Raw genomic sequence first — 135738 nt, forward strand, 5'->3', positions numbered from 1 at the left:
CCCCGAGCCCTCCGGGCTGCTGCCCCGGGCTTACAGTGGGGACACCGACTGCAGCACCAGCTCACTGGATGTTAAACACCTGCTGGGGTGGGGTTTTATTATACTCTCATGGGTTTTGCTGTCATCACCCGGAAGTTAAAGAGAAGAGGCTCTTTCCTTTCTCTGCCTCTGCAACAGCATCGTCATCTCTGCCTTATCTCTGCCTTTCCCAGCTCCTCCCCTAAACTCAATAGATCACACTCAGGCTGCAGTTTCACTCAGATACTCAGGTGCTTACACCGCTCTTCACCTAATTAACAAAGAAACACTAGGAAACAAAGGGGTTTAATAAATATTTCTTTATTCAATTCGTGTTTTACAAAACTTCCACCGACGTCTGTACAAGTGCTCACCCGGGGAGGGGCTGCTGGCCTGGGGGTCCCCACAGAGCCCCCGCAGAGCCCGGCCTGAGCACAACTGGAGAATCTGAAATATATCAGTGAACCAGCAAAATACAATTCTACCAACTAAACAGCCTCCCTAAATCCGTGCAAGGAGCTGGGTGTGTTACCTTGGTTTAGATGCTGAAATGTAAGGAATTCTTATAGATTTGTATCCTCCAATGAAAACATTTTTTTTCACAAGCTGGAAAATCAATAAAAGGGAATGTTTTCATCCAGGCTCTCAAGTCAGAAGTCAGATTTTTTTTTCAGATCTTGGGCTGATGAACTATTGACTAGGGAGAGCTCCGAGCAGCAGAAAGCACAAGCCTAATCAGCTCTGATAAGTCAGCACACGACAAACTGCTCGGTATTTGCAGAGAACTCATAGAAAAGCTATTTCAACGTGGAAATGGGCACAATCTGAACTCTAGCACTGATTGTGTCTAATCCTGAACACTTCCCCATGGAATTTAAACACTGGGTAAACTGATGAGACCACAAACCAGCAAACTAATCAGCTAATGACAGTTACTACAGTGCTAATTAAAGGCCACAAAAAAGGGGTTGTAAATCTTTTCATTGGTATGACCTGGCCCACTGATCCCATGGGAAAATTAAAATGGGACAGACAAGCTCATGTTATTTTCCTGGGGAGGTGTTTTTTTTTTTTTTTTTTCCTTGTAGATGAACCAATAAATCTAATAAAGGTGAACTAAAATATTGATTAAACCCAAATTCTTTTCCCACATACACCTATGTAGAAACACCGGTCAGAAGAGCAGAGCTCAGCCTGCAACTGGTGTAAATTTTGTATCTGTAGTCTGGGGCTAAATTAAGTCCAGTGTAAAACCACTGTACTGGAATTTTTGTCACTTTTTCCACTTTTCAAGGCCAGTTTGGACAGGGCTTGGAGCAGTGTGATGTGGCATCCCTGCCCAGGCCAGAGGGGTGGGAAATGGAGGAGTTTTAAGGTTTCTCCCGACCCAAACCATCCGTGATTTCTGATTCTGTGGCCCTGCCACTGGAGCAGCACAAATCCTCTCACTGCAGAGACACCGCCAAGCAAAACTCTGCTCTCCCCTCAACTCTGCACCCACAATGAACTTCTTCCAGTGCAGTGAAAATCCTGGAGCTCCCAGAGCTCATGGCTCCTCCCAGAGCAGGAAAAGCTGTTCCAGAGCGCTGATTCCCTAAGAACCAGGGGCTCAGAGGGAGCGGAGTCACTCCTGGGCCGTTCTGTCCTCTGGAGTCAGCCTTTGGGGCCAGCATCCCTCAGCTCTGAGCAGGCAGAAGGAGCAGTGCTGCTCCCCGGGAGGGAGAGGAAGGAGCTGCTGCTCCTCCTGCGCAGCCCTGCCCTTGTTCCCCCACCTCTGTGGGTTGTCCTGGCCGCTGCTCTGGTCCAAGTCTCGTTTTGGGCGGTTCTGTGTCGAGCAGGAACCTGACACGAGCAGCAGTAAAGGCTCTAAACCCACCCAGAGACCCCCAAAGACCCAACAGGGGCCAGAGAGAGCCCTGTGCTGGTCTGAGGGGCTGCAGCTCTGCAGGAACGGGCCCTGCCAGCAGCGGGCTGCACTGGAGGCTGCACCACTGCCTGCAGCCCTCCCAGCCCCAAACCCTGCCCAGGATCTGCTGCAGGAAGCCACAAAAAGTTGGTTCCTTGGGGCGTAACCAAAAAGCAGAGCCGGCAAACACAGTGTTGTGTACACAGCAAGACTTATTCATGGGCCAGAAATAGTCCCTGGGTACCAGCAGTGCTCAGCACGCGGGTTTTACATCGAGAGGCTCCTTAAACCACTCGAGACGCTGAGATGGAATTGAAAAGGAAAGTCACTACCAGGCCAGAGGAAGGGTCACACTCGGGAGTCAGCATCGCCATTCCAGCTGTGTCAAACCCGGATTTGCTCAGAACAAAGCGCTCTTTCTTCTCTGCTCAGTGATCCAGCCCCCGGGGTTCACGTCCATTTGCAGCATCTTCATCACCCACTTGTCCTTCCTGGCCCCGTCAATGAACTCGTCAAGAGACAGCTGCCCTGTGGGCGAGAGCGGGGACGCGGGAGGGGCGCTGAGAACCCGGAGATAACAGAGGGGAGGCACCAACAATCCCATCGGCGTGTCAGATAAGATGCTCATCAGACACGCTCCTGGGGAATGGCTCTGCCGGGCCGGGGGCTGTGACCCAGCGTGTTCCCAGGGGCTCCAGCCCAGCAGGAGACTCCAGGGGCTCACGCAGCTCCTCCAGGGCCGGGCCAGTCAGGCCCCGTGAGTCCCAGTCCGGCCCCAGGGGCTTTACTGGGGCTGGGACCTGCCCTCTGCCTGCCGGGGGCTCGGGGAACGGGATCCGAGTGACACCAAAATCCAGCCCCACCGCGACTCCTCCGTGTTTCACATTAAAATAACAACGAAAAAGATTTCACCCTGCTCCACCAAGAGGTTTTTGACTCTGTGGAGCAGAGAACCAAAGCCAGCCCAGTCCAGGGAGCTCTGGGCAGGCAGGACATCCATCACTCACCATCCCCGTTCTCATCCACCAGCTGGAATATCCTGTCCACCACCTCCTCTGGTGTCAGCAGCGGGGTCCTGTCCTCCACGTCTGACCAACACACCTTCTTCAGCCTGTAGATAGACTGAGGGGAGATCACAAATTAGGGAAAGGGCTGGAAAATGAAAAGCAGTGAACTCTGTTATCGTGCCCTCACTGTGAAGGTCTTTTTCATAGGCTGAGAGTTTAACCTTTCTGGAAAGATCTGCCCCACAACAGCCTCAGATCTGGGCTGGAACCTCTGACCTTCCACCTGCACTCTGCACATCAATGACCTCGTTTGCTCTGTGGAGCTGCTGCCCTCCTGTTCTCCTTACACACACCTCGGGGCTCCTTTGCAAAGAACAGAGCAAGACTTTCACAGATGGGAACCATCATGAGCCTTGAGAGTGTTTTTTGCTCACCTCCAAAGCCAGGCACATCTGCACTAACCCAGCCCTCCCCCCAGGCCGCACATCAAACCTGTCTTAGCTCAGATTCTGACCCACAGTTTGGGCTCCCTTTTGCCACAGGAAAGGGTCAGAGTTTATCCACCCCTCCCGTGGCACCACCTGTCCTTTGTTACCTCCACTGCTGAGGTTGAAGGGTTTTGTGTGAAGTCTTCCAAGAGAGAGGATTAGCAATGGCCTCACAGTCCTGGGCAATTCTGGGCTGACCTCAAAACTGTAATGGGACGTGGCCCAGACAGGCTGCCCTGCTGTCACCCCTGCTGTCACACCTGCTGTCACACCTGCTGTCACCAGCTGCTCACCCTCACAGCCAGCACAGGGCCAATTCCTGCCCCTGCACCTCCCTGAGGTGCTCAGGGGAGGATAAGCAGTGCTTTCAGCCTCCTGAGCACTGCTGGCCGGGGGAACAGCCCCTGTGGTGCTGCAGCACAGCCACCAAGGTATGTCACCTCAGGTAAGAGCACAGGTGTTGTGCCTGGCTCTGTGCTCAGCCCCACAGCATCCTTGGGGTTGGAAAAGCCCTTTAGGGTCATCTGGCCCAGCTGTCCCCCCAGCACTGCCAAGGGCACCCCTAACCCCTGTCCCCAAGTGTCACAGTACACAGCTCTTACACATCCACACCCTGCTCCCTGCAGGGCTGTGATTCCTGTGGCAGGGCTGGACACTTCCAGTGAGGGAATTTTTCCTAATCATCATCTAAACCTCCCCTGGTGCAACTCGAGGTGATTCCCCCTTGTTCTGTCCCCTGGGAGGGGAGCAGCTCCCACCTTGCCCAGCAAACCCCGAGAGGCTCTGCTCTGTCCCCACACAGCCCTGTCACACCCAGGGCAGGACGCGGCAGGAGCCCCCACAGGCACCAGCACGGAGGGATTTGGGCACTGACTGGCACCTCTGAGGGCATCCTCACCAACCACCCGGCCCCAGGGAGGGCGTGGGGTGAAATCCTCCTCCCCGGGCCAGCACAGGGAACCTGGGCGAGGAGAGGTTGAAAGAAAGGTGAGGAAAGGCAGAGCAGAGCTCCAGGATCCCCAGCAGCCAGAGGCTGCATCTCTGGGCAGCAGCAGAGCCCTCAGACCCCCAACAGGCTCCAAACCCTTTCCCCAAGGTCAGGCAGAGCCCTCAGACCCCCAGCAGGCTCCAAATCCTTTCCCCAAGTTCAGGCAGAGCCCTCAGACCCCCAGCAGGCTCCAAATCCTTTCCCCAAGGTCAGGCAGAGCCATCAGACCCCCAAACCCTTTCACCAAGTCAGGCATTTTCACTTCATCAGCATCCACAGCAGCTTTGAAACCTGATTATCACAAACCCCACACGCCTCATCACATTGCCAAAGAACAGGGATTGCTTAAAAAGGGGATTGGGCAATGCCCACTTACCTCAACAATTTCCAGCAGCTCTGGTTTATCTATGCAGCCATTCCCATCCTTGTCATACACTTTGAACGTCCACCTCAGCTTGTGTTCCAGTTTTCCTCGTAAAACAAGATTCAAGGCAGCCACATATTCCAGAAAATCAATGGTGTTATCCTGTGGCAAGAGAGAAGCAGCAGCTGGATGACACTTAGCGGGGTAGGAAGGTGAGAAGTGCTTTACAGGTCCCAGAGAACCCGGGTTAAAGCTGCCGGGAGGACAGTGCAGGGGACAGGTGTTGGTTTGGCTCTCTGAGGAAGGTTTGTAGCAGTTCAGGACCGTGCACCCAGCCTGGGCTGCTCCTCCCCAGCATCCCTTAAAAACACATTCCCTGGCTTCTTAGGAAAACTCCGACCAATTAGGAATGGGATCTCATCTTTTATGCACAGTTTGCTCTGCTGCCTTTTCTCCACAGCTTTCATAACGGAATTTGGGACTTGGACCTTTCATTTTTGGCAGGAATTTGGGTTGTTACAACTTGGAATTCTGAGACAAGCCTGACCTGCCAACATCTTCCATGACCCTTTAAATCCTTTCCCACAAACTGACTTTTACTGCCACTTCCATGTGATTTGGACCCTATTTCCGAAGGGAGCTTAAGGGAGGTGAGTTGATCAGAGATGAATAACCTGAGTCCCCTTTTCCTGAATTGATATAAAGAACAAACAGCTGGAATAGGATCAAGAGCTTCAGGAAAAGGAGAATTGAACCACTGAGCCAGGGCAGGGGAGCAGCCAAGCAGGAACTGTGACTAAACCAGAAAACCCACTTTCCCCAGGTGTCTCATGACAAATATGGCAAAGGGAATCAAAACCAGACTCTCTGAATTGTTCGGCATTCCTCTGCTTTTGGAAAGCAAAGCTGAAATCGGTATTTTATTACAAACCACCTGCTGGTACTTGAACAGACACTTCCTCCAACACAGAGCAAGCCTGAGTAGGATTTTCCTGCACTGTCATTTCCCCTCTCTCTCAACAGAGAAATATTTTTGCCATGTGGGAGCCTTGGCTGTTGGAGGGTCTCAAAGTGCAGCTGCATAAATTTCAACTTTTTAATCCCTCCTTAGTCCCTTCAGGGGACATTCTGACCTTAGTTCAGGTAGAGACTTGAGGAGATAAATCCAGGCCAGCCTGGGCTCCTTCTCCTGCCTCAGCCCACCTCAGCGAAGGCTGGGCACAGCCCAAACACCTCCCCGCTGCAGACTCTGCAGAAATGCTGACACAAAGAACTGTAAAAGCTCCTCAGCACTTACCCCGTTCTTGTCAAAAGCCCTGAACATGTTCTCCACATACTCTGCTGCTTCCTGGTTGTCCTGGACCCCGAAGAACCGCTTGAACTCGTGCATGAAGAGGGTCCCACTGGGACATTCCACCACAAATTTCTTGTACCATTCCTGCAGCTCTGCAACGTCGATCTCTCCTTGCTCCCCTTCAGCATTGGTGAACTGCTGTCCCATTTTCCTCCAGAAAGCACGATTCAAACCAGAAGAGAAAGAAGAAAAACCCTGCCAAAGTCCTTTGGTTTTTTTCTTCTCGCTGTCTCTGCCTTTCTCTGATGTTAATGCTGTGTCTTGCTATTGTCACCTTCCCTTTTTTGTGCTATATTTTCTTGTTCCTGCTCCCCTGCCCAGCTCCTGGCAGCTCCGTGCACTCCCTGGGAGATCTGAGAGTGGCTCCTCTGCCCCAGAGCACTGAGCACTGGGCAGGGATAAAAATAACTAAAGATCATTAGGAGATTCCCACCCATGAGCCCCAGAGACCTTCAGATGTTCTGAGCTGTGCCCTATTTAGGAGCCAACTCCAGGGCCTCAGGGTCTTTCTGCACATTAATACCTCCCTGTCAAAGGATTTGGGAGCAGAGGTTCCCTTCACACACAACACACAGCCCCGTTCTCTGTCCTCTGGTGTCTTCTGGGGGGAAAAAAGAGATTATAGGGGAAGGAACATGAATCTTTGCAAAGCTGGCTTGTGTCACCTGCCTGTAGGGGCTGCTCAGTGCTTTAGCGAGATGGGGCTTAGGAAAAGCGACAACTACGGAGAGGGAATCCTGAGAAAACAAACACTTCCATTAAAAAATCCTGCCGATGGATTAAATTAATTGAATGCCTGCTGTAGGCTGTGAGACAATTAGTGAAGGCACCCAAATACACACACATTCCTCTTATTGTCACATCCCTGGCTTAGAGCAGGAATTGTTCATTTTTTGGGCACATTGTCCATATTCCCTTCTCCTCATGGAAATTTTCCTGCTTACCCCTTGCCCCTGGATCTCCTTTATTGCTTTATCCATGGACACAGAGTGCAGCTCTTCCCTGGGCCCTGTCCTTGTGCCCTGCAGCGCTCAGCCACGGCTCAGCCCCTGCTCTGAGCACACACAGACCCTTCCCTGAGCAGCCACCAGCCTTTCTGCCCCCCAACCCTTTTCTGAGCCCAGCAGCTATCTGTGTCACTGCAGAGAATGACCCCAGCTAAAAACGGGCCCAAGCCAGCCCAATATCTTCATTAAGAGGATTGGAGCAGCGTTAATAGGAAACCACAGATTCTCTTATCCTAATGCCACGGCCCAGATGGATTTAAGCTGCTCGCGGTTTTGGAATATTTTTTGGTGTTGGTTAGGTAAGAAGAGCCTCCCTCATGGAAGAATACTGGCTAAGAAGCAGGCAGAAATCTGAATTTGGTATTGCAGAGCAGCAGAGCAATTCATGGTGCACTGTGAGAGTGAGATTTGGTCTGAATCCCCTCACACCTGCAAGTAACCCAGCAGTGGTACTGTGTATGTATTTATATTTATATAGTTATAGTTATATTTAGTATATATTTATATTTAATAGATATTTATATTTAATAGATATCTATATCTATACACAGAGATTTGCAGCAGTATAATTCAACTTTACAATTTGACATGTAAGGATACCCAGGCAAGGTTTGGTTTCTCTTCAAAGAAGAGTAAAAAGGGGACAGAGACAACACAGCAGGAGCCTGGGGATGGATGGGAAGGGCCAGAGAAGTTGCCAGAAAATTTAAGGCTGTTCTATTTCAGCTAAAGCATTTTTATTTAAAGATATTCCTGTCTATCCTCGTGCCCAGAAGAATGCAACACAATAATGAACCCAACCCTTCCTTTTGGGAGTGCTTCGGCTGAGCTTCAGCTCCTGACTTGGAGATGCCTCGCCCACAGCAGAGCAGCTCCAGGGCTGCCCACCAGAAAAATAACAGTAAATCCATCCCACCCTCTTTTCTTCTTCATTAGAGCTACTGGAAAGAAGATTGTGGCAGGTAGCCACAATCATGTTTATAAAGTATTTTGTATGATTTTTGGAATTATCTTGGCTGGTGAGGCCAGGAGTTCTCCCTGGCCCAGGCCACAGGGGTGCTGCCAGGACAGGGTGGGAAGAATTAATCCCTTTTTCCTGCAGCACATTTGGGGAGTCTGGGATGTGCTGGGGTGAAGCCTCTCCACCATTTTGTGCTGCTCTCCTGCACGGAGCTGCTGCTGGAATGTGAGTGCTGAGCGCACACAGCAAGACTCCACATGCCCAGGACATTGTCTTGACTCATTGCATAATTTTGTTTTGCCTTATGGGAACTTGGTGATCTGTTCCCAGGAGAGAAAATGGTTCCTTTTTGTTTTGATGACTGCAATCTTCTCCAGCTGGGAACAAAGAGCTACAAGAGACCTGGGGTGCAAAGCCCAGCTGCTGCTCTTGCTGGTATCATGACATAGAATCGTGTTGATAAAACAGTGATATTAATTTGGCACTGAAATAAAGAAAATCCCATAGCTCCTGGTATGAAAATTCCTCTGCACATCCTCTGTGTCTCCGCAGAGTGCACAGAGAGAGCTGCTGTCTCCCAGCCAGCAGGATGTCACTTCATAAGGGACAGGTTATCAGCCAAAAGATCTCTTCATTTGATTTTATTTAAAAGTTATGCAGGTAGAAGTAAATATAGGCAGAGAGAAGTGAAAAAAAAAAAAAAGAAAAGAAAAGAAAAGAAGAATTTCTAGAAAACACTACGGTGCAGAGGCTGGTGCTGTCTGTCCTGAAGGAGCAGGATCAATGTGTGTTGTGTCAGAGGGAACACCTTGGGCTTACAGACAGGTGACATCTGACTGCACATCCTGCCTGATGAGTTACCCCTGGATGATCACCTCTGCACCTCCAAAGCTGTGCAGTTTCCCAGCCAGGAGCATGGAAAAATTCAGTTTATTTCCCATCAGCTGCCTACCCCGACGTGCTGCCACACGCTCCAGCACAGGCTGGTAGAAACTCAGGAGGAAAAATAGAACAACAAACCACCAAACCCTGCAGAGGGCTGGGAAGACTCATTTGTTTGGCATCTGTGTCGGTGCTGGGAAGGCAGCAGAGGCTGTGGCAGAGGCAGCAGGGTGCTGGCAGCACAGAGGGACACTGCAGGCAGGACTGCACCTTTCTCCCAGGCTGGAGCAGTCCTCACCCAGCTGCTTTGCCACATCGCTCCGTGTTTTAAATCCCCCCAGCCCTGACCTGCCCCAGGAGCCCCCCTGTGGTTTGGGCATCTCCAGTGTCCTTCCAGGGAGTCTGGGAGGGCAAAGCCGTGCCCGGGCAGCCCCAGCAGCGCACAGACAGCCGAGGCAGCACAGAGTGAGCAGCAGCACCGCTGGAGTCTCCTCGCTCCTCTCCCCAGCATCAGCACACACAGAGCCGGCCCAAAGCATCCTCACACTTCCCCGCGGCGGGAGGGAGGCGTGGATGCAGGAATGCAGCCAGGATGAAGGGCGGCTTTTGTGCTGACCCATCTGAGCAGAGATCAAAGATCCTCCAAGAGCCTGGCCTGGAGTTCAGCCCAATCTCTCCCCAGTTGCTCCCAGAATCGTCCTACCACTGCGTGCTTTTATGCAGCAGGAATAACAAGGGTGTTCTGTGCCAGGAGCAGCTGTCCCTTGATCTGCACATCAGGAACGGTCAGGAACCACTGAGGAAACCCAAACACAGAGAGCGCTGACCTCGGGGGGTCACGTCTTCTGCTCATTGCCAGAAAGATTTCCTTATGTGCTGACAAACTCCTGCACGTTCCCTCTGAGTGCAATTCCATGCTGAACGAAGCCTGAAATATTTACCTTGTACTTGGCAAGGCAAACTTCTCCTGAAAAACAGTGAATTGTTTTGTCTCTGTGTGAAGATCTCCAAGATTTTGTCTAGTTCCAAGCCCTTGGCTGGGGACTGAGCTGTGGGTGTAAGGCAGCCTTCCCAAAGTCAGGGCTCAGCATTTCCCAGACTGTTCATGGGGAGAGGGAGAAGGGAAATTCCCATATATTTTCTGGTCCATTGAAACTGAATGGTGAAGTATTGTATGATCCTTGAAACCAAGATTCACCACTGAGTCACGGTTCTCCACCTACGAGGAAAATAAATAAGACGCGAGGCTGGAGGGCAAGAGACTGCGGAGGGACCCAGGAGAAGCTGCTGAGCCCCTTCCCAGGGGTAGGTGTGACCCCAGAGTGGGGATGGAGGCAGGGAAAAGGGACGTTTTTATGCTTTTCAGAGAAAAACCTCGATGCCTGTGGCTTTAATGAGAGCTGACTTCAGGGTTTGGCTTCATCCCGGCCGTCATTGACTGGATATGGATTTCTATGGGTGGATGGATGTAGGACAAGAGCAAATGCACTTAGGTTGTGCCAGGGGAGTTTTAGATTGGATATTTGGGAGATTTACTTCACTGAAAGGATGGACAGGCGTTGGAACAGGCTGCTGGGGAAGTGGCAGAGCCACTGTGCCTGGAAGTGTTCAAAACCCCACGGATGTGGAGCAAGGGACGTGTTTTGGTGGTGGACCTGGCAGCGCTGGGTTAATGTTTGGACTCGGTGATCTTGGAGGTCTTTTCCAGCCTTAATTATGCTGTGATCCTATGACTCAGCTGAATACTCTTTGAACTGTGAAAAAGCCCAGGAACTTAACGTCTTCCTCCCAAAATATTCCATTTAAAAGGCAAAGATAACCCGCTTAAAAGCAAACTTCCTTTTCTAAATACTCCATTTACCAGGGGAGAAAAAAAAATCCCGTTTGGAAGTTTCCTAAATATTCCATCAGACAGGAAAAGGGCGGCGGCAGAAGGGCGGGGATGCGGGGCCCCGTGTCCCGGTGCGGGGCAAGGGGGGGATCTGGGGGGGGCGAGGGGGCGGAACGGGGCAGGTGAGGAGGGGCAGGGGAGGGGCGGGGCGTGAGGGGGGCTGAATGGGGCAGGTGAAGGGGCCGGACCAGGTGAGGCGGGGCAGGTGAAGGGGCCGGATCAGTCCAGGTGAGGCGGGGCAGGTGAAGGGGCCGGATCAGCCCAGGTGAGGCGGGGCAGGTGAAGGGGCCGGGCCAGCCCAGGTGAGGCGGGGCAGGTGAAGGGGCCGGATCAGTCCAGGTGAGGCGGGGCAGGTGAAGGGGCCGGCCCAGTCCAGGTGAGGCGGGGCAGGTGAAGGGGCCGGCCCAGTCCAGGTGAGGCGGGACAGGTGAGGGGCCGGGCCGGTGGAGGTGAGGGGGGGCAGGTGAAGGGGCCGGCCCAGCCCAGGTGAGGCGGGGCAGGTGAAGGGGCCGGATCAGCCCAGGTGAGGCGGGGCAGGTGAAGGGGCCGGCCCAGTCCAGGTGAGGCGGGGCAGGTGAAGGGGCCGGATCAGCCCAGGTGAGGCGGGGCAGGTGAGGGGCCGGATCAGTCCAGGTGAGGCGGGGCAGGTGAAGGGGCCGGGCCGGTGGAGGTGAGGCGGGGCAGGTGAAGGGGCGGGCGCTGGCTCAGCGCGGCCGCCGCTGCCCGAGCGCCGCTGCCCCACGCGCGGGCCCCGCGGGGCGGCCCCGAGCCCCCGCGGGACGGACCCGCCCCGGCCCCACGGACGGACACACGGACGGACAGACGGACGGGGTGAGCAGAGCGGGGAGCGGGGATCGGGCCGTTCCTGCCCCGCAGCCGCCGGGCGCGGCCCCGTCCCGCGTGGGGCTCCCTGGGGCAGCGGGGCCGGAGCGGAGCGGAGCGGGGCGGGGGCTCCGTGCGGGGCTCCGGAGGGGCTCCGGAGGCGCAGTGCCCGGCCCCGGTGGAAGGGCGGCGGTTCTGGGCGCCGTGCGGCTCCGGGCGCGGGCGGCAGGGCAGAGCTCGCTGGAAACGCCGATTTACCGCCCCGTCCCATCGGCTGCGCTGGGCTCGCCCCGGGCTACGCCTTTCGGGTCGGTGTAGAGCGAGGCCTGGAGTGAGGGCAAGGCTGCTGTTTTCCCCCCAGCCCCTTCACCCACTGCAGTCTCCGGATGGCCTCTGTTACAGCCCAAACCCCACATCTGCTGTAACAACTCGTGCCCCTTCCGATTCCGGGGCTGCCTGGCCGTGGCCAGGGCTGAGGTGACCAGGTTGGGGTGTGCAAAGTGGGAATTCAAAGAGTTCGTGGTGTTCAGGTGTGCCGGGGGCAGCACGCGTGCTTGGGAGCCGGGAGATGTGCCGAGCTCTGAACTGTGGGAGCCCCGGGCTCCTGGTGTGCTCAGGTGATCCAGTGTGGGATGGAAATACAGCCCGTTTCTCTGTGGAAGGTTTGCCTTTGAAAAGATGGATACGGGTCCATGAAATCTAAGATAATAGGGTCAAACAAAGGTATCGAGCACAGAGCAGGGTCTGTGGGTTCGCAGCAGGGAACCCCGAGAAGAGCCTTCCACCCTCAGAGGCTTTAAGGGATGAGGTGTAGCAGGAACACTGAATGTGTTTGGGTGTGGAGGTGGGAAGCGAAAGCATCTGTGCAGCAAAGCTGAGTTGGGCTTCAGGATGGTTTTCCTGGTGCTCCCTGTGCTGTTGGACTGTGTGGCACCTCACCAGGGCCCCGAGTGTCACCACAGCTGGCCGGGGCTGTCCCTGACCTTGGTCACTCCTCTGCAGCCCTCCGGGGAGTGGCTGCAGGCTGTCTGCTCCTTCCTGAGCTTGAGTTGTTCTTGTTGGGCTGAATGTCTCCAAGGAGAAATACTAATAATTAGGGCACGGCGAGTAATTACATCACTGACCAGAGATGCATTAGCAGCACAGGGATTTCTATGGAAAAGAAATCCCTAATTATCTGTAATTATCCCTGCACACCACCCAAACTGAGTGGGAAAAAAGGGAACGGGGTAGTCCCTGGGTTTGTGCACTGGGAGAGGGCCGAGCCTGCCTTGGCAGAGCCGTGAGTGTGCACGGACATTCCCCAGGTGTCTGGCATTTAGAGGAACCCACCGGATCGAAGTTGAAGGCTGTAAGAGGCTGACTCACCGTCTGGGCCCAGCAATGGGATTCAAGTTGATTTGCTCTCAGTTATTGTGTCAACAAGTCATTGGTGATAAAAGGTCATAAAGCATTGTGGTGTGGAGCACTGACAGACGCTCTCTGTGGGCCTGGGGACAATCCCAGCCAGCACCCACCTTGTGACCCGACGTGTGCTGGGAGAGGGGCACAAATCTCCTCTGCTGGGGGTTTGCATTGCACAGCACAAGTTATTAGCAGGGACTGCCTGTAAGGTTAAGTGTAAAAGATACTGTGGAAACGAGCTGCAGAAGAGTTCTTAAAAATATCACTTTTTTTCCTTTTCACGAGGAATCAGTAGCTGATTTTGGTCTCAATTCTAAGTCCAGGATTAACCTGGACTTTGTGTCCTTGTAAGCATGCTTCTGAAGATTTAATTCTGACATTTTCAACATGGAGAACTAACAGAGCAGAGTTTCAGGAGTGCTAAAGTAATCCTGACGATTGCTTCCTGATCTTTTGCAGCTCCTGAGAAACAGTCTGGTAATGTGCCCACACATTTTCAAACTATTATTTAAAGATGGTTTGCAGTTGAAGCTGAACATTTTCTTTGCAGAAAAGATAAACAGATAAACTGAGTTGTGTTTGGATTAATTTTGTGTGAGCACTTGCATCTGAATGGGATCTGCAGGTATTTGAACAAATCAAACCTGTTCCTAGACTAGTTCTTGGATAGGATTTTTTTTTAATCTTCTCCATCTCTGCTACCAGATGCATTTTGCAACTCCTCCAGCAATATTCAGGGCTTATGGCAAAGGTTTTACTTGTCCTGTAACTGCTTTATTAATGGGAATATTTGTAGTTTCTCACCTCTGTTTCACGATTTACCAGTGAATATGGGGGATACACCTACTGTGCACAAATCCCCTCTCAAAATCTAAAGATACTGAATGTTGCCTCTTCTTAGAAAGGGACAGGCATTCCTTTTGTTTGTTTGGCTTTGTTCTACACAAGGAAAATATTGTTGGCTGGCTGCAGTTGTATGAGCAACACAAGGCTACTTAACAAAAACATTAAGTAAACAGCACTCAATTTTTAGCAGCAGCGCAGGCAGACCTGCAGTTCATGTCCTTCTGGATAAACATCCTGGTTATTACAGGTCAGTGCTGTTTGCCAACGATTATGCTGCATTCAGGGCATTCATGGAAAAGTCATTAAATGACTTTCAGAGTCTGTGGTGAAGCAGCCCCTGTGCCTCAGCCTGGCCCCTGCACCTGGGCTGGGCTAAAGCCTCCTGGTCGGGGTGAGCCTTTCTCCTCCTCGGCGTGTGACAGGACTGAAGGCGCAGAGATCAGATCAGCCCCTTCTCAAGGTGTACGTGGAGCCTTTGGAAACTCTGCTGCCTGTTCTTGCTGCGGCTTGTTCGTGGCTTTATCTCCTGCTCAGGGTTGACAGCCCAGCTCTGCTCAGGGCTCGCCCTCCGTGTGCTCGCTGAGCACAAATAACACGCTCTGGAGCATTGAATGGGAGCTGCTGTCCTTGTAACAATCCTGGGCCCTGCTCGGGGAGGTGTGTGTGCCTCTTCCCAGCAGAGGAGTCGCCCAGCTGGATCGGAATTGGTGTTTTCAGGGTGCAGTGCCATAAACGTAACAGCAGTCACACAGCGCAGGGCCCTTTCTCGCTGCGTTGATTCAGTTTCTGTGAGGCAGGTGAGGCAGAGGTAACCTCTAGCAGTGGCTGTGCTGTCCCCCCGCAGACCATGGCCCTCCACCCGCGGAGGGTGCGCCTGAAGCCGTGGCTGGTGGCCCAGGTGGACAGTGGCATGTACCCCGGGCTGATCTGGCTGAACCGCGAGGCCAAACGCTTCCAGATCCCCTGGAAACACGCGACCCGGCACAGCCCCCAGCACGAGGAGGAGAACACCATCTTCAAGGTGAGAGAGCGGGCATCCCACGGCTCTGGAACGGACACAAAGGGCTGGATTGTTGGCCCAGGGGCTGCACAGGCATCTCGGGAGCTGTTTGCAGGCGCGTTCTATTTATCTGACCTCAGAAAAAAAGCCACTTTGTGCACCTGGATGCCAAGCTTGGCACTGCCTGAGATGGTGTTGAGTTCTTTAACCCTTTCCCACCACCAAGGGCTGGGTGCTGTGTGGCCTGTGGTCTCTGGAAGATGACTGCTGTTGGCTTCAGCTGCTCGGGCTGGGATGTGGTCGCTGGCTTGCTCTTGGCAGCAAACCATGAAATGCTGTTATGTAAGTCTTAAGAGGTCCACCACAAGCTCATCACAAGCACTCATCGCTGCTATCCCTAATATCCTTATCCCAAGGGATTCACTGTAACTCCCTGCACCCCTTTGAGGAATTTCTGACCTCTGTCTTGGAGGAATCTTGGACCATATAATAATAATGGACCAAATAATCAGATTTTGGGGTGAGAGTGGGAGGCCAGCTGGATGTCTGTGGCTTCCCTTCCACTCCATTTTTAACCAAGTCCATTCCTCCTGCACAGGGCTCGCTGTCAAAACTGAGTTCTGGTGTTGAATCCCTGAAAATTTCTAACCCAGAATTGTGAAAATTCTTTTGGAATTTGGATTTGCATCTACTTCTCCACTTTCTTCTAATGGGAAAAACTATTCAAGTGGGAATTTCCATTTTTTTTGTTACCATGAGAGCTCTAATTCAGACTTCTGCAAGGGAAAGATTTTACGGTGGATTTGTTTGGAAGTCTGCTTTCCGATAAAAGCTGCTCTGTGGGGAGGGCTGCACTGAGCTGGCTGTACTTTGTCCCCAGGCATGGGCCGTGGAAACAGGAAAGTACCAGGAAGGAGTGGACGAGCCAGACCCTGCAAAGTGGAAAGCCCAGCTCCGGTGTGCACTTAACAAGAGCCGGGAGTTTAATTTGATGTACGATGGCACCAAGGAGGTGCCCATGAACCCAATTAAAATTTATGAAGTGTGCGACATCCCGCAGTCGCAGGGATCAATCATTAATCCAGGTGAGGGCCGTGCTGACACGTGCTGGCTCCTGGGCAGGCGTTGTCCAAGGGAGCTCCTGCCCCCTCTGCCTTAACTCTCTCTGCTCCTTCAGGAGCAGCTGCCAGCTGAAGCCTGTGTTTAAACTAAAAGGACTTTAAACCATATTGTAGTACTAAAATGAATAAAGCTGCACACAGCTGTGTGTTTTCCTGCTAAACAGTCCAATATTGGCAATAGTGTGTCTTACTTTATCAGTACTTTAACCTTTGCTTTCTAGAATTAGATATTAAACTGAAATGAGCATGTTGTATGGATCAGATTTATCACTTTTTACTGAAATTTAAAAAATACACGAGTTGATATCCAATATGCAGATGATATTTTTTCAGTGTTTCATGCTGATCATCCACCCACAAGAATGTGCTTGTTTGCAGGTTCCACTGGCTCAGCTCCGTGGGATGAAAAGGATAATGATCTCGATGACGAAGAGGAGGAAGAATTGAATCAATCTCAGCATGTCCCAATTCAAGAGACATTTCCATTTCTTAATATCAATGGTTGGTGGCACAGACTAATGTATTAGTTAAGGTATTTGTTTGTGAATTGCTGCATACTTGAAATGAAATCTTGATTTATTGAGGAGTTGTTGCCTTTTCGTAGATTCTCCGATGGCTCCAGCCAGCGCAGAAAACTGCAGCTCTGAAACTGTGTGGCCAAAGAATGAACCTCTGGATATGGAAATGCCCCCAACAGCGCTGCAGCACGACTTCTTCAGCAGCCCTGAGCTCTGGATCAGCTCCCTGCCAAGTACGTGCATGGGCCTGTAACAGTGCTTCTGCTTTTGTGCTTTAAAACCCCACAAAAAAGCAGTGTTTTGCCTCTTTTTCTGTGGCTGTTTGTGGGTGAGTGAGGGGAACTTGTGTAGTTCAAACAGAACTGTGTGTGGTTTAAATGTTTAAATGCTGTGAGGGCAGCAGGGCTTGTGTGGTGTCCCTGCTGCTGATGCTCCAGGAAAAGCCACACTGATGGTTTCTCTCTCAGTGACAGACCTAGAAATCAAGTTTGAATATCGAGGGAAGGAGACTGGACCCACGACGACCGTGAGCAACCCGCAGGGCTGCAGACTTTTCTACGGAGAGCTGGGTCCTATGCCAGACCAGGAGGAGCTCTTTGGGCCCATCAGTTTGGAGCAAGTCAAGTTTCCAGGGACAGAGCACATCACCAACGAGAGGCAGAAGATCTTCACGAGTCGGCTGCTGGACGTTATGGACAGGGGACTGATCCTGGAGGTCAGCGGCCACGCCATCTACGCCGTGCGCCTGTGCCAGTGCAAGGTGTACTGGTCTGGGCCCTGTGCCCCCTCCTCCACCACCCCAAATCTCATCGAGAGGCAAAAGAAGGTCAAGCTCTTCTGTCTGGAAACGTTCCTAAGCGGTATGTAACGTCTGCTTCTGGAAAAGAGCTTTGGACACTGGCAGCGGCACTGTTGGAAAGGGTGGGCTGCTCTGGATGCACCAGGTGTGGAGAGCGGGTCAGGAACACTGCTCCCCTGACTTCAGGGGAACTTGGAGCGGGTGTGTGGCAGGAGAAGGGCACTGTACACTCCTTTAATGCTCTGAGAGACAGCAGAGGGCTTTGCTTTTAAAGAAAGCACTTCCCGTGCAAGGAGTGAGCTGCAATTGTGTGAGAGGTGGCAGAGGGCAGTGTGTAGGTAAGACCCGGGCTGATGCAATGAGGTGGGATGTCGTGGGTGTTTCCAGCCTAAAGGGCACAACCCTGCAGCACTCTGCCTTTCTTCCTAGAGCTGATTGCCCATCAGAAGGGACAGATTGAGAAACAGCCACCATACGAGATCTACTTCTGCTTTGGAGAAGAGTGGCCCGATGGAAAACCCAGGGAGAGGAAGCTGATCGTGGTGCAGGTAGGGCCTGGGGCTCTGGGGTGACATGTGCCAGCCTTGTCGGGTTTGGGATCAATTCCCAAGGATACTGAGAGCTGGTCTTTTCTGCTGTGGCTTCTGCCACCAGGGAAACTCCAGTTAAGGCTGGTGGTGTGGGAGAGCAAACACAAATGTGACACGTGCTGAACAGGATTGGTTTGTGAGTGTGTTTTAGAGTATTGTGGAAACAGTCTCTGCATCCAGGACAGGGCTGCCTGCAGAGTAACACAGGGATATTCCATGTGCCTTTAGGCTAAAAAAAACCTAAAGGGACTTATTTTTCAACAGGTCATCCCCGTTGTGGCCCGGATGATCTACGAGATGTTCTCCGGGGACTTCACGCGCTCCTTCGACAGCGGCAGCGTGCGGCTGCAGATCTCCACGCCCGACATCAAGGACAACATCGTGGCGCACCTGAAGCAGCTGTACCGGCTGCTGCAGAACCACCAGGAGGGCTGGCCCATGCAGGCCCCGGCCCTGCACATGGCACAGCCCCTCCCAGCACAGTGACCACCCTCGGCTGCCTGCCGCCGCCCTTTCTTACCTTGTACATAGACACGGGTGTTTCTGAACCAGTGCCTCGCCTCGATCTCAATCAATAAAATCTGTAAATCTCGTCATCCGATTCCACAATTTCAGCGGTCTGTAGTGCTTTTGTTTTGGAAGTGGCTCGAAACAGAGGGGATTACAGGAATACTTTTAACTCCTTCACTCTTTGCAGCTGTTTGCTTAAGCAACCCCTCTGTATAAATCAGATTTTCAATTCTGTAATATTTTTTAATCTGCTATAATACAATGTATATAAACACTGGATCATTAAAGGGGGAGAAAGAGAAAATAATCTGTGCTCTATTAAACCTGCCTAGACAATATCACCTTGTCTGATTTTTTTTTTCTCTTTAACGGAGCTGTAGCAGCAACCTCGAAGGATAATACTCCTTACAGTGTGGGGTTTATTAACAGGGATGCACATACCCAGGCAGTGCAAATACATGTATGACAGAATGGGAGTGGAAGGGACCCCTCTGGAGCTCCTGCAGTCTCTTTGGGGGGCTGATGGTTCAGATCTGCACAGCCCTGAGCACTCGGTGATGGTACAGAGCTGTCGGCTCCCAGCACGGCTCGGCGCTGGCCCTGGCCCCTGCTTTGTGCCCAGGCTGCGGGCGCTGCCCCGGCTCTTCTTGCCCCGGCTCTTCTCTTCTCCCGGCTCTTCTTCTCCCGGCTCTTCTCCCGGCCCTGCCACTGCCCCGGCTCGGTTCTCAGCCCGGTTCCCAGCCCGGCTCCCGGCCATGGAGCGCCCTCTATTCCGCTCCCGGCCCCGTTCCCGTTCCCGCCCCGTTCCCCGCCCTTTTCCCGTTCCCGGCCCCGTTCCCGGCCCTTTTCCCGTTCCCGGCCCCGTTCCCCGTCCCGTCCCCCGCCCTTTTCCCGGCCCCGTTCCCGGCCCTTTTCCCGGCCCCGTTCCCGGCCCCGCCCGGCAGGAGGCGGCCCGGCTCAGCCCCGCCCCGGAACCGGCGGCGTGTTGTGCCGATGGCGGCGGCGGTGTCGCTGGTGGCGGCGGCGCGGGAGGCGCTGGGCCCCGGGCGGAGGCGGCGGCTGCCCGCGGCCCGGGCGCTGCAGGCGGCCGGCGAGGTGCTGGCCGTGGCCAACGGGCTGAAGCCGGCGCTGCTGTGGGACTGCGGGGCCGCGGGCCCGGCCGAGCTGCGGCGGTACCTGGGCCGGCTGCGGGAGGCCGGGCTGGCCCCGGGCCGCCTCCACGTGCTGGCGCTGGGCGGCTGGGCGCTGGTGCTGCGGCCGGGCCCGGCCGTGCGGCGGCTCGGGGCCGTGCTCCGTGCCCGGCCCGCTCCGCTCGTGGACGTGTCCGCGGACCGGCGGCGCCCCGAGCTCTGCGGGCCCGAGCGGGCCGGGGCCGTGCGCCGCCACCTCGCCGCCCTCCTGGGCCACCTGCGGGACGCCGAGGCCGCGGGCGCCGGGCCGGTCACCGCCAGCGAGGTCGGCCCCGGCGACTGGAACCTGTGCACCGTGGCCGGGGTGCTGCTGGGCTACCCCGCCGTGTACACCTTCGGCCGGGGCGCCGACAACTGCCTGGCGCTGACCCCGCTGCGGCTGTTCACGGCCCAGGCCCGCTGCCCGCGGATCAAGGAGGGGCTCCGGGTGCGGATCTGCTCGTTCAGCGTGCCCGAGAGCCTGTGCGCGGAGCTCGGGGATGTGCTGCGCGCCTGGCGCCGGGAGCTCCAGGAGGCCTTCAGCGCCCAGAGCGACTTCGTGGATCTCTGCATTTCCAGCGAGGTCGTGACTCTTCCAGCGGTTGCCTTGTAAAAAACCGAGCGTACTCAGTCTTTTTGGCCTTCTCACTGCACCAGGGACCAAGGCGGAAGATCCAGTTCCCTGCGTGGGTTGTCCCCTGCATCTCTCGTGGTCCTTGAGCACTGAAGGCTGAGTTGTGACAGTCGCCGCAGGCCGGTGACAAAGCCAAATACACTTTCTTTTAAAAAAAACAAGTATGTGGACACGTGTTCTAGCTGTTCTGCTGCCTCCGTCCTCCCTGCCTGTACATCACACCCTGCAAAGTCAGTGTGTATTTATTTGCAGTGGGCAGCTGAAGATCAATAAATGATTTGAACACCACAGTGCTTTGAATGAGTAAAGTTTATTGTAGGCTCCGTGTGAATTTACTACGTGTATATTACATGTATATTTTGTGTATATTACATGTGTATTTTAGGTATATTACATGTAAATTTTGTGTATATTACGTGTGTATTTTGTGTGTATTACATGGGTATTTCAGGTCTGTTTCCCAGGCGAGGTGCTGTCACGGGCTGTGTGTCTGAGCCTGCACATGAATGAGGGGCAGGGGCTGCTGTAAAACCTGCACGGTGCAAAAGGGGCTTTAAACTCCTGTCTCTGGTGAATTCATGTGGTGCTGGCAGTGAAAGGGAAATCATCTCCTGTGGCTGTGGGGATGCTCGGCCACAAGGGAGGCTGCAGGGGTGGGATAGAACCGGGCCTGGTGGGTGTGAGGTGGGAGAATCGCCCAGGACACAGGAGGGGACTGTGCTAAAGAGCCCCCCTGAGCTGGGTTTCTTTGTCAGGTGAGAGCAGAGATGGCCCAGGATGAGTACCTCCCGTTTGGGGAGGCAGTAAATACAGGAGGAGAACCTGGGGGACACAAACCCCGGGCACGCTGGGTGCCAAGGGCACGGCACACCCTGTCCCTGTCACCACGGCAAGGGGTGGCCAGAGGGGCTTTGTCCCTCAGTGCCTCGGGCACCTCAGTGCAGCCTCCAGCAGGAACAGAGAAATTAAAGCAGCCAAGGGAGGGGGCGATGTCCCCGTGTTCACTGGGAGTTGTGTGGAGTGAAACCAGCTCAGGATACAAACCCAATGTGCACACACAAAACAGACAGTGCGGTGAGGCTGGGTTGCTGTTGGTGAAGCGGAGGTCAGTTCCCGCAGTGAGGTCAGTTCCCGCAGTGAGGTCAGTCATCACAGAGCTCCTTCACAGCTTGGAGCTCAGCAGGAAGGTGGCGATGGCCACTGCTGCCACTGCCACCAGGAGAGGGATCCAGGGACCGCGCTGTCTCTGCCAGGAGAAGTTTGTGTTACAAGGAGAGTGCTGGAGGATGCCACTTCTCATCTCAGCCCCAGCAGACGTGTCATTCATCCCTCTGCATGGCACTCGGTGGGGGGATCTGTGTAGCAATGTCTCTGTATACCACAGGCCACTCTGATGCACTGGCTGTGAGTAATGTCATCAAACCACCTGCAGTTCTGTTATTAGAGCCCTCAGGAACTCGTCAAGGTTACTGAGAAAACAACGGGATCAAAAATAAGAAGAGACCCTGAGAAACTGTCTGCAAAAAATGTAAACCCTGGACAGGGGGAGGAAAGGTGAGGATGGACATTGACCATTGGGTGTCCTGAAGGATGTGCCTGCCTCAGGGAGAAGCGGCTGGGCCAACCCAGAGATGCCCAGGGGGACAGCAGACCCCGAATCTGTATCTGCCGTGTGATGGGAACAATGAACAGCCTCTGCTGGGATCACATTGGTTCTGTTATTGGCCCATTCCCCCTGCACCGGAGGATGCCACTTGTCATCTCAGCCCTGCAAACATGTCATTCATCCCCTGCAGGCACACGGGAGGGGATCTGCCCGGGCCCGAAGGGTGGGGAAGGGGCTCCCACCTGAGCCTGGCTGCCGTGGGAGCGGTTCAGCTCGTCGCGGCACTGGCGCAGCCGGGCCAGGCAGGACTGGTACTCCTCAGCCAGCGCCTCCAGCTCCCCCCGCAGCTCCGAGCACTGCCAGCACAGCGAGGGGCTCTGGGCAGGGCTCCCCTCGGCTCTGTGCACACCCGGGCTGCTGCAGTGGCTGCAGCGCTTCGGCTGCACCGGGGCACGGCGCGGCTCTGCTGCCTGAGCATCCTCGTGTACCTGCAGGGACAGAGCACAGCTCGGCGTTACTGCAGCGTGCTGCTGCGGCAGTGCCTGCCTGCCACCCTCCCGCTCCTGCCTGGCTTTGCTGCCACAGCCACAGCACGGGGGGAGAGGAGCATCAGGGGGGTTTGTGACTGCAGGAGTGTGCAGGTCAGGAAGATGTGGAACGCAGGCTGCTGTCAGGGTTTGCCCCTCGATCTGAAATTCCTTCTGCATTTCACTGATCCTGACAGCAATTCCTGACAGCCCTTTTAACCCTCTGAGAGATGGGACGGGTGCCTTGGTTTTGCTGCACAGCCCCAAAACTCAGGGATGGCCCCTTTTCCTGACCACCCACAGTGAGTTCTCCCTGACAGTCTGATGAGCAGAGCATTGGCAACTCCTTCCACAGCTGCTGCCTATGACCAGAGGCTTCAGGAGAAAGTGGGGGCTCCTGTCTTTTCCCCCCCACTTCCTGTGTCTGTGCTTTATAAACCCCTCCCGGGAGCTCCTGGGTAATGCCTGATGGTGCCTTCAGTCCTCTGGGGTAGTGTGAAAAGCTCCTCTCCTGTTTGGCTCTCAGCTCTGCCACAGTAAGTTATAATTTACTTTTATATAAGTCCTTTTTAGTAAATCCTTGCTGGCTGAACACTGCTCTAAGAATTGAGGGGCTGTTGGTTGGCAGAAGTTTGATGGCAAACTGTGTGTAAAAGGTTGTAAAGCTTTGGTTGTTTGGGGTTTTTTGCAGCCCAGTTGTACAGGCATTGCTTCTGTTAGCAGGCCCTTCCTGTTATTTCTATCAGTGCTGCTACAAGCATTCTCTTTTCCTCCTGCCCTTCCTTTCTGTTGAGGGGCTTGGTTCCTGAAGTGTGGCTTTGGCTGTTCCCTGCGAGGCTGCTGAGGCTCTCCTGCCTGTGAGAGCAGGAGTGGTTTGTGCAGGGAGAGCTCTGCTCCTGCAGCCCTGTCCTGCTGTGTAGGTGCTTCACCGCGGATTCAGGCAAGGGTGGGATCAGGATAAAAACTTAGGGCAGATAATCCCTGCAGGAGCTTTGGTGCCGGTGTTTCTGCTGGAGCTCTCACACCAGCAACAGCTGAGTGACTTCCTCACCTCGTTCTCCTTTGCTGTGAGCTGGGGGGTCCTTTTCTGCATCTCATCCTTCAGACTTTCTGTTCCCTCCTCCTCCTCCTCCTCGGGGTGCTCTAACAGAGCGTTTTGTTTTTCCTTGGCAGGGGTGAGAGCTGGGGTCTGTGTGGTGGAAACCTGGTCTAGAAAAGAGTCAGGCTTCTGATGAGAAACAGCTCCAGGCTCTGGGTTGGCTTTAGCTCTTGTTTACTCAGCACAGTTTAAGGATAATATTTGTGTGCTATGCACAAAGCAGAAGACACAGGAGCTGAGTTTGTTATCACAGGCCTGTCTCTGCTGTAGCTACACGTTCATCATATTGAGAACAATATTTCTAAGCAATTACCAGAAATGGAGGGGAGGGAGAGTTAAAATGCCTTTTTTATGACTTTCTTTTTGTCAAGTACAGCTGTAATTGCAATTATAAACTGGAATGTGTTTTGTTTGGAAAAAATATGGTGTAGCCACTGAAGCAGAATTTGCAGTGAAATCCATTTATTTTGTGACGTGTTGGCATCATAAATACATTTATGTTTTAATGTTAGCTAGCAGAACAACTCATTCTGTGTAGCTCTAAAATAACCCTTTATTCTAAACCACTGTAGACTTTTCCTAGGGTCAGGGCTATGTTCCTGTGTCCAGGGAGTGCTACCTGGGGGTTACAAAATTTGCTGACCTTTCCTTTGCACCGTCACCTCCTGGGTCTTCCTTTGGTTGTTCTGGTTGCGGATCAAGTCTGGGAACAATAAAAGCAGCATTAGTGTAGACAGCACTAAAGGAGGTCCCTAACTTTGTGTATTTCTGTGTTACTTACTCTGCAAATGGCTGATTGTCTCCTCCAGTGTTACCTTCTGCTCCTGTTCTTTTTGCAATTTCTCTGAAATAAGGGATAGGAGGAAATCAGGGTTGGTGTAAATCTCTGTGTGTCTTTATGCAAGGGTGGTACTTTTCTGTTCTCCACGTGTGTAGAGTGGAGCAGACATTGCTGCCTGCTCTGGACTTTCTCTGAAGAAACGTGATTTTTAGCTCTTTGTGCTTTCTTTTTGGCAGCTTTTTCCTCTCGTGCCTTGAGTTCAAGTCATTTACTGTTTATTTTAAAGCTGTTCATGCGAGACCTGTTATGAGCTTAGAACTGCAACCCACTTTCTCTTCCTTAATTATGTTTCGAAATAGCCAAGTGTGAGTTTGAAATAACGTGTGTGAGTTTCCTGGCCTGTGTCTGACCCGGTGCTTTAGGACACACTCAGCTCCTGTGTAATGCCATCATCGCACAGCGCCGGGGCTGCAGCGCTGTGCTGGGGGCTCTGGCGAGGGGGAAAAGTCCTGATTTAAGCTGAGGACCCATCTTAGATCATTATTTCTTTTTATCACTCTCATTACATCCTTTCCTCTAGCAAAGCCGCTTCTCTGAACCCTTTAATCTACTCAGGAACAACTTTTGGGGGACTTTGGCGATCAGAAGCTTTGGTGCCGAGCTGAGGGGAGCAGCGCGCCGGGAGCGAGCGGCTCTAAGCACCGTGGCTTTGGGAGCATTTCCCTGGTCCCCTGGGCGGTTTTGGAGGGCAGAGCCCACCCCGCGGGCCCCGGGTACCTTGGATGTGTCGGAGGTGTCCTGCCTGGCGGTCGTTGTCGCTGCGCAGGGCGCTGGCAGTGTGCAGCAGCTCCGTGCGCTCCTCCCGCAGCGCCCGCAGCTCCCGGCTCAGCCGCTCGCTCTGCGCGTCCGCTCGCTGGCCGGGGGGCACACGGTCACAGCCTGCTCGGCCTCGGGGCACAGCACGGCTCATCCCGGCCGCCTTCCACCGGCCCCGGGGGCTCCGAGCCCCGGCCAGCCTCGGCGGCCCCCCAGCGACAGCCCGACTTACGGGGAAAGCTGCTCCTGCGGGAGCCGCCTACCTGGAGCTCGCTCTGCAGCGCCTGGAAGCGGTTTTGGAGCTCGCTGTGTGCTGCGGTCACCCTGCTCAGCTCGGCTTTGAGGGTGGCGTCGTGCTCTTTCCAGAAGGCCAGGTCCTCTCGGGTCTCTGCCAGGCTCCTCTGCAGGGGACAGCAGGGACCCGGGCTGGGACAGGGCCGTGGTGCCAGCTGCCCCGGGTGACACCAGCACCAGGGCACAGAAACTCGTGTGGGGCTGATGCCACCTGATGGACACAGCCAACACGGGCGGCGCTGCCTGGGAACGGCGCTGCCATCCCTGTGCTCGGGATAAGGCTCACTCGGTTTTCTGCGAATACCAGTTTTCAAAGTGGGTCAAAGGGACTCGCTGCCTTATGGGGAAAACCTATATTCATATAAATGACCAACTCCAGGGAAAAAAAGCCAGCTCTGGAGGGCTGGAGCCCTGTGTCTGTGTGTGTCTGGGGATGGCCCAGAGGGATGGTGGGGAGGAAGGGGTTGTAATTCAGGAAGACAAACCCGAGTAAATTCCCCAGCTCTGAGCTGCTGTGACTTGATGTGCAGCTCGTGCAGTGAGCACAGGTTGCATTAAAGCTGCTTTGGGCTTTGCTGAGTAGCTAAAACATCATATTTTTTTAATCTTTGCTGCTCATGGTAAGCTTGTCATCACCTTTCCCTGACACGTGGGTTTTCTTTGTCACAGTTGGACTAAATTAAAGCCAAGCCAGCTGTAAGACACGTTGCTCACCTGAGAGTTTTGCAGCTGCTGCTCTGTTTGGAGTTTGTCCTCCAGCATCTTCTGAAGAGCCTCTTTTGCCTTCAGCTCATAGGTCTGCTTCTGGTCCTCCATCTCTATCAGGATCTTCTTCACACACTCCTTTGAGTAACTCTTTAAAGGAAGGAAGCTTGAGGTGCTTAATCTGTCAGGTTCCTGACCTTGCTAAACTGCAGTATTAGCAAACCCAGAGTGTGTAAATGCTGCTGTAAAGTGCTGTGAAGCATTGCTTCAGCCAAGAGTTAAAGTCCTTTTTGGATAGGTATCTAATCAGATTGATGTAGAAACTGAGACCCGACGCAGTTACAAGGCTTGGTTTTTGTTTTCCTGCCTTTCCTCGCCCGTGTGTCAGTGAATCAGACATTACCTGGGTGCAGGCCTGCAGCTGGTTCTCCAGCACCCGGAGTTTACACCTCAGTTTGTCTTCGTTCAGCTGACCCTGAGGAAAGAGCAGTTGAAGTGAGCTGTGGAATCATGAGCTGCACAATGTGCCCCCGATGGTTTTTGTTTTGATCCATTTTCTCCCTTCACCTGTAATCAGACCAAAGTCTCTTCAGTGCTCAGAGCTCAAGTAAACCTTCCCAGCCTCAGAATAAACAGGATATGGGGGAAGTAAAACTTTTATGGATTGAGAACCTGTCCTGAGGCAGTTTCTCTAGTTACTGAGTGCAGGTGCTGGCAGTGACATGACAAGTTGGGAGCGAGGGGATTTGGGGTTGTTCTGGCTGGCTTTGGCAGGAATGCAGCTGCTGCCTGTCCCCACGGATCCCCCTGGCCTCTGCCTGTGCTCCCTCCCTGCCTCCTGCTGCTGGAAAGGTCTTGTCTTGCTCTTTTCCTTAGAAAATAGGTTGTGTCTGTGTCGCAACATCTGCAGTTGGGCAGAGGGATGGAGGGCACGGGTGATGATTCATTTTCCTCCTCATCATCTCTCGGTGTTAGTCAGGCTGCTCAGGCTTTGGGGAGGCAGGCTGCATGCAAATGCAGATAACATTTCTAGCAAAGAGTTCACGTAGGCTGTTTTTCCACCAGCAATACTGAGAACACCAATATCCTCTCTGCCCACTGCTGTTTGAAGTCACGACTCTGAAAAGAAACTCCTTGATGTTCCAGGAATAGCTGACAGACCCAAGCAGAACCAGACTCCCTGGTGTCTCAGCACTGTTTAAAGCTGCACAGAAGCATGTTTACAGTCCCAAAGACTAAATCTTCCCTGTTCAGTCATTGGTGCAAAGAACTAAAGGCTCTTAGTAAGTAGGTGGAATTTTGAGAAGCAATTTTAGCTGTCTGCAGTGCAGACACAGGTTCCAGCTGCTGTGCACAGATGTGGCTGTGCCGTGTTTGAGGCAGTCAGGCCCTTCCTGGGCTAAGAGCGGAAATCATGGAAAGGTTTGGGTTGGAAGGGGCCTTAATCATAACAGGGCCTCACTGAGCATCATCTGGCAGCATTTCTGAATCACCAGTTTTACAGCTGCTGGGGGGTTTAAGGCACAGACCCCGGGTAGGAAGGTCTCTCTGACCTCCAGGTGAAGTTGTGGGAGGGGGAAGGAACCAAATGCATTTTCCCTGCAGTCTGACACCCCCAATCTCCTGCAGAGCCTTCACTTGCCCCATGGAGCCACAGACACGCATGAACCACCTCAGGGATGGCCCTGTGCCCATTCCAGGAGTCACATCATCCACAGCCATTCAACAGCCCGTCTTTGATACCCAAGCTGTTAGACAGGGTTAAAGAGCTGCTGCAACAAACATTTGACATCTCTGCTGAGGCTGGGAAGGGGCAGCCAACCCTCACTTTCCAACCGCCACTTTCCATCCATCCCTCCCTTAGCCAGAAGCCCCCCAGCCCCACCTGCCTCATGGAATCCCCTCCGAGCAGCAGCATCTGCCTGTTGGCTCCGGCACTGAGGGCAGCTTTAGGCTGCTCAGAAGCTGATTTTCAGGCTGCTGAACAGCGGCGTGCAGGAGGCAGCAGCAGAGTCTGTCCTGCAGCAAGGGGCACCCACCTGTTTGTCATCTGAGGTTTCGTGGCCACTTCCTGCAGTGTGGCTGGGTGTTTTTTCCTGCACACATTATATTGAAGGAGCGAGTGCAGGAGGAAGTTTCTGAGCACAGGATGTTGAACACGAGGTTTTGTTTCCCCTCACCCAATCACTCGCTTCTCTGCCCCAAAAGAACTTTCAAACCACTTTTTTTTTAAGGTCACGATGGCATGAATTATTTGATGTCATGATCCTATAAGAAAGCCTTGCTGTGTATCTGAAAGCAACGTGCATTTTGCAAGAATCTCTTGGGGCACAAAAGAGAAAAATTCAGGCCAAGTTCCCCCTTTTCTCTTGAGTTTGTCCCACCCTCCCTAAGCAGAGAGGTGACAGCGAGGCGGGGGAGGTGGTGAGGGGTTCTGCAGCTCTCTGGTACCTGCCAGGATTTCTCTGATGCCTGGAGCAGAGTGGACAAAAGCTCCTGTAAAATCACCATCTTCTGCTTGAGCAGCAGCTCACGGTGCAGGGCCTCCTGTGGGCAAGGGGGACACGGTCAGTGGGGACAGCCCAGAGCCCCCAGGCCCTGCTTGGGGGCTCCAGGACTTGGAGATCTCTTGGCCTTTCTGGCCGTGTTTAAATGGGGCTTTTAACAATATTAATACTGATTTTAAAAGTATTATTCTTGATGAAAACCAGCTGTCCCAGTGGATTTGGTACCCACCTTCAGGTAGTTGGAGAGCTGTACCATTTCCTGGAAGGGAAAGGGCAAATGTTTTAAAATAGGGTTGTTTCAGTTTATAAACATGTCATGAATTTGCTACAAAAATCTAAGTATTTTTAAATGAAAGTGAATTAACAGCCTGTATTTGGGTGGAGAAGGAGAGCCTGCTGGGGTCCATTGGGTTAGTTTTTCCAGGAAACTGGAAATATTTCCACAGCAGTTTAGCTTCCAGGAGTTGTTGGCTGCTCATTACCTGTGCTGTCCTTACCTTATTTAAAACTGCTATTCCCCAGCTGAAATGAAAAGCAAAGTGTGTTACTGAGGTGTCTGGGAGGGTCTTCAGCCTGGCCACCCCCTCCCCAGCCGAGCTGAGAGTCTGTGCAGCAAACCCTGGCCCTTTCGGAGGGGGAGCACTTTGGGGCCCAGGGAGCTGCTGCCCTGTGGGAATTCCCAGGGACGGGGCAGGAGCTGCTTACTCTGTCTGCTGGCTCGAGTCTCTCACTCCCGGGCTTGGCGCTGGGGGGGTCTGGGTTCCTGTGGAAGCAAAGTGAGCGGGTGTGAGTGATCCCCCCGAGGGGCTGTGGGTGTTCTTTGTGAGGGTGTCCATCTCTGCTCCCATTGCTCCCACTTTAAACAGTGTCCAGCGACAGCTCAGTGGGCACAAGAGGCAGAGAAATGCCTGCTCTGGTGGACAGAGAAGCAGCATGGAATTATCCTGCAGTGAAGTCACTCTTGGGACAGCAACAGTGCAGCCCTAGGGCAGAGCAGCTGCTCAGCAGCACTGGTGGGCTGGTTTATCCTTCCCCAGGAAAAATATCCCTAATTCCTGCAGTGCAGGGAAAACTCAGACTGGGCTGGGGAGCTGCCAGCTGAGCCCAAACAGCTCCATGGAGACGTGAGGGTGGGAAGGGAATGTTGTGTTGGGGAAATCTGAGCATCCCCCACGTACCTTGGGTGTTGAGAGAGTCCCCTCGTCCCCGGGGCGTGCTGAGGCTCAGCAGGGACCCGGCAGGGGGGAGTGTGGGGCAGCTCCTGGGGCGCTGGAACGAGAGGGCAGCTGCAGTCAGTGTCTCCGCCAAACAGGCTGAGGGCAGGGCTGCAGGCGAGGGGCAGCAGGGAGATGCTGAGGAGCTGTGGCACACCCACAGGGATGTGCAGCTGGGACTGCAGCAGCTCCAGAGCTTTGGGGCAAAGTGGGGAAACAGCCCGAGTGTTGGGATGGGGGGAATGACACCCCCGGAACGGGACAAGGGGGGCAGGAGCTGGGCCTGGTGTGGGTCTCTGCTGCCTTAGAGCAGAGGCTCCAGTTCTGCCCTGGGCTGGGGCTTTGTCAGCTCAGCAGGGAAGGCTGCTGCGTGTCAGTGCTTGTTGCAGATTCCTGGGGCTGGAGGCGCTGAGCCACGAGGCAGCAGGAGGCGGGTGATTGCCCTGCTCACTCTGGGCTGCACAGGGAGCTCCAGGTGAGTCTGTGTAAATCGCCTGTCTCTGCTCACACAGCTCTCTGAGCCCCCGGGGTGCGCCAGGGCATTTTACACAGAAATACATTGACAAGGAGATCTGTTTGGCTCTGCTGGGGTGTTTTGCACCCCTCCGAAGGTGTTCCAGAAGACGGGGTGCCCTCTGGGTTCCTGTGTGGCACGGGGGGGAATGAGTGCCAGGGAGTCTCCTGCCTCCTCCACCCTTCCTGCTCACAGCACGGCTGATGGAGGGAAGCCAGGAGCATGGAGCTCACTTATCAAGGGTAAAAATGATTTATGCAAGTGTAAAACTGCAGCCTGGCAGCAAAAACGTGGAGTTGTACCGGGAAAAATGGCAGAAAAATCTGCAGGTGTTTCAGGGCTTGGCAAAAGGGCGAGGAGCAGGGGAGTGACTGTGTCCCCACACCTGACTCTGCAGTTCGCAGGGAAATGCACATTTTGTCTGTACAATCTGCATTTTGGCTGTGTTTTGACTCGGCTGCTGATGCTCTGGTGGTGTCTGGAGCAGGCTGAGCTCTGTGCCGCGGGGCAGGCGTTACCTGGAGGATACTTGGGCTGGGCTCCACCCGCGAGGAGGGCTCCGGAGGGGTTCGTGCCTCGGCCTCCCGGCCCGGCAGGGTCTCCTCCAGGTTTCTCCTCCGGAGGAACTCGGTCTGCCGGGCGCTGCGCTCTGGGCGCGGGGCTGGCGGCGCCGGGCGGCGGCAGGTGGTGACATTGTGCCTGCAGCGCAGCCGCTCCCGAGCCTCCTGCCGCCTCTCGCTCCGCTCCTCGGGGCTCTCCCCCGGCCGCCGGCCCGGCCGAGCCCTCCTGGGCATGCTGGCCTTGTCCCCTCGGGGGCTCTGCCCTGTGAAACCTGGGCAAAACACAGCGGCTGAGCGAAAACCAGCCGTTTCTTCTAGGATTTAATGGGGATGGGGTATGGGGCAGTGCTTCTGGGGTGTCAGTTATGTGCAGAATATTTCCATGCTTTTTAGTCTGTACTGAAATCTGCTCCGTAATTCTTGTCAGCGTCCTTGCGGTAGCTGTGGGGTGCTCGAAGCTCGTTCCTGGTGCTGTCTTTTACCCTAGGGGCCTCCTTTGAGGGCGAGCAGCATTTTTGGGGTGGGCAGCTCTTGCCCTGGGTGGGGAAGGTGCCACAAGCCCCGGCCAGGACACTGCTCCAAATGCTGAGCGTTTTGCAACTCCTTTTCTTCCATCTTAGGAAAGGCCCAGTTGTGTGTCCTGCTCAGTCCCCCCTCATCCATCTCTTCCCATCGGGAAAAGCTCAACCCTCTCCCACCTCTGCTGCCTCTGGCCTGCCCAGGGCTGGAAAAGCCTCAGTTCACCAAAAATGCACTGAGCAGCAGGATAAAGCTTCGAGAAACACAGTCCATTACTCACCCCGGGCTGAGCAAACCGTTGAGGCTTTCTTGACAAGCTAATTCCCTATTTCCTCCTTCTGCTACCCCACATTACCCCCTCTAATTAAACATTCCTCTATCCTCACTTTCCGAGCTGTTACACTTCTTGCTTCAAGGGAAACCGGGAGAAACCTGTGCTCCTTGCTGGCTCACGTTACACTTTCCCGGGGCAAGTTGTGTAGTCTGAAATTGGGGTGACAAAAGAGGAGAGAGGTGCCTGGTGCTGCCTGCAGCCTGCGCTCCCCTCCAGCCCCGGCAGCCTGGTGCTGTGGGTGCTGCAGCACTTACCTGGTGCCGGGGTCCTGTCCTGCCCCTCGGGTGCCGTGCCGAGCCGGGTGTTATCGGGCAGGAACACGCCCCAGCTGCCCTCCTCGTGCCACCCACCTCATCTTGTGCTCTCCTTTTCGCTCTGTCAAACAGGAAACGGTGCAGCTGCGGCCGAGCCCCGGTTCCTGTGTGTGCTCACGGGCTTATCTCGGGAGCCCCGAGTGTCCAGGCTGGCCCCGAGCAGAGGCAGCAGTTATCTTTTGGGGCATCCCCCTTTGGCTGCTCTGTGACTCCGAGCCCGAGTGCTGGCTCGTGGGACTGCTCGTGGCACTCGGGGACGGAATTTCCCCGAGCGGCTTTGGGGCAGAGAAATCCAGCCTTAGGGAAGTACAGTAATGCTATTATTGTAGGGCTTCTTGCAGATTGGAAAGAGGGAAAAAAAAAAAGTATGTTTTGGCAGCTTGAGGAGAGGTCAGGAATGGCAGAAATTCATTAAGGTCTTTAGAGAAGTGAAAGCTTCGTTAATGCAAATCGGGAGGAGGCCGGTTTAGGCAGCTGGGCACTGATAAGGGCCCGTGCCCTGATAAGGGCTCCCTGCTTGTGCAAGTGGAGAGGAACACCCGGAAGAGCAGAGATCTCAGAGTAACACTGGATTTATTTTTACAAAGACCGGCGTGCAAGGGAGGTGCGACAGAAAATCTCCACATTCAGAGACTCTTTGGGGGCTTTGTGCTGCTTGGCCCAACCTTGGTTCTGGGCCCGGGCTCAGCTCAGCTGCCTCGGTGCCATTCCAGAGGGAACAGTTCCTGCAGGGTGAGCAGGAATTCTGCTGGTGAGCAGGACACGGGCAGCAGATGCTGCTGCAGGATTTCCCTGAAGTGCCTCCTGCTTGGGAAAAAATCCCTTTACAAGAGTCCATTACTAAAAAGGACATTTTTGTGCTGTGTTGCATTACACACCCCTGGACTGTCCTGCCCAGGCTGCCGCGGTGTCAGCACAGGGATGTCCCAGCGGTGAGGAAAGGCTCCCCCAGGCAGCTGGGTTAACCCCAGATCCATCCTGCTCGGCCCCAGGTGTCCCGGCAGAGCTCAGGGGTTACGTTCTCCGGACGTTTTCCAGGCGGTAGCTGCCGCGGATGAGGGACTCGAGGAGCTCGGGGCAGAAGGTGTGGAGCAGGAGCATGGTGCCCAGGGCCCGGGGAGGGTACAGCAGCTCCCGGCGGCGCAGCGCTCCCGCCCGGATGATCTCCAGGGCACACTCCTCCTTGGGGGCCGGCGTGTCCGGGATAACGTGTGACACGGCGCGCACGGCGCTCTCTACAGGGGACAGGGAGGTGTCACCAGGGGACACGGCCACAGGCACCATCAGCTCAGGGTGTCTGGGGCATCCCCAAACCGGCAAACCCCGGGGATCAGAGCTGTTTAACGAGGCTTAGAGCTGTGAAAATAATTATAGCAATTCTTCCCTTTCCACCTCTTGAGTGGCCCCAAGACCTCCCCTGAGTTCACTGCGTGGGCCAAAGGCCTCAGGCCACCCTTTTTTAGAGTCCTGCTCCTTCCACAGCTGCACAGACACTGCAGGAGCCTGTGGGTGCTGGGCTGGAATGGGCTCAGCTTACCTGTGTTGATGTAGCCCAGGATGCAGAGTGTGATGGAAACGTTGACCTTGTCTATGATGAGTTCCTGCCTCAAGGAGCTGAAAAATCCATCTAAGGCGAACTTGGTTGCGGAGTAGGGAGCAGTGAAAGGGCCGGTAATTCTACCTGGAGCAGAGACACAGGGCTGGGCTGCAGGTGCTGGGCAGGCACGGCTCTGCCCTCCTCCTGCCCTGTCAGTGGCTGCAGTGGCGGGGTTTAGGGTGCTGGAATAAGCTGTCATGGATGCTTGAGGGAAATAAACAGACTTAGGAATGTTTAAAATAGCACAAAGTGCCTTCCAGTGCAGCTGACAGTGCTCCTGTACCCCTGCAGGGATGCCCATGTACTGCAGATGTGTGGTCAGTGTGTGGCCACGCCTGTGAAGCACCTGTGAAGGTGATCAGAGGGTGCCAAGAGACTGACAGGACAAAATACAAATTTCCGAGAGCGTTTGAATTGTGCACCGAAGATCTAAATCATGTGCTGGCCCTGATGGCAGCTCTCTGCTTGTGGTCCTTGCTCTGCCTTTTGGAGGAGAGCCTGTGCAGGGATCCTGGCAGGCTGTGGGCAGGGCCCCTCGGGGCTCACCTGCTACGGATGAAACCACCACGATGCTGCCCTCGCTCTCCTTCAGCATGGGCAGGGCCGCCGTGGCCAGGGCCACGTAGCTGACAAAGTTGGTCTCCATGAGCTGCCGGACGTGCTCCACGTCCCCGCTGAAGTAGGTGAAGGTGCTCTGGCCGATGTGGTTCAGGATGAGCATGTCCAGGCCACCTGGGGGCAGAGCGGGTTCGCCAGCGCCTGGAGCCGCGCCGCTGCCGGCGGCCGGGCGGTGCTGGGGCCGGGAGGGGCACAGCACCTACCCCAGGTGTTCTCCGCCTCCCGGAGCACCTCCTCGGGCAGGCTGGGGCTGTCCATGGAGCCGCTGATGTAGCGGGCGGAGGCAGCGCCCAGCTCCAGGCATCGCTCCACAATCTGGGGGGGACAGGACGGGGTTGGGGGGCACAGGTCGGGGTTGGGGGCTCCCCTGCATGGAACCCCCAGCCCGGGCTGTTCTGCCCTGGGCCGGGCGGGGTTCATGCTGGGGAGGCCCTGGGCTGTGTCTGGAGGGTACCGGCTGAGCCAGGCTGGGGTGATTACCCACACCCAGCCCAGCGTGCCCCGCTTGCCATTTACTTTCTGCAGCTTGGCCTCTGTCCGTGCCGTGAGCAGCAGGTGCGCCTCCATCCGTGCCAGGTGATAAGCCATCTGCTCCCCGATGCCGCTGCTGGCCCCCGTCACGATCACCCGCTTCCCCCGCAGCATCTCTGCAGAGGAGGGCACAGAGCTCAGAGCTGGCACAGCCCTGGCTGCCCCTCTCTGTCCCCGCGGCCCCTCTCTGTCCCCGCCAGCCTTGTCAGACCCTGCTGGAGTCTGATCCCTGGTCCCAGTTTGGGGGGAGCTCATGTGAGGCTCGAGCTGTGCACCCAGCCTGGACAGGGAGCGGTGAGAGCTGACCAAAAAGGTGTGAATGTTTAAAAGGATTGGATGTTTAAAGTAAGAAAACTGCTTATTTCCTGGATAAGTCATTTACAGAGGTCAGAGACGGTGTCTCAGTGTAGTTCCAGGAGTTTTCCCTGTGCTCTGACCCCGTGCCCAGGGGCTCTCTGCCCTCCCAGCCCTCCTGCTCGGACTCTGCCATGCTCCAGGTTCCTGTGCAGGGCACACTCTGCCCTCCTGGCAGCAGCCTCGCTGTCCTTGTAAAGCCTCTTTCTCCCAGGACTTACCTTCATTGAAGTTCTCGGGTGCTGAATAAAAATAAAAGGCCAGTGCTACTCCCAACAAAGGGAGGAAAACCTTCAGGAGCAATCCCATCCCTCTGCAGAGGTGAAGGTGGCTGGAGGTTGCAAATGGGGCTGGGAAGTTTTGAGCTGGGTCTTATCTCACACAAGTTTGCTGGTATCTGTTGGACCTTTTCTTTGCCCTGCCGGTGATTTAGCAAACATTAACCTAATGAAGCGTGTGGCTTTGGACTTTAGGCTGTCCCTTTGCACCCTTGGCATGCCAGGACTGTCAAGTGTGCTTTTTGAGAGCGCTGAAGGGAAGGCACACTGAACAGTTCCAGCTCCACAGAGCGGTGGGTGCGTGGTTTGGTGGCTGTCCTGGGGGCTGGGACAGCAGTGTCCCCTCAGAGCAGACAGCTGTGGGATGAGTGGGCATCCCTCTCTTCCCTCTCCACATCTAACCCAGGAGGAACCTTTCCCTCCCTGGCTGCCACAAGGATTTACTGATCAGCGCTCTCTGTTGTGCAGCTTCAGAGCACTATCTGGGGAGAGCAGGGCTGGCAGAGGTTCCATTTCCCAACCACTGCTGATGATTCTGGGTTATCCTCTGGGTTATCACCACGGGTATAATAATGGCAGTTTGTTGGGTGGCTCTTACCCCGAAAAAAATCACTCTTGAGGAATCCATGGCTTGCGAAGGGCAGTAAAAGGGACAAGAGAATGAATAGGAGAATCTTCAGCTTTCCCAGTGTTGTGGTGCTGCTCAGTGTCTGCTGGGCAAACGGGTTTGAGAGAGATTTTTCTGGAAGTTTAAAGGGTAGAACCCACTCTGTGTGCGCTGGTTTGTGTGGGTGATCTTGGAGTAAGCAGCGAAATTAGGCAGGAATTGTTCCCCGTGAGGGTGGGCAGGCCCGGGACCCCTGTGTCCAGTGGAGCTGTGCCCACGAACAGCTGGGGAAGGCGATAAAACCCCGCCAGCACACACAGAGCTGTCCGGTCAATACACTTTATTTAACAATTAGCTCAATAATCAGCGTTCCGCGGCCGGGCAGGGTGAGCAGGGCACGGGGCCGCCGCTGCGGGCCCCGCTCTGTCCCTGCGGGTGCCGCCAGCGCAGCACCGGGAGGCGGAGGCGATACTGGGCAGGACCCGGGGGTGGCCGGGGGACCCTCCCGGTGGCCCGGGGACCCTCCCGGTGGCCCGGGGACCCTCCCGGTGGCCCGGGGACCCTCCCGGTGGCCCGGGGACCCTCCCGGGGTGGCTCAGTTCGGCGGTCGGGGGGCTCCGGGGGGCGCGGGCAGGCGGTAGCGGCTCCGCACCAGGTAATCGAGGAGCTCGGCGGCGCAGTCCCGCAGCAGCAGCGGCAGCCGCGTGGAGCTGTAGCGGTAGTAGAGCTCCCTCCGGCGCAGCGCCGCGCCCTTGAGGATCTCCAGAGCGCACTCGTCCCGCGGCGCCGGCCGCTCCCGCAGCACCTCGGCGGCGGCGCGCACTGCGCGCTCTGCGGGCCGGGTCAGCGCCGGGGGCACCGGGGGTGAGGGGAGAGCCGGGACCCCGAGAGGGCACCGGGGGTGAGGGGAGAGCCGGGACCCCGAGAGGGCACCGGGGACTGAGGGGACACCGGGACCCCGAGAGGGACACCGGGGGTGAGGGGAGAGCCGGGACCCCGAGAGGGCACCGGGGACTGAGGGGAGAGCCGGGACCCCGAGAGGGACACCGGGGACTGAGGGGACAGCCGGGACCCCGAGAGGGACACCGGGGGTGAGGGGACAGCCGGGACCCCGAGAGGGACACCGGGGGTGAGGGGACACCGGGACCCCGAGAGGGCACCGGGGACTGAGGGGACAGCCGGGACACTGGAGACTGAGGGGACAGCCGGGACCCCGAGAAGGACACCCGGGACTGAGGGGACAGCCGGGACCCCGAGAGGGCATCGGGGACTGAGGGGACAGCCGGGACCCCGAGAAGGACACCCGGGACTGAGGGGACAGCCGGGACCCCGAGAGGGATACCCGGGACTGAGGGGACAGCCGGGACCCCGAGAGGTGATGAGGGGAGATCCGCGATCCTCGGAGGATGAGGGGCGAGTGAGGACCCCCGAGAGGCGCAGGGGGATGAGGAGAGATCGAAACCCCCGGGGGCTGAGGGGGCAGTGGACACCCGAGCGGGTGTTGGGCTGTGCCGGCCTGTGCTCCGTGCCCGGCGCTTTGTGGCTTGGGGAAGTCAAAGCCTTTGGAGGCTGTTTTTGGTGGCGGGGAGGTGACATCCCCCAGGGACGGAGCAGCCCCGAGCAGGGACAGAACAGCGCTGCTCTTACCGGTGTCGATGAAGCCGAGGACGCAGAGCGTGATGGAAACGTTAATGCTCTGAATGGTGAATTCCTGCCTCAGGGAGCTGAAAAATCCATCCAGGGCAAACTTAGTCGCAGAGTAGGGGACGGTAAAGGGAAACCCGACTTTACCTGGACACAGAATGAAGTTCTGTGTTAGCACACGAGGCTGCTCTGCCTCAGCCTCTCTTTTGCCCTTCATCAGACAGTTTTTTACCCGAAGGGAGTTTACAGTCAGTGGAGTGTCATCCTGGCCCCTGAACAGCAGCCTTACAAATATTCTTGTTGGCTTCCAGCTCTTAGGGCCAAAGCCATGGCTCACATCTCTGCTCAGGGCACGGGCAGCCCACAGGCAGCACAAAACCCTCAGAGGGGAGAGATGGAGCAAAGTTGAAGCTCTTGTCCCTGGCCACTGAGCTGGTCACCAGAGCACTGATGAGCACTAGAGCAGCCATGGGGTTTAACTGCAGCCATGGGGTTTAATTGCATCCATGGGGTTTAATTGCAGTGCTGGTCACAAAACGGGGTGATTGGATTGAGCAGAAAACCAATTCCATCAAGAGAACTCCAAACCCATCTGGATTTGTGAGTTGGAGCCGGTTTTGGTGGGGTTTAGTGTTAAGCTGCTATGGCTCCTGTAGGATGCCTGGTGTCTCTGTGTGCTGACACCAGCCCAGGTGCCTTTTGGCTGAGTCTCCTGTCACCAGGCTGGTGGCACTGCCCGCTCACCTGCCATGGATGAAACCACCACGATGCTGCCCTCGCTCTCCTTCAGCATGGGCAGGGCCGCCGTGGTCATGGCCACGTAGCTGAGGAAGTTGATTTCTAGGAGGTTTCGGACGTGCTCCACGTCCCCATCAAAAAAGCCAAAGTAGGATGCGCCGACGTGGTTAAGAATCAGCATGTCAAGGCCTCCTGCGAGCAGAAAAATGGCATTAGTGCTGGGGGGGAGAGGGCTGCAAGCAGCAAAACAACATTTCTAGGAGCAGAGTAAGTGTAATCCAAGGAAACGAGGTTTTTGGGTCAGAGCTGTGCCATTATCTCCGGAGCGAGGATACAGCCCGGATGGTGGCTGCCAGGAAATATTTTGTTGTGATGTATTGTTTTTAGTTCAAAATGCAAATACTAAGGCCCAAGGGAGATCACCCCTGGATTGTCTGTGGGCCGGGGAGGGAGAGGGAGTGCTCCACACGGAGCTGGACTGGTGCACTTCTGAGCTGTGACCCATGGCCACAATGGCCAGGGCCGCTGGATCTGTCAGACCCTGGCACTGCGCTGATGAAATCCAGGGCTGTGACACTGCAACAGAATGTCAGGAGGCCACAGAGCTGAAATCAGGAGCGCAGTTCAGTTTGAGGGGCAGAGGAGCAGGGCTGCAAAGGGCAGCACTGGGGGACAGTTTCTCCCGTCTCGCCCCATCTCTCCCCCTCGTTTTCCCCGTGGCAAAGCGCAGGGCCAGGCCGAGCGGAGCTGGCTGCGGACGTACCCAGGGAGGTCTGTGCCTCCCTCACCACGTGCTGGGCGAAGGCTGTGTCCTCCATGGTGCCGCTGACGAACCGCGCCGAGGCCGCTCCCAGCTGCCGGCAGCGCCGCACCACCTGCAGGCAGCACAGTCACGGCCCCCTCCCTGCCCCCGGAGCCCCCTGGGATGTGTCCCCACCTCAAACCGGCGGTTTGGAGTCGTGGGAGTGTGTTTGGAGCCTTGTGAGCTTCAAAGGGAGCCTGGGAAAGGATTCCGTGTTGTGAGCGCGTTACCCGGGGCAGTCTGGCTCCTTCTGCGGAGCTGGAATTGCACGTGTGCAGGGAGCAGGAGCCTGCCCAGCACGGCCCTGGAATGAGGGTGTGTGGGGCTGTGTGTTCATTCAGACACGGGAACGTGCGGTGCGGGGTGCTGTGTCTGCAGGAGGGGACAGCTGGGACCTGGGACTGTCACCGTGCCCGGCTGGGACATGGGACTGTCACTGCTTCTGCCTGGGACCTGCGCCTGGCTGGGACCTTTGTGTGTCCCTGTGCCCGGCTGGGACATGGGACTGTCACTGCTTCTGCCTGGGACCTGCGCCTGGCTGGGACCTTTGGGTGTCCCTGTGCCCATCTGGGACCTTTGGGTGTCCCTGTGCCCGGCTGGGACCTGTGACTGCCTGGGACCAGTGGGTGTCACTGTTCCCGGCGGCTGTGGACGTTCCCGTGGCTGTGGCAGGAGTCCCCTCCCCGTGGCTGTGTGAGCCCTGCCGTGGACAGCAGAGTGCCCCGGTTGTCATTTACGTTCTGCAGCCTGGCCTCTGTCCGGGCCGTGATGAGGATGTGGGCTCCCATCCGTGCCAGGTGATAAGCCATCTGCTCCCCGATGCCCGTGCTGGCTCCCGTCACGATCACCCGCTTCCCCTGCAGCATCTCTGCCACGGAGGCACAGCCATTTCAGTTAGCCAAACGCTATTAGAAAAAAAACACCTTAAAACTAAAAACAAAAATTTTAAGAAAGTCACTGGGTGCCGTTCAGAATCAGCAGTTAATTGGAGGGTAAAGGAGCCTGCGGGGGCAAAGCAGCCGGCACCGGCAGGGCTCTCCCATCCCACGGAAAAAGCTGCTGCAGAATGCAGTGACACAGGGACAGTGCTGGACTCTTCCAGCAGCTTTTTCCACAAGCCAGGGCACAATTTATCGACGGCCCGACTCTTCTGGAATAAAACCAATCCGCTGAGCGTGTGCTCCAAACTTAAACTCTAACACAAGCCTTTGTAAGCTCTCCCTGCACGCAAGAGAACGCAGCACTCGGTGCCCTCTGCCTCTTGCCCCCGGCTTCACCTGCTCCCTCGGGAGGTTTCCCTGCACAGTCCTTGCTCAGTTTGGTTTCAAATCTTTGTTAAAGCAACTTTCCAGCATCCGCCACCACACCAGGGCTCGGCCGTGGCTTGGTCCGAGCTCTGTCCGGTTTCCATGCAAAACACCCAAATGTGGCTTTCTGGTAGGTTTTTTTTTTCTCCTTAAAGACAGATTCCCTTTGGATACTTACCCGGCTTGAAAGTGTCCCTCGCAGAATAGAACCAGAAGGCCAAAACCAATCCCAGAAAGGGAATGAGAATCTTTTGCAACCGACCCATCCCACTGTGGAGTCAGGAAATACAGCATGAGAGAGAAGGAAGGAACAAAGAACCCTCTGCAGAGCTGCTCCTCAGGGAAGCAGCAATGTGACCCTTTAAAAACCTGTTAGCGGAGCAGCTGCAGCTTCCAAAGCCCTGGAAAATCACGGGTGGGTGGATGGATAAACCAAGCAAAGCCTTTGGTTTGCTCCCTGCTGCTCGGCCTGGCCAGCGGGGCTGTTTGGGTTCTGCCCACCTCTTTTCATATTTCCTGTCCTACGTTAAAATGCAGAATTTTGCACAACACCCTGGAAGAGGTGTGTCTTTGCTGAGCAGCATCAAGTTTCACTTGGAGAACATCAGAGGGAGCCCAGTGCAGGTGGTTAAACATTGTCCTTTATTCCCGTGGGCCCTGGGTGGGATGTGGGGACACCCACAGCTGCTCCTGTGCCCCCCAGGCCGTGGCTGCTGCGTGCCCCAAAGCAGCTCCTGCCCCTGGGGGGCTGCTGGCAGCAGGGGCTCAGCAGCACTCCGTGCCCCAAACAGCCCCAGGAACGCTCTGCTGAGGCAGGGTTTAGTTTTTAAAAACTTTTATTTTTTAATCTGTGAGCAGATGAGGGAGCAGGGGCTGAGTGGGACGATCTGGGGGGTGCAGCCACCTCAGCCCCAAGGGGCACAGGGAGCTCTGCAGGGAGACCCTGGATGTGTTTTCTGCAAGGAAATCAGCGGCCCTGCTGCTGTGGTTCCTCCTTTGGGTTTTGTGAGAGTTTTGTTCCGACTTTTAGATGAATATAATCTTGAGGAAAACCCACAGAAGAGCCTGTAGCTCCCTGCAGCAGCAGCAAACTCAGTGAGTGGATCTTGTGCTGTAGGGATAATCCGTGTCCCAGCTTTGGTGTGGGGCTGGGATCTCCACCCCTCAGTTCCAGGGATGGGGAGATGCTGTGGGAGCTCCTGGAAGTGCCCTGCCAGAGCCCCAGCCTCCTCTGCTGGGACAAAAGCTGTGTTTGCAGGGCAGGAGCCTCATCTGCAGGGCAGCAGCTGCCCCGAGCTCTGATTCCTGTGGGCACAGCACTCTGCTTGTCTCTCTAACAGAACCAGACACAATTGCTTAATGGTTTTCTCCCCTCCTCTTATCTTTAGAATACTTCAGTGGGGTGCCTGGCAGGGCAGCATTGCTCTCTGGCCCTGCTGCTGCTTTAGGGGTGTCTTTTTCCTTTTCTGCCTTTCTGCTCCAGTCTCCGCTTTCCCTCTGATGAGGAGCCCTGAGCCCACACTTGGTCAGATAACCCCAGTGCAGCCACTCTGCTTTTCCTGCCTCCCTTTGCCTGGAACCGGGGCTGTGGTTGTAGGGCAACCATCTCATTCCTTGGCTAAGGCAAAGGACATGAAGTGATTAACCACATCCCAGCTGGGATCTTGTCTGGGGCCAGCGGGAAAGAGGCTCTTTTCAAGATATTTTATTTTATTAGTGGCATTAGTAAAGCAATAACCTTTGTGTACCACCTGCACGTGTGACAGGAAGGGACCGTGCTCTGTGCTCCGTGGTGGCACCAGGGGCTGTGGGGATGGAGGCACTGAGGGACTCCAGGGCCAACACTGGCCTGCCTTGCTGCTGCTGCTGAGAACTGTGGGGTTTTGCAAGCAGCTGATAATCAAGGACTGAAATATGGAATATTTTGGTCAGAGCCGAGTGCAGTTTGGCTGTGTGAGTGTTTTCAGTGCTGTCTGGTGTGTGGAAGGGAGCGGGGCTGGGGCTGTGGTGGGATCTGGCCCCAGGGTTGTGCTGCCCACAGGGTTTGCTCCTGGCCTCCCATCCCTGCCAGGGTGCTGCTGCTCCTCACTCCCACTCGCGGCTTTTTCTGGCTTCGTTTTCCTGTGTGCTACTTAACAACTTGGGGTTGACTTTTCCCGGGGGCGGGGAGAGAGGGGCAGGAAAGGGCTGCCCGGGAAGGGTTTTCTGAGCCTGGCTGCTCCTGAAACCCCTGGCTGGGGTGGCCCTGGGTGGATTTTCTGTTGTGTCCCGTGTGTGAACTTTGTTTTCCCTGTTGTGTCCCATGTGTAAGCTGTGCTTTCCCCTGCCTGTCCCGTGTGTAAGCTGTGCTTTCCTCTGCCTGTCCTGTGTGTGAGCTGTGCTTTCCCCTGCTGTGTCCTGTGTATGAGCTGTGCTTTTCCCTGCCTGTCCCGTGGGTCTGAGCTGTGTTTTCCCGGGGATGCTCCTGTGGTGCTGCTCCCGGGGGTTTCTCCACTCGGTGCTGTGAGGAGTGCAGGGGACAAATGGGCCAATAACAGAACCAATGTGATCCCAGCAGAGGCTGTTCATTGTTCACATCACACGGCAGATAGAGATTCGGGGTCTGCTGTCCCCCTGGGCATCTCTGGGTTGGCCCAGCCGCTTCTCCCTGAGGCAGGCACATCCTTCAGGACACCCAATGGTCAATGTCCATCCTCACCTTTCCTCCCCTGTCCAGGGTTTACATTTTTTGCAGACAGTTTCTCAGGCTCTCTTCTTATTTTTGATCCCGTTGTTTTCTCAGTAACCTTGATGAGTTCCTGAGGGCTCTAATAACAGAACTGCAGGTGGTTTGATGACATTACTCACAGCCAGTTTGGCTGCTGCATCAGAGTGGCCTGTGGTATACAGAGACATTGCTACAGAGGAGGAAACGAATGTGGGAAGGGAACTTGTTCTGACAGCAAACCAGGAGAGGGGAGCTCGGAGAGCCCCTGCCAGGAGCGTTCCTGGCCCGGCTGAGGCTCGGGCAGGTCTGTGCAGGCAGCTCCAGCCCTCAAAAAAACACTTGGCAGGAATTTGGATACCGCTTCTTTCCCCCTCCCCCCTTTCTTTTTTTTGAGTGATATTTGACTTTTTTCAAATCATTATCAAATCTTGGTCGAATGCTGAGGACTTTCCTTTTTTTTTTCTTTTTTTTTTTTTTTTTTTCCCTTCCTCTTTTGCCTATTTTTTTTTATTTTATAGACATTAAAATATTATTTTTGCACTGCCAGTCCCGAGGGAGGTGAGAGGATTGTAGGACGGGTTTGCTTTGACATCACATTTCTACACGCTGCTGGGTCAGAGAAAATACTGTGATGTTTAAGTCATTTCCGAGCCCTGAATTTTAGTTTTTTTCCATGTGTGACCAAATTGGGAATTGCTGCCTTGAAATTTCATTGTTGGAGCTGTGGCTGCTCTGAGCCTTGGCCACTGTCCATGTTCCCAGTGCCCTTGGAGCTGAGGCTGATATTCTTATCTGCACCCCTAAATTTAGCCTGGCAGCCCCTGGAATATCCCGTGTCCACACTGCAAATAGCAGGTGAGGACTCTCTGAAGACATGCAGCTCCTGCCTTTGAAGGGGCTGAGCGGCGAGGGGACGGCTCCTCCGTGGGCTGGATGACAGCTCCAGGCTGAAATCAGATCTTTGGAATGATGGGCACAGACAAAGACTCACCAGATTTTGTGCCAGCTGCGTTTTTTTTCCCGAGGATTTAATGTACCAGAAAAGTGTCACGCTTACAGGTTGGAATAAACCAGATTCAGACAAGTCTGAGAACAACAGAAATCACATCCTCATGTGACCCCGGCAATGTAACAGCCCTGGGGCAGGCTGTGGCTCTCCCCAAGGGTTTGTCCCTCAGGATCTGGGTTTAACTCAGCCTTAAACGCTTCATCCTCTCTCCCCAGCGCTCCCTGGTCCTGTGTGTGCCTTGTCCCATCTGCGTTCTCTCTGCTGTGTCCCAGTGTTGGTAATTCAGCCTTTGCAGTTTGCCCGGGGGCCGTGGGGATGCTGTGTGCTGTTCGCTGTGCTGCGCGTTGTGATGGGGCTGAAAGATGAGAAGTTTTGCTGCCGCCTTTCCCTCCGCTGCCTCGGGCCGCTCTGTCCCCGCTCACTGCTGCTGCCAAAGGGGTCACGGAGCCTCGTGCGCCCCGAATTTATCCTGTGGTTTATACGAGACATCTCGCTGTCATTGTGGTAAAATCAGTGATTAATTCTCGTCTAATTGCCCCCTCTGCAGGTACACAGCGCTGCCTCGGGGCCCTGCAGTGCCCTGGGGAGGGGCAGCGGGCAGGGCTGGCCCGGCGGGCTGGGCTGTGTCTGGGAGCATCGCAGAGCCCGGCCCCTGCAGGTGTCCCCCGTGTCCCTGTTGGGTCCCCTCGTGTCCCTTGTTTGGTCCCCCCCGTGTCCCCTGTTGGGTGTCCCCCGTATCCCCCTGTTGGGTGTCCCCCGTGTCCCTTGTTTGGTCCCCCCCGTGTCCCCTATTGGGCGTCCCCCGTGTCCCCTATTGGGCGTCCCCCGTGTCCCCTGCAGGACCCCGTTCTCTGTTGAGTCCCCCCGTCCCCGGGCTGTGCTTTAGCCGTCTAATCCCCTGAGCTGTCTTAGCAGCGGCTATTTTGACTGTCCACAACCCTCTTTGCTGTAAGCTCCTGGCGGCGGGGCTGGGAGGGGAGGAAGAGGAGGGCAGGAGAGGCGGCGGGTGGTGGGGGACCAGCCTGGGGGCGCAGCGGGACCCCGCTCCCCTCGGCCTCGGGAGCTCCCTCCGCTCTCCAGTGCCCCGTGGGCAGGATGGGAGCCCCGGAACCGGCAGAGGAGCACGGAGCCGGGCGCTGAGCGGTGCCCAGCCCTGCCCGGGGCTGGGGCTCTCACCTCGGTTCAATCCCGGTGAGTCCGGCCTCTGCCTGAGGCTGATGCGGGACACACCAGAGCTGGGAGCGCTTCCATCCCTGTCCGGCCCCGGGACACAGCCCCCGGCTCTGTCCGTGCCCCAGGGAATTCCAGCCCAGCCTGGCCACGGGGCCCTGCTGGAGATGTAAAACCGCTTCAGAGGCTGGAATGGGCAGGGCAATGACACTCCTCAGCCGATGGCTCCCCTCAGGCCTGAATTCTCCTGTTTTCCCATGAAACTTCCACTGGTATCAGCGGGGAGTGGGATTGTTCAGACTTGCCAGAGAAAAAAGGGTTTGTTACAGACTAAATGAAGTAATTCTCAAAGGCTATTTAGATTAAAGTTAGTTTTAATTAAGGAAAGGGTACTTTAAAGCTGATGTAAAGCTTGTGCAGCGTTTTTGTGCAGATGCTGGGTAGGATTCTTTCTCCACTCTGTTTGTTTTGGTACCAGAAATCATTGTCAGCAAAATGAATTGTGGGTTACGTATTATGAAAACCAAGTCGCGAATTTCAGCCACATTCTGGTATTTTCAGGTCCTGATCTTACCTCGTGCAGCTCCGGGAGGAGCTGGGCACTGAGGTCTGGCAGGGGTTTCTCATTTTCCATGAGCTGGTGTTTGGCTCAGTGGTTTCGTTTTTAGCTGGAGAGTGGCACAGTGCTGGTGCATCTCCCGGTCTGTGTGTGTCCTGCCCCTGCCCCGCGGGTGTCTTTGACAGATAAAGGAGGATTTTTTGCCTCTTTGCCCGCCTTCCCCTCTGGAGTGCGGTCAGGATCGCTCAGCCGTGGCTGGCTGGGCGCTTTGACTGACATGACACAGTCCCAAATGCAACAGATTCTTGCTAAGCCCCAGAACATTTTTAAATAGGTGAAAGTCCTCTAATGATCCTGGCAGAGCTCTGAGTAGAGGCTGAAGCCTGGAACAGTTTCCACACCCTCCAGACTGCCTGTGCCATCTCCAGTTTTTCCATCTGTGACACCCGGTGACACGGGAGCCAATATTACCCTGCACAATCAGGTGTCTGTGGTGGCTTTGTGAAGGGTCCCCGCAAAGGCAGAAAGGTTTTGGTTTTGTTTTTCGGATTTTTAGCTGTGCAGCAGCTGGAGCCCGTCGGGAGGTTTGGCAGGGCAAGAATTGGGTTTTGATTTATGTGAAACCAGCTCTGTGCACACATGGCCATGGCAGAGACAAATGTGTGCCATTGAACCCGGGTAACCCCTGAAGGACGGCCACACCTCCCGCTCGGGGCATGTGGCACCCGTGTGACACAAGTGCCACCTCCTCCTGGCCGGCTGGCCCTTTGGGAAGGAGCCGGAGGGACAGACAGGACAGAGCCCCGAGCAGCCCCTCTGGGCTCTATGGGGAGGGGACTGTCCCCTCCTCACTGTCCCCTGGGCCCCTTGTCCGCAAAATGAGCCAGAGCTGTGAGCAAAACCTCTGTGAACATCAGCACCGGGAGGCTTCGAAAAAAAAAATGCAGCAAGAGGAGAGCGCTGGTACCATATAAAATATTTATTGATCTTGCAAAATGCTGTAAAATGCGTCCGTAAGAAAAAAAAAAAAAAGAAAAGAAACCGTGCTGTGCGTGGCGCACAGGTTTATACCAACAAAAGGTATTTTTCCCCACTGCTGCACAGCAGCAAATAAACCCCTTCCCTTGCGGCGTGTGTCGCCCGTGCAGTCTCCTTCAGCAGAGCCTCCTGTCGGGGCTGGAGGCCGCGGGCAGTCTAGGACGCGTGGTGCCGGGTCACCAGAGCCCTCTGCAGCGCCGGAGGCTCCTTGCCCTTGTCCGGCACCAAATCCTCCCGTTTCTGCCGCAGCCGCTGCTGCCGGGGCGCCGCCGGCTTGTTCTTGTCCTCGTCCTCCTCCAGGCTGCCCTGGGAGCTGAAGGGGCTGCAGACGGTCTCCACCAGGCCGATGACCACCCCGAAGAAGGCCAGCACGCTGCCCAGCATGTACAGCTTGACCATCTTCCTGTTGGGCTTCTGGCTGAGCATTTCTTTGGCGAAGGGGATCAGCTCATGCACGGTTTCCATTTGTTCGTTTTGCAGCAGCAGGTTTCGGTGTCAGTTCTGGGAGAGGAGAGAGAGAGAGAGGGACGTGAGTTAAAATGCAGCTGCTGCGGTGGCAGAGCGCCCCGGGCTCCCCGAGCTCCCCGGCTGTGCCTTCAGTGCGGCCGGGGATTTGTGCTGAATGTCCCCTCGGTGCCCCGGCACCGAGCAGACCCTCCCCGGCACAGAGGCACCCTCCCCGGCTGCTGCTCCCACGCGGTTTGGGGACCAGCAGCGTCCCCATCCCATTCCCCATCCCAGGGCATCCCCCGTCCCAGACATCCCACCCTCCGGCGGCCCTTACCGGCGCTGTGCTGAGCGGTGAGCGCTGCGCTCTCGCTGCGGAGCTCTGCCGGGGCTGTTGTCGCTGTTGTTGTCGTTGTTGTTGTCGCTGTCGCGGCCGCTCCGCTGCAGCTGCTGCCCGGGGCCGCCGCCGCCGCCTTTTATCGCTGCGGGGCGGGCGGGGGCCGGGCCGGGGCTCGGAGCTCGGGCCAGCCTGGCCCCCCCGCCCTTGGCAGCTCCTGCCCCTAATCCGGCCAGACGGAAAAAAAAAAAAAAAACCGCTGCTATTTTTTTTTTTTAACCCCTTTTCTCCTCATCTTTGTTAAATTTTCTTTTTTTTTTTTTTTTTTTTTTTTTTTTTTTTTTTTTTTTTTTTTTTTTTTTTTAAATCTCCTCCTTCCATTCCTCCTTCCATTTCTTTCTCCTCGTATTTTCCCATCCCATCTGATTCCCGAGGTAGAGATCTGATGGCTGCCTTGCTGTGCTGCTCTGTACCTACTCCTGCAATCAATATTTTATTTGTTCATAGGGGCTTTGCTGATTAGGAGGGAAGGTCAGGGTCCGTGTCCAAAGCTCCCAAAAGAGGGGCAGCGTTTGGGTCCAGGGCCTGGAGCCGTGCGCAGCCAAATGTCCCTGCCTCGCTGCCCCTTCTCGTGGGGGAGAAAATTCCCCAGGGGAGCCCCGGGCCCGTGTCACCCTGCCCGAGGTGTGAGGTGTTTGTGGAAGGTTTCTGCAGGTGTCTCATGGCAAAGGGAACCAAAAGGACCCAAAAGGATCCAAAAGGAACCAAAAGGACCCCAAAGGAAAGGGAGATCCTGCAGCCTCTGAGTTCCTGGGAGTGAGAGAACTTTTGGAATCTCCAAAGCTGGGGGAAGTTACATCAACATAAAGCCCACTCTTCGCTTTTCCTTCACTTGATGCTGAATCTCTGTGACCCCTCGGTGTCACTCCCTGTGCCACCTGCAGGACGGGGCTCTCTCCATCCCTGAGCTGCCGCTCTGCCTGCCTGGACCGCAGCCAGGGAGTGTTGCACCAATAACCCCCGGCGTTACTGATGATGCAAGAACGATTGCATCATCATCATCATCGTCACCATCATCTGCTGCGGCCGCGGGGCCCAGCGGAGCACAGTCACCGCTCTGGCCGCAGGAATCCTGTGGATTCCTGGCGCATCCCAGAGAGCTGCTGAAGCCACGAGAAGTTGTTGGGTTTGCAGCAGATGATGGACTCCGGGAGAGATTTCTTGGCTGATCCATGGGGCGGAGGTGATGGGAATGGCTCTGCCAGGGCGCAGAAATGACAATAGAAGCTGATGTTGTGGCAGCAGCTGTAGGGAGAGGTTGATGGAAGCAGGGGAAGCTCAGAGGGAGCCTCCAGGGGCTGCAGTGAAGGCAGTGGGATCCCCGCAGAGGCACAGCCCGGGGGTGGGCAGCAGCCCCCAGAGCAGCCCCCAGAGCGGCTGGAGGTGAAGGGAGCCTGTCCCCAAGGTCCTTTAGCCCTGCCCGGGGAACACGGGCCCTGGGGCTGTGGGTGTGATGCCCCTCAGTGGGTTTGCCTCAGCCCACGCAGGGGAAACCTCCCTGTGATGTAACTAACGGGGATGGAATGGCTGCTGCCGTGTCTGCCCCTCCTGCCCCTGCAGCCCTGCGGGTGCGCAGTGTCCTTCCTTCCTTCCCTCCTCCTGATGCCCCACACACTGCTCGCTTCCCTGCCCACCACATCCTGGGCACTGCCGGCCCGCCCCAAAAGGGACACGGGCCTTGGTCGGGTTTTCCCCGTTGTGGCCGAGCTGTGCCTTGGGGCTGTGCGGGGCTGAGTCACTCCTGGCTGCTCACATCCCTCACATCCCGCACGTCCCGGGCCGCTGGAGCTGCTCCTGCCCCCGCGGCCGCGCAGCGCTCCAAGGAAACGCCGCTGCTGAAAACTTCTTGGGCTTTCTGCGCTTTTTTTTTTTTTTTTTTTTTTTTTTTTTTTTTTCTTTCCCCCAAGTTTTCAGTCTGCTTAGGAAATTGTATTGCAAGACTGGCTGTAAAAGTTGCTAAAGACTTGTCTATCCCTCCTCAGCGTCTGGGGTTTTTTACTTTAAATAAAGGCTCCTTATCTTCTCTGCCAACTTGGCAGCCGAGGTTGCAGCTGATTCCTGCTGTTCTGGCCGTGGTTTTTTTTATTTTTTTATTTTTTTTTCCCTGTTCTGCAACACTCAACAAAATGGCCATTGGAGAAAAGATAGCTGGAGGAGACAGCGGCCAGACAGGGGAAGGTCAAGGTCAGCGCTCCTCCCCCGGCTCTTTGGGGGTCACGGTGCTGAGCCCCCCCAGCTCCCGGGGAGAGGTGGGGGCTGCCCCGGCCCTGCTCAACCCCAGCAGCGGCTGAGCTTAACCCGGGCCCCGACACAAAGGTCACTGTGAACTGCTGCCATCGTGACTTTTCACCTAAAAAAGGGATTTTTCGTTGTTTTTGGGTGTTTTTTTTTCAGGCAGGGTTTTGTTGCCTGCTGGGCCTGATGTTAGCAGGTCTCCTCCTGAGGGCTGGGAAGGGTATTCCTGTTCATTAAATGCTGGTGGAGATGTCCATGCTTTCCCAAAGGACTGAGAGCTGGAGCTTTTGGGATAACGCGGAGCTCAGGGTAATTTGGGGCATTAACCAATCAGCTGATAATCACCCCTGGCAAACACTCCTCACAGCAGCGCTCAGATTGTGTTGATCTAATTGAACAACATTTAATTCAATTTTTGGTTGAGATTTCAGTAACCGAGCCTATGCAAGCTCGTTGTGCAGACATTTAAATTGAATTAAGCGTGGATAAAACGATTAATGATTAACCCTAAATGAGACTAATTTTAGCTGTTCTAAATCTCATTTCGGAGAGTCTGCACGAGGACGTTGTCGGGTTTAATCACAACTTTGATTAAACCAGGCTTTGTGGCTGGGGGAGCTGCACGAGTTTAACGTCACAGGAGGGAAGAGCTCTGCCTGAACTTCCAGAGCAGCGTCAGCAGCCTCGGCTTAACCTAAATCCCAGGGAGGGGATGATGCTCCTCAGCGGGTGGAAATGTGCCTGGGCCGGCCCTGGAGGAGGCTGCAGGTGATGGGCTCCTCTCCAAAGCCGGGTGTGAAAAACAGAGTTCACTTTCCTGGTAAATTTTAACAAATAGGTTTAATAATTTTAAAAAATTCAGACAATCAGGAAACAGGTGAAGTCAAAAGGAAGCACAGCCGGCTGGATGACTTTCAGCTGAGTCTACAACTTGTTACTTCAGAGGCCTTCTTTAAGTACTTGTTTTCTTGCATTAGTTTTGTTAAATAGTTATATTAACTATTATAACTATATAACTATAATTATGTGTTTAGAAACTAGTTTTTATATTTCAGGAACTGTTTTGCACGGTCCCTCCTTGGCTTTGCCTTTTTAGAGCATGTGTGGTTTTCGGATGTGTTTTTATTATTACTTTTAACTTGGGTCTTGGTTTATACTTTTTTTACATGGTGGATGCTGATAGTTGGTGCATGAACAGCGGGGTCTTTTTTCTATGTTTACTGGATGTTATTCTGGCCAAACACAGTTTAAGCAATTATTATATCAACAGCAGGGTCTTTACAAGTTCACTGGATGTTCTCTTGACTAAACACAGTTTAAGTAACTACTCTATTAACTACTGCTACTTTGCTGGATTTTCTTTATTAGTAGCAGAAATAACCCCCTCTACCTTTACTCCAAAGTTATTAATCACATAGCACACATCTTGCAAAAAGCCCGCTTTACAATACACACTTTTAACGCGGGTCTGCTGCGGGCAGGGCTGGCTCTGCACCGGGATCACCTTGGGATGCTCCCGGGGATGGGGAGCGCTCTCCTGGCTGCGGGAGGAGCTGGAGCCAGGAGCCGCGGGCCCTGGGAGGATTCCGGTGCCTCGGCTCGGGTGTCACTGCCCGGGCTGGCACACCAAGGGCTGGCACGGCCAGGGGCACGGCAGGCGCTGCCCACGCCGCAGGAGCGTGCTGGAGGCTCGGGGAGGAGGAGGAGGAGGAGGAGGAGGAGGAGTGCCCTGGCAGCGGCTGGGAGGGAGAGGGAGCTGCCCCTCCTGCCACAACACCCCCGTAGGAAGCCCCAGGAAATTTCCAGGACATTTGATCCATGCGGGCACAAGCTGCTGGAGGTGGTGTCACCCTGAAACGCTCGGGGGAATAAGGAGAGAAAAAGGAAAGGAAACCCTAAAGCCCAGCAAGGCACATTAAAGGCCTGTCGAAAAGGAATTAAACAATGCAGGTTTGGTTCCATTGCTGAGCTGTGCCTGCTGGGCTGGGCCAGAGGAGCCTCCCCCGGGCTGTGCCGGACACAGTGAGGACAGCTCTGGCCACGTGGCCGGACTGTGGTGACCTGGTCACTGTGGTGACCTGCTCTGCTGCAGTGTCTGAGGAGTGACTGCTGCCCTGGACAGGTCACACAGCCACAGGGGCTGGCACAGGGGCAGGTGACACAGGCACAGCCGTGGGGACGGGGCTGCTTGGTGCCCAATCCTGTCCTGGTTTGTGGAGGGGACCTTGGGCCAGACCCCTGGGCCAGCCTGGGGGTGGGTGCCAGCTGCTGGATGTGGCACAGCCCTGTCCTGCTGCACCTGGCAGCAGCATGAGGACAGGACAGAGCTGGTGCCTCATGTCCCACACGGCCCCGGGGGGACAGGGGGCGGTCACACTGTGGCTGTGCCCAGCCCTCAGCCCAGCCAGGGAGGGCAGCAAAAGTGGGCACAGACCCTCTTTTACCTGGGCAGCTCAAACCTGTGCACAGCCAGGGCCTTGTTCCAGTTCCAGCATTTGGGGGAGGCCGGAGCTGCAAACAGCGTGTCCTTGGTGTCACACACAGGGACAGTCTGTGGCTTAAAGGGGGATCCTAAATGCCCCATTAATTTAAACTTCTGCCCTGGGTGTTGCTGTGGGGGTTTGCTGCTGGCACCAGGGGTGCAGAGACCCTCCACTCCACTGCCTGGAAAAGCCAAAACCCTCCAGAGGGGAGCTGGACGCTTTCCCAATGGAATATTTTCCCTTTTAGGAAACGGGGACGTGACAAAAATAACGCTGTTCCCCTGCAAGGATAATTTTATCGAGGTCCCGGTGGGAAGAGGGCACAGTGCCAGCCTGTGCCCTGCCAGCTCTGTGCCGTGTCCCTGCGGGCCTGGGGGGCTGTGCAGCCCAGCCCTCCTGCTCCACGGGGGATACTGGGCATACCGGGGCATTCTGTGCTGCCCCATCATGGGCCAGGGCACAGGGAACTCCCCGGGGTGGGGAAAGGGCTGTGTGGAAAAGGAAAACCCAGTTTCAGGGCAAATCCTGAGCCTTTGCTTTGCTGTACAAGTGGTGCTGAAGGGAACCTGAAGGGTGGCTGTGCTCAGGTGGGGTTGGGCCCTTTCAGCTGAGAGGAGGAGAGGACACAGTCCAAGCTGTGCCAGGGGAAATTCAGGTTGGATATCAGGGAAAAGGTTTTACAGAAAGGTGATTAAGTGCTGGAAGGGTCTGCCCAGGGAGGTGGTGGAATCACCATCCCTGGGGTGTTTAGAGCAGACTGGATGTGGCACTGGGGCCAGGGGTTAGTTGAAGTGTTGGGGTTGGGCTGGACTTGATGATCCTCGGGGTCTCCTCCAACCTGGTGATTGTGATTCTGGTTTGGGACACTGCTGTCCTCCAGCACTGGGCAGAGCTGTCCCCTCCATGGCAGCACGGCCGTGTCCCAGCTGTGCCCACAGCTGGCACTGGGCAGGGGCTGCAGAGGGAGCCTGGCCTCACAGGGCTGCTGCACTTCAGAGCCAGCTCCCGGAGTTATTGGAATTTAAACCTAAAGTAGGTCAGTGGCGCTTTGGTTCAAAGTTTTATTTGCTTTCAGAGCAGGTTTTCAGAACATGAATTGGAATTTCGTCAGCAATTCCTGAAATGCTTTTAAAGGAGATCATGGTAATTAGCAAAGCCAGTGATTTAAATCATCTCTGCTGGCATAAGGAGGTGGTTTGCTGGTCAGGTTTGAATTAAAATGAGAAATGAAAAGATTAGGTGGAGGAAAACCTCTTTTATTACTGATATCATTAATCATGCAACTGAGAGAGTTGTCAGAAAGTTACAATGTGAGACACAATTTCTTACCCTTGACAAAACCCTCCAAGTTTTCTTCTTCCACAGCAGCTTCAATGCTTCCAGCTCCATGTCCCAGGACTCTCCCAGGTTCTTCCCACAAAGGCTGCGGGCACCTGGCGGGACTCAGGCTGTGCCTGCCCAGGGGTGGGAGGTTTCATCCCAGCTCTGGGGGCTGGAGGGGGCTGGGAGCCCCAGCTCAGCACACACAGATCACCCTCTGCCTGGTTTTTCCCATCGCAAAGCAGCTGCTCGTGCAGCAAAGGCGCTCTCAGCCTTCCCGGCCCTGGGAGCACCGCTGGGCTGGGACAGCGATGCTGCAGCCCAGGGCTCGGGCTGAGCAGTGCCCTGCTCCTGAGGGTGTCCCCGGGCACGGGGAGGCAGCGGCTGGGGCTGATGTGCTCCCGGAGAAGAGGTTTTCTGCAGGGCAATGTCCCTAGTGCCCGGGCAGGGATGGCCCGTGACTCAGAGCACCATTTCCTGCAGGAGTTCGTGGTGTTTGTTTTCCAGGGAATGTCTGGCCCAGCCCTCTGAGGCACAGGTGAGCACAGGCTGAGCTGGAGAGGAACTGGGCCCGGTGAGCATCCCCCGTCTGTCCCGCTGATCCCGGAGTGCCCCAGCGCTCACCTTTGATTCGCGTTTTTACCATCAGCTCCAATCTCATCTGTAACATTCCCTGCCCGGGGCAAGGCAGCGGGGAGCTGTTCCAGCCTTCTGACCCCCGTCAGGGCCCTGGGCTTTCGGGGACCCCTGCCCGACCCCCCGTTCACCGCTGATCCTTCCCTTTCCCGTTTTCATCTCTTTGCCGTTGATATTCTGCAGACCAGCCTAGTCCTCGGTTTTGCTCTGGTTTGAACTTGCAGAGCCCGGAGCTGCGGGTGATGTTTTACCTGGCTCTGGCCGGTCTGCGGTCGGAGGGAGCATTTCACACACACGAGGTTACACCGAGCGGTTGTGTCGGCAGCTCGGGGCACGTCTCATCCCTTCCCTTTCTCTGTAAGACATTCCAGGTTTGTTTTTTTTTATTATTTTTTTTTCTCTCTTCCCTGGTGCCGCCAGCCGGGCTGGGGAGGAGGAATGCGGCGTTACGGCATTGCTGAGCCCCAGCAGGGCCGGCACGCCCAGGTGTGCCACACCTCAGCCCGCCTTTACAGCCTCGGGGACAATATTTCTCTTTATTTCCAGCTCTGTGTGTGCAGCCCTGCTGGGCCTCAGCTTGGCGCGCCTGTGTCACCCAGGGCGGGGCCGGGAGGTGGGTGACACCGCCAGCAAAACAACGGGAAGGGACACCCGGAGTCACCTGCCGGGCCCTGCTGAGCCCTCAGCAGGATGGGACAGGAGGTGGCTTCGGGGTTATTCCACTGAATTAAATGGAGACGGCTCGATATCGTTTTCCTGAGGATGAAAAGCTGTTTGAGCTGGAATTCAGCGTGTGAGCAGTGCTGGGGTGGTGATGGCTGCACTCTGCCTTTGCTGAGTCCTCACTTCAAACACGTTACTAAAAGTTTCTTACTCTGCTGCCACAGTAAAATAATAATGGTTATGCGGCTGTTTCCATTGATACTTTAAAGCACCGAGCAGAGGTGCTGACAGTGGCGCAGGGTGCTAAACAAACCCTGCAGACCCTGCCCGGGAGGGTGGGCGAGCAGCGGGGTGAGGGCTGAGCCCAGCAGCGGCTCCGAGGCTCCACCGCAGCCCCGGGGGGGTTAGACCAGCCCCAGCCGGGCTTTCCCCCGGAGTTTACCCCCAGGTTTTTCACCCGGGCTTTTCCTCAGGTTTTCCCCGTGCCCGGGGCACTGTGTGTGCGCTGTGCCCGTCCCGGAGCTGTCATGAGTTATGCGCTAACAGAACAGGGTGTGGATGTCTGGGGATCCCTGAATCACTCCTTTATCATCCTCACTGCACCCACAGGCACCTTCTCCGCAGGTGAGGCAGCTGCGCGTTAAAAGCCGGCGGCGCTCAGGCGGCTCACAGCGCTGTCCCGGCTGCCGGGGGGACACGGGGACACCGCCGGGGACAGGGCAGGTGAGCTCCGGGCTGCTGAGGGTGTGTGCCGCCAGCATTCCCTCCCCTGGGCCGCCCCACGGGGCTCCTTTCCCTGCTGCAGACGCTCGCAGGAGGTTTTTTTATGGAGTTCTCCTTTTCCTGGAAGGAGATTTTGGGGCACCGCGTGAGGAGTTTGGGTCCGGGACAGACTCTGGAAGCGCGGGGTGAGGGTGGGGCTGGGGCACAGGGCGCCTGGGAGGGGGTGGCCGGGGCTGTGGGGTGTGTGACACCCCATCCCTTCCCTCCAGCCCCGCATTCCTGCCTGCCGCCAGCGGGGCTGCCACAGGGGCTCATTGCCTTAGAGGCAAATTCACCTTGAGCATCTGATTTTCCTCTTCATTAGTCTTGATTCCCCCCCCTCCGCCCCTCCCCCTATGTTATTATGTGTAGATTAATTAAAAGTATCTCCCTGCAGAGTGAGAAGGAAGCAGGACCTGGACTGAGCTTTTGAACTGCCATTTTCTGCAATCTCTCCCCCGGCGTGTCCGTGGCCGGATGGAGCCTCGCTGGCAGCCGTGGCCGTGGGCAGTGTTTGTGCTGCTGGGTAAGGCTCACACGCACTGCTCCCCACGGAACAGGGAACAGCGGCTGAAAACACCGCTGCTGACGGCAGCTTTGTGCCTTTGGTTATAGCGCTGGGGGTTGGCAGGAGGCGGCTGCTCTCTGTCCTGAGCTGCAGGGCTGCCTCTGGGGACAGGGGGACACCACCAAGGCTGGATGTGGGGACAGGGGACATCAGCCTGGGCTGGATGTGGGGACAGGGGACACCACCAGAGCTGGTCAGTTCGATGGGCAAGGCACAGAGCATCCCTGCAGCCCAAAACCTGGGGCCAGGGCAAGGAAGTGTTTTGGAAGTAACTCTTAGTACAAAGCACTATTATTATTATTATTATTAAAGTATAAAGGTACCTCAGGGGTGAAATCCCCTTCTCTTTGGTGGCACCTGCACTGGGGGTTGTCCCAAACGTGCCTGGATGGTGCAGCAGCACACAGCTCCTGTCCCGTGAGGCTGGTTGGTGCCTGTGACCCCTGACACTGCCCTGATCCCTTTTCCCGCTGTTCCAGCTGCCCCACGGCTCCTGGGAGCGCAGGGCGCCTGTTCCCGGGGAGCCTGTTACCCTGCCCCCGGGGACCTGCTGCTGGGACGGGCCCCTCACCTCAGAGCCTCCTCCACCTGCGGCCTCAGCAAGCCCGAGACGTACTGCACTCCCCACGGACAGGTACGGCCCCTGCTCCTGCTGCTCCCGCTGCTCCCCACAGCTCCCGCTGCTCCCCCCGATCCCTCCTGATCCCTCCTGCTCCCCACTGCTCCCCACTGCTCCCCCCTGCTCCCTGACCCTCCTGAGGCACGGGAACACCTTCACCCATCCCTCCTCCCCTGCTGGCAGGGACGTGTGCGGGCTCTGAGCTGGGCTGGTGGCAGTTGTCCCTGCCCGTGGCAGGGGGGTGGAATGGGATGAGCTTTAAGGTCCTTTCTGACCCAAATCATGCCGTGATCCCGGGGTGTGTCCCCTCGCAGCCTGGGCCATTGCAGCCCCTGCAGAGTCCCCTGGAGCCCCTCTGCCACCCTCGGGTGAGGGGCAGGGACAGAGCACAGACACCAAAGCTCTGGTGTGGAGCACTGTGGGCAAAATCCCGGGACGTTCTAGTTATAAACTAAACTCGTGGTTTACTTGTCATAAATGGAACGTTTCGGGTCTGTCACAAAGACTTGGAAAAGCTGCTCAAGGGCACAACAGTTCCTGGTGCTCGGTTGTGTGAGGGGACAGGAGATCCTGCCCGGGGATCAGGAGATCCTGCCCGGGGATCAGGAGATCCTGCACGGGGATCAGGAGATCCTGCTGGGGGGATCAGGAGATCCTGCCGGGGATCAGGAGATCCTGCACGGGGATCAGGAGATCCTGCCGGGGGGATCAGGCTTCATCCAGCTGCTGCCACCACATCAGAGGGACAGTTTAAGGATGAGTGTGCCCAAGCTGAGAGGTGCAGGGGTGATGTGGCCCTGGTGTCAGCACTTCCTACAGCCCTCCTGAGGCTGCTGACCCCAAAGGGCCTGGGCAGGAGCCCCGGGGTACAGGACACGCAGGACGGGCCTTGGAAGAGCTGCTGCGGGGGAAAGGAGGTGGCCACACTCCAGCGGGGCACTGAGCTCTGCACTGGAGGCCAGCTGCAGTGAGTCAGCCTGGTTTTCACTGCCCTGCAGGCTGAAGGGCGGGATGTGGCTGTGAGAGGATTTGCTGTGGAGACAGGGATGTTCTGGCTGGGCTGGAGAGATTTCCACTCAGCCCTGAGCTCAGGGAGGAGGCGGCTCCAGCCCAGAGGGGTGTGAGCAGCGGATCCTCCTGGCTGCTGGGCTGGCTGCAGCATCTCCCCTCCTCAGGGACTTCCCGAGGCTGACTGTCACACTCAGGCATTTCCTCCTCTCCCTTTTTCTGGAGCTCTGCTGCTGCTCCCAGGGATCAGGACTTGTGCTCACCACACAAATAAAGCCCTGCTGCTTCCCGTGGCTTCATTAGCTTTTCCTCTCAAATTTCTGCTAATAGATGAGGAAAACTGCTCATTAATGTGCCTCGGAAATCTTCATTTAACAATGACTTTTGGCAGTGACTTTTATTTGAAAAGGGGGCAGGGAGGCCTTGTGCTTGGGAAGTGAGTGTGGAAAAACCTCCGTTAATCTGCTCATCCTAACAGCAGCCGGAATGGGCTGTTATCCCTCTGCCTGACCCGCGGAGCTTTTCAGAGGGCATCACTCTGATCCTCTGCATCGTTTGTAATCTTGGAATTGGAGCCCGGGCACTCAGGAATGAGCTGGGTGCAGGATTAGGGAGTGAGGGCTCCTGGAGGAGGGCAGGGAGCGATGCTGCAGTGATCCCTCCCAGGCTGCAAATCCCAAACTCAGTTCTCATATCCCCTGTCCCTCACCTTACAAATAGCAGGGTTAAAGGGGATGTGGAATAATTAACATTATATTGAGTTGGATTCTCCAGTTGGATTCTCTGGGAATAGCATCTTCACTTCCTTACATTTTGCTCCTTTCCTTTATTGAAATGAAAATTTCTGAGTTACTGATGGCAAACCCCCGATTTCTGTTCTGCAGCTGTAATTGCTGATGGAGGTTTGGTTATACCAACTCTTAACTCGGGAGAAATCCCCACGGCTTCAGCATTTCCTAACTTTTCCCTCCCTTCCTCTACTTCCCTAATTTAAGCGAAACTGGACCTTGTCCCCGTCCTATAAAAAGCAAGCACGTTTAATTTATAGACTCCGAGGAGTCTTTTTTTGGTTACAAGCCCTGCTCTTGTTCAGTTGCCAAATAGGTACAAATCTGGAGGTGGTTTTGCAACCTCAGCAGAGGGCATGGGACGAGGGGTGGCTGTCACTGCCGCAGTGCCCGGGGCTGCCAGCGCTGCCTGCCCGCCCCAGGGGCCTCTTTTGCAACTCTGGTGGTCACTCATCAACCTCAGCCTCTGCTCCATTGTCTGCCCCGGCTCCCGATCCCTCTAACCTTTATACTTCGCACTCCTGATTGCTCCATCCCCGCCCGGGGGCTCAGAAAGGACACTCAGCACTGCCATTTATAGCGCAGCGCAGGGACGGGAGCAGCGGTGGGAGGTGGGACCGGGCAGGCGATGGAAACCACCCAGAGCTGCGGGCGGCCGGGCAGGGAACGAAATAAAATAGGAAAATAGGCGAGGGTGGGTTTGGAGCCTGGGAGGTGCTGAGGGAAGGCTCGGTGTGAAAGGCTGTGATGGGCTGAGGTGTGATTCGAGCCTCAGTTAACTCTTCTCTTCCCGTAACCACGGAATATATGGACATATGTATGTTATATAGGTAAATATAAATGTATGCAGAGCACGGGGCCGCTCCCGCTGGCACCCCCAGCCAAGGGGAGGCACAGAGAGGTTTCACTGACACCCTGAGCACCCCTGTGGGATCTTGGGCCAGAGGACAGGGGAGGAGGCAGGACAGGAGCAGGGCAGTGTCCCTGTGCTGGGGCTCCTGGAGCAGGCTGGGCAGTGTGACTGAGTCCTCACCCCCCAGCCCTGGCAGATACTGATATTGTGATATTTAAAATGGATATTTTGGTATTTAAAATGTTGTTTGCAAGGGGTTTTCTGCCTTCCCTCCCCTGATCTTTGTGTCCCGTGGTGGGTGTGAAGGGTGGGCAGTCACCTCTGTCCGCTCTGGTGCCTGGGGCCATCCACGGGGAATGAGAGGAGAGGTTTCCAGAGGAACCTGTGGCAGGCAGGGGAGCGGGATGTGAGCCCGTGCCAGCTCCTGGCACAGCACAGGGCTGCTCCTGCTGATGGACGGTGCCAGCTGCCTGGCAGGGCTGCTCTGAGCATCTCCGGAGCCTCAGCACCCGCTCCTCTTCGGCTGCTTCCAGAAATACCACCCAGTATCTGCCAGGAGGGAAGTGCCAGACGGATCTGGAGCCCTGCTGGGGCTTACATCTGCCGGGCCACCTGCCTGGGTCCCTGAGGCAGCAGCGAGCCCACCCCGGCGGGCTGGGGCAGGGAGAGCTGTGCCCCTCTGCTCACTTTAATTCAGCCCCACAGCGAGCTTTTGACAGGGACAGCGCACCCACAGAACCATGGAATAGCTGCGGTGGGATGGGACCAAAGCACGGCTCCTAGTTTGGGTTTTTCTTCATCAAGTCAGGGCTTTGCACTGAATAATTTGTGCTCCTGAGGGGTTGAAGGTGAGGCAGCAAACACAGGCTGCTGCTCAGGGCTTATCTCACTCAGGCATTCGGGCACGCCCTGCTCCTTGCTGCAGGGATGTGCCCTCACCTGCCCAAGAAAAAGCCTGTTTCCCTTTATTTCTGCCTCCTCCCGTCGCTGTATTTGGTGGTTTTTTGGCCTCAAGGCTGCAGATTGACACTTGCTGGGAGACACCTCGTCACTGCCTCGCAGCAGGACGTGTGTGGGGTGTGGGATAAGCTGGAGCAGTTTGGGGTTTGCAGCCTGTCAAATCATCCTGGCAGATTTGAGACGAAGTGTTGCTGATGTGAGAACAGACGGGGTGAGGAAAACAGCACCCACGTGCTTGCTTTTAAGGGAAAGGGACTTCATTTCCTCAAACCTCATCCCTGCGATGTCTGTCCAGCTCGTGGCTTTATCCCTTCTCTGCTGCCCCTCTGGAAAACCAAGCTGGGGGGCAGAGCCCTCTCTCTGTGTTTTGAGCATAGCCCCAGAGCTCCTTTTCAGTGTCATTTCCAACCAGCCAGGCACGGAATTGATACTGATGTCACAGCAGAGAGAATCTCAGGCCCAGGCTGCGATTTTGGTGTGTCCTGTGCAGGGCTGGGGACTCGGTGATCCCTTTCAGCTCTGTGGTTCTGAGACAGATCTGTGCTCCAAACCTGAATCCCAGGCCACTTTAGAGACCAGCTGCTCCCTGGGAAGTTTGCCCACGGTGACAGAGCCATGGGGACTTCTGCTGCCTTTTCCCATGGCAAAGGTGTGGGTTTTGTCACAGGCACGATGAGCCCTGCCCCACGAGGCTGGCACAGCCCTGTCCTGCAGATCTCAGTGCTGGAGTGGGGAACTGTCCTGCAGAAAATCAGGAATTACATCTCTTGCTTTGACAGGTGCCTTTGTCCCCCAGGTACCTTACGGCTGCTGCCCAGCCCATTGTTTAACACCCCAAATCTCTGTACAGATTCCCAGATTGCCCCCAGATCAGACTGGAATGGGAATTTCTGTCCCTGTGGAGCGCTGGCTGTGCAGAAGCTGCCTGGTGGGAGGCCGTGTGCCAGGAGCCTCAGTGACACAGTGCTCTCTCCCTGCCACCAGCCGGGTCAGATGTGGGACCCCCAGGTCTCTGTTCCAGGCTCAGTTTCCCTTTCTGCTGAGGAATTGGAGCAGTTTATTTCGGGTGGTGCTCCTGTGCCAGGAGGTTTTTATTTCAAGGGCTCTCTGCTCATGTTAAAGTGGCAGCAGGAGCCCCTGGAATAACTTTGAGGCCATCAGGTTCAATCTGAGTGAGGTTTGGTGCCCCTGCCTGAGCTGAGAGGCTGCTCAGGTCACGAGCTCAGGGCAGGAGCAGAGCAGCACAAACCTGCTCAGCTGCCATGCTCGGGCATTTTCAAGTTGTTCTTTGTGGACTTTTCCCCCCTTCCGTTCATTTCTGAGGCATGACTTTATCTCTTCTGAGCACGGGAGTTTTCCCTCTCACACAACTGTGCTGTGGATTATCTGTCAAAAGCCTGGAATGAATTTCCCTTAATCCCAGAACCTCCACAAGCATCACTTTGGGGGACTCTGGAGTAGCTTGGCGGCATGGAGGGTGAGAAGTGATTTCCTTGCCCACCCAAAACCTGTTTTACCCTCCTAAAACGGCCCTGGCAGCTCCCACCCCTCCAGAACAGGGCGCAGTGCCGTGCCTGGCAGGGAGGAGAGACGTGCTGAGAGCCAGCGCTGCCCCGGGGTGACTGACCCAGAGTAGAGCCCAAAATGTCCCTTGTCATCTGTCACACACAGCTGCAGCCCTGGTGTGATCCTGGCCCAGCTCCCAGGGACCCACTGAGCATGCCTTAAAAAAAAACAACTAAGTAAATGGGAAAGAGCCAGGAAAAGGTGTGAACTGGTGAATCTCTCCTCGCTTTGGGCTGTCATTTTTGGTAATTGCCTCTGTCCCGAGGAACTTTGAGACACATAGTCACAGCTGGGAAGAGCAAATCCTGCTGTTGTGCAATACAGGCCTTTCACAATTTACTCCGAGGATGCGAAATGCATTTGGCTTCTGGTGTTAATTTTAGTCTTAATTAAAAAACTGAGAAAAAAAATAATTTTTTTTGCACCCAGCACAGCCCTGGGCTGCCTGGGAAGGGTTTGTCTCACACTGAAGCTCCATTTTAACTCAGCACCACGTTTGGAGCGGGGCTGCAGCTGCTCTGTGGTGTGCAGAGCACCGCGGGCCTGGCTGTGTCAATGAGCTCACAAGGATGCACGAGTCACTCCTAATGAATAATTGAGCCGAGATTAACCTTTCCCCTCGCAGGAAACCTTCCTTCCTCCTCTGCTAAGCACAGTCAGAACTGGTGGGAAGTTTAATCACCCTTGGCAATTGTTCAGTAGATTATTTCTGTGGATAATTCCTGCAGCTCCCTGACAATTTGCTGCTCCTGGCCATTATCTGAGATGAGTTCTGCCTGGTCCTGATTCAATTATTTGTGATTCTCACTGCTAGAGCCAGGGAAATTGCATTATTATCCATTTTCAGTGCTGTGTTTGCTTACTTTGTGATATTGTTATAAATATTGTAGTTTGCCCACTCCTGTGCTGGGGTATTCATAGACAGAGAACGTAAAGATTGTGGAGAATATGGAAGCAGGTGGGGTACAAGTGAGGATCTCACCGTGCACCCCGCTGGGGAGGGGTTCCTGGGCTGGGACAGAGCAGTCTCAGCTCTGGGCTGTCTCAGGAATGATTAATTTTTGTAAACCACAAATTAATTTCTAAAGGGGAAACCAGAAGTTTCCCTGTGGCTGCCGCTGCTGCTGCCCTCCTGAGCACAGAGCTGTCCCTTCCCCGTGAGGGGCCCTGGTTTGGGTTTGGCTTGGATCCGACTCCTCTGTTTGAAGCGTCCCGTGGAAGGTTTTAGCACGGAGGTGGCTGTGAAGTGTCACTTGTCACTTGTCACCCCATGTCCCTGCTCGGTCACTGAAGCTGATTCCTGGCTGGGGTCGCAGGCTGCCCGTGCCTCTGGTGTCACCCAAAGCCTTGGCAGCCCCTGGCAGCCCCGCAGGGGTATCTCATTGCCTCCCCCGTGCCAGCTGTGCCCCTGCCAGACCCAGACCCGCTCTGCACTCAGAGTGACATTTCTGAGCCCTCAGGGCGGGCTCCTGCCATCTCTGCTGATGTCCCTGATCCCCCGGGCTCTGGGCTGGCTCCGTGTGACAGACGTGTCCCACTGCCCCCCTTGGGAGCTCCTCTGCTGCTCAGCCTCTGACAGCTCAGCATCCCACAGGGTTTGGGTTCGGGAGTTCAGTGCCCTGTCATGGGACACCTCCCACTGTCCCCGGGTGCTCCAAGCCCCATCCAACCTGGCCTTGGGCCCTTCCAGGGATGGGGCAGCCGCAGTTTCTCTGAATAACCTGTTTCCCACCCGGCTGGAGGTGCTGAGCCCACCACTCCGTGCCCTGAGCAGCAGCTTTCCCCTCCCGGTGGTCTCTGCAGTCCCAGGCATTTTCTCCACTCCAAGTGCTTCAGTCCCTCCGTGTGCCCTGGGGATGCTGCTGGGGGCTCTGGCACCTCTCCTAATTCATTCCCCATCTCCTAATTCCTCATATCCTAATTAATTCCCCATCCCCCGGGCCCTGCCCTTCCCCACCCTGGCCTCACCCGGCTGTCTCCATCCCACTTTCCTGGTGCTCCTCGCCCACCCCGTTCCTGTCTCTCCCCTGGCTGCTGCCCAGCCCTGCCCCGCTGCCGGCTCTTGCTCCGTCCCTCTCCTCCCCTCTCGGAGCCGGCTCAGGAGCCCCGCGCTGGCGGCTGCTGGTGCCTGCAGGGAGCGTTGCCTGGTTAGGGACATTTTGGGTATTTGTTTGCTCCCGGGGGACGCTTTTCTCCCGTCCCCACATTTCCCTAAGTGCTAAATCTCTGTTTACTCCTTGGGTCACTTGCTCAAGTGAAGGGCTGAACTTTGAGCCACTCGACTTCCCACCCCCTGGCTTCTCACCCACTGTTTGCTCCTGCTCTGCTCCTGGGGGAGAGCCCTTGGACAGGAGAGAAAGGCCCTTGTGTTCACCAGACAGCCCCTCGGCAGTGTGGAAAGGGCAAACAGCCCCGAAAAGCTGCAAAGGGCCTTCTGTTAAGTGTCGGTGCTGTGGAAACCAGGGAGAGGGGTGCTTAAAAAAACCACAATGAAGATGGTTTGCCAAAAATCAGTGTCAGCCAAAAGCATTTTGGGTTCAGTTTTGAGTCCATAAAACCTGGAGTTGTGTTTTTTAACCAGGTGTGGAGGGGAGCACTTGAGCCCTGTGTGTCACCTGTGCTGATCGTGGTCCTTCAGCTGTCCCTGAATGAGCCGAGCTGATGCTCTGTGGTCCTTAACGAGCCCACCCTGCCTTTGCTCCTCACCCCTTGTGCCTTTGCTCCTCACCCCTTGTGCCTTTCCCCCGGGACGCCGCAGGTCACCCCGCTGTCCTTCCCTTTGCAGTGGAACATGAAATGCTGCAGGTGTGACTCGAGGCTGCCCCACAGCCCCAGCGGGCACCGCGTGGACAACGTCCTGTCCTCGGCCGGCCGCGCGCGCTGGTGGCAGTCCCAGAACGGTGAGGGTCCCCTCGGGGGTCACTGGGCCACCAACTGCGGCCAGTAACCCCCTGAGGGGCCGAGGGAGTGCTGTTGACCTCTGTGGATGGAGAGAATGGCCGGCCTGACCAGTTATTGTCCCCATGTCCTCGGCATGTCCCTGTGACTCTCTGTGTGCCCGCAGGTGTGGAGCACGTGTCCCTGCAGCTGGACCTGGAGCAGCTCTTCCAGCTGGACAGCGTCGTGCTGCACTTCAGGGTTGGTGTCTGCGGGAGCTGGCCAGGTGTCACACCGTGGTGTCACCTCGTGTGTCTGTCCCTGCCCCAAGGTGTCACCCTGTGTGTCTCTCCCTGCCCCGAGATGTCACGCTGTGGTGTCACACCACAGTGTCACCCTGTGGTGCCCACCTGTGTGTATGTCCCTGCCCTGTGGTGTCACCCCATGTGTCTGTCCCTGCCCTGTGGTGTCACCCAGTGTGTCTGTCCCTGCCCTGTGGTGTCACCCAGTGTGTCTGTCCCTGCCCTGTGGTGCCAGCCTCGTGTCTGTCCCTGCCCCGAGGTGTCACCCGGTGTGTCTGTCCCTGCCCCGAGGTGTCGCCCCGCGGTGCCAGCCCCGTGTGTGTCGCTGTCCCCTCCCGCAGTCGCCGCCCGCAGCGATGCTGCTGGAGCGCTCGCAGGACGCCGGCAGGACGTGGCAGGTGCTGCAGTACCTGGCCTCCGACTGCGCCGCCGCCTTCCCCCGTGTGCCCCGTGGGGCCCCCGGGGGCTGGCAGGACCCTCGGTGCCAGGAGCTGCGGGGACACCCCCTGCACGGGGGCACGGTACGGACCGGGGGTTGTGACAGGGACCCCCTTTGTGGCGCTGCGGTTGGGGTGGGTGGTGCTCAGGAACACGGGGGGACCTGGGAGCTCTGAGCACCCGGTGAGGGGCTGGGATCCCTGTACACCCGGTGAGGGGCTGGGATCCCTGTACACCCGGTGAGGGGCTGGAAGCTTTGAACACCCGGTGAGCGGTGGGACCCGTGGCACCCAGCACTGCTGAGGGCAATCCTTGGCAAGGTTCCTGCTCCTCTGGCAGGAAAGCCTTTGCTGCTCTGGGGTGGGCAAGGTGTGTGTTTGTTGGACTTCCTGCAGCTCTAAAGGCTGTCCCTGCGTTTAGTGATGTTGAGCAGAGGCAAGTCCAGAGCACACAGTGCCCAGAGCGGAGAGCAGCTCCACTTCCCTGCTGTTTAACCTGTTTTTTTCCCCTCTAAGGTGAAATTCAGTGTCCGAGACCTGGGCTCTACAATCAGCTCCTCTTACAGCCAAGCCGTGGAGAGTGAGTGGTGGGCCTGCTGCAGAGCCCAGAGGGGATGAGGCTCCTCGTGTTCTCCCGCAGTGACGGGAGGTGCTGAGCCGGGGTAACCCCTGGGGGACCCCGAGCTGCACGTCTGGGCTGTCGAGGAGCAGCATTTGGTCTTTGGTGATGGCTCAGCTGCTGCTCTTTGTGCCAGTCCCTCTTTCCCTTGCTCCAAGCCCTCCCCGCCAATTACAAGGAGCTCCTGCTGCCCCTCACACCCGTCCCTGTCCCCCCCAGAGCTGGGGCCCTTCACCAACCTGCGCATCAACTTCACGGAGCTGCCCCACATCCCCCGCCAGGGGTACCACGCCCCCAGCACCTTCTACGCCCTGACGGAGATGCAGGTGCTGGGGAGCTGCTTCTGCCACGGCCACGCCGAGCGCTGTGCCCCTGCTGGGGGCCAGCCCAGCACGGTGAGCTCGGGGTGCCAGGGGTGCTGCTGGGGCTGGGCACCACTGGGATTGTGGTTACAGGGGCTGGGCACCACTGGGATTGTGGTTACAGGGGCTGGGCACCACTGGGATTGGGGTTCCAGGCGTTGGGCACCACCGGGATGGCTCCACTGTCTGCCTGCCTAAGGTGCTCCTCAGGACACCTTGGCCATAAATGGGCTGTGGGAGGCTCTTTGAGGGGCATGACCTGGAGAGGCACGGGGGAGGGAGAGGCTCTGTCCTGAGCCGCTGTCCCCAGGGTGGGTGACTCTTTCTCTGTGCAGCAGGTCTCTGGTCACTGCGTGTGCCAGCACAACACGGCCGGGCCCCACTGCGAGCGCTGCGCTGCCCTGTTCAATGCCCAGCCCTGGGCCCCCGCTGAGGACAGCCACCCCCACGAGTGCCAGCGTACGGCCAGTGCCCCCAAACCCTGCCCAGAGAGTGCTCCTCTGCTCCAAACCCTGCCCAGACAGTGCCCCCAGCCCCAAACCCTGCCGAGAGAGTGACCCAGCCCCAAACCCTGCCGAGAGAGTGCCCCAGCCCCAAATCCTGCCCAGAGAGTGACCCAGCCCCAAACCCTGCCCTGCCAGAGCCCCCAGCTCCAACCCCCTGCCCTGGGGCTCTGTGGGGCTGGGTGGTGTCTCAGCACCTTTGCCTCTCGAGGGCTGCACCAGTGCCCAGCCCCTGCGGGGTTGTCACCGTGTGTCACTGTGTCACACAGGAGCCTTGGGCACCCTCTAGTGCCAATGGCGCTGCTGCCGGAGGGGTTTGCACAATGCCAGCTCCAACTGAACCGTTTTCTGGGATTTTTTTAGGATGTGAGTGCAATGGTCACTCGTCCTCGTGTCACTTTGACCCCGAACTGTACCGGGCCAGCGGCGGGGCCAGCGGGGGGGTGTGTGACAACTGCCAGCACAACACCGAGGGCAACAACTGCGAGCGCTGCAAAACCAACTATTTCCGCAACCCGCGGCAGGAGCTGAGCCACCCCGAGGCCTGTCTGCGTGAGTGACACCCCAAAACCCTCCTGGGCACCTTCCCCGGGACCTGTCCCCCTCAGCTGGGACGTTTCTTGCCTGTTGGCAGCCTGTGAGTGTGACCCGGATGGCACCGTGCCCGGCTCTGCCTGTGACCCGGGGACAGGGCGCTGTGTCTGCAAGGACAATGTGCAGGGCCACCGCTGCCACCTCTGCAAGCCAGGCTTTGCCCAGCTGGCCGGGGCCAACCCCGCTGGGTGCCGCAGTGAGTACCCCTGGGACCCCCCTGCCCCCGGGGTGCCCCCTCCAAAAGGGACCCGGGTCGTGCCCAGCTTTGCTTCGGGGTTTTCGAGCCAAAAGCCCGTTTTGTAAAGGCTTATAGAAGCTCCTTGAGTGCCCCCAGGGCTCAGGGGTGATGCCATGCAGAGGGAAGGACAGTGTGGGTCGGGGCACTGTCCCCAGGGCTCAGGAGGTGACGCTGTGCTGGGCACTGCGGGTCGGGGCACTGTCCCCAGGGCTCAGGGGGTGACGCTGTGCTGGGCAGTGTGGGTCGGGGCACTGCTGTGTCCCCTGGCCTGGGGGATGCTGAGGCTCCTCGGGCTCCAGTTGCTGTTGCAGCATTTGTGGGGCGCTGTCAGAGCCGGGTGCGGATCTCCCGAGCTCAGGTGGGAAGGGACAGACGAAAAACCCCTCTGGGGGTGGCCGCGGCTCCTTCGGGCGGCCGCTCCCACCACAGGCGACCTCTCCTTGTTGCAGGATGCTCCTGCAATGCCCTGGGGACGCGGCAGGACACGGTGCCCTGTGACGGCGACAGCGGCAGCTGCTCCTGCCTGCCCAACGTGGTGGGCAGCGACTGCGGGCAGTGCGCGGCCGGGCACTGGGGGCTGGGCAGCGGGCAGGGCTGCCGGCCCTGTGCCTGCCACCCCCGCGGCTCCCGCAGCCCCCACTGCAACCAGGTACCCGCCGGGCGGCCTCGGGGCCGCTGCTCTTCCCGCAGCAGCGCTTCCTTTCCATTTTCCTGTGGTTTTCCCTTTCCTGACTCCTCCTTGCTGCCTTGAGCCCCTCTCGGGGGTTGAGTTGTACAGACCAGGGCGCCACGGCCATGGCTCAGTGTCCCCTCGCTGGGGACCTGCCAGAGCATCAAACCCGCCTCCTTTGTCCTGTCCCGTCCGTAGGAACCTTCACAAAAAGAGCTGCGTGTTCCCCAGCGCATCCCACTCCTATTTTCCTTCTCCTGATTCTTAGAAAACACCACGACAGACTACTCAGGAGAATGAAAGAAGGTGGTAATTATAGAGGCAAGATTAAGTCACTTTAACAAGCCTGATATTTATCAAGGAAGTCCTAATAAGACATCTTCATACAGGCGAGGGAAGTTAATTATGCTCATTTGTCAATGAAAAGCATGTGTGCCACTTCAGGCTTAAGAGGCAACTGGGAAAATTAAATGTAAAAAAAAACCCCAAACCACGACAAATTCTAAGAGCCTCAGATAGGTTCCAAAGGAGCTCAGCGTGGGGAGGAGACCTGAGACAGCAAAGCAGCTGCTCGTGGGCGTCGCTTTGTTTTTGAGACACGGCTGAACACTCTCCTCGTGCTGCTGGGGCTGTTCGCAGCCTGTTTGCACCCTGTGCCTGAGCTGCAGCCTGCCACGGGCGCCTCGGGCGTGCCCCGGGCACAGGCTGAGAGGAGGAAATGCCCCGTGTGCTGGGTTTGGGGGCAGAGCTCTGCCAGGAGGGTGCCCAGCCCCGGGTGTCCCTGACGCGGTCCCCTCTCAGTTCACAGGACAGTGCCCCTGCAGGGATGGCTTCACAGGACAGACGTGCTCGGCCCTGGGGCAGCAGCAGTGCCCGCCCAGGCACTACAGAGATGCACGGGGAGGGTGCACAGGTACTGCTTTGGCGTGGTCGGGATTTCCCGGGTCACGTCAGGAGTTATCTGGGGAAAGGAGCAGCTGGCCCATGTCCTGACAGCCCTGTTCCCACGTTGTCTGGCAAGAGAGATTTCCTCTCTGGAGCAGCCTCCCAGTTCATCTCCAGTATCCACCAGTGCCCTCCCAGCAGCCTTGGGCCGGCCCTGGAGGCTCAGGGCTGTGCCAGCTCCTGGGGCTCTGCCTGTGCCACCTTTGTCCCAGCTGGGGAGGGGATGGACCTCAGCCTGGGTCGGGACCTCATTAACCCTAATTAAGGGCTGGTTTCATACGGATACAAAATTATTCACCACCACCTTCTCCCTCCCTCCGCCTTTGCTGTCCCAGAGTGCGACTGCGACTTCCAGGGCACGGAGGAGCTGGGCTGTGACAGGGCCACGGGCCGCTGCCTGTGCCGCGCCGGTGTCACCGGGCCCCGCTGCGACCAGTGCCAGCAGGGCCACTGCGGCCCCTACCCCGGCTGCCAGCTGTGCCACCCCTGCTTCCACAGCCGCGACGGGGACATCGAGCGCCTGCGGCAGCGCCAGGCCGGCCTGGCCAACGCCACAGCGCTGCTGCCCGGGTGCACGGGGGGCTCTGTGCTGGGCCTCCGCCTTGCACAGGCACAGGGGGACCTGCAGCAGGCACAGGATGTCCTCAGCCACCCCGCTGTCACCCAGCAGAGCCTGGCACAGGCGGCCACCGCGCTCGCTGCCATCAGGTGAGGGATGGTGCTGCCCGTGGGGAGTGTCCCTGATCCACGGGGGCTGCTGGGGTGTCTCTGGAAGCTGCTTGCACGGGTTCTGCTGTTTCTGGCCCTGCCACGCCTGGCTCTGCTCACGAGGGGAGCAGGGACGCAGCAGAGCAGCACTTCTATCTGTGCCTGTCCCCTGCACAACGTCCCCGAGGCAGGAGGAGCATAGGCAGCCTGTGGGGTGACACACTCAGGGCTGCCGGGTGGCACTCAGGGCTGCGGGATGGCACTCCCAGGAATGGGTGGTGACACACTCAGGGCTGTGTGGTGGCACTCAGGGCTGCGGGGTGGCACTCTCAGGGCACATCCAGCATTCCTGCTCCCTGCGTGGCACGGCCCTGCTGTGGAGGGGCTGCAGCCCAGCTCCTCTCTCTGTGAGGCCCTGCTGTGTCCTCGGCCATCTCTGGGCTCAGCAGGGTCCCTTTGCCAGGTGCTGGCCGTGCCCCAGCTCAGGGGCCCTCCCGGCTCTGCTCTCTGTCTGCAGGTGCTTTGCTCTCTTACCTGATTCACATGTTGTTCTTTTTCTCTCCCAGGGAGCAGGTCCGAGACATAAACCCTGACCATCACTTCCTGGATGACACTGCCTCTGTGTCGAGGGAGCTCGAAGCCCTCAACAGCAGCCTGGTTGTCACCACCTCCCAGTACCAGAGCAAGAGGACCCAGTTTGAAAACAGCCGCAGCACAGACCTGTCAGGTACAGCTCTGCAGCTGCAACGTCTCTACATCTGCAGTCATTCATTTACCTCGGGTTCCCCCCTGGCCGGGTCGATGAGAGGGGGTTTTTCACCTGCTGCCGGCCTCAGCACAGCAAACAGGTCTCCTCTGCAGTGAGGGGGATGCTTCCCGTGCAGCCTGGTCAGGAGCTGGGCTGTCACGCTGCTGGGGGATTTGCTCTGGGGCTGGCGGCTCATTCCGTGCTCCTGTTCCCCACCAGCACAGTGCCTGCTGCCAGGGTTGGCTGGGAGGGGACAGCCCTGCTGGGGCGTGTCCCTGACTGCAGGGACACCGGGAGGATGGAGGGTGAGGAAGAGAGCCAGGCGCCTGTCAGGCACTGGGGAGGAGAAGAGCTAATTAAGCCCTGTGATGATGCTGGGGGTGGCTGCTACGAGTCCCTGCTCCAGCTCCTGATCCTGCCGTCCCCACCCTGCTGTCCCCTCCCTGCTGTCCCCTCCCTGCTGTCCCCTCCCCACCACAGCACTCAGCTCGGGGACCTGCCAGCCGTGCCCGGTGGCCCCAGGACGGTTCCCTCTGCACCTCTGTGCACTCAGGGCTCCATGTGCTGGCCTCGCCCCTTCCAGCCTTTGCTGGGGGGAATCCTGTGGCTGCAGGGGAGCGGCTCTGGGATCTGTCCTGCGCTGCCAAAACCCAGGATCGGTGCGTGTGCCTCGGCTGCCTTTCAGCCTTTTACCGCCAGCCCCGAGTTCAGTCCTGCGGGAGAGCCGAGCTGCCTGAGGGAATGGCTGAAAGGTGTTTTGGACTGAAAGGGAGTTTTGGTGATGCGCTGGTGACTAATCCTGGCTGCGCCCTCTCCTGCGCGCACGGCGGGGCAGAGCCGGGGCCTCCGCGCTGGTTTTCGGAGTCATTTGTGCCTTTGGTCATCCCCGCAGGAGCCTTCCAGACCATCCGCTCTGCCTACCAGAGCTCCAGCAGCGCCAGCAGCCTGGCCGCGGGTGCCCCGGAGCTGCTGGCCCAGGCCAGGGAGAGCCGCCGGAGCGCCGCGGGGCTGGAGCGGGACCTGCCCGGCCACACGGCCGAGCTGCTGGCCCTGAAGGGAGAGCTGGCCTCAGCCCCCGACCTCACCCCTGCCATCAACCAGGTGAAGACGCAGAGTGGGTTTTTCAGCTCCCAGTGGGGTGTGTCTGGTTTTCGGGGGGCTCCTCCTGCAGCCCGGCACCTCCCCAGGCACGGCAGGACCCGGGGATGTCCAGGCACACTCGGCTGGGGGGTCACAGGTCCCAAAGTCCTGCCCTCCACCCCTCCCAGCCGCGGGCTTTTCCCTCTGGGGGCTCTCTCCTGTCACTTCTTGTATCTCCGAGACCCACTGAATTTCTGGATGAGGTTTCTCTCATTTCTCCTTCGCTGCTTCATTGCCATGGAGATCCATCCCGGTGTCTGTTGCTGTGGAGACCACCAGGCTCTCCCCTCTCTGCTGCCGGGGGCACCAGCACGTTCTGAGCCACCAGCCCGGCCTGGCTGTTCTTGTCCCCTGCTGCAGTGACACTCTGGGGCTGACTGTGCCAGGTGCCAGAGCTCCAGCAGCTGCTGCTCTCCAGGGGCTCCTCGTCCTGCTCTCCCCCCGAACAAACCGGGCAGAGGGGCTGTTCTGCACAGCTGTTTGCTCCATGCAGATGTGCTGCTGCTCACTGTGAGCCCCCGGGGCTTTGCTCCTGTTCCTGCTCCAGGTGGGGCTGGTGAGGCCGTGCTCACCTGGTGTCACTGCTCAGCGGAGGGCACCCAGCCCTGGCTGTCCTTCTCTGGTGGTGACACATCTCCTGTGCTTTGGGCTGTGCCACCTGTGTCACTGTGCCACCTGTGTCACTGTGCCACCTGTGTCACCACCAGCCTGCTGGGCTCCCTCCTGTGCCCACACAGCTCCTGCAGTGAGCTCAGGTGTGCCACCTGTGTCACCTGTGTCACTGTGCCTGCTGGGCTCCCTCCTGTGCCCACACAGCTCCTGCAGTGAGCTCAGGTGTGCCACCTGTGTCACCTGTGTCACCACCAGCCTGCAGGGCTCCCTCCTGTGCCCACACAGCTCCTGCAGTGAGCTCAGGTGTGCCACCTGTGTCACCTGTGTCACCACCAGCCTGCAGGGCTCCCTCCTGTGCCCACACAGCTCCTGCAGTGAGCTCAGGTGTGCCACCTGTGTCACCTGTGTCACCACCAGCCTGCAGGGCTCCCTCCTGTGCCCACACAGCTCCTGCAGTGAGCTCAGGTGTGCCACTTGTGTCACCTGTGTCACTGTGCCTGCTGGGCTCCCTCCTGTGCCCACACAGCTCCTGCAGTCCCCAGCTGCCCTGGCAGGCCCTGCCATCCCTGTGGGCTGTGTTTGCCTCCCCGTGGACGCCCAGGTGTGTCCAGCCTGACTCCAGCTGTTCTCTCCCTGCCCAGGTGTGCGGAGGGGCCCGAGGGGAGCCCTGCACCCCTGCCCGCTGCCAGGGGCTGCTGTGCCCTCGGGACAACGGCTCTGTCTGTGGGGCTGGGCAGCCCTGCCACGGCCTCTTCCCTCTGGCCAGAGGGGCCCTGGCTGCGGCCGGGCAGGCGGCCAAGGAGTTCAGCAGCCTGAACGCCCGGCTCCAGGACACGGCAGAGCTGGTGAGTGTGGGCACTGCCCGACCCTGCTCAGACCTCTGCTTACCGCTGCACAGAGGGAGGAGTACACACCCCAAACCCTGCTTGAGGGTTGATCTCTTGGGCAGCTTCAGAAACCCAGGACTTTTGGAGTGGGAGGCTCCCCGTGTCTGTCTGGGTCCTGCCTCCACAGCTGAAGGCATGGGAGTGGCACTGGACACAGCACAAGGAAGCCTCTCTCCCTCCTGGGCTGGGATCAGTGGGGCAGAAGGGCTGGGAATATGGAAATAGAATATGGAAAACTCTCCCATTCTGCAGGTTTGATGCAATCAGAGAGAGTTCTTGTGTTAGGGATCTTGCAGCTTCTCTGTACCTTGTGATTCAAAAGTAATTCAAAATCCATTTCAAAGCTGCTTTTAAAAGCTAAATAGTGCTGTCCCTTTTTGAGAGCTTCCTTTGCAGATCCAGCCCTCAGCCTTTACCCTCGACAGTCCTTTAGAGCCCTGGCGCCGTGAGAACAGCACAGGGCAGGGCTGGGGCAGGGCTGTGGGCTCTGCCTGGAGCAGAGGCAGCACCAGGCCGTTGCTGTGTGCAGGTGGAGAGCACGGAGCTGTCGGTGACTCAGGTGCAGAGCAGCGTGAGGCGGCTGGCCGAGCAGCTGGGCGTCAGCAGGACCCAGATCCAGGGCGACGTGCGGCGCCTGCGGCAGCTCCTGCAGCGCCTGCGGAGCTTCCTGGCAGGTAGCCCTGGGGGGCAGCCTGCTCTGTGCATTGGTGTGGGGGTCAGAGGGTCACACAGCTTGGAAAAGACCCCCCGAGGTCACCCAGTCCCAGCCGTGCCCCATCCCAGTCTTGTCACCAGCCCAGAGCGCTGAGTGCCGTGTCCGGGTGTTCCCTGGACATTCCAGGGGTGGGATCTGCAGCCAGCAGGGACCTGAGGCAGAGAGGTTTTCTGGCCACCTTCACTGATGCAGGCAGACAGACAGGTGACCCTTCTCTGCAGCAGGCTGTTAATCTGATGAGAATTCCTTGTTGTCCTACAAACTGATGGGATGACTTATTGTTCACAGACAGATTGTAATAACATAATGAGCCTCCTGAGCATTAGCTGAATAAGAAAATCAGGTCATTTGGTGCTGCCTGGTGTTAATGATGAGTGAAGATATTTCTGAGCTAATCGCTGGGCTAATGTCCCTTGGGCTCTGCCTGCTTCTGATTTATTAACTTTTATTTGTGAAATGAAAAAAGGCTTGTCTTGAAACACACCCTCATCTGCTCAGCGAGGGCTGCCTGACTGCTCTGGGCTCAGCCATGGCCTTATCATTGCCAAATTCAAGGTATCAGCTCAGCTGTTTCCTGGAAGTTTTGCTGGTGTGAATGAGAATTGCATGGAATTGCAGGAGATGAATTCAGAAGGGATCCCGGCTGGAATGAGCTGTCTGGAAGGAGATGTGTGTGAGGTGTGCAGGGGTGCCTGCCCTCCTCCTCCCTCCCGTTTGCGCTCCCTGACGCTGCCTGTGTGCTGTGTGTGCAGACAAGGACACGGATCCTGCCTCCATCCAGGAAATCAGTGAGTCAGTTCTCTCCCTGCGCCTGCCCACGGACGCTGCTGCAGTCCGGAGGAGGATGACCGAGATCCAGAAGCTGGCGGCGGAGCTGCAGTGCCCGGAGGACATCCTTGCCCAGACAGCCCAGGACATCGCCAGGGCCAAGAGGCTGCAGCAGGAGGCAGAGCAGGCCAGGTGGGTGGGGGGTCAAGGCCCTTGGCAGCTGAGGGGCCCTCGGCCGGGCTGGAACTGGTGGTTCTCAGCTGAGTTCAAATCTCGCTCTGCCCGAGCTGCCCTGGCTTGCACAATCTGAAGTTCTAGGCCAGGATTTTCTGTGTCCATCTAATGCCTAAAAGAATGAGTCTGCAATCTCCAGACACCTCCCTGGGGCCTCAGTGAGAATAAATCTCCCAAGAACAGTTCCTGTTATAGATACCAGGGCAAGAAGGGCTTTATCAGAAGCTGTGGAGGCTTTTCTCTTATCTCGAGTGTCTGTGCTGGGAGATGACAGCGTTGCCCTGGTATTAGTTGATATTGGTGACCTACATCCTAATTGCACAAGAGAGCATGAGGAGAGTCAAGGGGCTATTTGTTTTCTGGGTGAAAGTTGGGAGGATTGTTCCACAGCCCCTTAAAAAGTAATTACAGGGCGTCCTTGCCAACTTCGAGCATCTGCTTTGTCACAAGTTGACTTGCAGCAATAGCCCAGCGGGAAGGTCAGCAGGATAAATCTGTAAACTCCTTGGCAGTGTCTGACACCTGCTTAACCTGCTGGAAGTGATGAGACAGGGGAGCCTGGCTTTCTCCAGAGCTCCGTCACCCAGCCTGAGCGGTCCCACTGTGAGCAGAAAACTGTTCACTGGAACTGCCTCCGTGGTTCCTGCTATCCCTTTGTCATGCACCATGAAATAAATGTTTCAGACTAGTTTGAAGGAAGGTGTTCCTCCCCGCTCCTTAGTTTGTCTCCTCTGCTCGAGGCTGTGAAGTGGAACTGATGTTCTTCTCACAAGGAAACCTTGGTGGAGTCCAGACGTGTGTGGCTTGGGAGGTGGGAGATTGCAACCTTCTCAGAAGCAATCCTCTTTTGCTTCTTGATTTTACCTCTGTGCCCTGGACCTCCAGTCTGTTCCCTGGATCTCCAGTCTGTGCCCTGGTCTGTGCCCAGTCTGTGCCCTGGTGCACACTCACTCCTGGTGTTTCCCACCTTTCTGCAGGAACCGGGCGAACGCCGTGGAGGGCAGCGTGGAGGAGGTGCTGGGGACCCTGCAGAGAGCCAACACGGTGCTGCTGGAGGCCCAGGGGGCCCTCAGGGGCTCGGGCTCCTCGCTGCGCTTCATCCAGGAGCGTGTGGACGAGGTGAGGGATGCCCAGAGCCCAGCCCGGGTCCCTGTCCCCGTGTGTGCCCTGCAGGCTGCAGGGCTGCTCCCTGCACAGGGGGATTGGGGTCACTGTCCTGCCGACGGGGTGCTGACCACTGACAGAGGGACTGATTCGGTGATCAGACTCGATTTTACTCAGGTTTTCAAAAAAGCTTGTACGCCATTTCAGGAAGGTTAATAACAAGACTGACTCGGTGATCAGAACTCGATTTTACTCAGATTTTCCAAAAAGCTTGTACACCATTTCAGGAAGCTTGATAATTTTCCACTACAATAATCAGGTTAAAAGCTCATACAGACAACTCCTACATTTACAACATCTTTTGCTGGCAGAAGGTTGACTGAATCTCTTCTCTTCCCATAAGCAGGTTTAATCCCATCTCCTGCAATCTTCAGAGCTCTGTTTGTTCCTGCGTCTTGGTTTTTGCACCAGCCATGCTAACGGAGTCTGTTTTACTCTTTGTCCTGTGTGTTCCCACCACGGGGGTCCGTGTGCCCGCAGATCGAGGCTGTCCTGGGGCCAGCTGAGGGCAGTGTGGGGGCCCTGGGGGCCGGGCTGGCCGGGCTGACCCAGCGGCTGCAGCGGCTGCAGAGCAGAGCTGACCAGAACCTCCTGAGGGCTGGGGACACCAGGGACACGGCGGGGACAGCGGCACAGAGGGCCAGCAGTGCCCAGCAGGTACGGGCTGGGGCTGTGCCCAGCACTGCACTGCACTGGGGGGCTGGGATTTCTGGCTCTGAGAGATTTTTAGCCTGCTGGCAGCAGGTAATATTTTCCACAAGGAAAAATTTCTCCAGAAAGCTCCTTCTCAAAACAATCTTGGCAAACAGCTCTCCTCTCTCCAAACAATCTTTCTCCAGGTGGTGTTTTGCTGTTTCTCTGGTTGAACCAATGGGATCAGAGAGGTGTCGTTCCTACTCACCAACCATGTTAAGTCTGTGTGGGAACACCTTATCAAAGGAAGTCAGAATTAGACAAAAGAGCTTTTTTCCTATGCTCTTTGCTGCTGCAATGGACACAAATTAAAGATGTTTGACTCCAGTCAGGAGGCAGCAGAAATCAGAAGGTTTATTTGCAATTCATTCAGCCCTTTTATAACAGGCTGTGCTAAGAAAGCACGTTATTGATCCATGGGGCTGACACCTCTCCCGTTGGCTCAGGGACAGAAATGGCAAACAACACCTGTTGGTAAGGGAAAGGAATATTGTTTACACAAGGTTGTTCTGGGAAAAAGAAAACTGTTGAACAGTTTCCCTCGGGAAGAGCTAGAATTCTCAGGCTCAGAAAATATCAGCTCCATGCTTTGCCTTCTGAAATATTTGGAGTCTCTGATCTTTATTTCTGTCCTACAATGTCACAGCACAGCGCTGCCAGCTGTGCCCCAGCTCTGGAGACATTTCTGTGCGGGTCACAGCTGTCACATCACTGTGACAGTGTCATCTCTGCTGGGTTTCTCCAGAGCCATTCCCAATCCTAACACCCTTGGCTGGGAACTCATTTCTGGTCTGTCCTGCCCGAGGCAGAGCAGCTCATGGAGCTCTCTGTCAGCCCTGGAGTGCACCACGAACTGTCACACGTTTGGTGACAAGGACAAAGCTCTGGTGCAGTATCCATTTAATGTCACTAGATGGACACGAAAAGATCACACTCACCCTTCAGGTTGTGAGATGAGAAAAAAGGAACTTTATTTTTGGGATCTCGGCTTATATAGTCTTTGGAATCTATCAGGGATTGGGGGATGAGGTTAACACCTCTCTGACCCCACTGGTCAAACCAGGAGCCCATCAATTTGTCCTCCCCCCTGGAAGGAATGTGTTATTTACAAAAGATCAGTCTTTGTTTTTGTTACAAGCCTGAGAAAGCTCCAGCAGAAAATGCAAACTGTCAGAAGGCTGAAAAATCAGGGTGACAATTTAATACCCAAACAAGATTCATCTCTGGAAATCGTTCCTCTCCAGGCTGCCTACCACAGGATCTCACCTGCGGTGTCTGTTTGCTTTCCCCAGGCGTTTGCCCAGGTGCAGGAGCTGTACCGGGAGCTGCAGGGCAGGATGGGGCAGGGCCTGGAGCTGGGCGAGCAGGGCAGGAGGGTGCAGAGCATCGGCCAGGAGGCACAGGCTCTCTTCCAGGAGACCATGGGCATCGTGCTCAGGATGCAAAGTAAGGCTCTCACCGAGTCACCGCGCCCTGGGGAAGTGCTTGGGCTGCCGTGGTGTGAGGGGACGGAGTGGTGAGGAGGACAGTGCACTTGGGGCAGGGAGAGCACAGGGTTTGGGCTGTAGCTGGTGGTGCTGTGCCAGGAAATTGAGAATTTTCCCGGGTGCCACCAGGAAGGGAAGCCCTGCCTGCAGTGCCACTGTGCTCCCCTTTTCCTCCACACCCTCACCTCTGTTTGTTGGCTTTGAGACCTAATGGGGGTGACGTTTTGGGGGTTGTTTAGAGGGTGAGGGGCAGAGGGAGTGCAGGATCTTGGTTTTCTTGCCCCCTCAGAGCTGTGCAGGAGCGAGGCGGAGGCTCAGCTCAACCTCACCACGTTACCCTCCCCTTCCCTGCCCTCTCTCCTCAGCTTTAGAGTCGGAAATTCAGGAAGGCAACGAGGCTCTGGTGTCCAGGATGTCCCGGCTGTCGGGGCTGGAGGAGCAGGTGGGAAGGATCCGGGACACCATCAAGAGGAAAGTCGCCTACTACGAGAGCTGCTCGTGAGCAGCCCCCGGGGCACGGCCGCCTCCTGGGCACACACAGACTGCTGCACTGGCCCCCATCTGCCAGCTGGAGGTCTCCCGTGCCCAATAACCCTATTTTTAGCAAGTTAATTTTCCACACCTCTGGAAAATAGCTGCACTGGACCGGAGGAGCAGCCCCACGGAGTGGGTTGGACTGGCCGAAGCTGCCCAGTGGTTGGAGGAGAAAAGGGGAGAGACATCAGGCTCCCATGGCAAATAAACACATCCCCAGGTTGTTATTTCCAGAGGGCTTTATAAACCAGGAAATTACTTTTTTTTTTTCTTCTCTTAGCCAATTCAAGCTCTTTAAGCTGAATTTCGCTGTTCAAATTAAAGCCCTCCTGTGGGGTCTTCTAAAGCTTTTTATCTGTGCTGCAGTTAATTCTTCAAACATGCCGTGGCTCCAGTACTTCCCTCTGAGATCTTCCTTCAAATAAGCTGATCAGAGACATGGAGAGTTTTATCTGCCTCTGTACAACATACCTATATTTATGCAAATCAGAGAGACACAGGCTCACAGTGGAAGGTGAAGTCAGATGTCTCGTTTGATTCTCTGCCACAATCTGCTTCCTATTTACCACGGAACATTTTGCCAGGAAAACACCAGCGGGAGCAGGTCTGGGCTGCACAGGGAAAGCTTTAGGAGGGACTTAACAGACCATTCCCACATCAGATTTCTATGAATAACCAAGAGGCAGCCTACAAAACAAATCTCAGCTTTATTAAGCAAGTGTTGGTTGTGCAGTTACAGCCTTGGAAGCGGAGCTCAGGCCTTGCTGTGTTATTGTCAGACACGGGGAGGTTTCTAGCAGCTTCTCTCTCCTGTTGCAGCTGCAGTGAGGGCTGAGCAGCTGAACTCCAGAGTGCCAAAGCCTGGCACTAACCGTGCCCGAGGACAGGGTGAGGGTTCTAAACCCAGCTGAGCTGCCGTGGCAGCCCAGCTCTGCACGGCTTTGGTTTGTGGCGCTGTGCATTTGCGCATCGACAACTAAACAGGGCACAGAGAACAGAAGCTCACAGCACGATGGATAATGTACACTGGGAGTGGGAGCACGAGCCTCGGACCTTCCCTGGCCTCCTCCCGGCTGTGTGATCCTGAAATGCCCGAGCTCGGTGCAGTGCTGGACCCGGCACTGCTGTGCCCCTGCCCCGGCTGGGCACTGCTCCGAGCGCTGCTCCAGGCCAGAGCCTCCTTTCCTGGCCGCCTCTGCCTCTGGAGCGCAGAAAAGAGTAAAAGAGCCCTTCTGGTTCTGCAGAGAGAGAAGTGCAGGTGAGGGCTGGGCTTTGTTTCGCTGCCCTGCTGCCTGCAGAACGAGTGGCTAATGAGGAGCCGTGGGGGCGAGGGCCAGCAGGGCTCCCTTTGTGGGCTCCTACAAAGGGTAAGCTTTTTTCCCCAAATCCCCTTTTTGGGCTCCTACAAAGGGATATCACAGCCCTGATCCTTGGAATGGGCCTCTCTGGAGTCTGGGGTGGCTCTAACTCTCGTTTGTCTCTGCTGTTAATCCAACACCCCCATCAGCAGAGGCTGGCACAGGACATGAGAGGAGCTCACTCGCTTGGTGTCGCTTTTGAGGAGAGCTCTGCCAGCAGGAGCTGACCTTTGGGACAATCCTTAGAGCAGGATCCAACAGCCAAGCTTCCCCCTGCTCACACACACAGCGGTGCAGATGATAGCAGGGTCTGGCCTCTGGTCAAACGGCACCAAACTCGCGTTGTTTTACTCCACTTTACAAAACGAGCGTCTCCGGGCTCTGCTCACAAACACACCCGAGCCTGCCTGGGCCAAACCTGGGAGGGAGACGTGCTGCCTGTGCTGAGCCTAGTGCAGCTCTTGTCAGCCCTGTGTGGCCACAGCTGGGACACAGCTGGACAGCCCTAACCCCGCTGAGGGACAGGCTGGCAGCAGCGTGTTCCCTGTGAATATCTCGAAATAATTGTAGAGTTTGGTGGGACAATCCCATGCTCGGCTTCCTCTCTCCCATTCCTGGGCAACCTCATGTGATGTACAAGTTGGATTCAGTGGCCTGGTCCTGATGGGAGCTGAGGCACTGCTGGAGAGGTGCTTTGGTTAAAGGCTTCTTCTCTTGCAAAAAACATCTGGGTTAGCTTATGTCCTGTACAACCCCTGTGCTATTTGTGCCTTTTGCCTGCCCTAATTGGATTGATTAAGAGCAGCTTATGATTGGATTGCAGGGCACTCACCTCTGACCACACGGCTGCCTCCATCACATGACCAAACAAACTCCAGTTTGCCCAGTGCCGCAGTGAGACGAGTGTTTACTGGTTTTCACTGGGACAAGAACCTCTGACTTGAAATGACTGGTTGGGGATGCGTAAAATGGAACAGAAAGAAGAGGCAGAGCAATTATTTAGGATCATTCTGTGAGGGTACCCTGTCCCTCCGTGCTGGGACACTGCAGAGCCAGGCTGGGCACAGCTTCCAGCCACACAGAGCACTGGCTCATCCCTCCCTTTACCCCTCCAGCTGCCCGCAGCTCCTGTGCCAGCCCCTTCCCTCCAGGGATGCTCATTCCCACACAATCCGCTGGAATTCAACGGGAATGACCTGGGTACCTACTGGGATCTGGAAGACTTTTTGAGCAGCACAGTCTCAGAGCAGGAGGGCGCCTTTGTCTTCTCGTGGCCCACACAGGAGGGGCTGCAGCCACAGGAGCTCCTGCCCGGGGGGCTGTGGGTCTCTGGCAGGGCCAGGCTCTTCTCCCTGGGCAGGGGTCCCTCCTCTGGGGGGCTGGGGGTGTCCGACAGGGCCAGGCTGCTGTCCCCAGGCTGGGGTCCCTCCTCTGGGGGGCTGGGGGTGTCTAGAAGGACCAGGCTGCTGTCCCCACACAGGGGTCCCTCCTCTGGGGGGCTTGGCAGATTTTCCTCCCCCATTCCCGTGTCCTGCTGGGGCTCGGTGGCTTTGGCTGGCTTTGGGTGCCCCTGTGCCGTGTCCTTGTCACGGCTGGGCGCTGCTGGCAGGGGGGTCCCCGAGGGGCTGCTGGGCACGGGGGGCTCTGAGGTGTCTGTGACAGGGACAGAGCCCTCGGCTGCCCCGTGGCCGCTCATGTGCAGCTTTCTCATGTGGTGCACGACGGCCGCGGCGTTGAAGGCTTGCTGGGGAAGGAGACAAAACCTTGGTGAGCAGCTGGTGACACCAGGACAGGCTGTCCCCCCACCCAGGTGACGCCAGCACAGCGCTGTCAGCGCTGCCTGTTTGGGCTGGGCACATCCCTGCCATGGACACCGAGTGCAGGCTGCTGCTGGTTTGGGGTTCACAGCTGCTTGCAGCCCAGGAAAACGGGAACAGCTGGAATGACCCGCTGCCTCTGCTCTCCCTGCAGCTCCATGGGTGTGGTGAATGTCCCAGCTCGCTCTGAATATTGCTCCCAACACCTGTAAACATCCTGCAGGCTTCGGAGGATGCAGATTTTGGGTGCTTACCCCGCCCAGCTCAGCGCTGCCTGACAGCCACGGGTGTTTGTTGGGGAAATGGCTGTGGGCTCCCGGCAGCAGCCACTTACCCTCCATTTGCTCTTTGCAAAGTTTTTCTGGATCTGAGCGCTGACAGATGGGTAGATGTCACGGTGAAGGGCTGTATTTCCATTAATCCTGCAGATGGGAAGAGGAGAAAACGGGCTCGTGGGCAGATGGCATTTGTGAGGCATTCCACATTCTGGAGGCACTGAGCTGCTTTGTACGTTCAATCAGCAGTAATTAAACCCAAAGGAAAAACAGCAACAAAATGTAACACAAACACACACTTCAAAGCCTGGGAAGGCTCAGGGTGGGACTTCTCCTCTGCCTCTGTTTGTGGAGGCAAATATGCACAAATTGCATCTTTAATTATTCATCTTTTGCTTTCTTTGCTCACAAGAAGGAGCCAGTGAGGGGGAGGCAGTGACGTTAGTGACAGAGCGGGGGACACTGCTGCTCCTGGGGACGTTCCTGGGGACACTGCTGCTCCTGGGGACGTTCCTGGGGTCACTCCTGTACCTGGGGACACTCCTGTTCTGGGGTCGCTCCTGGGGTCACTGCTGCTCCTGGGGACACTGCTGCTCCTGGGGACACTCTTGGGAACACTCCTGGGGACACTCCTGTTCTGGGGACCCTCCTGGGAACATTCCTGCTCCAGGGACACTCCTGTCCCCTCTCCCAGGGAGCCCACGGAGCACAGAGTGGGACCTGGGGGCTGCAGAGTCCCCGTGGCCCCCCAGCCTCACCAGGGGTGCCTCAGGGCCTCCTCACAGGTGAACCTGGCGCTGGGGTTCTTCTCCAGCAGGTGTCGGATGAAGTCCTTGGCTGTTTGGGAAAGGGGGAAAAGCAGAGAAAAAAAGGTTATTGTCTCCTTCTTCCCACAGCTGGTCCCGACAGAACGTGGGAAATGCTGCTGGGTGAACAGCACAGAGGGCAGGCCTGAGGAGAAGGGCTGGTGCCACCACACCAGGGCGGCTCAGGCTGGATACTGGGACCAATTCCCTCACTGGAGGAGGCAATGGAAGGGGCTGGTCAGGGCAGTGGTGGAGTCACCAGCCCTGGAAGGACTCAGGAAATGAGCAGATGGTGCTGGGTGATGTTTGTGGGCATGGTGGGATCCAGTCAGAGGCTGGATTTGATCTTGGAGATCTTTTCCAACCTTAATAATTCTGTGGTTACTCCAGTAAAGGAAGATTCTTATAGTGACAGGCTCAAGATGAAAAAAAAAATCAACTCTGGATGAGAACTTCACTCTGACATTGTGTGAATTGGAGCTTAATTATTCACCTAAAAAGCAACTCTAAAAAGCAAGAAGTGCAAACTGAGCAGATTTAGAGGTTGCCCTGAAGAGCTCTTACATCCCTGCCCTTTTTATTTCCTTCCTTTTCCTTGCAGCAAGGGCTGTGATGTTTGTTATTAAACCCCAGCTCGCCTCCTGCAGCTCTGTTTGTTTGTATAAAAGATTGATGGTGAAATAAGCCGTGAGGATGGTGCCTGCAGTGAGCTGTGCACGGGGCTGGGGAAGTGGTGGCTGAAGTGGAGGGGAAAAATGGGGAAAAAACCCAGAGTCTGCCTTCTAACAGAATCACAGAATGGGTTGGGTTGGAAGGAGCCTTAAAGCTGATCCCTGTACCACTGTCCCCATGTCCAGCCTGGCCTTGGACACTTCCCAGGGAGACCCAAGCCCACTCAGAGCTCAGCAATCATTTGTGACAATCAGGTTTACATTAACCACGGCCTCAGCTGAGGCTGCTGCACCCCAAACTCCCCGTCCCTGCCAGGGCTTTGCTGTGGCCTCATCCCCCCGGCGCCGAGGAGATGGAGCCTCTGACCCTTCCCACATCCCAGGGTCTGCTGCTGTCAGTGACTCAGCCAGAGCCGCAGCCCTCCCGCCCCTGCTGGGGCAGCACAGGGGCTTCAGGGGCTTGGCTGCTTTGGGATCTGGGGTGGGAGCCTGTGGGAGGGCGTGGGGGGCTCCCCAGCCCCAGGGATTTGGGGATTTGGGGTTTTGGGGTGGGAACCTGTGGGAGGGGATGTGGGGTTCCCCAGTCCCAGAGCTTCACCTGACTCGGAGATATCGTCCCAAAACGGAGACTCGAACTCGTAGTATCCTTCCTTGATCTTTTCAAAGAGTTTGGATTCAGTCTCTTCGTAGAAAGGAGGGTACCCACAGAGCCTGGAACAGAGCAGAGAGCCGGGGCCTTCAGTGTCACCACAAGAGTGGGGACAGGCTCCTCTGGAGGCACACGGCTGAGGAGGGGGAGCAGGGACCGAGGAGCTGCTCTGCCCCACTGCTGTCCCTCTCTGCTCGGTGCATCAGCAAAGCAGCACAAAAGAGTTAAAAACTTCACTGCAGCAGCGAGGGGACAAAGCCACAGCTGGTACCGAGCTGAGCAGTGTGGGAGGAAACGAAACAAAAAGTACCCGGGAAGATGGAATGGTATTTGTAGGGAACTGGAGAAAAAACCACAAAGCTTAGGATGAGGCACAGAACAGAGCAAATGGGATTCCTTTCATCTCCTGCTCTTGATTCCCTTTAATTTCTGTGTTTAGGAGGAATTCAGCGCTGTGCTGCCCAGGACAAGGGGAGGTCTGGCATCGCCCTGGGGAGTGGGGAAGCTCGGGGAAAGCGGCGGGATGTACTCACAGGATGTAGGTGATGACCCCGATGGACCAGCAGTCCACAGCTTTGCTGTAGGGCTTCTGCGCCAGCACCTCGGGGGCTGCAGGAAGGCAAAGGGGAATTCAGAGCGATAATGAATTATCCAGCACTGGGAGATGCAGGAGTTTCAGGCAGTGACAGCCCAATTTCCCAGCTGAATTGGTCTGGGGTTTTTATCCTTATTATGCCATTTTACAGAAAGAACCACAATCTCTGCATGCTGAGGTTTAACCAGACCCAATGCGGTCTGACGGGAATTAAACAAAATCCCATTGCATTAAAACAATTTTTAATAATTTTTTCAATAAATATATTACCTTGTTCTTTGCATTTTTAAAATAGTGAGATTTTTTTTCAGTCCCTACACTCGTTTATAGGGTCTGAATCTGTGAGCCCCATGTTTTTATCAACATACTGATGTATTTCTTTCCCTTATCCCAGGCAAAGTCCTGGATGTGCACAACGTTTTTTAGCCCCAAGGAAATCCACCAGCACAGGGCCACTCCTGCCCCTTGGCTCACCCACGTATCCTGGAGTCCCACAGGCCGTGGACATGATCCCGTTCTGCTCCATCTTGGACAAGCCGAAATCCGTGATCATGATTTTGGAGTTCTCCTCGGGGGTGAGGTACAGCAGGTTCTCCGGCTGTGAACACGGGGTGGGGCTGGTCAGAGGGGGGGATTTGGGGCAGGTAAAGGGCCAAGAGGAGCACGGGGAGGTGGCGCAGGGCAGGTGAGGTGTCACCTTCAGGTCCCGGTGCACGATGCCATTCTCGTGCAGGTATTTCACGGCTGTCAGCACCTGGTGGATCACCAGGCTGGCGTCCTTCTCCGTGTACACACCGCGCTCCAGGATCCTGTCAAAGAGCTCTCCCCCGGACACCCTGCGGAGACGGCGTCTTAGAGAGGGCAAGGGACTGGGGGAAAGGTGATCAAACCTTCCTTCACGTCCGCTGGCTTTGTGCTCCTCTCACTGCCTGGCTGGAGATGGATGCTCCTGGCTGCAGTTCCCGTGAGGATTGTGGCACCCCTGGGCGCTTTGGGTGAGGCTGTCCTGGTAGGGTTCAGCTGCAGGGGCCCAGCCCTGCCTCAGGCTCCACTCCACAAGTGGTTTCAGGGTTTTTATTCTTTAGAATTTGCAGTAAATCTGCAGTAAAGCAGCAGCCGGGTGCTCAGAGCTCCCTCTCTGCTGCTGACACGGTGCCCACTCCATTTCTAGAAACCCTGCGTGGCACAGCTTTAATTAGAAATACTTCTGTCTCTGCCCTGCTAAACTGTGAGGAATTCATTTGCATAAACAGATCCAGATCCAGGGTTCAGAAAGTTGCTGCTCCAGTGGGGCTGGGCCAAGGGGACACAAGGAATGTCCAGGTTGGTTCCAGCCTCGGCACTGAGGGTGTTTGGAGGGAGCCTTGAGGGGCTCTGAGATGCTGAAATCCCGCCCAGGGTGATCCCTGCTCCTGCCCTGCCCTTCCCCTGCGGCCCCAAAGAGCGGCCCTGCTGGTACTCACAGCTGCATCACCAGGTAGAAGTGGGTTGTGCTCTCATAAATATCTTCTAAAGTCACGATGTTTTCGTGCTTTATTCTGCAAAGGGAGATGCGGGTCAGAAACAAATCCTGGCAAGGACAGGAGGGGCCTCTGAGGTGGAACCCCCCCACAATCATCTTGCTTGGATCACCAGGAGAGTTCCCTGGGTGTTCTGGGGCTCTTGTCCCTGCCCTGTGTGGCACAGGATCACTGCTGCCCTCCAACTCCTTTTGGAGCACCAGGCACCATCAGAGGAGGACCAGACCGTTTGTTCGAGGCACCCAGCACACCAGGGATGCTCCCCGGAGTGCCACACTCACTTTTTCAGCACTGCTATTTCGTTCTCCAGGCTGCTGTCCCTGTTGAGAGGAGACTTCTTGATGCATTTCAGAGCGAAGAGCTTGCCTGTGCTTTTCTGCTTCACCAGGAAAACTTCTGAGAAGGCGCCTCTGCAGAGAGCGGAGAAGCTGCATTTCAGAGGGTGCTGCTTCTGGGGACGGGGAGGGGCTGAGAAATAGGGAAAACAACGTGGTGGGGACTTTCTGTGGGTGCTGATCCTAAAGCTGGAACTGTCCCGGAGCAGCCCCAGACTGAGGATGTTCAAGGCAAGGTTCAGTGTGAACAGAACCCCACAGGATGTTCAAGGCAAGGTTTAATGCAAATAGAACCCCACAGGATGCTCGAGGCAAGGTTATGCAATGTAAATAGAACCCCCCCAAAAATAGATTTTTTTTTTTTCTCCTCCAGAGAAAATGTTAATTCTGCACAGTCCACCAGGGAGCTGCAGCCTGGGTTGCGTCACCCAACGTTCTGCAGGTCTAAAATGCATTAACAGCAGTTAATGTCTAAATTCAGCCTCTGGTTGTTCTCCTGCCTGCTCCCCGTGTCCCCTGGGTGACAGAGTGACAGTGAGTGTGTGCTCACCCTGAGCAGGTATTTATAACCTGCCTAAACCCCAATCCTGTTACAGCTTTGTCCTGGGAGCTGAGCACGGGGCTGGGGCAGTGACAGTGACACGGGGCCAGGCCAGTCCTGGCTAATCCTCATCAAACCACAGCTCCTTAATTGGGGGTCATTAGATGAGACTTGCTCTGCGCCCTGCAGGGAGCTGAGGGCAGGGCAAGGAAGGGCAGTGCTGTGAGCCCTGGGGGAAAGTGATGACAACTTTGAGGTGGATTTAATCCCAGATTTCATTTCAGTTCTTCAGAGAGCTGAGGCGATGCATGTGGGGAAAAAATTTGCCAATTTCTAATGCTAAATTTTCCTATTAAAGCAATAGTAGGAAATGAACAACCTACAAATCAGCTGCTGGGGCATCTGTTCCACATCTCTGTCCCAAACAGTTTATAATAATTATGCCCCTCATTAAAAATGATGAATCAACAAGTGGGCTAGGAGAGAACAAAGCTCTTTCTAACCTCATTCCTTTAGCGAGAGCTGCTGGATAATTCAATTAATCTCTGAGGCTGACAAGGCACAGAATTTGGAGTAGCTGCTGCTTTGGGAGCTTTGTCGTGGGCTCGGAAGTCACAGAAAATTTGTCCATGACAGAACTCGCTGGTGGAGGTAATTCAATTCCTCCCCCACCACCTTGGAAATGTTTTGTTGTCTCATCCCCATGAATAGGCAAATCAAGCTGTTAACAGTGCAGGGAAGGATTGTACAACTCCAACATCCTCGGGTTTTGTTTCGTTCCCCAACTGAGTCAGGGTTCCTGAGCTAAATATACAACTTGTTATTGTCATTTCCTCTGCCTGCGCCAGCCCCTGACCTTGCAGCAGCGGGAGGCGCAGGAGTGGGGCAAAAACCTTCCTGTGCAAGGCTCCCTGAGGGGTGGGGGTGCTGCAGGGGTGGGCAGGGGGCACCTGGGGCTGTCCCAGGCTGTCCTGGGGCTGTCCTGAGTCTGTCCTGGGGCTGTCCTGGGGCTGTCCTGGGGCTGTCCTGGGGCTGTCCTGGGGCTGTCCTAAGGCTGTCCTGGGGCTGTCCTGAGTCTGTCCTGGGGCTGTCCTGGGGCTGTCCTGGGGCTGTCCTGAGTCTGTCCTGGGGCTGTCGTAAGGCTGTCCTGGGGCTGTCCTGGGGCTGTCCTGGGGCTGTCCTAAGGCTGTCCTGGGGCTGTCCTGAGTCTGTCCTGGGGCTGTCCTGGGGCTGTCCTGGGGCTGTCCTGAGTCTGTCCTGGGGCTGTCGTAAGGCTGTCCTGGGGCTGTCCTGGGGCTGTCCTGGGCTGTCCTGGGGCTGTCCTGGGGCTGTCCTGGGGCTGTTCTAAGGCTGTCCTGGGGCTGGGGCTGTCCTGGGCTGTCCTGGGCTGTCCTGGGGCTGTCCTGGGCTGTCCTGGGGCTGTCCTGGGGCTGTCCTGGGGCTGTTCTAAGGCTGTCCTGGGGCTGGGGCTGTCCTGGGCTGTCCTGGGCTGTCCTGGGGCTGTCCTGGGGCTGTCCTGGGCTGTCCTGGGGCTGTCCTGGGGCTGTCCTGGGGCTGTCCTAAGGCTGTCCTGGGGCTGTCCTGGGGCTGTCCTGGGGCTGTCCTAAGGCTGTCCTGGGGCTGTCCTGGGGCTGTCCTGGGGCTGTCCTAAGGCTGTCCTGGGGCTGTCCTGGGGCTGTCCTGAGTCTGTCCTGAGTCTGTCCTAAGGCTGTCCCGGGTCTGTCCCGGGGCTGTCCCGGGGCTCTTTGGGAAGGGCTCCCAGCAGTGGGATCAGCAGCACCCTGGGCTGTCCCTGTCCCACAGGGAGGAGGGACACGATCCCTGGGCCATTTTTGCGTGGTCAGGAGGGTCTGGGGAGGCGGCTCTGGGCTGCTCCTGGCCCGGGGACAGCCCGGTACTCACGATCCCAGGGCCTCCATGAAGATGAAGGTTTTGCGGATGTTGCTGGTCTGCTTCTTCCAGGAGCCGCTGCCTTCCTCCTCCTTGCGCCCCATCTCCTCCAGAGTGAAGCAGGGGACGCTGGCAGGGGCAGGGACAGAGGTCACTGCTGTGGTTTGTGGTGGGGGGCAGCCCAGGGCTCCCCAGGTTCGGCCAGAACTGGAGCTGGCCCAGGTCTGGGAGGGGGGAGAAGCTCCACAAACCCCTGGGCACTTGTCAGGAGCGGAGAGACACTGGAAGGTGAGAGGGGAACCTGGAGACAAGGGAAAAATAAGATATGAAAATAGATATAAAAGTAACCCTGGGCAGGAAGGGCATGGGGAGCGTCCCTGGGGCTGTGCAGCATCCCCCTGCCCAGAGCCACAGGCCGTGGGACACAGCTGAGCCTGCAGGAGGCAAAGCAGGAGCTTTCATGGATGTTTTCCATCCCTTTGGAAAAGGCAGAAGTACTAAAGCAGAGAAAAAGCTGAAAGGTCTTTTTTCATGAGAGACAGTTCAGATATTGGATTCCTACTGAACCTACTTTATCTCCTTAATTAGCACGTTTGCAGGGTTTTCAGCTCCTTGACACAATTTCTAAAGGTTAATTTAACATTATTGAAACCAAAATTGACTTGATTGTAAACAGTTGAAGGCTTCAGTCCATGAAATCACCAAAGGCCTCATGAACTTGACCTTTATTTACCTGCTGGTTTCTGATGCCTGTGTAACTCACAGAAATACAGCTCCTTCTAGAACCCAGCCTGGTCTTGCTGTTTGAAATCAGGGAATTCCTTCACAGAGATGCTGATCAATCAGTAGAAACCTTCCTGCCAATTATTTTCAGTCCCTAATTAATTATTTTTCTTTGCAGTCATCTGCCCATCCCAAATCTACAGATCTGGGATATCACAGGAAGGGAATTGGCTGGCAGAGACATCCAGCTGCTGATGGCAGGTGACTTTTATCCATTGAAATAACTATCAGACCTGGCAGGGCGGTGCTGACTGACAGGGGGAGCTGAGAGGAACTCTCCAGTCCTCTCCCAGGCTGCTGTCATCCTGAGAATAGGAGGTGAAAAAAGAGAAAAAAAAACCCCAAGTAGGTCAGCCTGGCCCTGGGGACAAGTGGCATTTTGGGCTCCTGTGCTGAAGCACGTCCTGGTTGGGACCAGCTCCATGGGACAGAGGAACAGGGCAGAGAATCCCTCCTGCACTGGGCAGAGGTGACTGTCCCCACCACAGGGGGACAGTGGGGTGATGTACACTCACTTCCGAGAATTTGCCCCAGTCGAGGGTTAAATTTGCCCAATCCTGGCCCATTTCAGCTCCATTCCCGGAGCATTTCGATGTTTAATCCCTCGTGAATTCAACAAGTTCCGTGTTTTAGAGGGGAATTTGCTCCCAGGGGGAGGTGGTCTCACGTCTCCCTGTTCCCCTGTGAAGCCCCCGCTGGTCCCAGCGCTGCTCCTGCTGGCCCTGGCTGTGGCAGTGCTGGGACACGCTGCACCAGCAGCCCTCGCTCCTGAACAGGGATTTGATTTCCTGCTCCCTCAGCTCCTCTGTGCCATCACCAGCAAAGTCATTTCCTGTGAGGAAGGGGAGCAAATGCGGCTGCCCTGAGAGCAAAATAATGGAAAGTGTGAGTTCCTCAGGTGTAAAGCTGCATGTGGCAGGGGTTGGAAGGGAAGGATCTCTGAGGTCCCTTCCAGCCCAAACCATCCTGGGATTCCAGAGGTGCTCAGGTGATGGGACTTGTCCCCTTTGCTCCTGTTGGCTCACGTCCTTCCCCACGGATTTTCCTCTTTTGGTGCCAGGGAAGGGTTTGCCAAGGGCTCGGTGCAGGACACAGCAGCCTCAGCCCAGCCACGACTATGGGATCAGGAGAATGAGAATCCCCTGAGGCTCACCTTTGTCTCTCACTCTGCTTAACTCACCTGTTGCACTCCTCAGCAGTCGGTCACAATACAATGTTGGATGGAATGTTTTTTTGCCTTTTGTTACTTATTCAAGCTCAGGTGCAACAATCCCAAAACTCCAGAATGGTTTGGGTGGGAAGGGACCTCAAAGCCCATCCAAGTGCCACCCCTGCCATGGCAGGGACGTCCCACTGTCCCAGGCTGCTCCAGCCTGGCCTTGGACATTCCAGGATCCAGGGGCATCCACAGCTGCTCTGGGCACCCTGTGCCCTTCCCAGTGCCCTCACCCTCCCCACTGTTGTTCCCCAAATCTGGGTTCATGGACGGACTCACTCGGCTGGAGAAACTTCCCACAGGAGTGGCAGAAGTTGGGCAAACCCCTGGTGCCGGGACTGGCAGCTTCTCCTGCCCTGCTCTGTGTCCCTCTGCACATTCTGTGTCCCTCTGCACCCTCCTGCCCCCGCCAGCTCCGCCCTGCCCCGTGCGGGTGTTCCCGGGGACAGGTCCCAGCCCCAGCCGCGGGGTGCACCCACGGGCACCGGGAATTTGGCGTTATTTAACCCCTGATCCCGAGCAGGGCCGTGGTGCCCTCCTGCCCGCTCACCTCCCGGCCGTGCACGCACCTCGGTGTGCCGCGGTTGCATAATGAGCTTGAAAAGCTCATTAACTAAAGCAGGTGAGAACCTCTGGAGCTGAGGGTGAGGCGCAGAACGCGGCTTCCATTTGTGCAGCCTCCCCATCAGCACAAACACAACGGCACAGCGCTTCAGCTCAGTTTATGTTGTAGAGAGAGGATAATAAACAAGTTTTTTACTCGTGTCTGACCTTTGGGCTCTCTCTGAGCCAGCCAAGGCTCTGCCCTGTCTGACCCGGCACTGCCCAGGGGGCAGGGGATGATATCGTCACCTTGCTCAAATCTTCCCTGAGGAAATTTGTTCTGCTTCCACACCCCACAGCAACAAATCCATCTGCAGCCAGCCCCTGCTCCCGAATGGATGCTCTGCATTAGCAGGATGATTGTAAGTCATGATTAATGCTCTCGTGACAAACTGCCATGTGCAGGGGGAAGAAGAGGCATGCAGCTTTCAGGGGCATTGCCTTCGGAATTAAAAGTTCATAGGGGAAAAAATAAAAAGGAGAATAATTCAAAGGGCTTTGATTTTAAAAAGAAATACAAAGCAAAGCGAGCAAATCTGCATGCGAATGAATGAATGAATGAGTGAATGAATGAATGGAGTGCCAGGGCAGCCTCCGTGTTCAGGGACAAAAGAACAAGAAATTGAAGCCACGAGCTCGCCATTAAAAACAAACCCACGTCAAAGCTCCCATATTCCCCCCACCACGCCATCCATTCCCAGGCAACTTGGGCAACACTCGCAAAATCTCCATTTTCCTTACAGACATCCCGGATTCCCTCAAATCCATTGGACGTGAAATGCCAGAGAGAAGCTTTCTACGGAATTGCTGAACACAACGCGAGTGCTGGAGGGTACTACGGGGGAGAATCCCTCGGGCATTTCCCTGTCACAGGATTTATCCCCGTGCAGGAGCACCAAATGGCTCGTCAGGAAAGAATATTTCGCTTACCCAAGTCAGCAGAGACAAAGCAACTCCTGTCGGCTGCTGGCGCTCAGCTCCGGCTCTGCGGGGATTAGAGCTCCACGAGGAGGAGGAGGAGGAGGAGGAGGAGGAGGAGGAGGAGATGGAGCCCCGCGATGGTCACCAGGGAGTCACGGCGGGCTGATGCAGTAGGGCTGGCAGTCCCAGGCGGCGGCGGGGCTGGGGCTGCCTGTGCAGAGCGCTCCTCGCCACCGCTGCCTGTGCTGCTGCTCCATCCCCTCAAACCACTCCTCGGGCTTGGGAAACCGCCCCGTTCCCCTCGGGATGGAGCCGGGGGCTCTGTGGGGCTGCTCCGGGACGGGCTCCCCCGGCAGCAGCCCCAGCACTGCCAGGGGGATGCTCCTCTCCTCTTTAAAGGATCAGGAGATGCTCCTCTCCTCTTTAAAGGCTCAAGGGGATGCTCCTCTCCTCTTTAAAGGCTCAAGGGGATGCTCCTCACCCTCTTTAAATGGCTCAGGGGATGCTCCTCTCCTCTTTAAAGGCTCAAGGGGATGCTCCTCTCCTCTTTAAAGGCTCAAGGGGATGCTCCTCTCCTCTTTAAAAGCTCAAGGGGATGCTCCTCTCCTCTTTAAATGGCTCAAAGGGATGCTCCTCTCCTCTTTAAATGGCTCAAAGGGATGCTCCTCTCCTCTTTAAATGGCTCAGGGGGTGCTCTTCTCCTCTTCAAAAGCTCAAGGGGATGCTCCTCTCCCTCTTTAAAGGCTCAAGCCCACGGAGAGCAGTCACTGAGCAGAAGTTAATCCCCATGCCCCGAATTTGGGCTATTTTACCCCACACAACGGCTCTGTTTTGACTTTCAGATCCTCCCCGTGAGTGCCTGCTCCATCTAAATAGAGGAAATATTAATAATTCTTTGACTCTTTTCCACAGTGTGGGGTTTTTAGAGCTGGCAATAACAACTTTACTGACTGCATTCTCAGTTGATTTACACTGCCATCTAGAATAATGCACGGGGAAAAGTCCGTATCATTGGGAAGTTCAGTTTTATGTCAGGGATAAATCAGCTCTGAGGCAATACTTGGAAATCACATTCTTTTCCTCAGCATATTCCCCCTCAGTAGCTTGAGGCTCCTCGGTGTGTTCCTTTCTTTGCTGCTCAGCCTCCCTCACCGGGGATTTGGGGAATTTGGTCAGGACTCCTGGACGTGGGTTTGAAGGTGCAGGTTTCCTTCAGTGCAAGGTTTTGGTGGAATTTCCATGGATTTTCCCTGGAAAGCCCCTGTGAGGCCTCACCTGTGGGGTGAGGGGGAGCCAGCCCCACTGCTGAGGGAGGCACCAGGGTCAGAGGGGCGCGAGGGGCTGGGTTTGGGGGCTTATTGGGGGGTTTATTTGGCTTATTAAGGGGTTTATTAGGGGGAGTTATTAGGGAGGTTTATTAGGGGGGTTATTAGAGGGTTTTATTCGGGGAGTTTATTAGGAGGGTTTATCAGGGTGGTTTATTAGGGGAATTTATTGGAGTCTATTAGGGGAGTTTACTGGAGGGTTTATTAGGAGGGCTTATTAGGGTTTATTGAAGGGGGTTGGGAGGTTTATTAGGGGGTTTATTTAGGGTTTTTTGGGGGGGGTTATTAGAGAGGTGTATTAGGGGGTTTATTAAAGTTCTTTGGGGTTTATTAGGGAGGTTTATTAGGGGATTTAATAGGGTGTTGTAGGGGGTCTGTCAGGGGGTTCAGAGCCATCCCGGGATGGTTTGGAGCAGTTCAAGGCAGGGGTGAGGAGCACAGGGGGAAGCTCTGCCCGTGTCCCAGCCCCGGGGCTGTTTGCAGGGGAGGTGACAGTGACAGTGACAGTGACAGTGACAGTGACAGTGACAGTGACAGTGCTGGGTGCCCACACCTGGCCTTGCTCTTGCAGAACTCCCTGCAAACGTGCCATAAACCCAGAGCCAGGGCCCTGCTGGGGACGGCCAGCAGCTGGAGTGGGAAGGAACATCCCTGAAACAAAAGGAAGAGAGCAGAGCTCGAGTTCAGAGCTTGGCCTCCAGGAGCACTCAGAGAAAAACACCAACCAGCTGCAGCAGCGAGGGCCCCGGAGGGCTCTGCTGAGCAGGGATCGATGGGGACGGTGGCTCCTGACCTTGCCTGGTGGAAATCTGGGACAGCAGCGAGGCAGCTCAGGGACTGGCGCTGAGCTCTCCGTGGGCTGAAATAGCTACAATAGCTTTATTAACCAAAGGCAGCAGGGAAAGCAGCACTGCTGCCGTGAATCAGAGTGAGGGGCTGTGAGGGGACCTGCAGGATGTTCACAGCCCCTCTGCACCGTGCTGACATCCCACCCCTGGGGACAGGCACCTGCAACACGCCTGGGAGGTTTGCAGAGAAGGAAGAAAGTAAAAAATACCTCCTGAGTGTCATAAACAAGATGGAGAGGGAGATTTTACCGAGGCAGCAGGTGAGAGGACAAGGAGGAGTGGCTTTAAACCGACAGTGGGGAGGTTTAGGGATGATGTTGGGAGGGAATTCCTCCCTGTGAGGTGCCCGGAGCAGCTCTGGCTGCCCCTGGAGCCCTGGGAGTGTCCAAGGCCAGGCTGGACACTGGGGCTTGGAGCAGCCTGGGATGGTGAAAGCTGGAAATTAATGATCTTTAACATGTTCATTGAATGATCAATTAACATTTAAATGAATTAATCCATTCTCACCCACACCCTCTGTGAGAGGGGAGCAGAACCCTGTGTCATAGGGGATTTCCCTGGCAGGACCTGTGTGCCCGGGGGTTGTTCCCTGGCAGGACCTGTGTGCCCGGGGGGTTCCAGCTGGAGAATTTTGGGTCAGGACGCCCTGAATGTGAACACACACAGTAAATACAGAAGGCAGGGCTGGCAGTTTGGGATTTCCTGCAGCCTGCCTCAGGGGCTGGGAACCTCGGGTCCAGCAGTCCCGGGGGGTCCTTGGGGACGTGGGCTCCTGGTGGCTGTGGCAGTGCTGGGAAATGGCTGGACTCGATATTCCCGAGGGTTTTCCCAGTCTGAACCTTTCTGTGGCTGTGGCAGTGCTGGGGAATGGCTGGACTCGATATTCCCGAGGGTTTTCCCAGTCTGAACCTTTCTGTGGCTGTGGCAGTGCTGGGGAATGGTTGGACTCGATGTTCCCGAGGGTTTTCCCAGTCTGAACCTTTCTGTGGCTGTGTGCGGGGTCTGGGCCAGCCCCGCTCAGCTGGAGCATCCCCGGAGCCAGCAGAGAGCACTGCAGCACAGCCAATGCAGCCACCCGGCCTCGGAGCAGGAGGAAACACGGCAGGAGAAGTCCTGATTTAAAGGAAAGTTGTAAAACCACGAGTGATGCAGTTGGGGTTTGGAGCCGTTGGCCAGGTGAAGTTATTGTAGCAGAACTCCTTGAAATCATGTGCAGTTCAGGAACACTCCTCTCAGTCTGGGAGCGTTATTTGCTTTTCTCATTGCCACAAACCAGGAGCTCTGTAGAGCAGGGAGAATCCTTCACTCCTGGCAGGACTGGGGATGAGCTGATGTGGCTCTGGGTGCTGACTCCTTGACTCTACGTTGGCTCAATTGGAAAGAGCTGCTCTTTTCCCCAGGCTCCATTTTTTAACATCCAGTGGATAAATCGGTGAATGAGTTACCCCAGGAGCTCAGGCTCCGGTTCTGCTCATTCCCCTTAACCTGGGAATTCTGGTCCTGGAAACCACATGGTAACCACTCATTAAAAAATGGCAAAGAATCATGTAATTAGCTCCTGATGAGCGGTACCGTTAATTACCCTGTTCAGTGGCACATTTACCGCACAGTTTCATTATCCATCCTGAAATAATTCCATCCATCTCTTGTATCTCCATCATTCCCATAGAAAACTGCCTTTTGGGACACATCCCGTCCCCTGTACCTGCCACCATCCCCAAATTCACCCACCAGGCAGACTTTGGGGGTTTGGGGCTGCGTTTCTCCAACCCGAGTGACATTTGCAGAGAGTCCCCACCAGTCACGGCTGGTTGGGCGCCCTTGGCCATCCTGTGTGGGATTCCAGCCTCATTCCCCAACCACTCGGTCCTTGCCGCACTGAGCTGACAGTTCACACCCAGAGCTGACTGAGGCGAAGCCAATTAGGAACCTACAAGGGCCTCTCATTAGCCTTTTGAAAAATCCAGTGCTAATTACAGCAGGTTTGAATGGATGTTTACTCCAGGGGTTAATTTTGCATCCGTGAAGAGCAAAACTTCATTGAGCATCTGGAGGGGCTCAGGGGCTGTGGTGCCTCGGGCAGTTCATCCCCCCAGACCCTGCCCATCCCCTGGGACAGGCTGCAGGGAGGGCCCAGCCCGGCCCTGGGGTGGCAGAGCTGCCGTGGGTGCAGCCAGGGGCTCTGCTGGCCTTTAGTTCGTGTCCTCCTGACACTGTTGTACACCACAGTGACACAGAGCCTGAGATTCAGAGGGCTGAAAATGGCTCCTTTATTTCTGGGATGTGTCTCCCTTTTATACCATTTCACACAGCCCAATCGGATTGGTGGCACAAAGACAAACCTCTTCACTCCCATTGGTCAGAGCAGAGGGACATCAAGGAGAAGTCCCTCCTGGGGAAAGGAACGAATAATGAAGGTACAGCTACAAAAACATTTCTCCTGTTTACAGAAAATTCCCTGGGAAAGGAATTTCAGAGAACCAAACCACCTCAGGCACAAACCAGGGCTATACCCACATCTCTCCTGTGTCATTGCAGGACACAAAAGAAAGATGAGATACTCCAAATATTTCAGAAGGCAAAGAGCACAGAAAATAGGTTTTTTTGTCTAATTCTCACTACCTTTGATAAGGTGTTCCCACACAGACTTAACATGGTTGGTGAATAGGAATGACAACTCCCTAATCCCATGGGTTAAACCAGAGAAATGGCAAAACACCCCCTGGAGAAAGATGGTTTGGAGAGAGGAGAGCTGTTTGCTGAGATTGTTTTGAGAAGGAGCTTTCTGGAGAATTTTTTCCTTGGTGAAACAGTTACCAGCTGCCAGCAGGATAAAAACCCCTCAGACCCAGAAATATCATTCCCACACTCCTGGGTCCTGGCTGACCACCAGCCCTGGGTGGACTCCCCTGCACGGGGATTGATGGGAGCTGTGGAGAGGAGCAGAGCTCCGTGTGGAGAGCCCAGAGCCCCTTCAGCCTCCGAGGGGCCCCAGGGAACCAGAGAGGGACCCTCCCAGGAACTGCAGGATTGGATTCCTCACTCAGATGGTTGATTGGGTATTTCTAAACAAGTTACAAAATGTGTTCCTCTGGACCCAATTCCTTTTGCTTTATCCAAACTAAAATGCACTGCTCTCCAGAGAGGTCTTGTTTGAGAACTGACTGTAGATAATTATTTCAGATAATTAAGATCGCTGAGCAAAGTAATTTAATTTTCTTCCCTGCCTCTCCCTCCCTCCAAGAAATGTAAATGTCTGTGGAGCATCTGATCGATAAAAGAACCTTTCCAAAGGTTAACTTGGCCAACTGTGTTGTTGAGCTGGGGGAGAGCAGCATGGAGTGAGATCCAGCAGAGATGTTTGCAAAAGTACTGAAATTTCCTCTTGAATTTTTTTGTTTTGTTTTGTTTTGGTTTGGTTTGGTTTTTAATTCTTCCTCTTGGCCAAGGGCAGAGCAGGGATGAAAAGCTGAACCTCTCTGGTCAAATAATTTTATTGAAATCTGCTCTGGGCAGACCCAGCAGGTCAAGGAGATGCAGATGATGATGATGAGGGAAAGGTGGATTGTGTTTAAATGGGGAGTTCACTGAGCAAACCTCCTTTGGCAGAGCCTGTGCTGGGACAGCAGCAGGGAAATGGAAGTTGGGGCTTGTGGAGGATGGGATAAGCTGCGTGAGAAAAGGTATTTGAGGCTTTTACTTTCTTTTCCCATCTTAGTTTCTTGCTTTTTTACTCTCTCTGAGCACCTGGTTGCTGCCCAGGTGGAAGGGGTGGTTGGGGGGTGTCTGTGCAGGGGGTTGAGGATATTTATACAAAACCCACATTTTCTGTTCCCTTCCCCTGTGACCTGCAAGTGGAGAAAGTGCTGCTCCCCTCTCATCACGGACAAGCAGAAAATAGCACTGCTCAGCCTTAATCAGCTTTTGGGCTTTGAGCTTGGCTCAGCCCTGGCCGCTGGCCTGTGACCCTGGCTCAGGGCTGCTCCTCAGGGGGGTCTCACCTGCCTCACCTGGGGCTGGGGAGGGGCTGGGGAGCGGCACCAGGGTGAGCTGTGGGCAGGGGAGAGACCTGTCACTGCTGCCGACCCCTGCCTCAGAATGGGCTTCTAAATATTGAATATTGGATACTGGATACTGGGCACTGAACAGAAATACTGAGTGCTGAACACTAATTACTGAATACTGAGTGCTGAATACTAGATACTGAATGCTAAATACTGAATACTGGATACTGAATGCTAAATACTGAATGCTAAATACTGAATACTAGATACTGAATGCTAAATACTGAATACTGGATACTGAGTACTGAACACTAAATGTCGAGTACTGAATACTAAATATTGAATACTGAATGCTAGATATGGAACACTGAATACTGAATTCTGAATCCTAGATTCTGAATACTAGATACTAGGTGCTGAATACTGAATACTACATACTGAATACTGAGTACTGAGTTACTAGATACCAAATACTAGATACTGAACACTAAATACTGAATACTACATGCTGAATACTAGTAGATAGTAGTTGATTTCAGTAGATATTCAATAGATATTGAATATGAAATATTAGATACTGAATACAAAATACTGAATAATAAATAACTAAACCCTGGGGTTTATGTCCGTGTAAAATCCTCCCAAACCCCCCCAGCAGGGCAGAATCAAGTGTTTCCTTGACACTCCTCGTGTTCTCCTGGCAGTGGCTGGTGCAGATCTGGGGGGAGCAGAAGCTCGGGGGTGTGTCAGTGGCTGTGTGGGAAGGGCAGGGCTGCACAGAGCATCCCTGAGTGTCTGGGAGCAGCGCCTGCTCCCCACAGCACCGGCCTGGGATTTTCCCAAAGCTGAACCTGGGTTTTTTTCAGCCCAAATCCACTTGCTAATGGCTGCACACTTTTCTGAAAGCTCCCCGTGGTGTGCTCATTATCATTTCTGTTTTACAAGGGCCACTCACCAACAGCACAAACACTTCAGTGCCCTGTCAGTGCTCGGCTTTGAAGCTGCTGGGGAGGTGAATTCCAAAGATCTGCTGTCTTAATTAGTACAAGAGGTTACAGAGATGTTAATACCTGTTCTTGCAAGGCTGCCAGAAAGGATTAAAGGTGGTGGGATCAGATGCCTGTGAAGCAGAGGGTTCTGGATGCTGTGGGCTTTCTCCCTGAGCTCACATTCACAGGTTGTGGCTTCCCTTTCCTGGCTGAAGGAGCTGCTGGGGCTGGGCAGTGCCTGGGACAGGGATGGGAGCAGTCAGGAGGGTCAGGGTACTGGGTCAGGGTCCCAGGTCAGGGTTCCAAGTCAGGGTTCCAGGTCAGGGTCCCGGGTCAGGGTTCCAGGTCAGGGTCCCGGGTCAGGGTTCCAGGTCAGGGTTCCAGGTCAGGATTCCAGGTCAGGATTTCAGGTCAGGGTCCCGGGTCAGGATTCCAGGTCAGGATTCCAGGATTCCCCCAGCTCTGCAGGCAGGTGGCTCTGGCTCCTTCAGGGTGTCTGTGTGTGACAAGTTACACTCAACACCTCTCAAGGAGGTGAAAATCTTGCAGCAATTAATTACCTGATCGTATTTGATGGTGTTTGCTGTGCCTCCTTGGCACCCAGAGGATCCTGGCTCTTTGATCCAGAGGGTGTGATTTATTGGGCAATTACACATCCCCACACCATCACTCACGCCGGGAAAGAGGTGCTGTGATCTCATCAGTCTGGGGAAACGTGACACGGGAGGGTTTTTATCAAATGCAGGGGGGCTGATGGATGGAGGAGTCAGGCAAGTATTGATTCGAGCCAATATATTATTTTCTACTTTAATATTGTGCAGACAGTGGCAGATAGAGACCCTGCACTGGGCCTGGTGCTCCCTCCACGATGAGCAATTGTCCTCCTGTGCACTTCCCCTGCAGTGAGGGATGGTTCTCTGGGACAATTCCTGACTTCTGAGAGCAATCTTTGTTCTTTAACTATGAGAAGAAAGAGGCAAAAGGCACAATTGTTTTTCTTGTGCCATCAGGCAGAAACAACGTGAGGGGAGTCCTCTGGGGATGTGCAACTCCCTGTGAGTGCTGCTGTGTTTTGGGGTGACTCAGGAGCCCTGCTCAGCTCCTTCCTGGGGTCCTGGGGGGCTGTTGGGAGTGACACAGCCAGGGCAGCGTGGAGCTGTTTCATCTCCCCGAGTTCCAGCAGCTCCCGTGAGCTCCTCCGGGTGCTTTAAAAGCAGCTGGAGCAGCCACTTGGAGATAAACATCACTGCAGGTCCTGGTGGCAGTGCAAGGTGAGATCAGGAGGAGATTTTCAGCCTTGGTTTGGTTTATCCTGGTGCCTGTCCTGCCTCAGGCCCAGGTGCCAGGAGCTGGGTTTTCCCTCTGTCACTGCTCCCTGCAGTCTCAAGGTCGTGCCTGAGAGTTGAGCAGAGCTTTGCTGTGTGTGACGGATGTGCTCCCCCTGCTATCTGCTCCACCGTGTAATCCTGCCGTTATTAATGGAGCAGCGCGGCTCTGCCCATATTCATCAGCACCAGATGGTGATAAGGAGGACTCGTGGGTTAAAAATTACCGTGCTCCTTTTCTTCCCTGGCCCCCAGCAGCAGCAGGAAGGGGAGGATTAATCTCAGACTAAAAGTCTTTGGTTCTTGCCTGGCTCAGAAGTCATTAGGAGATAACCAGGAATGAGCCTGAGCTGAGAGCTGACTGATGACACGGTGAAGAACCTGCAGAATTTTGGGCTCGGTTGGGCTCGGGCAGCTTTGTCCAAGGTCCTGTTGTCCAGGCAGGGAAGAGTTCCACCTGAGTTTCTGTATCAGAGGGATGGGGGTGAGTTTGAGCAGTTTAAATAGAAAAAAAAGGAGGTTTTCTGGGAGTTCTGTTTGTCCGGCCGGGCCCCGCTGGGATGCAGGAAATGCAGGAAATGCAGGAAATCATGCAGGAAATGCATGCCCAGCCCGGGGGGCTGCAGGGTCGCTGTATTCTCGCCGGTCCCCACTGGAGGTCACTGGAACATTGTTTACCATTGTCCCCTGAACAAAGGAGCTGCCAGCCCGACGTTCGGCGGAATCATCGTTCGCTAAATTCGGAGATTTTTATCAGGTTCACGTATGAAAATAAATCTCCAAATTGCTCATAATCCCTGTGTGTAATGGGTATTTTATAAACACTTCTTATGCCCCGAGGAGACATCAACAGAGGCTTTATTTTGCGAAAGTGTGACTCAACTGCCAGGAATTTTGAGCAAAGCTCCTCTAATGGGTTCTCTGCGCCCCGGCTCTCTTTGTCGTGCCCTGATGGATGTGTCAGAAGTTCTAAACCACACCTGAAGCCGTGCTTACCAGCAGGAAACCTAAAAGTTGCCGTGGCCGCTCAGGGCTTTGCGTTTGTGCTGTAAAAACGCTGGGGAGAGGATGAGCAGCTCCAGTTTTGCAAAAGTATTTTTGTAAAAATTAGCTCAGATCATGGAAGCACGACTATTTTTTATTTCCCTTTCCCTGTGTCCTGGTGCAGGCAGCTGTCCCTGCCCACTCAGCTTTTTGGGAAGGCTGCCCACATCCCTCCAGGCAGGAGCAGCCCCCAGCGCTCGGTGCTGGAGCAGCAGCAGCTGATGAACAAGCACCAGCTAATTATCGGCAATAAGAAAACTTTGGCAACTCGTCACGGACTCATCAGTGCAAACCAAAGCTGCTCCTCAAGCCGTCTATCAAAGTGCAGTTCCCGCTAATGATAGACTGAATAATAATTAGTATTAACTAAAAGGATCCCTCTCGATTTCCCGGCGATATTTAAAGCCAAGCAGCAGCCTCCTGGCTTTGGGTGAGATCCAGGTTCGATATAGCTCTGGGATTTCCATCGCAGCCTTCGGATGGAAAGGGAATTTGCCGTTCGCTGGGAGCGCAGCCGGTGCTCCGGGAGCGTGGGAGGAGCTGGGGATTTCCACGGCACATGTGGGATCTTCCTGGGAGTGTGTTCCCACACACGGCTGAGGGATTGAGCGATCCTGCCGGAGCAGGGCTCAGTCTGACACGTGGGAGCGGGAGGGATCTCGGGATGCAGCAGTCACAGTCACAGTCAGAGTCAGAATCAGAATCACAGTCAGAATCAGAATCACAGTCACAATCACAGTCAGAATCACAATCAGAATTAGACTCACAGTCACAGTCAGAATCACAATTACAATCACAATCACAGGGTTGGAAGAGACCTCCAGGATCATGGAGCCCAACCCCTCAATAAACCCTGCTCCAGTGCCACATGCAGTCTGCTCTAAACACCCCAGGGACGGTGACTCCACACCTCCCCGGGCAGTCCATTCCAGCACTGTATCACCTTTCTGTAAAACACTTTTCCCTGCTGTCCAGCCTGTCTTTCCCCTGGCCCAGCCTGAGGCTGTGTCCTCTGGTTCTGGAGTCACTCAGCACTGATGTTTCCATCAGAGAAGCAGGAGTTCATGGAATCATCAATCCCACAGGGCTCTGGCCTGGTAAAAGTTTGTTCAGTCCATCCCCTGCCGTGGGCAGGGACCTTCCACTGCCCCAGGCTGCTCCAAGCCCGGTCCAGGCTGTGGGAGGCTGCTGGGCTTTGAATGAGCCCCTTGCAGACCAAAAATGCTGAAATTGCTCTGCTGGCCAGCCTGGGGGGTGTCTGTCTGAAGTGAAAGTCTCACTGGTGGCTTTTGAGACCCTGCTCCAGCCCAGGGTGCTGCTCTGAGCCCTGCAGGAGCTGCCAGGGACAGCACAGGAACCCCTGATTGTGTTTGGTGAGCCCAGGAACGGCTCCAGCTCACGCTGCTGATGAGCACAGGGGCTCAGCCCCGAGCTGGGAGCTTTGATTAACACATTCCAGTGATGAGGGGCTCGGGGGAATGACAATGTGCCTGGCTGGGAGCTCCGAGTGCCGGGGAAATGCAGGATTTGTGTTAGCACTGAGGTCTGTGCGTTTGTACATCCGTGCAAATCTGTACAGCTGAGGGTTGTACATCCCCACGGGGCAGGAGATGATGACTCTGGGTGTTCAGTGCAGGAATTGTGTTAGCACTGAGGGTTGTACATCCCCACGGGGCAGGAGATGATGACTCTGGGTGTTCAGTGCAGGATCTGTGTTAGCACTGAGGTCTGTGCATCCCCACGGGGCAGGAGGTGCTGGTTCTGGGTGCTCAGTCCTAGAGATGATGCTGCTGCCCTCCTCAAGCTTTTGGCAGATGTGGGGACAAGGAAGGTGGTTGGTGTGAGCTGCCAAAAGCGGGTTATCAAAAACGTGCCCCAAACCATCCCTTCCTTTGTCCCAGAGGTTTCAAAGGCCTCGTGGGATGTGCAGGTGTCTGAGGCAGCTCCTGGCCTGGGTCTGGAGCTGAACTGCTGCTTCATTTCAAAGCTTATCCTTAAATGTTTGCTCCAAAGCCCTGGAGCCCCAAGAAAAGAAGATGCAAATAACTTGACTCTTTTCCCATGGAAGCAATTAAGGAACTGTGTTAATAAGAAATGAAGTTGTTTGTAAATTTTAATGGTTTAAAAGATGCCCCAGGGAAATCACAGACAAATAGGAGCTGTTTGGTGCAGGCCCTGTTGAGCCAAGCTCCACCTCCGTGGTGGATGTGATCAATTAAAAATTATCAGGAGAAAATGACACATTCTTTTTCATTTCATGCCTTTGGCCAGATGGATTTTCTAACATAATGATTTGGGCAAGGAGGGGAGTGTTGCTTTATTTCCTCCTCATTTAATCAAAAAATAGCCCTAAAGGAAAAAGAAAAAAAACTCACCCAAAATCAAACAAAACCAAACCAAACAATCTCTACCAAACCCCAAAGACAACCCCATGAAAAGCTCTTAAAAAATATATATATATATATATATATATATATATATATATTTTTTTTTTTTTTTTTTTTTTTTTTTTTTTAATTCTGTGACTGCAAAGCCCATCCCTGAGGCCCCAGCTCAGCTCTCGGGGCCATGGGCATTGGCAGCACTGTCACTGCTGGGTTTGGACACTGCCCAGGGGCTCTCCGGAGTCCCTCCAGGAGCTCTGGCTTCCATCCTGCCCGGGAAATGCCAGCCAGGAGAGGGGACAGCTGGGCAGGGACAGTGTTTGGGGCAGGGAGAGGGGACCAGGAATGGTGTTTGGGGCAGTGAGCACTGACCAGGAATGGTGTTTGGGGCAGTGACTATCGGGCAGGAATGGTTTGGGGCAGTGACCAGTGACCAGGAATGGTTTGGGGCAGTGAGAGGGGACCAGGAATGGTGTTTGGGGCAGTGAGAGGGGACCAGGGATGGTGTTTGGGGCAGTGACCATTGGGCAGGAATGGTTTGGGGCAGTGACCAGTGACCCCGGCACTGCAGGCTGTGGGCACTGCGGGTCCCCAGGAGCCGGAGCGGATCCAGGAGGAATCCCGGGATGGTCCAGGAGAGGCCGGGAGGAGGGAACACCTCCCCGCCGCTGTGGCAGCCCCTCCGCCCGCCCCGCCTGTGATTAGCGCAATTTGTTTCCCCCGGAATCCCTGTGAGGCTTGACAAGACACCAAAGTTCTGGGGAGTTACACAAAGGCCTCCTTTGCATATTAAAGACTCTGTGTTGTCACTTGACTAAATTTGGGAGCAACATCCACCACTGTGAGTGTCATTAGAGCCGAGATGAATTCCAGCGCTCATTACGGGCTGCTGTGACAAAGAGGTGCAGGAAGGACTGCAAAGTGGCGCTGTGCTTTTTTTTTTTCCCCCAAAGCTCTGTCGAGGTTCATTTTCCCTCTTTCCATCTCCAGCACTCTCAATCCCTTGATAATAAATGCAGCTCACATAGGAACTACCCCCCGGACTGATTTCTTTCCACTGCAAGAAGTGATTTAAAAGAAGACGAAAAAAGACATTGAATGTGTTCATTATTGATAATCTTAAAGATTTACTGCAGGCTTTCAGAAAAGCTGCTGCCTTAAAGCAAACTGCTTTTATCTCCTTTTTGTTTGCTTAGTTGGCTTTTGTGGGTTTTGTGTCTTTCCCTTCACTAGCTCATGTAGGTAGGAGCTTGAATGATTTTATTTTTTTTTTCTCCTGAGGGGGAATTTGGCAGCCCCTGGCAGCAGGGGGAAAGCTCAGTGGGAGCTGCAGGAGGAGGTTCCTGATGGTGCAGTTTGTGTGGGCTGCAGCACTCCTGCAGGTTTTTGCCTCTTTTGGGGAAGGTCGGGGGATGTTCAGCACGGCAGCGCCGTGCCCGGATCCCTGCAGAGAGCTGGGACCCTGCCCTGGGGCACTGGAGCTCCTTAGAGCGTTTCGAAATAGAAATTAATGGTAAATATTTAGAAAACAAGCAAAAAAAGCCCCACTTTGAGCAGATTTCTCCATGACTCTGCCAGTAGCTGCAGCTGTTTGCCGCTCTTCCTCCTGAGCCTCTGCTCCCGGTGTGCTCCTCTGGCCCAGCCCTGGGATGGGGTGGGATCCATGGGGTGGGATCCATAACAGGATGGGATCAGTGGGATGGGATCCATGGGGTGGGATCCATGGGGTGGGATCCATGGGGTGGGATCCATGGGGTGGGATAACAGGATGGGATAACAGGATGGGATCCATGGGGTGGGATCCATGGGGTGGGATAACAGGATGGGATCAGTGGGATGGGATCCATGGGGTGGGATCCATGGGGTGGGATAACAGGATGGGAGGGTGTTGCTGTCAGGGACACAAAACAACCACACTCAGTCAGGTTGAGAGGTGAGCAGAAAGAGAAGAGCAGTTTATCATGATTTGGGATTTGATCAAGGATTGGGAGATGAGAGGAGCACCTCTCTGACCCCAGGGGTCAGTTCAGCAGTGCATCACAGAGAGAAATACGGAAAAGATCTACTTTGTTTATGTTAAATTGTGAGAATCTCCAGTCCAAGAATGTGAACAATCAGAAGGTGGAAGATTCAGGGTGACAGGATGGGACAATGGGGTGGGATAATGGGATGGGATAATGGGATGGGGTGGGATGGGGTGGGATAATGGGATGGGGTGGGATGGGTGACCCTTCCCATCTCGGCATTTGCCCCTGCACCAGGAGATGCAAACGCACACCCTCCCCAGATGTCCAGAACGTGAGCAGCTGCATTTCAGCCCCAGAGGTCACCACACAGAGAACGCCAGGACACGGGGATCAGCAAACACAAAGCAGAGCCATGTGCTCCAAGGCTGTCATCAGCTCAGAGGCGTTAACATCATCCTTCACCAATCAGAATAATTAAACAGCCTCATTATTTTAAATATTCATTGAGTCCAGATTCCATGTTTGGCTTTCTTGGTCAATTTGGTTCTTGCTAATCTGGGGGAAGGAAAGAATGTTCTCTAGTGCTTAATTTGCATTAAAAACACTATAATTTGTAAGTAAATTGGAAAGCTTTTAAGTGAAGAGGGAACATCAGTGACTTGACAGTCAAAGCTCTCCTTTGTTTTTCAAGCACAATGTTCCAGAAAGATGCTCTTCCTTTCTTGGAATTACATGGCAGTGCGAATGAAGCCTTGTAATTGTTCATTAATCCACGGTCATTAGGAGACTCGGGGAAGGAGGCACCAGAAATGAAAAAAAAAACCCAAATCCAAAGCAGGCAGTGCTCGACCAGAAAAGTGATTTTAAATGTCTGAAGTTGCAGCGGGAGGGTAAATGGTCAGGGGAGCTGTTGCTGTGGAGGTGCAGGGACGCTGCTGCCTCTCTCCAAAGGGTTTTGCAGAGGAAATCCTCTCTCTGCGCTGTGCTGAGCCAGCCTGGGTCCTGCTCCTGGGCTCTGAGTGTTCTCCTTTCCATCTCCCAGCGCTGAGACCTTTTCCCTGCCCGGGGAGCTGAGAGAGGAGCGGGAGCCGGGACCCCGGGGCGGCTGTAAAGGGTGTCAAGATCAGCCTCAGACTTTCCTCCTCATTGACCCGCTGGCACAAAGAACCCAACTGAACCCTTCGGTTTTTATTGGATGCCCAAGGAGCCAGGCTTCACTTTCCTTCCCTTTTTTGGAGCGTCTGATTATGTGGGTACTCCTTAAAAACCCCCTTCGCTCTCTTGTGTTCGAGATGTTGCTTTCTTTGTTGCTTCCACCTCTTGATTTAGGAGGAGGAGGAGGGCAGAGGAGGGATAAAGGCAGCGGAGGAGCTGATTTCAATGCGAATCTATTGTTCATAATTGCAGTTTTTAAAATCTTCTCAACCTTCAGCTGAACAATGATAAAAGAATAATGGCTGTGAATTATTAGCTGTTCCACTTCCCTTCAAAATAGTTCCTACACTGTTGTGATACTTGGGTGTATTTATTATTGCACTTCTTTTTCCTTTTGTAATGAGCTTCTGCTTCCTGTGGCCTTCATTTTCCTTTCGGACCTCTGCTCATTCTGCATCGGTATTTTTGTTGGGGATATACAGGGCTAAAATCAATTAAAAATCTCTTCCGTGCTTCCAGAGTAATTAGATCCAATTCCCTGTTATTCTGTTTCCTGGTTAAGGTAACAAATATCAATACAAACATGGAGCAAGGAGTGAAATTGGAGAGTTTTGTGTTGCTCTGCTGGAGGCGTTGCACACAGCTGGGCTCGATCCTGGGCTGGGAAGTTCCTGGTGGCTCTGAAATCCAAATTTCTGCCGGTTGTAGCTGTCACTGTGAGCACAGAGAGCAGCTGCACTGGGGAACAATGTTTTACCCCTTTATGCAGCATTTCCCCCCATTTGTGCACCATTTCACCCCATTTATGCAGCATTTACCCCCTATTTCTGTTTTCTGCACAGAAATGGCCCCAGGTATGGGATGAAGGGAATCCACCCCCAGGGATTCTCACCTTCTGTATGCAAATATCTGAGAGTCTGGATAAACTCTCAATTTTATGAAGAGGGAATTCTTCATTTTTATTTGATTTCATTATATATTTTTGGAACCGTTTTGAGATTTAAAGGCGGCTGTGAAAACCTCTCAGAAGGAAAAGGAGAGATTTGAATTGCAGTAAATAATCACAGGGAGAGAGCTGAGGCTCCTAAATCTGCTTAAACCCCCAGAGCCTTGGGCTTTCTTTCCGCAGAGCCGGTGTTGAGCCCCTTCCCCTGCCCGAGTGATGGTTGTGTTCATCTGCTGCGGCGCAGGGTGGGGATGGATCTGCCTGAACCTGCCCCAAATAACAATTTATCCTCTAATTCCTGATGGAGCTGTGGCCTCGGAGCGGGTGAGCGAAGGTGGTTTTGTGCTGGGAGGGGTTTGTGAGGTGTCAGAGCGTGGACACCAAGGCTAATTGTGCTAATTAATGTCCCTGTCACAGCGTGGGGAGTCTGGAACCGGGGAGAGCCCAGCCCTGGCTCAGAAAACACTGAGAGGATTCAGTCACCCGGGAGGAGCACGGGATAATCCTGGTTATTCCGCCGCCGTGCCTGGAGGCGGCTCCTACTGTGGAAAATTTGGAGCTTCTCCATGTGAACCATGGAATTGTGGCCCGGGATATTCTGGTTCAGGTGGGGAAGTTCTCCCTTTCTTACCCCTACAAAAGGTGGTGTGGGATTTCTCCTGGAAGTACAGCAGGAGAACGCGGAGTTTTCCCCAGCAAGGGAGAGGAGTTCTGGAGAACGCCACTGAGGACAGAGAGGTGTCGTTAATGAGTCATTAGCGTCATTAATAACTCGTGAGTGGCGTTAAGGACAGATGAATGACACGGAGGAGAAAGGAGCTCTCTGGGACGCTTTCAGCACTTCCCAAAGGAGCAGAGAAAGTCCCATCCCCATCCCGGGGCAGCCCCAGGCTGCTCAGGGACCAACAGGGAGGTAATTTATCCACACGGGGAGCAGGATCCGCTCCTGGAGCCCCGCAGTTGGGTTTGTTCTCCTCACTGAAGCCTTTAATCAGCCCGGGATGGGGTTAGGCTCGGGGGAGAGGGAGAAAAGCCCGGCTCATCCCGGAGGGAGGATCCCACACCCGGGAAATGCCAGGAAATCCCAGGAATTCCCAGGAAACCCCAGGAAATTCCAGGAAATCCCCGCTCCTCTGCTGGAAGCTGCTGCCGGCATCTGTCATCCATGGCCCTGGAGCACGCGTTGGGTTCCCAGGACAAACACGGAGCTGCCGAGGGTTTCATTCCTTTCCTCAGCTGCCCGAGGAGTGTCAGAACCTATTGGTTTTGACAATGCACCTCAATTAGGCCCTAAAATCAGTCCTACACGCTCTGTGGGACCGGAGGAGTGTGGTGCATTCCTCCAAGGGCTGAGCTGCTCGTTTGCAGCTCAAGGATGATGTTTCTCCACAAGGGAGTCACCAGTCACAATAATTACATTGCTGTCTTCTCATAATATGATTTATTTAGATGTTGCCGTATGAATTAATTCTCTCTAATTGCTGCTCTTCTCACTCTAAATCAAGGTTTCTTGCTTTCTGGAGAGTAGTGAACATGATCCTACACTGAAGTAATTAGTCCAATTAGGAAGGAAAGCAGATGTGGAAAAGCAATTACTTTCAGGGATGTGTCTGCTCCTCTGTAGTCCAAACGCCGTTCAATCAAAATGTAACAGTAGTTTAATACAACATTGTTTTATCCATAAACTCCATCCAGCGGTGAGCCTCCACCTGCACTTCTGCAGGAGCCACTTTGGAGCTGGGGAGACTCTCCAGACCTCCTCCTGCTTTACACAGCTCCAGGGACAGGCCAAAGTGGTCAGCAGAAGATCATCTCGTCCTGCTCCAGGTCATTGAAGAGCCGCTGCTAACAGAGGAGGCAGGAGAGGAATTGTGGATTCTGGTGTGTGTCAGCAGGAATTGTTCCAATTACGAGCGGGAGCAGCGAGGTTCCCCAGTCCCTGCCGCTCAGAGGAGATGGTAAATCTGCCCCTGTGCCCGGCTGGGGCGCTGTGAGGAGCTCCCCGTGTTTCTCACAGAGAACAGACGCAGAGCTTTGACCCCGCAGTTCACAGAGCTTTGTTCTGACAGCGATTTCCACCGGGCGGGACAGGTTCTGTGCTCCCCCGTGCCCGCCCCAGGGTGGCAGCAGGATTTGGGTGTCGCCAGAGGACACACAAAGAACTCATCCACTCAGTTTTTCAGAGCGAAAAAAGAGGCGGTGTGTTTTTCACTTGGGTTTATGTAGGTTCCAGACAATGACCAGCGATTGGACAATGAGGCTGACACCTCTCCCACCCCACTGGTCAAACTGGAAGCCCATCAATTGTCCCTCCTCCAGAGAGGTGTGAAATCATCCAGAACAGTTTCTAAAAGCAAAAAGACTATTGCCGCAACATCGCTTGAAAGTCTGTGAGAAACTCCAGCCCAAAAATGCAAACAGCAGAAGGCTGAAAAGGATCAGGGTGACATTTGGGGTCCAGGGGATGCTCCTGGTCAGCAGAGGGGAGGAGCCGACCCAACCCCGAGTGTGAGACGTGCAATCTGAGCACTCTGTGATGACCTTTGCAGCGCTGCTGATGGACAGAGGTGGCCGTGCCCCCAGCACACAGCTCCTGTGTCACCTGAGGCCTCCTCGGGCTTTGATTCCTGAGTTCTGCACTCAAATACCTGCAGAGGAGGTTTGCATTGGAGATTCACCCATCTATTTCCCTCTATCTGCTGCACAGAAGACAAGTGTTCTCATAATTGGGCCATTAAAGGAGGTGTTGAAATGTTACTAATTGTCAAAGGCAATTAAGTATGGCAACATGTCACAGTAAATTAACGAGGCTCCAGGTGTTTTGAGCAAATCGCAGTTCTGTGTGTGTAAAACAATCCCAGCCTGCCGCCTGTCTGTGGAGCTTTGGCGTGCTCCGATTTGGGGGATTTTGTGTTCACTAAAACACTGATTTTGCTGCTGAGAAGTCCAAGGAGGATGCTCAGGTTCCTGCAGACGCTTCTGAGGGCGAGCAGAGATCACAGTGGTCCCTTCTCTCCCTCGGAGAGACCCCTGCAGTGACCCCAAAGCTCCGCTGAGAACCTCCAGAACCCTGACAAGAACCCTGCAGGTTTGTTCTTGTCGCGCTGTCCCCATCCCTCCGTCCCTCCCTGATGCTCACAGGGGTGGTGACACTGTCACACGGCCCCTCATCACCACCCTTTGTCCCTTTGCTCCTCCCCGCTGGGGGATCTGGGACTGTGCATGTGCACAGGCGCTTTGAGGGTGGGCGGAACCCTAATTGTATGGTATTAAAATATTAGGATTTCTTTCCCTCCCTGTGAGCTGCACCTCCCCGACGGCGGCTGCAGCTGGCTCCAGTGGCACTCGCAAGGTTGTCCTCCAGGTGCTGCAGCACAAATCTTTTGACACTGTGTCAGTAATTAAGTGTACAATTAAGAGAATGTCTGCAATTAAGTTCAATCAGTCAGTCAATCAAATCTACAATTTGTAAAGGGTTTCTAAAGGGCCTCTCATCCAAACCTCCCCTCTGCTTCTGAGCTCGGGGAAGTTATCACCAGCCAAGGCAGCGTTTATTTGGAGCAGCTCAAAGGGCTGGAAGGTTTATATGGAAATGCAGTTTGAGGCCTGGCTGTGTCCTGAATAAAAACTGGCTTTAAGTGAGGCATTTAGGCACAACACTGAAATGTAACCATTAAAAACCCCCTGAAAGCTCGTGGCTTTTCCAGCAGTGTGTCTCCCTGGGCTCAGCAGGGTAATTCCTCATCTCGTTTCCTTTGGGGAATATTCAGAAGGGATGGATATTCTGCTGGAAGAAGCCCAGCCTGGCTCTGTGCCCTTTCAGGCACCTTTCAGCCCCTGACAGTTCAGTTTTGGCACTGCCAGGAGGCTGCAGTGGGTGAACACTCACTGCCCGCTCAATGAACCCAGAGTGGGAGCCCTGCCCTGCTCGGGGGATATTTGGGATTATTTCCCCCCAGTGCAGGGCTGTTTCCCCAGGGGAGCCTGTGCCTGAAGGCTTCAATGCTCCTCAATACAGAGAATTACTTGCACACAAAACCTTCCAAAGAACCCCAAACCCACCCTTTCACTGGGGTTCTCCAGCGCTCCCTGACCCAGGGACAGAAAGCAGCCGGGTTTGGTGCTCACAGGAGCAGCAGGAGAGGCCCCGGGGGTGAAGTGCCCCAGGAGCTGCAGCAGACCCTCTGGCTCCGCTTTGTGGCTGCTGGGCCCTGATCCCATCCCTGTCCCAGGAGGAGCCTTCCCTTGTGTGAGCTCCGGATCTCCGTCACCAGCTGCTCTCCAAGGTCTGGGAACGCTCAGTCTGCTCCAGAGAGTGACTGGAGGCTTTTTTCTTGTCTCTCTGGTGCTACATCAGTGTGAGCAGCAAGCCGTGGTTGCTTTGATAACGAGCTTGCATTTACACAGCACCTGTCAGCTCTGAAGGGAGCTCTGCTAACTCAGCCCGGGCTGACAGAGCCTTGTCCACGGCTCTGCCACTGCGCTGCTGTCTCATTACGTGCCTCCTTTAATGTATGGAAAGCTGTTCCCCAAAATGTCCTTCATATAGGGGAGGAAAAAAAAAAAAAAAAACAAATGTATGGGTAATATGTGACTTGTAGCGCTGTAAACACTCCCCACTCGTTAATACCCAGCTTTATCGGTGTGTGCAGCCCCCAGCCCCTCCTGCCCTGCCCGGGAGCCTGCGGGGCTGAGGCCAGGCAGGGAGGGCAGGGAGGAAGGGTGGGAAGGCAAATCGTGCTGCAGTGGGTCCTCAGCAGCAGCACAGAATCCTTCCCTCCAGACCCCGGGAAAAGCAGGGCCCCTTTTATTGCTGTTAGCTGGTAAATACACAAAGTTGTGCATTTTTCATCCACTTGTGCTGGACACGGGAGACTCACCCTGCTGCACTCGGGCTCCTGGTTTGCTAAAAGGGTAACAAAGGGGAAAAAAAACCACCTCAAAATTCTTCCCAGTGTTCTCATCACCCAGAACTCCAAAGAACAGCTTGCTGAGCTCTGGGATGTTCTGAGGGAAAATCCTTCAGGAAAAGGTGTTTAAGGGCCGGGTTGGACAGGCTCTGAACTGCCTGAGGTGGTGGAAGGTGCTGGAACGGGACAACCTTGAAGATCCCTTCAAACCAAACCAAACCAAACCACTCTATGAAAAGCTGCCTAGACTACCTTTGTCCGGGATTAATTTCAGGACATGAAATATTGGACAAGGAAATAGAGAAAACTGAAGCAGGGCTGGCCAGACTCCCATCTGCAAACCTCTTCTGCTCTGGCCTTAGTTGGGATGATTTGGTTTGAACTCGAGTGTAACTCCAACGCTGAGCAGGGAGACTTGGTTTGGTGGGATATCCATCACAGGGAAGGCTCAGGGAGACTTGGTTTGGTGGGATATCCATCACAGGGAAGGCTCAGGGAGACTTGGTTTGGTGGGATATCCAGCACAGGGAAGGCTCAGGGAGAACTGGGTTTGTGGGATATCGAGCACAGGAAAGGCTCAGGAATGGGCCTGGGGGGGAACACCAGGAGCTTTGACACCTGCTGGGTGGGAGAGCTCAGCCCCAGGGCCGGTGGGAGCTGCTGCCTGTGGCTTTGCAGGGAGCCAAACCTCCTGTGCTTGTAGGAAAAACCATCAGCAAGTGGTTCCTGAACTCTTTCCCAATCAGTCAGGGCTCAGGGGCAGGCAGCTGAGAATTATACAGCACAATAAATTCTTGAAATCTGCTACTAAATCTATCAAGGCAAATAATACATCCTGATGGGAGGAAGACATAATTTGTTTTTTTCTTTGTTTTAAATTTGCCAGATCTCATTCTTTTTTGCATTTGTCTCAGGGAGGTGAGGACTTGGAAAAGGCAATTACAACTGGTGAATGATTAGCGTTAGATGTGACACATTTATGCATCAAATATGTTTAACTGCATTAACCTTCAAGGAATTTACTCTGACACTTTGAAAGATCTATCCTGTGCTCAGCCTGAAAAATCCGAGTTCTGTCTCAACTTCCATCTTATTTACATTCATTTTATTACAAAATAGATGAGTCTAAAATAAGAATGGAGTTTTTCCATGTTCTGAAGGCGGTGTGGCAGGGGAGCTGGGGGAAGCAGGTGCCACTGGGGACTCTGCAGGGAGAGATTTTTGAGGGAAGGCTGGTGCAAGGGCCCTGAAATGAGATTATTTTCTGGTTTTTTCCCTGGCTGTCCCATCCTGGAGGGAAGATGACTGAAAGGGATGAGGTTACACAGCTCATTTATCCACTTTAGGGTTTAATTTCCTGCTAATAAGGTATTCAAACCTCCCAGAAAGCAGCTTGTGGTCTTTGTAGACTTTTAATCTTTACACATTATGCAGAAAGGAAGCACACGCTCGCAGAGGGTTCTTACTGAGGATTTTCGGGAAATATTCCGGTTATTAAAGAGCCCCTCGTGCTGCTCCTGCCCATCTCCAGCCGCGGGCTCTGTGCCCGGTGCGTTCCCAGCCCCGCAGCAGCTCCTCGGTGCTGGTTCAGCTCCATGTCTCTTGAGCTTCACTCCACTGAAATCTGGTTAGCTACGAGACAGACTCCGGTGGAATGAAGGACAACAGAAGCCATGGATGGTTCTCACTTCCCTCGGGACACACTCGGGTGAGGGTTTGGGGCGCTCAGGTGCCTTTAGGGTGTGTGGAGGTGTGGACTTGGTGCTTGGAGGAGTTTTTCTGGGCTGAAATCCTCCTTTTCCTTTCCCCCTCCCTGTTTTTCACCTCTGTAATTCCAGCCTGGAGCAGAACTGCCACTTGGGACACTTCGTCCTGGTAATTGTGGGAACAACTGGCCCAAGGATGTGGCAACTCTCCGTCCATTGAAGACCTTTCAGCAAATTAAATGCTCAGGGCAGGGTTTTTTTTGTCTTTTATGGCTTTTACAAGAGACCTGTCACCAGATAATGGCCGAGGTCCCTTCTGGCCTCAAACCCTGAATTTGCAAACCCCGAGGAATGTCTAGAGGCGATTTTCCTCCAAGGGCTGCAGCTTTTGACAGACCTCTGGCCATACTGGGAGTGTGTTAAGGTAGCGCTTCCCTCTATCTGAGACAGAGGAGAGACAATCCCATTAATCCTGGCCCCTCAGGAGGTGGGAATTGGGGTTTGCTGCCCTCGGGTGTCTCACGAAGCCCAGACAGGGCACGGACCTCATCCCCTGGCACTGCCGGGCTGCCCCTGCTCGGCCCCTCTGGCACACGGATCATGGATCTCAGGGATTTCAGGAAGTTTTAAATAGTTAAAAACCCTCTGAAAGGTGCGCAGCCTCTTCCTGAGAGCTCCTACCTGTGAAAGAGACAAAAATAATGAAAATTAAGACTGTTAGGAATATTGTGCAGTGAAGATATTTCGGAGATTCTTGCAGAGGAATCTGGTTATAGGTTTAAATATTTTATTTTGTGGATATCTCCTGGTTTTAGCTATAAAATTAATAAATCAGAATATAATGCATATCCTTAGCATTGCATGTGGCTTCTCCTCTGAAGAGCTGCAAGCATTAAAATAAATCTACATCAAAACACACAAATCCCACGAATGAAATGGAAATTCTCCACTTCCCAGCAAGGAATTGCAAATGGTGGTTCCAGTTGGGGTGGATTTGCAAAAAAAAGTCCCAGCTCCTTCCTCCTCGATGCCTGGGAAACCCGGGGCTTTCAGAAGGGTCCAGTTCTGACTTTTGCCAAGACTCCCACGCCTTTGGATAACCTCAGATCTCAATTCTTAATTTGCTTGCGCTTCGCAGCTTGGGAAAAGAGAGGTTTAAGGTGCAAAACTCGCCTTGAACTGAAATGTTTGCCTGCAGCTGAATTAAAAAAAAAAAAAAAAGCCTCAAAAACAACCAAAACCAAAACCCCAACTATAAAAAAAAAAACAAAAAAAACCAAAAAAACAACAAAAAAACCCAAAAACAACAAAACAAAAAACCACCCAGGAAAAGCCACCAAAAAAAACCCAAAACAGCCCCCCAAAAAACACCCAAAAAAAAAAAAAAAAAAAAAAAAAAAAAAAAAAAAAAGCCAGCCCCAGCCCAGGAGCCCCGGGTGCGGAGGCGCTGCCGGACGATTGAACAGCACCAACACCTCGGGCTCTTTCTCGCTCCCGTGTTTCCGCGGGGCGGCCGCAGCCTCTGCCCGGCTGTGCCGGGACTTGTCCCAGCTCGGGGCTCAGCCCTGACAAAGGGCGGCCTGGGCAGGGACCCAGCAGCTGAAATTCCTCTCCAGATCCCGCCTGCTGAGGAACGCCTTTGATGGGGCAGGTCGGGACGGGCTCAGCCCCAAATGCCTCCGCATGAACCCCCTGAGCCCGGGGCAGCTCCCAGCCCTACAGCCGGGGGCTGATCACACACGGCTCACATCAAACCCATGGTAATGGCAACCTGAAATACCGGCTCCGCCTCCAACGGCTCCCCTCCATCCCCAACGACCGATTTAAAGTCGGGTTTTTCAAATTTTAATGAGGCACCCCTTGATTTTTGCTTTTTTTGCAAAAAAAGAGAAGAGATGAGGGTCAGGTTGCAGCTCCACCTGAACAGCAGCAAAGGTCTGCTGCATCCTCCGAAGGGACAAGCCTTTAACTAAAGGTCAGGTAAAATTGTGCTGGACTTCCCTGAACTTTAAAATGAGCAAACATTCCTCGACTCCTTTGTCTGCGGGGAGCCGAGCGGCCGAGGCAGATGCTCTGAGCACTGCACTGACCCCGGGGATGGCAAACTCCGCACACCCAGTGCTCTGAAAAGAGCCAGGAGCTCCCCGTCCTGGAGAGAAAACACCAAATCATTTCTGTCCCTGTGATTTATCCAGCCCGATCCAGGGAACCGAGAACCTTTGGGCTGCTCCTGCTCATTCAGGGGGTTCCATTTCTCCTTCCTGCCTTTCTCAGGCGTTACTCTCACACTTGCCCAAGGGTTTTGCCTGCAGCTGGCTGCTGTTTCTTTCCAAAGGGGAATTTCTCTCGGGTTTGAGGGAGTTTTAGCCCATAAGCACCAGTCACATTTGAATTCGGCTTTACCCCCGTGTGCTGCACCGGGAGAGGAACCCGATTGTTCAGCAGCTGCTGAAGCCAAAGCTCCGGATTCTCTCTCGGAAAAGTGAGAGAAGGCCTTTGGATACCCGATGGAACAGCAGACAACACAAACAGGACACCCACAGGAAGGGAAATGCAGCCTGAGCCTCCCGGTCCCAGAGATCAGGAGGGGGCTCATCCAAAGTGAGCTTCAGCATCCCATAATACCACATCTCAGTGACTTTGGGACCTCAAAGACCTTGGCAAACTCAAACTAAAGCAAGTTAAAATTGTCTCCATAAGGCAAATTACCAAGTGTGACTCTTTTCCAGATACTTCACTGCTTGGGATATCGAAATATTTCACTTCTAAAGGAACGAATTTAAGGGATTCACACAGAAAATCAAGAGAAGAATCTGATTGAAACGAAATAAAATCCTGACAAATGGTGGCCTGGACAGCAGCTCAGACTTGTGTTTGATACACCAGTGCAAGTGCAGAGCGAGTGCACAGGTCCTGATTGAATCTGAGTGCTCTTAAACCAACCTCCACGTTCCTGCTGGTTTGGGAACTCTCTCCCCATGCACCACAACTGCTGCGCTCAGTGTCTTTGCTGTGATTTAAAACGTCCCCAGGCAGTGCTGAGGGAGTTCTCGTTTCCCTTTGGGAGCCGTGTCCTGTCCCCTGCTCCCCAAGGGCAGCTGCGGCAGGAGCGGGTTAATTAGGACACCTCATTAGGGCGTCCCGTGCCTCCATCCCCCGTGCCCATCCCCGCACAGGCGATGTGACCTCCGGGCGCTGTCCCCAGCTGTCCCCGAGCCCCCGGACACAGGGGACGGTCCCTCACTCACCTGCCCGTGCCGAGCTCGTCCCAATCCCATCCCGCTCCGCTGAGCTCCAACCAAAACAACCAAACCAGGCTGAGGACACGAGAGACTCGGCTGGAAGAGTGGGCGATGAGGAAACTGGGGGGGTTTTTTCTTTCCTTGGAGCAGAAGGGCGGGGCGGGGGCCCGGGACAGCGCGGTCCCGGCCCCTCCCGGCGCCCGCAGGTGCGGCTTTATCCCCGCGCTCACCTGCGGCCGCAGCCAATGGAGCTGCGGGCTCCTCCCTGCGCGGCCCGCCCCGCGCTCACAAAACCCCCGAACGGCCCCAGACACTGCACACTCCAGCGCCCCTCAGTCTGCTCCCAAAGCCGGCCTTAACCCAACCTTCAGCATCTTCAAAGTTAAACATCTTCGAGTTAAGCATCTTCAAAGAGCCCGCTTTAATTTTTGTCCCGTCTATTGCCTTGTTTTAAAACTTGCTTTTCCCTACAAGAAATATTTCATTTTACTTTTCCCAAGCTGCCGAAGAAATGGGAAATGTGTTGGCTCTTGAGTGCCCCGTGAGTGGTGAGGTTGGGGCTGTGATGTAATCCCTGTAAACCCAGAATTCGGGTGGCAAGGACCTGCCACGGGGACATGAACCTGTCAGGAATTTGGGGAGGAGAAGCCTGGGAAGGATGCTCTGTCCGAGGGCCTCCATGCACTGCCTTTAATTCCAGTTCTAAAGGAATCCAAATTACAGCAGGACTGTCTCTGTGCATTCTGTGAGTGTCTGCAGCCTCTTCCTTTCCTTGCCCCTTAATCTCTGCCCTCCTTTGGCACAGGATGCCCGGGCCTGGCTGGCACTGGGGTGACCTGCAGGGTGGGGGACAGCCCTGCAGGGTGGCACAGCCCTCTTGGATGGGCTCTGTAGGGTGTGCACTGTCCTGCAGGATGGCACAGCCCTGTAGGATGGGCGCAGCCCTGTAGGGTGGGCAGAGCTCTGGCTCTGTAGGATGGCACAGCCCTGTAGGGTGGGCACAGCCCTGTAGGCTGGGCACAGCTCTGTAGGGTGACACTGCCCTTTAGGATGGGCACAGGCCAGTTTCTTGCCAGCCTCCAGTCTGTTCCTGGGCCAGAGGTCAGCAGGCCGAGCTCCATGAGCTTTGCATTTAGCAAAACTACCCTGGGAGGCCGAGCTCCTCTGGATCTTCTGTGTCTGCTCCTTGGCACAAATGGCAATAGTCCACTTGGTTTGTCTTCCCAGTGGAGTAGGGTGTCAATACCTAAATAACAAAAAAATTCAATCTTGCTTTTTTTTTTTTTTTTTTTTTTTTTTTTTTTTTTTAATAGTGCTAACAGTTTAATCTGGTTCCCCCACACTGTTTTCCATGTAAGGCCTGCCCACAAGTCCTGATTTTCCTTTGGCTTACGGGGTAAATTTGGGTTCCCAAGCACTGTTCCTTTAGCAGTGGCACAAGTCACGAGGTTTGCTGCTTTAATTTGGGCTCTACTGATCTGCCCCGAGCAGCAGTTTCCAGCACAACTGCCCACAGTCAGCAATTCAAACCTCTGATTTTTGCCCACACATTTCAAGCACGGAGGTGAACACATCAGCCTAAAAATGTGGCTCCTGCAGCACCTTTAGAGAAAAGGAAGTCAGTGTTTTTCATGTGAGAAATAAGAACCGAAGGTTATCACTGTTATTTTCTCAGGGCTCTGTGAAACCAGGAGCCAAACTCGCCCCAATTTTCACTCTGCACAGTTTGAAGCCGAGCCTGTTGCTCCTTTAGATACAAATCTGTCCTTTTATTTGTTTTATCTCCTACTGGAAAATAACAAATACCTTTCAAGTTTACAGCTACTACCGTCAAGGACAGACAGGGAGGGACTGGCTGGGGCACGGGGAGCTGCAGGAATGTCCTGTTGTTCCATAATACCCAATTATGTCAACTACCCCTTCCTTTAAACTTTCAACACGTCCCCGTTAGGTGGGAAAAGCTGCCAGCACATCATAAAAGTGCTGCTGCAGAGCCCGGCCCTGCTGATGGAGACGTGTCAGGGATGGAGGCTGTGCCCCGCAGGCTCCGCAGGCACATTCCAGCCCTGCGCTCCCCGCAGCAAACCTGTGTGGTCTTGAAGCTTTGTTCAGCTCTGACCTCTAAATTTGTCCCGTCCACGGGATCAGTTTGCTGGGTCTGGAGGTCTGAGACATCAAACACAGCCCAAGAAGCTCAGAGCCACGTCTCCTGCAACTGCCCACCCTAAATTCAGCCCACGAGCAGCTGGGGAAGAATTACTGGGGGTTTTTGCGCTGTTTGCCTCCAAAGTTTATGGTTGTGAAGAAAAAGCATTTATAAAGCAGCTGAGGATTGAACAGAGCCTCGGACTGGGCGTTCCTGCTGTCCCATCCCGGAGGAGGGGACCTGGGAGCGAGGCTGCCTCCCGGATTGATTTCCCTGATTTCCCTGCCCGTGCCCAGCAGCCGCAGCCCTGCCAGCCCCTCTCCCGGGCACTGCTCACTCTCCCACACCATGAAAGGCCCCAAAAGTTTGTGAAGTGGAGCCAGAAGTCCCTGTTTGATGCTGGGGAGGCCGTTCCCTGGGCTGCTCTGGGCAGGGCTGCGGTGCCTGCAGGCTGTGCCCCTGGGAGCTGAGCTCAGCCTTGCCCAGCCAGTCCGTCCCCTCTCTGCTCCTCTCCCTGCCCCGGGCTTGTCCTGGGAACACCAACAAACACGAGAACTTGGAGCTCGGAGGCTTCGGAATCTTATTGTCCAAGCGCTGGAGCGCCCGTCTCTGGAACTGCTCCAAAGCTGTGGATGCGGCTCTGGAGGACAAGGTTTAGTGGTGGCGCTGGGCTGATGTTGGACTTGTTGCTCTTTAATGGTCCTTTTCAGCCGTAACGATACCGTGATTCACTCTGTGATTCAGCGGCCAAAGCCCGAGGTGATAAAGCGGGGAAAAGGCGGCAACTCAAGCCTTTAAGTGCGGCTAAAACGGGCTCTTTGCTCTTTGAGTCGCTGGAAAAACAACAGCCCCCAAGCACTGCTGCTGTGATGCAGGTTTGGTGGCGGACATAAAATATATATATTTATTTTTTTTTGGAAGAACTGGAGAAGTGAAGAATTGCAGCGTTCAGGCAGCGCCAAGCCCGGGGCTGGTGCAGGTGGCAGGATGCGGCTGTGCTGCTCAAGTGAGCACATCTGGAGATGAAGCTCCTTGAGAAGACAATGAGGAGCCTCTGTGCCAACTCCTCCTCCCCCGGTGGAGGTGGCTGTGAATTCCTGTCCCTGTCCCAGCCCTGGCCCGTGGGTCGGGGCTCCTCTGGGGAGGAGGAGATTGAGCAGCTGCTGCCCCATCTCTGCTCGAGCTGCCCGAAGGGGCTGGCACAGGGGAAGGGCTTCAACAACCTTCAAACGAAATAATTCGGGGTTGATTTATACCTTAATTGTACAGCAGTATCCCAAGGCTCTGGAGGGAGCCAGGCCTGCTCTGCCTTTGAAGATCAGACGCGGTGGCTGTGTTTTAATTACTGGAGGGTTACCTGTGCTTTCTGTGTCTGCAAGAGGTCAGGAACGGAGATTTATGGTAATTCCTGGATTTCTGCTGTGGAATAGAACTTTAGGAGACAATTTCCCTCAGCCACAGAGTCATTGATCAGCCCAACAATCCTAACAGGGTGTTTGGCTGGGGCAGCTCGTTGCTCTCAGTGAGTTTTACCTGTAAAATCTGTCTAAACCTTAATAACAAAGATATTTGTGCAGAGATGGATCTTCCAGACCCACCTGCTGCAGGCATCAGGCAGAATCAGCTCTGCAGTCCCCAGTGAGGGCAGGATTAAACCCTCTCTGTGCCCACCCTCGGCTCTGGGAGCTGCTTTGATGGTGAGGAGGCAGAATGAATCACCCTGCTGACAAAACTAATGCAACAGTAATTTAAAAATAAACCTTTTAAGCTGATGTATGTGGTCTAAAGCCACCAGAGCATTGCTAAGGAGTGTATTTTTCAGTTTTATGTTTGCAAAAGGAAAAAGAAAAAAAAAAAAAAAAAGGCAAGTGAAAAGTCTCAGCATCTGCCCTCACAGGGAATGAACTTTTAAGCAGAAGAGACGAAATTTCGGATTCCTCTGTGAATTTTAATGCCCTGAAAGAAACATTTAGCATTGCTTTAGCTTTCAGATCGCTACCCTGGGATTGTGCAATCGCTGCTCCCGAGTGTGTGTGTGATCCCAAAAACACCAGCAGCGCTTCTGGCTCCCTCCTCATAACACTGCAAGTGCTGACACAGCCCAGTTTTAACAGGTAGTAGTACAAAATTCGGGCTTAATTTGGATAAGTATCCTTGGCTTCTGGAGGCTCTTTCACGCCATTCTGGCCTTGCTTGAATCCACTTCCTGATAACGCTGAGAAGTGGGGATTTGCTTTTTCGTGATGTGATTTACATTGTGACGAGTGAAGCTGAAAATGCTGAGCAGTTCTCTTTCAGTTTTGGGGGTGTTTTTGTGTTTTTCCTGCGCAGAGACCTGGGACAATGAAGGATGTCCCTGGCCAGGGCAAGGGGATGAACTGAGCTGAGATTTCAGGTCCCTTCCAACCCCTGTGATCCCACAGCACAGCCCCTGTCCCAGCCCCGTGCCCGCGGTGCCATCCCGGCCTCCGCTCCCTGCTCTCGGGGATGCTCTCGGTGGCTCGGAGCCCTCCCCGCCAGCTCCGGAGCTGTTCCAGCACGCCCGGGGCTCCTGCGGGGCTCCGGCACCTCATTCCTGCCCTTTGTGGCTGGGAGCAGCCCCGGCCCTTCCCTGCCCGACAAGAAGGAACACGCCGCTTTATCTGAGCCGCGCCTTTGGGAGCGCTCCCTGCCTCAGCCTCCTGCTGCTCACCTCTGCCTCGACTTGTCGGGGATGCTCTGGAGGCTGGCGGGGCCTCTGCGGGCTCTCCTGCCCGCTGGGATCCAAAGAAAACAACTCCAGCTTGGAGCGGAGTGTGGCCGGTGCCGGGGCCATCCAGACTGTGCCCTGGAGAGCAAATGTTTGTGTGCACGGGCCCTGTGGTTGGTGGGGTGTGTTAAAGTAACACCCACTGCCTGGAATATGGAGAAATAACTTTTAATTTGAGGTTTCATTCCTTTGTTCCAAGTGAGCACGGGCTGAGGTCAGGGATGTGCACAGGGGCAGCCGCTTGACACGGGCTGGAACCTGAAGCTTTGGAGAGAACAACCCATCAGTTCTGTTCCTGCGTCTCTAAGTGACACCTCCAAAGCAAATCACCTTCTCTGGGGGGGCTTTTGAAGGTGCAGTCAAAGAGAGGCCCCATGTGCTGTGTCCCACCTGGAACAGCCACCTGGAGGAGGGGAAGGGCAGCCCGGGGCTGTCCTGGGGGCTCAGGGCATGTGCAGCTCAGGAGGGCCTTGGGGTGTCACAGGGAGCCCCTACAGCTCCTTTGCCCCTCCCTGCTGTGGGAACAGGAGCAGTTCTCTGACCATTAAAATCACAGATGGATTTTAATCCGTCTCAGTCCCCCTGCAGAATCGCTGCAGCTCCGGGCTCTGTGCAGGCTGGGGACAGGCTCAGGGATGTGGGGTTTGGTCAGGCAGGACATGGCAGGGTTCAGAGCAGTATTCAAATGTCTCAGGTGCAAGTCCCGGGGCTGAGGCACAGCCAGCACCGCTGGGGTTATTTTGGTTATTTTTAGTTTACCAGGGTGGTGTTTGCCAGGGCAGTGACATCCCCAGGAGACAAACCCGGGTTAGGAACAGCAGCAGGGTCACACCAGGGCCAGCCTGGGGACAATAAAACCCTCCTGGCGAGGTGGGAAACGCGTGGCTGAAGCCGTGGCTGTGTCGCAGGCGCTCTCCCAGGGGCTGGAATGCTGCTGCTCCTCTCCAGCCTTTCCCCTGCCCTGGCCCGGTGGGACACAGAGCTCCAGGGCCCTCCAGCAGTCCCGACCTCAGGAGCTCTGACCACACCTGGGGAAAGCAAAGGGAGAGCTGTGAGCTCCTGTGCAGATGCCGGGCTGTTCCCACCTGCCAGCAGCCAGAGCCATAAAGCAGCTGCTGCGCTTCCGTGTGCTCCTGCATTATTTACTGCAGCAATGTGCACTCCCGGCTCGCCTGGCTGAGGTGCCATCTCCGCTCGGAGTTTTGATGGTGACAATTATAATGAGATGGAGGAGGAGGAGGAGGAGAGGCAGCTCGATTTTTGATTTGGATCCTTCTGCCTTTTTAAAAATTGAAGATTTCTAACTCTCAGCAAAATCCCTGCCACAGGAGACCTTGTTTTACATTCCGGCTTTTTGCAGACCTGATGTAGAGGGGCTTTCTGCAGAATCCCAGTCTGGCATTGTTCTGTTAATGATTGAGTGAGGAGGAGTTTGGTTGCCTTCCCTGATGTTATCTTGTATTTTCGTGTACTGAGGGGGCATTTTTAGACGTGTAAGAAACCAGCGTTAAATATAAACATGGATGCTACTTTAGGGAATCTGTCTCATTCAGCCAAGACTGAAAGCTGTTACACAGTTAGAAAGTTTTTTTTCCTTTTTCTGTTGACTTCAGTTCATGAACAGTGGAAAAGTCTGTACTAACTGCTCTAGAGAAGAGTGATTTATCTCGACTTGAATGGGCACAAAGTGATTTTGCAGACATCGTCAATGTTCCCAGGAAAAAAACCACTCACTGCCATCGGAGCTGGGAAAAACACAGAACTCCTCCTTTGCTGCTGGAAGCCGAACCAGAGCCCCAGGGCTGAGGCAGCCTGGGCCTGTCGTGCCTTTAGGGCTGTCTGTCCTCCAGGCACTTGCTGGAAGCCAGGGCTCAGGGACAATCCCCGTGTGGTGGCTGGGAGCAGGTTGGACCATCCTGTGAGTGTCCCCTGTGGCTGGGACGGGCTCTGGTGACAGGACAGGCTCTGGTGACAGGCACAGGTCCCTCCTGGTGTGACCCTGTGTGCCAGGGGGGCTGCAGAGCTCTCCCCTGGCACCTCCCCGGCCTGGTGGGGCTCCTCTGGCTGAGCCCATCTCGAGGGGATTATCCCAGAGGAAGTGGAAAATCAGCCTGGAACTCTTCGGGGATTTTCATAGCCAGCCTCTGCCCGGGGCTGAGCCTTTGGACACCGTCACCGACTGCCCCGGCAGCACAAACTGGGGGAAGGCTGGAGGCAGTCTGGAAGTCTGGTTTCCTCTGGATTTCCAGGAGTGGGGAATGTTTTAAGGGGTTCACGCTCATTTGTATTTTAAAGCTCCTTACTGTGAAGTGCAAGACCAGGGGCTATGTCTTCGGCTGGCATAAATCTGCCTGGCTGCATGCAGATAAACTGATTTACGCTGGCTGAAGATCTGGCCCTGGATGGAAGAGATGGAAGCAGGTGGATGTAATTTCTCTGAATTTCCACCCGCCTGGAGCAGCAGGAATTGAACAGCACTTTCCCTAAGAGTAAAAAAGTTATTAACTCCATATTTGTGTTGCTGCTTCGCTGCCCTCCCTCGTCTCCATCATCACACGTAGCCATGGGCTGTCTCTGCCAATGGCTCTGTCTCCCCAATAAAATTAAAAATCACTTTTGTTTCATATCTTTTTAATCAGATGTGTCCTTTTTAATAAAGGGCTCTGCTCTTTAAGGGGTGATGCGCTGATGAGCAGCAGGCTCGGAGGTTATTGCGTTTCCCTGATTTTAATTTCTCTTTCTGCATTTCAGCTGTGAAAATAAAGTTAAATGCAGCTCCCCAAAGCCTCTGCACACGCGGCACAAGCAGAGTTTCACTGCCTCCTCCCACCCCTGGGGTGACATTGGTACCCAGTGTCAGTGGACTGGTGTAAGAACCGATTTTATTCCTGGATGTCCACTACAGGAAAGAAAAGAGGCAGAGTAAAAAGGACAAAGGTGAAACTCCAGGAATTTGCTGAGTGGTAATTTTACCCAAATAATTTATGCAGATTTCCTGAATTGTTCCAAGCTTGAAGAATCAAACCAACCCAAAATGCCTCTCTATGTTTAGTTCCTTACACTGATTCATTTATTCCTGGGATTGTTTCAAACACAGACCTGAAGTAACTTTATGAGCCAGATTTTTTTTTTCTCTCCCCAGAATTGAACAAGCAAGATAATAAAACCTGAGGAATTCAGGAGGCTTTGGAAGCAGCAGGTTTCTCTCCTGCCCCACCATGGGTGTAATTTGGATTTCCGGGGGATGACGCTCCCAGATTGTCACATCCCCACCTGTGGGGGACATTCTGAGGTGCTGGCACCCTTCCCAAATGGATGTCTGTGTCCCCCCAGCCCCCGGAAGTGTGTGAGGGATAAAAGCTCCTTGAATTGACTCCAGCTGCCGCGCTGCTCCTCGTGCGCTGCGGTTTTGGGGTTTTCCAGCACAGAAAACATAACTGGGGGCTGTGTTTTCAGGGCTGGCAGAGCAAAGGCAATACAGTTGCAGGATTTTTGCATGTTTCTGATCCCGAGGCTTTCCTGGGCCGGGTGGTTGCTGTACAAGTCAGAACAGCACCAGGCTCTGCTCTCCCAAATCCACCCCGGAGCTGCCGGGCTGGGCTGGGGCTCTGGGGCTCTGCAGCTTCTGCCTTCCTGCTGCTGTGGAATGTCCTCACAGAAATCTCCGACTCCAGGTGTGCAGCAAAGCAAGTTCAAAGCGAAAAATAACCGAAAATAACCATCAGTGACTTCAACCGATTTTCTTTTGCTGCTCAGCCTCCTATGGCGGGTCTGGAAGTTCTGTGAGGCTGATCCTGGCAAAAAATATTTGCAGTTAACTCCAAAAGATCTGGTGCACTCGGTGCTATCTAAGGCCCTTTGGGGGATTTTGCCTCTGAATGCCCGTCCTGCACCCAAATCTCAGACCTGAGAAGTTCTTCCTAATCAGAGCAGCCCTGGCTTTGCAGCACTCACCCCCCTTTGCTGCAGACACACAAATTGCTGCTTTAATATTTGCAGGAGCTGAGCACCAGGCTCTGATGGGACCAAAACACAGCACAGAAAGATGGAAAAGGATCCTACGTGGTTTAAATTCACCATTTTCAGGGTGTGGGGATCACTGTAAACCAAGCCCTGCAGCTCTGAACAGAAACGTGTTGGTATTTTCAGAGGACAAGTGTCGGCTCTGCAGGGCACCATGGGGTCATCCCACGGCTCCTCTTGCCCAGGTAAAAGCTCTGCTGTCCTGTTTAAGCCTCCTGGGCTAGAGCAGAAGGTGCTGCCAGGGTCAGCAGCTCTCCCTGAAGTGATGCCAGAGCTGGGCACTAAATGCTCATTTGAGCACATTTGGACACAGAATTTTGGCAGATCATCCTTCCAGCCCAGTGCCACCACCTCTGGACAGTCCCTGCTGGGAAAACAAGTTTATCATGGACCAGGGGAGTAAACAGGGAGAGAAGTTAACATGACATTTCTGTGCAGGTTTAAGACATTTATGGGCATTTGTCTTGTGGATTAACCCATGGCTCTCCTGTTGTGGCTTTTTGTGCTCTTCCTCCCACTGCTTTCCTGCGCTGGAGCCCTGAGTGGAGTCCAGGTGTGTGAGGTTCCCTGGTTGGGGTTCAGAAATTCCTACCCTGGGGTGGAGGGGGAGGGAAGGAGGAGGAGAAGAAACAGAAGAGAAATGAGAAAAAATCAAGTAGGCTCCAGCAGCTGCCGTGTAATGATGGGTTCTGGAGATAAGGCTGTTTTAAGGTGCATTCCAGACGTGTGGGTCCTGCCCAGACACGGCACAGAAGAAAAAAAAAAAAAAAGGAGACTTAAAACAACAGACAGCTCCTGCTCCTCCCCCCGTCAGGTGTGCACAGAGCCAGAGGAGCAGGCGGCCCCAAGGAAAGCTCCTTCCCTGCCGAGGTGTTCCTGCAATTCCCCTCCAAAGCCCCTCGGAGCTCACGGCACCTCCAGCCCCAGGATCAAGTCGATGCCTGTCGCTGGGGTTCAAATTCAATCCAGCGCCAACCCAAACACGGCAGCGCCGGGAGAAGCTGCTGGAAAAATGCCCCGTCCTCTTCAGTGGTCTTTGTCTTCCTTAGAAATTGTGAATAATGGCGTGTCTCTGCCTGGAAAATGAGATTTTTTTCCTCAGGGCAGGGTGAGGCTGTGATGCTGCAGCCCATGGAGAGCTGTGGGAACCCTGATTCCAGCCGGGATTGGGGGTTTGGGGCACGGGGAGAGCAGCACCCTGCGCTCACCTCACTGGGATTATTCCTTCCTCCCTCCATTGCCTTTATGCTCAAGGGTTTGGACACCAAAGGAGACAGGAATGAGGCCTCGGTGTCTTTTTTCCAGGTGTTGTGGCACTGGAAATGTCCCTCTCGGGGCTGTGCAGAGTGGGGATGGACACTGTGATCACCGGGATTTGCCCCAGGGAAAAGAGGGAGAGCACTGGACAATTCTCAGGGCAGCTCAGGGAAATGCTGGGGGATGGAAGTGGCATCACCCAGTAAAAATGGGCTGTGGAGCTCCTCAATCCCAGCCTCTCCTGTCAGGTTATTTCTAAGCAAATTTTCTGTCTGTGGCACTATAAAAATAAAGTGTCAGACACCGAGTTTGGATGCAAATGGGAACATAACTCTGCAAGATGGAAGCTTAATCTGAACCTGAGGTTTTATGGGGGAGTGGTTTTTTTTTGCAAGGAAGCTATTTTTAGAAAGTAAGAGATGGATGCTCCTTTCTGAAGGGCCCAGCTCCTGTTTGTCTTCAAATGAGGAGAAAAACCCCTTTCTTTTTCCATTAAAGAAGACAGGCAGGTAATACTCTTTCCTGAAGTATTTTGCCTCTGCTCATTCCTTCACAGCAGCCAAAATTCCCTCCCAAATTGTCTTTTGTCTCTCATTCCCTCTCTCCCATTCCGTATTTCAGATCTGGCCAACAATGGAGATGTGGAAATTTTATTAGAAATTGATGTGAAATTTAAATTAATACCCAAATGGAAAATATGTCAATAAGTATTTGAAGAGGCCTGGGCTGAGGGAGGTTCCTTCCCCTTTGGGTCAAAGGCAGTGATGGTGTACAAAGGTATTTTGGCACTTTGGAGCAGAGAGTTTTAAAAAGCCTTTAAAATATATATTCAAATCAATTCCAAGTGGGCTAAAGCCAACAGAAAGGTTCAAGCACCTTTTTAGTCACTTTCCCAATTTTAGTTTCCTTATCTTAATGCACTGTGGAGCTTTCTGCCCGTTCAGTCCATTTGTATTCAACTCGGGGAAGTTTCCTGATAATTACTCAGCCCCATCTAATTCCCCAAGGTCCCAGAATGCAAAACAATTCCTCACAAGACAGAGATTGCTTCTTACAAGCTTTAACAGGAAGGGAGAGGAAAAAAAAGAAAAAAAAGAAAAAAAAAAAAAAAAAGAAAAAAAAAAAAGGCATTGAAATGATGTGATCTAAGGCAGAGTTTCAGCACTGAACTATTTCCTGCAAGAATCCATTACCAGAGAGTGTTCAGGTGTCACAGGATTGCCTTGGGAGAGGCTTTGGAGCCTGTCCTGGCTCCTGCCAAAGCCAAACCACCTTTGGCACCAACAGGGCGAGGCCGTGGAGGATGAAAATGAACATTTTTCCCCTGAATTCAGCACAGCCCAGGAAACATTGCACTAAAAGAAGCTCTCCCTGTCGTGAAGCAGCTCCAGCCCGGTGGGGTTGTGAATCCACAGGTGTCAGGAGGAGGTTTTGGTGTTTTACCCGTGTGCTCACCTGGCATCCTTCCCCCCAGACATTTCTCCCTGGGGCCAGGAGCTGTGGGCACCTTCAGCCAGCAGAGAACTGATGTTCCCTGGGGCTGACCCTCTGCAGGACCCCTCCTTCCCTTTGCTTCACCCACCAGAGGGATGAAAAGGGCAAAGCTTCCCAGGGGAACGCCAGGGAGAGCTGGTGGCCCACGTGTGAGGATTTCATGGCACAGCTCAGGGCTCCAGGGGCTCCTCTCACACCCTGGGGAGCAGCAGGAGGTAAAACCCCACTGCCCACACTGCCCACGGCGCTGGGTTCACGTGGAAAAGCTGCTGAGCTGAGGCAGGCTGGAGCATCTGCAGGAAGGGGAAGGGCTGGAGGGGATTTACCTGCAGGGGGATTTACATTTTCCGTGTGCTGACAAGCTCCTGCAGCTCAGGGCTGTGCTGGGGAGATCTCCTACTGCGAGTAAAGGGCTGAGTAAAGTAGGTGCAGCTCTGCTCAGCCCCCAGGTGTCTGCAAAGCTGAGCCCTGCCAGCTCCTGCTCCCCTCCAGAGCTCCTTTTTCCCCTGGAAATGGGATCAGAGGGAAGGAAACAGGCCTGGGTTTGGGAGAGCCCCAGGGAAGCTGTGTGGATCCCTGGATTAACGCCGTGAGTCCCCAGCAGCAGGAGGAGCTGGAAAGGGGAGAACATCTCCTGGGAGGTTGGAGCCCTGAGGTGCTGCACGTCCCCTGAGCCCATCCTGAGGGACAGAGACCCCAAAAGAGCTCCGGGAGGGGAGCCAGAGTCACACCTCGGGGAGCGGCTCATCCCCAGCTCCTGCTGTCCTCCAGGGCTCCATGGGGGGAACCTTCATTTGTCACTGCAGAAAGGAGTCTCAATATTTTATGAAAGAAGCGTTTTACCACAGGATTTTGGTGAATATCAGCATAATTTAGCCGTGATTTAACGGAACCTTTCACTGACTTTTTAAATTATGCCTCTCCATCACCTACCCTGTGGGTTTCCTTGCTTTTCATCTTGCAAATCCCATTACTTATTAATTTCCCCATAATACATAATAGAGGCAGAAAAGCATATAGCATCCCATTCAGCAGTGATTTACAAGTCTCTTAGTTCTGGAGCAACACGAGAAAGAGCAGACATTTTATGAGTTTCCTCTGTGTGTTTTCCTCAGAAAAACCAGATAAAGCCATGGACACAAACCTGGGGCTTCTTTGGCCATGATCTCATGGCTCCAGCTCCTGCAGCTCTGCAGAAGATGCAATCTGGAGGAGATGGCAGCAGCACAGTCAGGGCAGAATTAGCGAGGAGATGGTGAGCGAGATTTACCTCCTCCTCATTATGATAATGGATGTAATATCCATGGAAATGCTGATGGGCTTTGCTCAGAGAGGAAGAACTGCAGGCAAAGAACAGACACACAAACCAGCATTATTTGCCCACGTTCCCGACCAGGGTTTTGCTGGCATCTTCATCTTTCTACAGGGGCCCAGAGGAACTTTGATTCCCTCGGTGTCTGCAGAAAATGACTTGCACATACCATGAATCAGAGGCGCTCATTTCAGAATGTAGAAACTATTACTCATCCTGCTCTGGCATGAATGAGCATCTGGCAGCATATTCTAAAATTCTGTGAAGACAACAGGAGGCAAAAGGAAAAAAAAAAAAATGGAGCTGGAGTGCACCTCTTGTCAGCTCAGCAGGCAGCAGATGAGAACTGGAAAGAGGCAGCACAAAGACAGATCTGCTGAGCTGAGCCTTTATGTGCTTTCTGTTTCCATCCATCCACTCCTTCCAGCTATTTTTTTTAGAGCAGGCTGAGGACCCTCCGGGACACATGGAGACAAATTCACCCGGAGAACTCTGCTCCAGGTCAGCCTGGGACAGCATTCCAGAGGTTTGCAGGCTGCAGCAGCCCGGGGAGGCAGCGCTCCTGCCTGGTGCTCTGGGCCCAGGGGGATGGAGCTGGGGGAGCCCGAGAGCTCTCAGATTTGCTGATGTGGGCTCAGACCCCTTTGGTTTCAGTGGCAATGTCCCGCGGAAGGAGGGCCCTGTGTTCCCAGGAGTGGCACAGGGCAGCACACAGCAGGGGAAGGAAGTGCTCACAGCCATCTTTGGAGGGAAAACCCAAAGCTGAGTCAGGAGCTGATCACAAAGGGAGCAGTTCCTCCCAGCAGAGGGGCCCTGAAGCTGTGGGGAGATAAAAGCTCATTTCATCCTTTTAGGGTTGTGTTCCCTGATCCTTTACAGGAGCTGCCTAGTCCCTGCTTCCTCAGCCCTGTGCAGAGCTGGGACTGAGCAAACCATTGCCAGGGTTCCTCCTCCTGCAAATCAGCATCCCAAATCCGTGTGAGCAGGGATGGAGCTGAGGGCCCTGGAGGAGGCAGGGCACTGTCCCCGTGTGTCCTGCCACAACCTGCCCTGCTGCCCCTTGCCTGAGCATCCGCAGGGGCCACGGAGCTGCTCTGGGGTGTCTGAGGAGCCCCATCTCCGCGTGCCATGCAGGCTGGGGCCATGGCAGCCCTGTGAGTGTTTCCCCTCCAGGGGAGCAGCAGGGCTGGGGCCATCACCTCCCGGGCAGCAGCAGGCTGCCAGGACAGTGTGTGTTTCCCCTCTGGAGGAGCAGCAGCCCATGGCTGCCAGGGCAGTGTGTGTTTCCCCAGGCCGGGCAGTGTGTCTGTGTCTCCCCAGGCTGGACAGTCAGTGTGTGTGTGTGTGTTTCCCCCCTGCAATGTCGGGGCTGTCGGAACCTGCCCGCAGCTCCAGCCCCTCGCCGGCCGCAGGAACCTGCAGGAATCCGCAGGAGCCCACAGGAATCCACAGGAATCTGCAGGAATCTACAGGAATCCACATGAACCCACAGAAACCCGCAGGAACCCGCAGGAACCCACAGGAATCCACAGGAATCCACAAGAATCCTCAGGAACCTGCAGGAATCGGTGCAGGCTGCGGCACCCAGCCACGCTCAGCCCCTCCAGGTGCCGGCAGCTGCCGGTGCTGCACTCACAGTTTAGTGTCGCAATTTTTCTCGTTATTGTTATTTCTTGCTGGCCTTCTTTTCTCCCTGCTGGTTTTTTTTTTTTTTTTTTTTTTGTTGTTGTTGTTGTTGTTGTTGTTGTTGTTGTTGTTGTTGTTGTTGTTGTTGTTCTTCCCCTGCTGCTTTCCCAGCACTGCGGTCTCTCCCCGGGACAGGCGAGAGCACATTGTCAAAACAACCCCAGAGCTGTGCTCTCGACGCTCCCTCATCGAGGCAAAACCTCCTTTTCTAAGGGAATTGTTTCCTCCTGTTCTCTTCCCCCAGCCATTCGGTGGAATTGATTTTTCCTCTTCTTTTACAGATGAGATATTCCAGGAACAATCGAAGTCATACTGCTTCTGTCAAACTTCATCTGGGAGACATTCATCTGGAATATGGCAGGGAACCTGATCCAGAAAACCTCACCTTCCTTTTGTATCGGGGAGCTCATAAAGCAGAAGGATGATGACAGGCTACTGAAATTTAAGCAACCAAGAGCAGGAAGGATATTTTATTCAATAGTTGGGATAAAATTTCATGGCCCGGAGATTTCAAGGAGCACAAGCAGGGGAGGTGAAGGAAGACTGAGTTTCTTTTTTCCTATGTAAAGGGACAGGCCTGGGAGTGGTTTTCAGGTTGTCCCTGTGGCAGAGGCACCCACACATTTCCTCTCCTCAAGGCAGGCAGGAGTGTGACCCGTGAACAGTCGGGGTTATAACCCTTCCCCAGGCAGGGCTGGGTGCTCTGCTCCTCCTCACCATCACGGGGCTGCTCCAGAGGCCTTTGTGGGACCAGCCCGGGTGTCTGCCTCGGGAGGAGGTGAATCACACCTTGCTAATGCTGATTTCTCTCTCTTATCTCTCAGAGGAGCCTAAGGTGCCTAGTTCAGATCCAGACATTTACACAGATGAATCACACCCTCGAGGCCATGGAGAAAATAATGAAAATCTGCAAGCCTGGGCCCAAATCACTCGAGTCATCTTGAATAATTCTATTATTTTACTGAATGGAATGATCCAATGTCTTTAAATTGCTTCATGCTTTACTGGTAGAAAATGAAGATAAATAAATTCTTGACCAGAACAAACCCTCACTTTATTTTTTTCCTGATCCAGCACAGGCAATGGTGTTCCTTTCAGTATGTCCCTCCCTTAGATGTCCTCTTTTTCCTAAATAAACACAGAATTCACCTCTGTGTGCAGCCTCCAGAGCTCCTCCTGCCTTCCTCTGGGCAGGAATCTCAGAGATTACCAGATCAGAGGCACTTTTAAACCATCCGTCCTTCATTCAACGTTTCCATGGGGGTTGATCTTTCCCAAGCCCTCAACGGCTTCTTCAGATTCTCCTGTCCTTTGAAATGCTGCTGCTCAAGAGGGGGACTCGCACCCGGAGAGCTCTCCTCTCCTCCCTCTGTGGTGTAACGATGGTGTAACACCGTGCCAGGGCAAGGCTCATTCTCCCGGCAGGTCAGCCTCGGTGTGTTATCCCCCGGGAATTAAAATCCACAGTGCTGGATGTCCCCTTCCACATCCCGTCTTCAATTCATTCGCGGTGGAGTCGTTTGAAAACGGGGAAAGGAGGGTGTAAAACGAGAGGATGGAAAATGTGAGTTTGGGAAGAGGTCAGGATTGATGCAGCCCTTCCCATTTCCCTCTCAGTTATTTCTTCGCTTGCTCCCTGTAACTGAATCACCCTGGAAATGCCTCCTGATCTCTCC

At 54.9% G+C, this 135738-nt stretch overlaps 9 protein-coding genes across 14 annotated transcripts; 3 read left to right on the forward strand and 6 right to left on the reverse strand.

Moving 5' to 3' along the window:
- Nucleotides 1–2123: 2123 nt before the first annotated feature.
- Nucleotides 2124–6272, reverse strand: GUCA1B (guanylate cyclase activator 1B). Its single transcript, XM_066335527.1, has 4 exons — nucleotides 6069–6272; nucleotides 4784–4933; nucleotides 2932–3046; nucleotides 2124–2452 (listed from the first exon to the last, which is right to left on the reverse strand). The coding sequence occupies exons 1-4, from the start codon at nucleotides 6270–6272 to the stop codon at nucleotides 2325–2327; spliced, it is 597 nt and encodes a 198-aa protein (XP_066191624.1). The 3' UTR covers nucleotides 2124–2324.
- An 8506-nt stretch (nucleotides 6273–14778) lies between these two features.
- Nucleotides 14779–18814, forward strand: IRF6 (interferon regulatory factor 6). Its single transcript, XM_066335654.1, has 7 exons — nucleotides 14779–14959; nucleotides 15819–16023; nucleotides 16438–16560; nucleotides 16664–16810; nucleotides 17045–17437; nucleotides 17806–17924; nucleotides 18231–18814. The coding sequence occupies exons 1-7, from the start codon at nucleotides 14786–14788 to the stop codon at nucleotides 18450–18452; spliced, it is 1383 nt and encodes a 460-aa protein (XP_066191751.1). The 5' UTR covers nucleotides 14779–14785; the 3' UTR covers nucleotides 18453–18814.
- A 655-nt stretch (nucleotides 18815–19469) lies between these two features.
- C25H1orf74 (chromosome 25 C1orf74 homolog) lies at nucleotides 19470–20569 on the forward strand. The gene has a single exon (XM_066335556.1). It carries the CDS (start codon nucleotides 19470–19472, stop codon nucleotides 20256–20258), a length of 789 nt encoding a protein of 262 aa, XP_066191653.1. The 3' UTR covers nucleotides 20259–20569.
- Nucleotide 20570: 1 nt separating this feature from the next.
- TRAF3IP3 (TRAF3 interacting protein 3) lies at nucleotides 20571–32501 on the reverse strand. Of its 6 annotated transcripts, none has more exons than XM_066335644.1 (17): nucleotides 32106–32500; nucleotides 30861–31174; nucleotides 29793–29883; nucleotides 29320–29377; nucleotides 29112–29136; nucleotides 28844–28873; nucleotides 28559–28654; nucleotides 28147–28203; nucleotides 26511–26582; nucleotides 26117–26257; nucleotides 25372–25509; nucleotides 25070–25205; nucleotides 24293–24355; nucleotides 24155–24214; nucleotides 23464–23621; nucleotides 22128–22373; nucleotides 20571–21525 (listed from the first exon to the last, which is right to left on the reverse strand). In XM_066335644.1, the coding sequence occupies exons 2-17, from the start codon at nucleotides 31134–31136 to the stop codon at nucleotides 21442–21444; spliced, it is 1731 nt and encodes a 576-aa protein (XP_066191741.1). In that variant the 5' UTR covers nucleotides 31137–31174; nucleotides 32106–32500; the 3' UTR covers nucleotides 20571–21441. The 6 variants fall into 6 exon arrangements, 5 of the variants coding, with proteins under 5 accessions (XP_066191741.1, XP_066191740.1, XP_066191744.1 ...); XM_066335643.1 differs by having other exon boundaries at nucleotides 32010–32498; XR_010745357.1 differs by lacking the exon at nucleotides 23464–23621 and having other exon boundaries at nucleotides 32010–32501.
- A 124-nt stretch (nucleotides 32502–32625) lies between these two features.
- Nucleotides 32626–35569, reverse strand: HSD11B1 (hydroxysteroid 11-beta dehydrogenase 1). Its single transcript, XM_066335650.1, has 6 exons — nucleotides 35391–35569; nucleotides 34801–34931; nucleotides 34488–34599; nucleotides 34213–34398; nucleotides 33607–33750; nucleotides 32626–33304 (listed from the first exon to the last, which is right to left on the reverse strand). Exons 1-6 carry the CDS (start codon nucleotides 35476–35478, stop codon nucleotides 33084–33086), a joined length of 882 nt encoding a protein of 293 aa, XP_066191747.1. The 5' UTR covers nucleotides 35479–35569; the 3' UTR covers nucleotides 32626–33083.
- A 1080-nt stretch (nucleotides 35570–36649) lies between these two features.
- Nucleotides 36650–41056, reverse strand: LOC136371526 (11-beta-hydroxysteroid dehydrogenase 1-like). Its single transcript, XM_066335649.1, is given in 8 exon segments — nucleotides 36650–36885; nucleotides 37702–37845; nucleotides 38443–38628; nucleotides 39200–39311; nucleotides 39976–40106; nucleotides 40724–40815; nucleotides 40915–40987; nucleotides 40990–41056. Coding segments are annotated over 8 exon segments (1041 nt in total).
- A 6128-nt stretch (nucleotides 41057–47184) lies between these two features.
- G0S2 (G0/G1 switch 2) lies at nucleotides 47185–47533 on the reverse strand. Its single transcript, XM_066335653.1, has one exon. It carries the CDS (start codon nucleotides 47491–47493, stop codon nucleotides 47185–47187), a length of 309 nt encoding a protein of 102 aa, XP_066191750.1. The 5' UTR covers nucleotides 47494–47533.
- An 8915-nt stretch (nucleotides 47534–56448) lies between these two features.
- On the forward strand, nucleotides 56449–79916 carry LAMB3 (laminin subunit beta 3). Its single transcript, XM_066335917.1, has 22 exons — nucleotides 56449–56497; nucleotides 57019–57173; nucleotides 65119–65233; nucleotides 65398–65471; nucleotides 65854–66033; nucleotides 66466–66529; nucleotides 66788–66963; nucleotides 67269–67389; nucleotides 67797–67985; nucleotides 68068–68223; nucleotides 68715–68914; nucleotides 69737–69848; nucleotides 70216–70588; nucleotides 71155–71315; nucleotides 72229–72437; nucleotides 73730–73933; nucleotides 74505–74649; nucleotides 75443–75650; nucleotides 76670–76811; nucleotides 77337–77513; nucleotides 78842–78995; nucleotides 79402–79916. The coding sequence occupies exons 1-22, from the start codon at nucleotides 56449–56451 to the stop codon at nucleotides 79536–79538; spliced, it is 3501 nt and encodes a 1166-aa protein (XP_066192014.1). The 3' UTR covers nucleotides 79539–79916.
- An 838-nt stretch (nucleotides 79917–80754) lies between these two features.
- On the reverse strand, nucleotides 80755–90138 carry CAMK1G (calcium/calmodulin dependent protein kinase IG). The gene is made up of 12 exons (XM_066335954.1): nucleotides 90040–90138; nucleotides 87543–87671; nucleotides 87205–87279; nucleotides 86439–86577; nucleotides 86216–86339; nucleotides 85680–85755; nucleotides 85096–85208; nucleotides 83779–83857; nucleotides 83080–83167; nucleotides 82137–82672; nucleotides 81761–81877; nucleotides 80755–80808 (listed from the first exon to the last, which is right to left on the reverse strand). Exons 1-11 carry the CDS (start codon nucleotides 90129–90131, stop codon nucleotides 81784–81786), a joined length of 1545 nt encoding a protein of 514 aa, XP_066192051.1. The 5' UTR covers nucleotides 90132–90138; the 3' UTR covers nucleotides 80755–80808; nucleotides 81761–81783.
- Nucleotides 90139–135738: the final 45600 nt, after the last annotated feature.

This window comes from Sylvia atricapilla, chromosome 25 (genome assembly GCF_009819655.1).
Source record: "Sylvia atricapilla isolate bSylAtr1 chromosome 25, bSylAtr1.pri, whole genome shotgun sequence".
Taxonomy (NCBI): Eukaryota; Metazoa; Chordata; class Aves; order Passeriformes; family Sylviidae; genus Sylvia; species Sylvia atricapilla.

Coding starts and splice junctions, on each gene's coding strand:
- LAMB3 (XM_066335917.1), top strand. CDS start 56,449: ATGGAGCCTCGCTGGCAGCCGTGGCCGTGGGCAGTGTTTGTGCTGCTG. Junction 65,472..65,853: donor GCGTCGTGCTGCACTTCAGG/GTTGGTGTCTGC, acceptor CCCCTCCCGCAG/TCGCCGCCCGCAGCGATGCT. Junction 73,934..74,504: donor TCCAGGACACGGCAGAGCTG/GTGAGTGTGGGC, acceptor TGCTGTGTGCAG/GTGGAGAGCACGGAGCTGTC.
- GUCA1B (XM_066335527.1), bottom strand. CDS start 6,272: ATGGGACAGCAGTTCACCAATGCTGAAGGGGAGCAAGGAGAGATCGAC. Junction 4,934..6,068: donor GGGCTTTTGACAAGAACGGG/GTAAGTGCTGAG, acceptor CTCTTGCCACAG/GATAACACCATTGATTTTCT. Junction 2,453..2,931: donor GGTGGATGAGAACGGGGATG/GTGAGTGATGGA, acceptor TCTCGCCCACAG/GGCAGCTGTCTCTTGACGAG.
- G0S2 (XM_066335653.1), bottom strand. CDS start 47,493: ATGGAAACCGTGCATGAGCTGATCCCCTTCGCCAAAGAAATGCTCAGC.
- CAMK1G (XM_066335954.1), bottom strand. CDS start 90,131: ATGGGGCGCAAGGAGGAGGAAGGCAGCGGCTCCTGGAAGAAGCAGACC. Junction 85,209..85,679: donor GGGGTCATCACCTACATCCT/GTGAGTACATCC, acceptor GCTCTGTTCCAG/GCTCTGTGGGTACCCTCCTT. Junction 83,858..85,095: donor GGACGATATCTCCGAGTCAG/GTGAAGCTCTGG, acceptor TTTCCCAAACAG/CCAAGGACTTCATCCGACAC.
- IRF6 (XM_066335654.1), top strand. CDS start 14,786: ATGGCCCTCCACCCGCGGAGGGTGCGCCTGAAGCCGTGGCTGGTGGCC. Junction 16,561..16,663: donor TCCATTTCTTAATATCAATG/GTTGGTGGCACA, acceptor GCCTTTTCGTAG/ATTCTCCGATGGCTCCAGCC. Junction 17,438..17,805: donor TCTGGAAACGTTCCTAAGCG/GTATGTAACGTC, acceptor CTTTCTTCCTAG/AGCTGATTGCCCATCAGAAG.
- C25H1orf74 (XM_066335556.1), top strand. CDS start 19,470: ATGGCGGCGGCGGTGTCGCTGGTGGCGGCGGCGCGGGAGGCGCTGGGC.
- TRAF3IP3 (XM_066335644.1), bottom strand. CDS start 31,136: ATGCCCAGGAGGGCTCGGCCGGGCCGGCGGCCGGGGGAGAGCCCCGAG. Junction 29,378..29,792: donor GGACTCTCTCAACACCCAAG/GTACGTGGGGGA, acceptor TTGCTTCCACAG/GAACCCAGACCCCCCCAGCG. Junction 25,206..25,371: donor CGCTGCAGAGCGAGCTCCAG/GTAGGCGGCTCC, acceptor CCCCCCGGCCAG/CGAGCGGACGCGCAGAGCGA.
- HSD11B1 (XM_066335650.1), bottom strand. CDS start 35,478: ATGGGATTGCTCCTGAAGGTTTTCCTCCCTTTGTTGGGAGTAGCACTG. Junction 34,932..35,390: donor ACCCGAGAACTTCAATGAAG/GTAAGTCCTGGG, acceptor CCTCCTCTGCAG/AGATGCTGCGGGGGAAGCGG. Junction 33,751..34,212: donor GGTGGTTTCATCCGTAGCAG/GTGAGCCCCGAG, acceptor TCTCTGCTCCAG/GTAGAATTACCGGCCCTTTC.